The 112,402-nt window shown below is 40.9% G+C and overlaps 5 protein-coding genes across 7 annotated transcripts; 3 read left to right on the top strand and 2 right to left on the bottom strand.

The window, feature by feature from the left end:
• The first annotated feature begins 573 nt into the window (after nucleotides 1-573).
• LOC139462466 (uncharacterized) lies at nucleotides 574-31,277 on the top strand. The gene is made up of 3 exons (XM_071244215.1): nucleotides 574-732; nucleotides 26,419-26,562; nucleotides 28,712-31,277. Exons 1-3 carry the CDS (start codon nucleotides 654-656, stop codon nucleotides 28,915-28,917), a joined length of 429 nt encoding a protein of 142 aa, XP_071100316.1. The 5' UTR covers nucleotides 574-653; the 3' UTR covers nucleotides 28,918-31,277.
• Nucleotides 31,278-31,871: 594 nt separating this feature from the next.
• Nucleotides 31,872-38,181, top strand: LOC139462030 (uncharacterized). Its single transcript, XM_071243529.1, has 3 exons — nucleotides 31,872-31,949; nucleotides 34,537-34,716; nucleotides 37,160-38,181. Exons 1-3 carry the CDS (start codon nucleotides 31,901-31,903, stop codon nucleotides 37,360-37,362), a joined length of 432 nt encoding a protein of 143 aa, XP_071099630.1. The 5' UTR covers nucleotides 31,872-31,900; the 3' UTR covers nucleotides 37,363-38,181.
• A 3,743-nt stretch (nucleotides 38,182-41,924) lies between these two features.
• LOC139462029 (transient receptor potential cation channel subfamily A member 1 homolog) lies at nucleotides 41,925-75,448 on the bottom strand. Its single transcript, XM_071243528.1, has 25 exons — nucleotides 75,316-75,448; nucleotides 73,291-73,425; nucleotides 68,936-69,104; nucleotides 67,264-67,367; nucleotides 66,185-66,355; nucleotides 65,231-65,449; nucleotides 64,443-64,536; nucleotides 63,566-63,761; nucleotides 61,990-62,173; nucleotides 59,734-59,841; nucleotides 59,032-59,120; nucleotides 57,659-57,805; nucleotides 55,994-56,105; nucleotides 55,110-55,246; nucleotides 54,540-54,667; nucleotides 53,430-53,588; nucleotides 52,431-52,522; nucleotides 51,751-51,920; nucleotides 49,126-49,258; nucleotides 48,362-48,493; nucleotides 47,004-47,204; nucleotides 46,559-46,753; nucleotides 45,731-45,799; nucleotides 43,652-43,828; nucleotides 41,925-43,367 (listed from the first exon to the last, which is right to left on the bottom strand). Exons 1-25 carry the CDS (start codon nucleotides 75,436-75,438, stop codon nucleotides 43,146-43,148), a joined length of 3,666 nt encoding a protein of 1,221 aa, XP_071099629.1. The 5' UTR covers nucleotides 75,439-75,448; the 3' UTR covers nucleotides 41,925-43,145.
• Nucleotides 75,449-90,683: 15,235 nt separating this feature from the next.
• On the top strand, nucleotides 90,684-97,522 carry LOC139462027 (nurim-like). The gene is made up of 4 exons (XM_071243527.1): nucleotides 90,684-91,017; nucleotides 91,834-92,000; nucleotides 92,903-93,073; nucleotides 94,698-97,522. Exons 1-4 carry the CDS (start codon nucleotides 90,900-90,902, stop codon nucleotides 95,031-95,033), a joined length of 792 nt encoding a protein of 263 aa, XP_071099628.1. The 5' UTR covers nucleotides 90,684-90,899; the 3' UTR covers nucleotides 95,034-97,522.
• A 5,220-nt stretch (nucleotides 97,523-102,742) lies between these two features.
• On the bottom strand, nucleotides 102,743-112,184 carry LOC139462464 (serine/arginine-rich splicing factor 3-like). 3 transcript variants are annotated; one of them, XM_071244212.1, is made up of 7 exons: nucleotides 112,085-112,184; nucleotides 110,264-110,491; nucleotides 109,671-109,799; nucleotides 106,790-106,876; nucleotides 106,132-106,287; nucleotides 104,978-105,022; nucleotides 102,743-104,239 (listed from the first exon to the last, which is right to left on the bottom strand). In XM_071244212.1, exons 2-5 carry the CDS (start codon nucleotides 110,476-110,478, stop codon nucleotides 106,134-106,136), a joined length of 585 nt encoding a protein of 194 aa, XP_071100313.1. In that variant the 5' UTR covers nucleotides 110,479-110,491; nucleotides 112,085-112,184; the 3' UTR covers nucleotides 102,743-104,239; nucleotides 104,978-105,022; nucleotides 106,132-106,133. The 3 variants fall into 3 exon arrangements, 2 of the variants coding, with proteins under 2 accessions (XP_071100313.1, XP_071100314.1); XM_071244213.1 differs by lacking the exon at nucleotides 106,132-106,287; XR_011653031.1 differs by lacking the exons at nucleotides 102,743-104,239; nucleotides 104,978-105,022; nucleotides 106,132-106,287 and adding an exon at nucleotides 107,275-107,803 and having other exon boundaries at nucleotides 106,792-106,876.
• Nucleotides 112,185-112,402: the final 218 nt, after the last annotated feature.

Raw genomic sequence — 112,402 nt, 5'->3', positions numbered from 1 at the left:
CAGCAAGCCTCGCTGTAAACATCTGCAAGGATATTTCTGTAAGTAGTGTTTGCAGGTTTCGAGGTGTATCGCTATGACAGCATTGCATTGTACTTTAGTTATTTTGAGAAACTCCGTACATGTTAGACGTATTTACTACATGTGATAACATTCTAAGAACAGAGAGAGAGAAATGGGCGGGGCGGAGAGGGGGAGGGAGAGTGACAGAAGGACGAAGGGAAGGAGAGAGGGCGAAAAAGAGGGAGGGAGAAATGGCGAGATAGAGACAGCCTATCACCAACACGTCACAGATGTGTATACTCTACGTATACAAACACGTCAACTTATGACGATGCCTTATCCAAAGATTGATCTGCGCCTCCTTAACTAGTAACGATTGGTATGGCGGCCTAAATTAAATCATGTCGTTCAAACAAATTAGCAGGCCTAGCCGTTTGTGACATACCACACAATTTGAACTTAAAGCAAACGTACCGAGCGTCAACATCGCCGGTAAACAAAGCAAGCTGTCGACACAACATTTTTCGCGTTTGCTGCAATCTGGATCAAACTGTCGCCCGATCTGGCGGCGTCACGTGACCAGGTGTGCTGCGCAGTGAACATTGGTTCAACTGATGGACACGATTGATCATTGAATTTTCAGCGCATTTGAAATGGATAGCAAAACATTCCGTGTGTCGAGATGGACTTTGCTGTTATTGTGTTTATGTGTGTGTGGAGTTAGATACTCAGGTAAGATTTATTTCATAATCCGAAACGTTAACTGTTAATCGATAAGCCATTACAGGTAAAACTGTATTGTCTCGTCCTAACCTTATTTGTGATTTGCCTGATTTTTAGGGTAATTACTAGTTTGACAGTTGTTTTTGCCTTGAATGACTCTTATGATAGTGAATGTTGACGGACAACCTTTAGTTTAAGTATGTACTGTTTATTAGCCACTGAAGTCGAGGTATTGATAAAAATGATATCAGAAATTGTATGAACATGTGAGACTGGTGTGCGATAATGACTCAGAGGTAAATCCCGGAAAACGGAACGGGATTGAGGGCGTGGTGTGTAGTGGTGGAAGGTGTGTCCACCCCCTAACACCCAACCCACCCCAAAAACATATTTATTTGAATTCGCCAGTCAATGTACAAGACTTGAGGGGCAAAAAACATCTTTGACATTTTAAACAACATCCGTAATATAATCCGATTTTATCAATCACGTCGTTTGGGTGAAAGCATTAGATAAGCGACAACATTCATGTTTCTGGATATGTAAATAATGTCACAATAACATAGTTGTAAAAACTGTTTTGAGTTTCCTTTTTTAATGCTACGTTTGTGCGTACTTGTTCCGTCACGAGTTTTTGGAAAATCTGAAAATCCTTTTAAACGTCACGCGCTGTCACCGTTAAGACGAACGGAAAGGTTACAAGCATATTGCAAATAACAAACACGTCTAAATACTTCACTGTGGGCTTTGAAATGTAAATTCACCGGCACACCACTGCAAGCCCTGCTGTAAGATAAATCTTCTGTTTTTGGCATTGCATTGTGTTCGTTCCTGTTTGAAATACGTTGTACATTCACGACGTACCTACACGTGGTAGCATTTCTGTGCAGCCAACATACAGAGAGTGAGAGAGAGAGAGGGAGGGAGATAGGGAGAGACAGGGCGAAAAAGAGGGAGGGAGAAATGGCGAGAGAGAGATATATTGCCTACCGTCAATACTTCAAAGGCGATGGTGTCTGCACGGATTGACGGAGGGATGTAGAGAGGGAGAGGGCAGGTGAAAGAAGAAAGGAGGGAGAAACAGACAGTCTGAGGGGTAGTTATTAATTACACTATTCTGCCTATAAAATATTTTTCTTTTTACAAATTATTGGGAAATGTAATCTTGCCCACGAAAACGGCATCGCTTTGTTGTATACACATGTAAGAAGACAATCTGTGACAGCCATTGTCATAATTATGATTACGTTTCAATTTTTAATACATTTCTATATATACACAACATTTTCCTTTGAGCACTAAATACAACTCGTGCAAGACATCATAGAAAGCATGTCTCATCAGCGACACGCACAGGTCATTGTATATTTCAAACCTTCTCAGCACGAGCAGAGCATTCTCGTTGGATGATCAAAAGTCAGGGTTTCGAGACTTTAAATTTAAATGCAACACCTTTAAAATAAATCAAAAGAAGAAAAACTGGAAAAACACACAATCGCTTCTTCACAACTCGCATCAACTATGCCGAGTCACAGAATCCCCCAGAGCATGTGATAACTAGCGCAACAGGATCGTGCGTGGCATCATACAACTGAATTAGCTTCATCAGTAAATTAACCGATACGGCTGTTGTTAGGCGCATGAACTGAATACCTTCCACGATGTCATACTGACAGTTAATATACTTTAGAATTTTCGACCAGGTTGTCATGGTTACATGGATTTCAGCGGTCTTTGGTGTGGTTCAATTTGAATGAAAACTTCGATGTACGCATATATGCATGCGCGTTTGCGGTGTGTATGCGTATAACAGCGGCCATGTTGACGGACGTTTGATTTCTTCGCTAAGTGGCCCTGAAAATGGATAAAAACATTATAAGAAAGTAAGACGACACCGAATTCGGTTCACGTCCCCTAAAATGAGGATGCGAGCGATGAATCGATTCAGTCCTTTAAAAAATGGCTTACAGGTAATGTACCCAGAAAGGTCTCGTAATTCTCTGTATACAAACGGAAAGGAAAACTAAGTTTTATTTTGAAAAGAATCATTCGTGTCGAACGTTACGAGGAAGGAAAACGGATGCTTATAATAAACACAGATTATATTAAACACGATCAAGTTATATAAGGATTGACTATGTATTTTATTCCAGCTCATTGAGGTATGAATCGGAAAACCGATGAGCAAACTGTATAAATCCGCATAGCGGATTCCTACAAAAGTATGAACATCGGATTTTCGATTCATACCTCCATGAATCGAAAATAATACACAGTCAATCCTTAAGATTAAATTCGTCATCGAAAACATTTTTTATCTACCATAGTTTAACCAGAAACAGTTGTATATATCAAAGCAGACACAAATGACGAGATTGATAAACATTCCTGGTGTAGGAATACATACTGTGACGTGACATGCATCAGGTGATTGTTTAATTTAACCACATTACTTGATACGACTACAAAGTCAGTCGCCAATCAACGGAGAGTATGTTAAAAATAAATTTAATTACATATACTTAGTCTGAACTATTTAGATACATATACATAATTAATGTATACAACACGATGCTTCGATGAATGTGTTCGTATCACCAGTCCTGATAATATCACATAGACTGTTACAACGACCTGTCACGGTGAAGTCATAACATACATATATTAAAAGCTAAAACCATCCAGCAGTAATTTCATAAACTGCGTATGGGTGTTGGCTTGACGTAGAAAAACAAAGGCCACTCTTCAATGCTTACTCAAATAATGTTTTTGTCTTTCTTTCTTTTGCGAGATACGTTTTATCCACTGTGTACTGCTGACGTGTGCCGAAGGAAATTTCTAATTTGTCGTATTTAGGCAACGTGTTATTTTAGATCCTGCTGTCTTTATGGATGAGTCGATGACTACCAATAAGCCCATGTCATTGTTAGTTTGATATTGTTCTATCCTGCCCGTGTGCATGCCGTAAGCCACGAAAGTGAATTAACCGGTACTCTAGGTAAAGGTGATTGATTGAAAAGGACAGCGTATATGACATGTGTAATTATTCATTTAGTCGACCAAGCCATGAGAATGCAGAGCGTCCCTGAACGCCTGGGGCTAAACATGTGACCCAATTTTTCTCCTAATATTTCTCACGGAGAGGCCCCGGAGTGACGGATATATAATTAAGACAAATATAGATGATGTATGATTGGATACAATAGGAAATTACGTTATATCATTTATAGTTTGATATTCTATTTATATTTTGAAGAAAGGTAAATTAGGTAAACACTACCTTTTTACCCTTTCGACCATCTGTGCAATATATCAATGTATATGTGTGTGTGTGTGTGTGTGTGTGTTGTAATATTTTTGTATTTTGGTGGGGTTTTTTAAACTTTACAAAGGAAATATGTTCCTACTTCCGCTTAATAAAAAGCTAATACGATTTTTATATTCGACGCGAAAGTGTCACGTATTGTCGGTGTGAACTTGTAGGGTAATTGCCATATGATTACAAACATCATGATTATAGTTGCTTTGCCTTTGGGTTAAACACACACACACACACACACACACACACTAATATTCTGGCAGGCTTATCGTTCATGGCATGCAAAGTATATAGCGCGAGAGGCATTTAAAATTGGACAGATATTTAACATGATGGATAAAGGGTCTTTTTCTATGACACATACAGCATGGGCAAATACGCAAAGCCTTGAAATATTTAGTATTATATAATAATATAATATATATTATATAGTAATATGCTGAAATATATTATCATACACACAGGCGGATCGGTGATTGGGGGGGTGGGGGGTGGGGTGGGATGGGGATCTAATGTGTTAACTGCCCCATCGGCAAGTTGACGTCGTGACTTGCATCCCTTTTTTCAAAATCCTGGATCCTCCTCTGCATATTCTTCGAAATTACCACTCTGGGCATTTTATTTCATATTATCGCCTTTGTGATTTATTCTTAGAAACTGATTTGTCGATTACGTTAAATGTATAGCTGGTGTTTCGTTGTAAATGTAAGTTGTACCGTATTTTCTCTAATAAGTGCAGGATCCACCAATTGACGATTGATCTAGCAAAGCAATACAAAGAATCAAATCCCCAATTAGAAACCACATTAAGAGCGAGTGATTTTGATTTAACGCCGTTTTAAGCAGTATGTCGGTTATATCACGGCGTGTCAAGTTGATGTGTGAGAAGAACCCGATGTGATGCAGGTCTTATAGATCTTAGATGTTTACCATATTAGGGAAACCCACGAGCACGGGTATGGTGCTGACAAACCTAGAAACCGGACATACCGGGATTATAAAATGAATAGTTCCTAAATTACTGTAGAGTATACGGGTCTCCAATAAACAGGTCATTAAAAAGTGAAAAAATAACCGTATGCGTTTAGAGGAAATACGGTATGTTTATATACATGGAATTGTCAGTAGTGCTTTCAAAGAATAGACGTATGATTTAGTTAACTCGCACCTAACTACGTAGTATAGATAGCCTGTACTTTAGAAAAAATCATAAACAGTCATTGTGTGTCTTTTTAATAGAATACAAACATAAAATACACAACTTCAGTCTCCCATGGCATATGCATTTATTGTTTAGAAATGACGGACCAAAATAATTTGTATTCCATTTTGGATTCGGTTTGTTCAATAAATTGGTCATTTGGCACTTCAGATTAATACTGAATTTGACGTATATCAATTCATCAACACGTCAATGCAAGATACATCACCATTCGTTATTATGTCGTTAATCAAGTATGTCAAATTCCACGTCATTCAAGACATTGATTAAAATACCTGTCACTGTTGAATCATCAACTGTGCCCAATTCAAGCGGCGACGTCTCACCCACGATGATGGGTCATGTATCACAAGCAATGACCGCTAAGTAGACTAACATCGTGTCTATGAAATCTTATATTACACAATATCCTTCGTGACTCTAAATAAAAAAAAATCCCTATGCCGATTTCATGTGGAATAGAGTGAATACGCGGCGCCTTAAACGACTGGGCCACCCCTGCACCCCATGTGGAATAGAGCTAGCTTGAGCTTGCTAAACTTGCTTTTGTATGCGTTTCTAGATCTTTTTTTTCATAAAATAAATATATTCTACAGTCATGGTGCAGGACTAACCGCTAAGGTACAGCATGGTTTTAGGGCATATACTTAACTGATTGTCGACTCCAGATGTAGATCTAATCAGTCTTCCTTATCACGAAAACACGTTCATTGATTAGATTCGCTGGTTTCAGAAAGTACCACCTTATAGTACCTTATACCGTGTTATTAAAGAAGACAATAAATATTTATTTTTAATTCACCTCCGATTTTCCATGTTGCATAATTTACACATACCCTGTCCTATATTGGTTTTTACTCAATCAACCCATTTGCAATAGGCATGCAGGTTGAGGCAAGATATTTGAAAACATGGTAATTTATTGCCAAACTAAATGGAAAATTTTCAGATGATTTTCTAAAATAGTTTTAGATTTGAAGTGAGAGTAGGTTGAACCTTTATTTGAATTTGAAATTCCGCCATTATCAGTGATGCTTCGACGAACAGAGATTTGAAGCCATGAAGATAATGTAAGAGACTCGTTTAATCGTACATAATTTAACCTAATACAGAAGGATTATACTGCACAGTTTTTCAGTCCGTTTTTAATCTAGTGTCTTGTTTGAAACTGAGGCTATATTTCAAAGGCATCCATTCATTCATTCATTCATTTTTGGACGGGTGGGGTGGATATCTGATTTATGACAGGAAACGATTAGGCGGCACAGGTGGTCACGTCGTGTAAGACGCCGCAAATAGCTCACAGAGTTGCGTCCCTTTGAAGTGCCAGACACCTATGATCGTGACTTCGTCCGATCACGTTTCTGTGTTTATCAGCATCATCTCTGTTGTCATGGAATCGCCAAAGTTGAAAACGCGACTTAAGATCTGCATGACTTCAAGATTTCTTCACAGATTAAGCTGACACGCTCAAAATAAATGATTTGTATTGACGAAACTACGATAATATTAACTCTGGTAATATTTGAAATGCAATATGTCAAACACATGACTCACTTTACGTATGGTTTTCTCTTTTTCCCCTGTAAAATATATGTGTTTTGACGTAACAAACACGTTCAAACAAGCGTCTTTCTGAAGAAGCCTTGTAATAACCCGTGTAAGTGTCTAATAGTTGACATGACGCCTCAACAACGACCAGAACAATGTTCGCAACGCCAGGGGCTTTGAACAGGGGTATGGTTACCACACAAGGCCATTGTGTCATTTTCGATTTTAAAATAGTCTACGTTTTAAGCATTCCATATTCCACCCATACGGTTTCTGTGTTTGTGGTATTCTATGGATTTGTTTTTGAAAGGTGAATGATCTTTAAACATGTTGCTAACTGTTCCTTGCTAATTGTAACAGTGTTTATTATTTTTTTAAATTTTGTTTTCCAGGCCTGCAATCTGTCGTTCGGAACTAATACTAACCTTTCAGTCTCATTTAAAGACGTCAATTGCCGAGTCTGGAACTGGCGGACACACACACACACACACACACACACACACCACCACCACCACCACCACCACCACCAGCAACAACACCAACATCATCAACAACAACAACAACACCATTCCAACACCAACACCATCTCACTTTTTCGAAACTTTGATCCGCCTCAGTCGCTTTAAAGGGGGGTACAACGCTTCAAATTCCTTAAACATACGCAACGATAAGAACTGTTCACTTTGTTATGCAAGTAAATCTCCATGTAGCATAAAAATTACTTGAGATAGAATTACATCCTGGAATAATTGTTATCGAGGACCACTGAATCGTGACCACTGGGTCACCCCGTCCTGGCCAGAAATGTTCTTAGGTAATGGCGGTGTCCTATATCTCATCCACGTCGCTATATATGTGCAAAATCATGAACGCGACGTTAAACCCCATTTCAGCTCACCTCACCTCCAATATGTCATCCATAAGATCATTCCTTCAATAGTGAATCATGAAAGCGTATCTGACTATTTCAATCCCTTGTACTTAATTTCAAACCAGGCATTTTAAAGAGTTTCCTGTCAAAAGATGGTATATTATGTTTGCACATTCATCTGTTATTAACAGTTGGTGATAACAGCGCACCTTGCACATGGTGGGAAAACGAGAGTTTCCAAAGGGTAACACGGGAACCATGCGACGTTTATGGGTGCGCAGGTGTTGGCATGTTGTGACTCATTCTGGAGATCGATATGTATGCTGTTATCGTGATCGTTGAAAACATAGCGGGACATTACAACATAAGTCACCGAGTTTATTTTATGGTTTAAACTAAAGTCATATGGGGCGGTCGGGTAGCCTAGTGGTTAAAGCTTTCGCTCGTCACGCCGAAGACCCGGGTTCGATTCCCGACATGGGTACAATGTGTGAAGCCCATTCCTGGTGTCCCCCGACGTGATATTGCTGGAATATTGCTAGAAGCGGCGTAAAACCATACTCACTAAAGTCATATGACACGAATTGGAAATTAAACCATATTTTCTGGACCGTTATCAGTCGTGAATCTTCAATGTCCGGGCAATGACATTTGGGGATACAAATACCAGCAACTTACTGTTTTCATTTTTCGGAATAAAGTACGCCCATCTCTTTCACACGGACATGTTTACATGTCAACATTTGCCAAACTATGACATTGGGATAATCTATAAGTCACAGATTCTCAATTAAGAATACAGTTTGACATGTAAGGATTGGTTACCTGCTTGAAAACGACCCCGATTGGATGCACGATAAATACAATCAATGGCTTCCTTGATATCCAAGCTACCTTCTTCGTACTGACCATGTCCTAAACATTGCTACCTTGTGTTGGTCGTAAATAACGACGATTAAAAATGTTACTTGTGTTTGTAATTGATGTGTCTTAATCGAATTTAATAAGTATATACCGGTTTTGTGATTTAGTAGAATTAACCCCCATTGTGAGGTGCGGTGAAATGGGGTAGGTGGGGTCGCGTTCAAGATAATTGTTCGTATATATAGCGTCATGCATGCGTCATGCTTGCTTGTACAATTTTGGACTGATGCCGGTCTTATAATGCTAGCACACTGATACACCATACCGCAGTGTAACATGGATACCACACTCAGACACATTATACTGACTTCGAACCGACCAGCCACTGTTTTAGCCCCTTCATGCCGAGCGCCAGGAAGGGTAACAACAAGTAACATGTGTTAACGCCTGTTGGTATGACGCGGCCAGGTATCGAACCACCGACCCTCGCTCTACGTTAAGACGCTCTTTCCAATAGAAACCCTTGTCAGCACCATACCCGTGCTCGTGGGTTTCACCGAAGTGGTAAACGTCTGAGACCTGCATCACTTCGGGCTTTACTCACCGTGATATACCTTTAATACTTTTAAAAGCGGCGTTAAACCCAACTCACTCACACACTAAAAACCCGAGACGGTCCTATCCGGGTTAAAATAGGTCCACCGGGTCAACATCCGTCCTCAGTACCTCAAGCTTGCCGTAAGAGCTGCCTCAATTGGACCGGGTGGTTACAATGGCCGATGGCGCAGATTCGGTGTCCATGCTACTACCCACTATTTGTCCTGCTCAGACTCGATCAGTTACAGGCCTCTCGATATCGCTTGAATAATTAGGACAGAAGAGTTAAACAATACCCCCTCTTTCACCCTAACAAGGGTCATGATGGGTAGCAGGGCATTTGTAGTTCATATTTCGGATGAGCGGACGTTAGGCCAGAAATATACATTAGTAAGCACTTAATCACTGTTATTCTTAAATGCTAACACTTCAGATGTACAGTGACATGTTTACATACATGTATTTAATTAATGTTTTTAAAACGCTCTCCATACATCTTTTGTACTCATGGTCTATTAATCTCCCATTCACATACTGTAGGGGTGATGTGTAGCCAGGTGATCAAAGCGAGGCTTCGTCACGCCGAACACCCGCGGGTTAGATTCTCAAACGACGAACTATTTGATGATTGATCAGTTTCTTAACATTGCAAATTCGCTTCACTCCATTGTTTAATGAGGGTAGGAAATGCCTATGCGCAATAACTGGTCATTCAGACCACCTTTTTCACAGATCACAGGTAGTGTTTCCATCCGTTTCACCATAACTATCGTCTAAAATAATTCATATTTCATAGAGATAAGAAATGATCCATTCTTACTTATCAATGTGATTGTGACGTAAAGCATATCATTTTTAAGATTATGTTTTTGCATGTATAAACTAGGGCTGCACCTCATATTCCTGTAATACTTGGTGACAACTTGTCAGATCGGGCGTTTCTTGATGGTTTCCCAAATTTACCACATTTTCCAGTTTTGATATGAAACTGATAACGAATAATAACAGTTCACGAAAAATAAAAGACATTTCACGGAAGACGTTTAATTTATTGGCAAACTTCACAACAATAGAACTGTTGAGAAATAACACATCACAGCTGCTTCTATTGTGAAATATCGATCACGGCAAATTAAAAGAGCCAATAACCCGATCCCGTCAGTCGCTGCTTACGACAAGCAAAGTCGCCTTCAAAAACAAGCATGGGTTGCTGAAGACCAATTCTACCCCAGATCATCTAAGTTTGTCGACACCATACCCATTTGATACCCGTGCTCTTGAGTTTCACCAAAGCCGTAAACGTTCAAAGGCGGCATCACTTTGGGTTGTCCTCTCACATCAAGCTGACACGCCCTGATACAACTGAAGTATTGTTCACAACTCACTCAATTTGTATACACTCTTCAAAAAAAAAGAAACGCACAGGTAGATTTTCAGTAAACATATTGTACCTAATAAAGTCGATATATTTACTTTAATATCATTGATACAAATATGAAATGTTGGAGCTCAATAATCACATGTTTTAGTTGTACTAAAGGCATTGAAAACTGCTCATTGTCATGTCACATAAGGCCGCAAGATAGCGCTGAACTCAGTATCTCGTGTGACCGCCCCAGTCAGCGATCACGGCTCTGCATCTCCTTGAACAAGTATGAAAATGATGCCGTTTAAGAAATTGCAAATCGACAATGGCTGCATTTTGACGCACCGTTTGTCGAATATCAGGCCACCAACATTGTCTCGGATTTTTGTGTAGTCAGGTACAATGAACTACATACTACCTGTGCGGTTCTTTTTTAAAGAGTGTATACGTGTAATTTGACCTATTTACCCGAGGGAGCGTACCTTTGTACTGATTCACTGCAACAATAAACGTATTCATTTTCATAGTTTTCAATAGTTTCTAAAAGTGAACAGGAAAAGAGATTTCTTAAGGCCGATTCGACATTTTGTCAATTTCACTCACAGCGGTACTTACGTTAAAATTCAAAGCCAGTAATACGATACTTTTTCCAGCGCTGTAAACACCATCGTCGCCGTCACGTTACCCCGGCGATCTATTATTTATGTGAAGATACTGACTGACTGATATAGGAGATTTAACGTGCGCTTTCCGACTGTAGCGTATTTCGTACACGGGCCTGGTCGGACCATTTATTGTATTCCGAAAAGGGTGAAAGTGGTGTGTGCAATCCAAGAGGGGGCTTTTAGGGGTTGCTTATATTGAATTTTTGGATTTTTTAAATTTGGAATAAATGTGGAGGTGGGTGGAGGAGGGAACTAAGGGTGCCGTGAAGATACGGAATATATATGTATATATAGAGGCACATGCTTGAATAGTCACAGCATGTCGTTTGTCTGAGATTTATTAGGTCCCTACATATGCAGCTGTTGCGCAGACTTCAACAAGTCAAGGTCATCCTGCAGGTGGCGTCTGTCACGTGACAAGAAACATGGCGGTTACGTGGCTGGTGTATTCATTTATTGTAGTGGGGTGGCACATTGACATGCTTGTTGATGACCCTTGTCATGTATGATGGCTCTCCTGTCAAAAAAGCTGTAACCCTTAGCCTCTGACAGCTTGTCTGCTCATTTCCATGTAGAATGACACCCAATAATGCTAATTACAACCATGCCCCCCACATGCATCTGGTGTCATGGTGTGGTCATCTAACCCTTAGCCACTGACAGCTTGTCTGCTCATTTGCATGTAGAATGACACCCAACAATGCTAATTACAACCACGCCCCCACATGCATCCGGTGTCATGGTGTGGTCATCTAACCCTTAGCCACTGAAAGCTTGTCTGCACATTTGCATGTAGAATGACACCCAACAATGCTAATTACAACCACGCCCCCACATGCATCCGGTGTCATGGTGTGGTCATCTAACCCTTAGCCACTGACAGCTTGTCTGCACATTTGCATGTAGAAAGACACCCAACAATGCTAATTACAACCACGCCCCCACATGCATCCGGTGTCATGGTGTGGTCATCTAACCCTTAGCCACTGACAGCTTGTCTGCACATTTGCATGTAGAAAGACACCCAACAATGCTAATTACAACCACGCCCCCACATGCATCCGGTGTCATTGTGTGGTCATCTAAATCCTTAGCCACTGACAGCTTGTCTGCACATTTGCATGTAGAAAGACACCCAACAATGCTAATTACAACCACGCCCCCACATGCATCCGGTGTCATGGTGTGGTCATCTAACCCTTAGCCACTGACAGCTTGTCTGCACATTTGCATGTAGAAAGACACCCAACAATGCTAATTACAACCACGCCCCCACATGCATCCGGTGTCATTGTGTGGTCATCTAAATCCTTAGCCACTGACAGCTTGTCTGCACATTTGCATGTAGAAAGACACCCAACAATGCTAATTACAACCACGCCCCCACATGCATCCGGTGTCATGGTGTGGTCATCTAAATCCTTGGGAGGTACGGTTGGCCCAGTCATGCAAGTAGCTGCGCAGAGTTGCGACCCCTGAGCATACCAGAAACCTATGAGCGTGGGTTCACATCCCGGTTAGCCCTCATCCCATTATGTTTCTGTGTTTGTCAGCACCATACCGTTTCCTGTCAGATTAAGCTGACACGCCGTGATATAACTGGAATACTGTTCAAATAGCAACACACTCACCTAAATCACTGACCGATAATAAGATCTTTTACCACAACGCCCTGTCTTAAGTTTAATCTTTCAGCATTTCGTTTGCATTTGCTATTCATATGATTTATATTTACTTTTACTCTTGAAGATCCGGGTTATAATAGGTCTTCAATAACCCATGCTTGTCGTAAAAAGCGACTGTGCATGTCGTAACTGGATCGGGTGGTCAGACTCGCTGACTTGGTTGATGCCTGTCATCGTATACAAATTGCGTGGATCGATGTGGTGATACCGCCGTCATACAGCTGGAATAAACAACAAACCAACCAAAAACATTTACTGTTGACTGTATTGTACAACCAAAAGGGAATTCCGGCTTAAAGGCGGTTTCCAGCTCGGTCCACGGGTGGCCCAGTCGTTTAAGGCGCTGCGATACGCTGTGCAGAGTTGCGTCCCTTGTGCGCGCCAGAAACCTATAATTTTGGGTTCGAATCCCGGTTCGCTCCGAATATGTTTCTAGGTTTGTCAGCACCATACTCGTGCTCGTGGGTTTCACCGAAGTGGTAAACGTCTGAGACCTCACAAATTGTCCTCCGGTTTGATCACCAATGCATATTGTTCACAGGTCAAGCTGGACGGCCTCAAACATGGCTGCCGCACATAACGTCATGGCCCTCGTTTTTGAAAAAAAAAAAAAAGACCTAGACGTGGAAATTCTATTCTGTTCTTTTCAAGTTATTCATAATGACTTTGTTTATCTGCTATCAATTGTTACCATGTTTACATCGAAGCTCAGTCTCGGTCTCAAACATGGCGCTCAAACGACATATCCATCTGGACAAAGGTTTGAAATTGGCACAAGACCATTGGGCAAAGTCTAACTACCACACCTTGTATCTGCTGCAGTTATAAATCAGACATTGTTGACAAAGCCGATATCAAACAGCAGCTCTCTGTATGTGCAACGCAATAACTCTAATTTTCATAAGGCCGTAAACACATGTTATTATGTTTATCGTTCCCACCAGCGGATTGTACTAAAAATCAAGGGAGGTGACTCTTACACATTCACGTTGCACAGATACATTTTTTTAACAATAAGGGTTCTCTCTTCAATCAGGCTCAAACGATGCAACGAGAAATTTAACGCTTTCTTCTTATGAAACATTAATGTCCAACTCATCTGACATATTGTCAATCAAACAATTAATTTTCCTGATGTGCGATCCTACATCAATTGTCATTATTGTTATAGGTTCGCCGACCGAATATTTGACACACAAAATATCAACAGAACAAATTGTAACGGGAGGGAAGTTTTTGCCATTCCATTTTTAACTATTTTTCGATCATGTGCTTTAGAACGCTTGGATGGGGCCAAGGTGACTGACTCGCTATCTGGCTCTTAACCTGTTTATGGAAACACTTTCTGACTTGAACAGTCGTGTATGATTTACTACTGAAGAAATCAACCACTTGAAGATAGTCGTTTAATTTACACTGGAGCAATAACTGTTCAAACCAGCAGTTCATGGCGCCTGCAATAAAACGTACAAGGTCTGAAACAATGAAGGGAGCTGTTATCAGTTTACACTCCTTAATGTAGACTAACATTTAGTCAAAGAAATAAAGTTATCTTATTTTAAAACATATATCTGCATAATAAAAAAATAACCAAATGGAGCCCTGAACAATGCTTAATTTCAAACGTAATCTGGTCTTGCCCAATCAATTTTAAAATTGAGATAGACTCCTTTTTCAATTAAATTTTCTAGGATCTGGGAGACAGAATATCATTAGAGTCACAATGTAAAAATATAATGAAAATGATACATAATAATAATAATAATAAATTACGAGTCCGGTGCAAGACGAATGAGAGAATCAGCTTGTCTGCGCCATATAAAATAATGGCTTTGTCCTTCATATTGACTATCTAATACAAACATTAAAAGTTTTCATGTCATATCCTATAAATTTTAAGAGAATCCCATAAACTCTCATTGCCTGTGATGTGCACAGCATTATTTATATGTGAGCCACGTATATTGCTGTCAAAAGTTCACAAGGTACTTCCATGAGTTGTCGGTCTCTAAGAGTAAAATAATTTGTGTTATGAACTTTGCTCGTATTATATCCCTTGAAAAATTCCAACCCATGTGACCTGACCTTGGTGGCATGACCTCTAGATCCTGCACGCATGACTTTCAAGCTAGGCCGAGTTGATGCAGCTGGAACTTCGGTCATTATTAGAGCCTTATTCATGACCACGGTCCAACCTTAACCTGGGCATGCAAACATTTAACATCCTTGTTGAAAATCTTGAACACTCACAATCAAGGGTCGGTCCGACAGAGTGTCTCTATAGATCTATGCACAGTTTGTTTGCTCTTTAACGCCGCACGCAGCAATATTCCACGCGGTTATATCACGACAGCCTGTAAATATTGGTATCTGGACAAGAAAAAACAGTGATTGATATCATGAGTAATGTCCCACGCAACTAAGTCAGTGAACCTGATCGTCGATCCATTCCTTCACCTCTTACGACAAGAATGGGTTTTGGGAACCCATTGAAACCCGAACCCTCTGGAGAGTAGTCATGTACGCACACTGTGGTAAATAACTGGGGGGGGGAAGCAATCACGGATTCAACCTTTTTTGAAAAAGTACGGGTGTTTTTTGTCATTTGGCAATTCAGTTCTGTATTTGTGTAAATATGTGGAAATCATATCACATGAGTCATAGCGTTGTTTTACATGTATTTATGGAGATATGCACAAACTGAAAACAAATCAGATTAGCGAATACCTCGACGGTTACTTTAAACATGTACCTGCGGCTGCCTGCAATAATGACATGTGAAGAAGGTCACGCGGATTCGAAACAAGGTCGCCAGTAGAAAAAAAAATCGGTCACCTATAAATAAAGAAATGTATGTCATGGCTGACGTACTATTCAATTGTTATGATTTATTTCGATATGGGGGAATTTACAACCTTTCCTGTCGGCACGACATCCTGTAAAGTTTGACCATGACACACAACTATATGAACAATCACAAGAGGATATCCTCACAACATATCCAGGTGAAAACCTGAGTGAATCGATCAAACATGACCTCATAAATGAGGTCGAGCATTCGTCAACCAATGGCAAAAATACTCTACAAAAAACACCTAGTGGATTCAGAGCAGAATGGGTCACAATATAAAAAAAATCTATGTTTGCCGTAAACCCAAATGAATATTGCCTTTCTCATCACTATTTCCAGTCACCCATTGATATAATTTACATCGCCATTTTTACCATTACGGGCAATGGAATATATTTCGGCGGATACTCGAGACTGGTAATTCTCTGGCTTTGTCGTTTTATACTGATAGAGTGTAGCATGCCCAATTTATTCTATTCCTGATCAAAGGAAATACGTCAGTATATAAGTGAACTGTTATCATTTCTATTTTTGTTTTATTTTTTAGAACACATAGTAAAAGTGAGTGAGTACGCCTCTTTCAGGAATAATCTGGCCTTATAGAAGCGCGGAACACAAAGAATTTGCTTCACACATTGTAACCATGTTTGAATCGTAACTATGTTAATCGAACCTGGAGAAAACACTATAATCACTTGGCAATTACAAGGTAAAGAGTATCTATATACGATTATTCAGTGCATTGCATCTCCACTGTTGAGGTATGTCTTGAGATACAATGGACATAAAACACACTGGAACATCGAGGATGGGTAAAGAGTGATTGAGTGAGTAAATATTGTTTAACCTCAACAACAATCTTGCAGCCATTCGCGATACAGGAAGCCAAACCCATTCCCCGCTAATAATAACTGAAAAATGAAATCTTGTATCAAGCTATATTCTAACAATTGAAAAAATTAAATGTGTACTGAGTATTTAGATGAGTATTATTGCTTTAAGCAACTCAAACCCAAATATAAAAATATAAACCCTGATATGCCAGTCCACGTGGCAATGTACAGGGCCATGTAAAATCGTGGACAATCAACATGAATATATAAACTGGCGTCTTATATAAGCCTAATAACTCAGATGACCTCACACACTCTAGAGGGATGACAATTGGGGTAAAGCTTATGCGAAAAGGCCTTGGATGTGTGTCACGTGTCTATGCTAGGTAATGGGTCGTGTTTCCACCCATCTTCATCGACGGCCATAAAAGTGCTTTGATGCTATACGTTGTCACGGCTTCTGTTAGTCTGGGCTACACATGTGATAAACACGTTTTACCTGACTGAGCGACTGCAGCAGTCGTTTTACCCGACGAAGCCTCATCAAAGGTGGTTTCAGACAAAATAGATGTCACTGACACAACTAAGTCGTCCCTCTTTCATTTCTATCATTGCGGCTTTCTCTTAAGTACGCATCTCAAAACGAGAATTGTCAGCTTTGAATGAGTTCAGGTAAAGTTCTGATACAGGGTTTAAATAAAGATAAATGTAATATAAACAGGCTTATATTGAACTGTTTTTGGTCCCGTCCATTTGCTGTATATATGCTGTAATTGTGCATATAACGAACTACGGTTATAACGAAATAAATTTAGTGGTCCCTTTCGTTATAACCATAGTTTAGTGTATTTACCTTTCCCCATTAAATGGCACGTTATTGGATGGCCCATCCTCGATATTCCAGTGTATTTTATCTTCAGTCTGACAGGATAAACACCTTGGACCCCCATAGCTTCGTTTTGAGCCCGATTCAAAGACTAAACATTCGTCGCTTAATATAGTCATCCGATCAGATTACTCTCATGAGCGAGTGAAATCCTGATTTAAGTAAGTTATAAGAAAATGCAGAAACGTCCGAAACGAAGCCTTGGTGCGAATGTGCCCAGGATGTTTATAATAATAGAATGAATAAGTAATACTGGTAATACTACACAAGGTAGTCCAGGATGTGAGTTACCTGACAAAAAGTTGATAATTGAAGGAGGGGGCATACCCAGTGGTGTTAGGTCAGGGATAAGTGAGTGAGTTGGGTTAACGCCGCTTTTAACAGTATTCCGTTATATCACGGCATGTCAACTTAATGTGGGAGGAAAGCCCGAAGGGATGCAGGTCTCAGACGTTTGGTGCTTTGGTTAGCAGGTAAACAAAGTGATTATGAAGAACTGAATAGAATTTTCTAGGTCTTTTGGTTTTGTTTTTTTCAAAAACGAGGGTCATGACGTTGTGCGCGACAGCCTTGTTTGAGGCCGTCCAGCTTGGCCTGTAAACAATATACATTGGTGATCAAACCGGGGGTCAATTTGTTTTTCAGCATCCGACAAACCCCGTCCCTACTTTTCTAGTGAGCGAGTGAGTTGGGTTTAACGCCGCTTTTAAAAGTATTACAGTAATATCACGGGGTGTCTGCTTAATGTGGGAGGAAAGCCCGAAGTGATGCAGGTTTCAGACATTTACCACTTCGGTGAAACCCACCAGCACGAGTATGGTGCTGACAAAGCTAGAAACATAATCGGGGCGAACCGGGATTCGAACCCACAACCATAGGTTTCTGGCGTGCCCATTGGACGCAACTCTGCACAACGAATCGCGGCGCCTTTGACGACTGGGCCACCCGTGCCCCCGAGAAGGTATAAGACAAATGTTTTATGTATTATGTATTTCTTACTGATCGTCATAATATTACTTCGCAAAACATAGTGTCATTGTGTCATTCTGTAAGTTGTTATTTCACTTCATATTTTCAAATAGTACTGTTTTTCATCACTGAAAACATGCCAGGTATTTGTTATTTTATTATCGAGTTTGCATACTTGTTGTAGGTAACTCTGTTCATGTTCCTCTATTTGAATTCACTCATGCAAATCACACAAAAAACGGACATAAACGTGCTGTTGGCTGCCCTGCGTGCGAAATTGCAGTAAACTTTCTTGCATGATCATAGCCTATAACGCCGGCGTTATGCTGTAGAAGCTAACTACGAATTGATTATACGCTCGTATCTACTGATATCTGCACATGGTATTTCCCCGGAATTCATTACAACAGGAAAGTAATTTATAACCTGTTGACAGGCTATGCCCTAGGCTTGGTACGGTGCATTTCTGCATTTGATTGACTTCATACATGTTATATTATGCTTTCGTTGTGTATATCACGATGTCCTGAACATAATCGAGTCTAGGTCGTGCAAACAAGTGATTGACAGCATGAACAACTAACAGCACGTTTAAGTTGATGTTATCAGCAACGTTAACTACCGCAATGACAACAGTAACGTTGTTGCCGAGATGTTCATTGTGATGATGATGATGACTGTGATGATGATTGTGATGTCAACAACAATACGACAATAATATCAACAGGTTAAAGGATAATGTAATCGCAGGCAAGGTACACGCCTGTCATTCGTTATCTGAAGAGCACTGATTGGGGTCAAGGGCTACAACATGAATGATCGGACTTCTCGAGGAATGTGAAGTGGGTAAGCGCTAATGTTAAAAAGTACGCCACGAGATCGGGCACAACAAAGCAGTGTTCATATCCCTGCCGTCTTGTCGTGGGATGACACATGTTGCTGGATGACGTCAGCAGTTGATGATTCATTTCGATTCAAGGGTGCCCCGTTGTGTCAGGTGTTGATGTTAATGTGTTCAGTACTGTGTGAGCACAGAGGTGTATTCTATTGCACATCTATGTTTTTGTTATATATATATCAGACAGTAATAAAGCTAAAGCAAACAAAACATAGATTCAACTATGAAATAAGATTGAGTCCTGTTTTCAAAAGGGGCTTAGACTGTCAATATACGTTATAACTACAAAGGGAGCAAAATTATTCTTTAAAGTGTGACATCGACCAGATTATCTGTTTCCATCAAATCACAACTTTAAGTTGCAAGACTAAGTTAGTTTCAAGGATCAGTTCTGAGAACTGAGTACGTAAACACTCGTCTCAGGAGATCTCTCACACACCAGCTCACAAACACTCGTCTCAGGAGATCTCTCACACACCAGCTCACAAACACCCGTCTCGGGAGATCCCTCACACACCAGCTCACAAACACTCGTCTCGGGAGATCCCTCACACACCAGCTCACAAACACCCGTCTCAGGAGATCCCTCACACACCAGCTCACAAACACCCGTCTCGGGAGATCCCTCACACACCAGCTCACAAACACTCGTCTCAGGAGATCTCTCACACACCAGCTCACAAACACTCGTCTCGGGAGATCTCTCACACACCAGCTCACAAACACCCGTCTCAGGAGATCCCTCACACACCAGTTCACAAACACCCGTCTCGGGAGATCCCTCACACACCAGCTCACAAACACCCGTCTCGGGTGATCTCTCACACACCAGCTCACAAACACTCGTCTCGTGAGATCTCTCACACACCAGCTCACAAACACCCGTCTCGGGAGATCTCTCACACACCAGCTCACAAACACCCGTCTCGGGAGATCTCTCACACACCAGCTCACAAACACCCGTCTCAGGAGATCTCTCACACACCAGCTCACAAACACCCGTCTCGGGAGATCTCTCACACACCAGCTCACAAACACTCGTCTCAGGAGATCCCTCACACACCAGCTCACAAACACTCGTTTCAGGAGATCCCTCACACACCAGCTCACAAACACTCGTCTCGGGAGATCTCTCACACACCAGCTCACAAACACTCGTTTCAGGAGATCTCTCACACACCAGCTCACAAACACCCGTCTCGGGAGATCCCTCACACACCAGCTCACAAACACCCGTCTCGGGAGATCCCTCACACACCAGCTCACAAACACTCGTCTCGGGAGATCCCTCACACACCAGCTCACAAACACCCGTCTCAGGAGATCCCTCACACACCAGCTCACAAACACCCGTCTCGGGAGATCCCTCGCACACCAGCTCACAAACACCCGTCTCGGGAGATCCCTCACACACCAGCTCACAAACACCCGTCTCGGGAGATCCCTCGCACACCAGCTCACAAACACCCGTCTCAGGAGATCCCTCACACACCAGCTCACAAACACCCGTCTCGGGAGATCCCTCGCACACCAGCTCACAAACACCCGTCTCGGGAGATCCCTCGCACACCAGCTCACAAACACCCGTCTCGGGAGATCCCTCACACACCAGCTCACAAACACCCGTCTCGGGAGATCCCTCACACACCAGCTCACAAACACCCGTCTCGGGAGATCCCTCACACACCAGCTCACAAACACTCGTCTCGGGAGATCCCTCACACACCAGCTAACAAACACTCGTCTCAAGAGATCCCTCACACACCAGCTCACAAACACTCGTCTCGGGAGATCCCTCACACACCAGCTAACAAACACTCGTCTCAAGAGATCCCAAAATACCAGCGAACAAACACACGTCTCAGGAGATCTCTCACACACCAGCTCACAAACACTCGTTTCAGGAGATCTCTCACACACCAGCTAACAAACACCCGTCTCGGGAGATCCCTCACACACCAGCTAATAAACACTCGTCTCAGGAGATTCCAAGAACACCAGCGCACAAACACACGTCTCAGGAGATCACAAGAATACCAGCGCACAAACACCCGTCTCAGGAGATCCCAAGATTACCAGCGCACAAACACTTGTCTCAGGAGATCCCTCACACACCAGCGCACAAACACTCGTCTCAGGAGATCCCAAGAACACCAGCGCACAAACACACGTCTCAGGAGATCACAAGATTACCAGCGCACAAACACCCGGCTCTGGAGTTCACAAGAATACCAGCGCACAAACACACGTCTCAGGAGATCCCTCACACACTAGCGCACAAACACCAGTCTCGGGAGATCCCTCGCCCTCACACACTAGCGCACAAACACCCGTCTCAGGAGATCCCAAGAACACCAGCGCACAAACAATCGTCTCAGGAGATCCAAAGGATCTCAGCGCACAAACACCAGCTCGGGAGATCCCTCACACGCCAGGCCACAAACAATCGTCTCAGGAGATCCCAAAAATACCAGCGCACAAACACCAGTTCGGGAGATCCCTCACACGCCAGCCCATAAAACACCAGTCTAAGGAGATCCCAAGAACACCAGCGTACAAATATCCGTCTCAGGAGATCTGTCTCGACTAAAATACTATTCCCCTGCGACTTTACCTAATCTCCAAACCAAACCAACACACCCAAAGAAGAAATAAATATATGTGTCTGTTTGAATGTATTAGATGTCCAACCCTGTTTAGTGATTTCAACTGTTCTTGTCTACCAATGCTTAAGCACACACGCGGGCTACAAGCTTAATATCGATGTTTAATTTATAGCAACGTGGAGAGTCGGGGATCTAAAAAAAAACCTATAAATCACATTTAGTACAGTGAAGTTCTACGAAGGTTTTTTCTTCACCGACACAGTCTAAGCAAATACTTGTTTGCATGGCATTGCGGGGAAAAGTTATGTAATGACATTGACAAACGAATGTTAGTATTGACAAGGCTGACCTCATAAGTCATTGAGTGGCTTTTGGTCCTAATCTTAGAAAGCAGACCTTGGTATGCCACTTCAAAGCTCCACGAAGTAACCACAGATGTAAATTGTGGTTTAGTCCTGCACCATGACAGTGGAATATATTTATTTTGTATAAAAAAAAAAGACAATCTAGAAACGCAAGCAAACATACAAAAGCAAGTCCTGCCAGCTCTAGCTAGCTCTATTCCACAGTCTATGAAATCAGCATAGGGAATTTTTACTTTTTAAGAGTCAAGAAGGATATTGTGTAATATAAGATTTCACAGACTAAATGTTATACTTATTTTGGTTCCCTCACGATTATAGAGACTGCATGAAGGTGCCAGCTCCGTCTCTATCACCTAGTGGCCATGGGTTTTGGAGGCTTTGGTGGGTACAATGAGTACTGCTCATTTCTGATGTTCCCCGTCGTTGCCAGAATAGTTCAAGAGCTACCGCCCCCACCTACTGCCCGAACTTTCTAGTCACTTTACATGCATTAAACAGAAAAGGTCAAATGACAGCTTTGACGAGCAATGAAACACTTGTTCACATCTCATGGCTGTGTGTTATAGCAATACATGTACCCATGGACGTTACGCCTTCTCCTGGCAGCCATTTTGTATTATGTGTAAAGTTGCAGTTTATGCCTTTTATTTTGGGTACTGTCCTAAGTTATCCTAGATTAACTCCGATAAACTCAGGTTGAATGTAGTCAACCCTGGTTGACAGAAATGTAGTAACTTCGGTTGACTTGTCACTAAAGATTTAAACACTGAACGCAATAGTTTCCGCGTATAGCGACACAGGGAATGCGGATGTGGCAGATAAAGCGGGAGCTATCACGAGGACCTGTTGTCCCGAGTGCAGTATCAGAGAGCATGCCAGATTACACGTTTCAAAGTGGGTAGGGGGTAGAGCGACTCAGATGTTTAATTCGTAAATAAGGGCCCATGGGGCATATGGTGCATAATGTATATTTTATACTTAAACGATGAGCGCCAAGAGTATTAATGTCTCTAAAATGGAAGATAATATCAAGACATACCATTAGGTTGAACAGCAACTTTTGATGTTTGCTGGATATCATAATAGATGCTTTATAGAGAGATATAGCTATATGTTTCACTGATTTTTGTCTCTCAAATTGAAAATACCGAGTACGATTGATTGTTTTGGAAATTACAACATTTAATGTTGTTGAAGACTGATATGATAGAATATGTATTTTCTCTTCAGCAGATGCAGTTGATATTTCCTCAAATATTCATAAAACGGATGATAGTGATGACGATTACGACGATGATAAACATTAACAATACTTCTTCTTCTTAGTATTAGTATTATTATTATTATTGTTGTTACTTAGAGATTAAAATAAATTATCATTATTATTATTTATTTTTGAAAAAAATAGTGGTGGTAATGGTTTTCGATTAAAACCCCGCCAAACATATGTAGCACATGTTAAAAGCAATTATATTCTGACGCCCATGCATTGTTTTGCTCGGTCTAGCGCAGCTGTGATAGGGCAGGTGTGTTAACACATGGCATTATTTAACTTGAAATAAGGCGTTCGTGTTCCTAACACACCCTTGCTTGTGATTATATTGTTAATCTATCATACATATGCTTAACAAGTGAACTTAATTTTACACAATTCTTTTGTCACAGATTACTGAGAAATAACAGAATCCGTGTGTTTTTTACAAGTTTTACGCCTGGAGCGATGTAAGGTCAGCTGGCGATAAAAAAGAATAACAATGTGTAGAATCCCATGTTTTCATGTATATCGGCCACGGAGGATACTATTTGTCAAACGAGTCGTCATCTCAGCTGCTCTTTTGCATTTTTCAACATGATTACAGTGTGATACTGTGAAAAACATTACGCACTACAAATGTATTAATGGGACTGCTTGACAGTTGTGGGTGTGTGACTAATAACTGAGATAAGGTTTAGCAGAAATTAATTCTTCCTGTTGAATAAATTATACTCTTCGTCTCACATGATGAAAAAAATGCACTGAGCAATGTTAGGAAAATACCACGAGTCTGGACGAGCCAGACAAACCATTGGTTGACAGCATGAGCACTAATCCACGCCGTCACACAGACACACACTATAACGTAACAGACCCCATATCTGCCCGACCCGTGAAGATTTCGGGGAAGAATAGGTCTTCAGCAACCCATGCTTGCCGTAAAAGGTGACTATGCTTGCCGTAAAAGGTGACTATGCTTGTCGTAAAAGGCGACTAACGGGATCGGGTGGTCAGGCTCGCTGACTTGGTTGATGCATGTCATCGATCCCATTTGCGTTGATCGATGCTCATGATGTCAATCACTGAATTGTCTGGTCCAGGCTCGATTATTTACAGACCGCCGTCATATAGCTGAAATATTGCTGAGTGCGGCGTTATACAACAAATCAACCAACCAACTATATCTGCCCGGAGTCGGTGTGTGAGCCTGCGTTAACGCCGCTTGAACAGTATTCCGGTTACATCACGGCGTTTCAGCTTGATGTTCGAGGAAAGCGAAGTTAAGTTGAGCTAGACATTTACCATTTTCCTGAAACCCATGGTGCTGGCAAACCTGGAAACATAATCATGGCGAATCTTGGTTCGTGATCATGTTTCTGGCAAGACTGAGGGACACAACTCTGCACGACAAATGGTGCCTTTATACAAATGGGCCAGCCGTGTTTGGGAAGGTATATCACGTCCAACGGATAAATAATTAATGTCCTTATCTCATTCTCGTTTTTCAGAAATTAGTGATATATAGCTTGTGATTCGTAGTCAATTTCTTTTCAGTTTCACACAATGTTTCTTTACTTTAAGAATGGACAATTAGTTTCTCTGAAGCATAGGATGGTGTGCAACGGCAAGATAGACAATGTGACATTTTACACGTCATGCAGACGGAGTTTACAAAGAAACCAGGGGAAGTGTCTACCAATATTTCGACTGAGTCAGGTTAACTTACATATCTGGAATAACACACCAGTGTAACATAAACTGTACGATTCAATGGCATCTAAGGCCAAACATTTTAAAACATGGTTCACGAATCCGACGACTCAAAAATATCAAACATGAATATAAACAGAGGGGTTTTGTAATTCCGCCGACCAGAAATCATCATAATCATTTATCGACGCTCTCAATATAAATACATTATTGAAAATACTCTAATTAAAACCTGTTGAAAATATATCTCAAAATCTCCGCTCTATCTTCCTTTGTATGGACATGGATGTGTCTCCCTTTGAATAAACATATTTTGCGGCCATACAAATATCTTAAAAACGTTACTGGAAGAAACATTTGTTCTACTGAAATATGAAAAATGCCATAATGGCATATGCCATATAAAACAAATACCGTATTCGACGTAATAAGCGCCCATGGCGACATTTGTTAATATATTGGCTAGTGAATAATCCCAAATTAGCACATGGTTACGGAGTAATGTCCCTTTGTATTTTTTACTAAGCTCCTTCTTCCCACAAGGTGATTATGTGGACAGGCGTAAACGATACCACCAGTGTGCAAGCGCCATCTTCAAAATTACCCCCAAACCCCCAAATGTATATTTTTGTGTATGTCTTTGGGAATGTCATTCAAGTCAACTGGGAAAAGGTTTACGACTGATTTACTACTTCCCAGATGAATTTACGTTTGTCTGGTTAATCAAATTCGTTCGAAATTAAATTGCAGACAAACAGAAAAAAGCACCCAACATTTCCCCGTACATAATTAATGTACCAATTAACATGGTAGTTGAAAAGAGATAGAAATTTAAATTAACAAAATAACTTATTTAGGCACAGGAGGAGTATTCGGCGTCATGACAGCCATCATTTCTTGTTTGTAAACATAAAGGACTCGTGGAGATCCGAGGTAGAATAGGTCTTCAGCAACCCATGCTTGCCGTAAGAGGCGACTATGCCTGAATCACTGTATCTCGACGTCCCCGAAAGTTATCGTTGTTCTTTGGTTACACAGCTACAGCGTAGGAAAAGTTCGTTAACTTCCAATCTTCCCTAAACCCAAAAAACTAAATGCCAGACAGTTTGTAGGGTGATGTGAGTATGTGAGCGAGAAGGTTTGTGATGTCGGTCTTACCAGCGTTTCCTGTTTGTGTTTCAGATGCGATCGGCTGTTCCCAGTGCAACGTGTTCAGCCAGGGGGTAACCAACACGTGCGACAACCCGCGGCAAATGACCGACTGCTTCGCCTGCCTCAAAACATACACAAAAGTCCGGCTCCATGCCAGAATGGGGGAGTACACATGTAAGTGGACCCAGTGTGTGTGTGTGTGGGGGGGGGGGGGGGGGGGGGGGGGGGGGAACTTGTCTGTCATTTAGATGACATTGTTGCTATATGTATTTCTATAAAAAAAATTATCTGGTCTCAATACAAAGCACCCTAGCCCTGTACGGACAGCTAGTGTAAGTATGATAAGGTCAGTGTAAGTATAGTCAGGCCAGTGTGAGAATAGTAAGGTCCATGTAAGTATAGTAAGGTCAGTGTAAGTATAATAAGGCCAATGCAAGTTTAGTAAGGTCAGTGCAAGTATATTAAGTTCAGTGTAAGTATAGTAAGATCAGTGTAAGTATAATAAGGCCAGTGTAAGTATAGTTAGGCCAGTGTAAGTTTAGTTAGGCCAATGTAAGTATAGTAAGGCCAGTGAAAGTTTATAAAGGTCAGTGTAAGTATAGTAAGGCCAGTGTAAGTATAATAAGGCCAGTGTAAGTATAGTAAGGCAAGTGTGAGTATAATAAGGTCAGTGTAAGTTTAGTAAGGCCAGTATAAGTTTAGTTAGGCCAGTGTACGTTTAGTAAGGTCAGTGTAAGTATAATAAGGCCAGTGTAAGTATAGAAAGGTCAGCGTAAGTTTAGAAAGGACAGTGTAAGTATAATAAGGCCAGTGTAAGTTTAGTAAGGCCAGTGTAAGTTTAGTAAGGTCAGTGTAAGTATAAGAAGGCCAGTGTAAGTATAGAAAGGCCAGTGTAAGTATAATCAGGCCAGTGTAAGTATAGTAAGGCCAGTATAAGTATAATAAGGCTAGTGTGAGTTTAGTAAGGCCAGTGTAAGTGTAGTAAGGTCAGTTGAAGTATAAAAAGGTCAGCGTAAGTTTAGTAAGACCAGTGTAAGTATTGTAAGGCCAGTGTAAGTTTAGTAAGGCCAGCGTAAGTTTAGTATGACCAGTGTAAGTATAGTAAGGCCAGTGTAAGTATAATAAGGCCAGTGTAAGCATAGTATTCAGGCCAGTGTAAGTATAGTAGGGCTAGCGTAAGTTTAGAAAGGCCAGTGTAAGTTTAGAAAGGCTAGTGTAGGTTTAGTAAGGTCAGTGTAAGTATAGTATTCAGGCCAGTGTAAGTATAATAAGGTCAGTGTAAGTATAGTATTCGGACCAGTGTAAATATAATAAGGCCAGTGTAAGTATAGTAGGGCCAGCGTAAGTTTAGTAAGGCCAGTGTAAGTTTAGAACGGCTAGTGTAGGTTTAGTATGGTCAGTGTAAGTTTAGTAAGGCCAGTGTAAGTATAGTAAGTTCAGTGTAAGTATAGTAAGTTCAGTGTAAGTATAGTAGGGCCAGCGTAAGTTTAGTAAGACCAGTGTAAGTATAGTAAGGCCAGTGTAAATTTAGTAAGACCAGTGTTAGTATAGTAAGGCAAGTGTAAGTATGGAAAGGTCAGTGTAAGTTTAGTAATGTCAGCGTAAGTTTAATAAGGCCATTGTAAGTATAGCAAGGCCAGTATAAGTTTTGTAAGGTAAGTCTACTGGTATCATTGTTTTGTTTTTGGACCTTACGTTTGCGGTGTTTCGGCGACTGTTTTCGGAATTTGAGAAAGTGAAATCCAATTTTCAAGATTATGCTTTCTTTTGCCCGGCAGAATTCGTTCTGTTGACCTTTGCATTCGTTTTTTTTTGTTTTTGCTTTGTACTTTTCTCAAAAGATGTTATTTTTTTTAGCGTTTTTGTTTTGACAGTTTATCATCATTAATGCTGGTAACATAACGATATCGTTCGATCACCAAGTCTGACCACCTGCTTCGTTTAGTTGCCCCCATAACAAGCATAGGCATCTTCCCGGGACAAGGGAGTTAACTGACTATAAACGTCCTGTGGAAATTACACTTTTATAGTCAGTTAACTCCCTTGCCTCGGGAAGACAGAGCACGGCTTGATGGGTACCTATTCAAACCCGGAAGTCATACGTGTCCTCACAAACAGGGTTTTATAATATGTACACTGATACATCGTTTACACACTACTACAGTGTTACAAGTATGATCTGATGCAATTACATTGGAACACATGACATATTCTGATAGAGGTAAATCTTCATAACTGCATTGCATCTAAATATATACATGTAATGTTTTCTGACATTAATAGATATTAATATAAAATATATTCCTTTTTTTTCAATTCCCAGATTCAGAGGTGATATCGCGATATTGCATCAAACAATCGGCGACCGCATTGATTCGGGACGCCGGCTGCTACTACCAGAAAAACAACGGCGGTTACACTGAACGTTGTTACTGCTACGAGGACAACTGCAACAGCCCTGCAACGACATTCACACTGTCTTCTCTAACTGTATTAATGGCCATCGGAGCCAGAATAACCATGTGGTAAAGGGAGAAAATTCGCTACTGGCATCACAGAGTTGTCTTCCTTGATTGTTGTCTCCACACGTAAACAAAAATTCGACAAAATGACACGAGTAGTGATGAATGTTTTTTTCAAAGAAGAGGAACATCCGTTCATATCTTGTGATTTCAGATTCATTTGGAATGTGCAATCAAATTGGATCGTAATACATTTTCTGGAAGCATTGAATATTATAACCGTGGCGTTGAGTATGATACGAATCCATATTGCTGTCGATATACACGCCTGGTGCATTCTAAATGTGATCACCCAGTGATTCTCTAGGTAATCAGTGTGCATGTCAATACATTAAAATATGAAAACGGTGGCAGCTGAAGCAATTCTATGCGTAAACACGATGATTTAAAGACAGGTATTATTTGATTCATTTTCAACGACAGAGGTGTCTTGAAGGTCGTATTATGCAACAGGGCAACATTAAGGCTGGCGGAGTTGCCTCCCCTAGACCTGCGCTAGTTCTACAATGGATACCAAGCACAGTTAAGGTGAATCCGGGCCACTCTGTTCGTTTTATTATTTCATGTATATTTTACCATTAGCACCATAAGGGTCAATTGGCTGTGTGTTCGAATCCCGACTTCACTCTGACAATGATCCTCGGTCTGTCAGTACCATACACGTACTCATGGGTTTCACAAGTGGGACCTCCCCCTCACGCTTCCGTGGCTTTGATGAAATACTATTTAGAAACTTTTTAGTGTTAAATGAAACGTGTTCCAAATAATGGGACTGGTTTTAGGTGAATGAATTAATGTTAATGTCTTTTTAGTGTTAGACCACAACAATTTGATAACTAATTTATATGCACTTTCTACTTTCTAATGAGATGAAAATTACTCCTTCAAGATACTTGTGTGTAGAAAAATAATTCCCGCAGTTTAAAATCATTTCATAACATGTTCATATGATAGACTTCATAGCGTTACACTATTTTGTTACACTATACAATATCTGGTTGTTTGGAAGATGCCAATTTATTACCCAAAATCATATACAGTAAGTTCACAGTGAAATCGCCCAGAGTTTCCGGGTTAGAACCAGTGTTACGCCTTAATGTCATTTCCATGTATATGGTATTTCCCACGGTAACAATGCACTGTTTGCTCAATCGTTTCAGGCACTATGAAGAGTTGCGTCCCTTAGGTCTATCTAAACCTATTATCTCGGGTTCGAATACCAGTTTCTCCGTAATAATGTTTCTACGTTCGCTGGCATCATAACCGTGCTCGTGGGCTTTATCAAAGTGGTAAACGGCTAAAATCTACATATCAAGCTGACACGCCGCGATATATACAGCGTTTAACCGAACTCAGATACTCTATAACTGTAATCGCTGGGCTGACAAAATGCCAACTTTGGGTTTCACTATCATTAAAATTTATTATTTTTTCCGTTTAGAAAGATGGTTTATTGTTATATTGATTTCTCATTGTCAAAATATATTTGCTGATGATGAGAACATACATAGACCCAATTAATGTACATCAGTGACGTGAAACACTCATGAAATCATTCAGTTATAATTATAAGTAGGGAGCAGGGACGGCTCAGTCGTCGCGCATTTCTGTGCAGAGTTGCCTTCCTTGGGCCCGCCAGAAACCTATCATCGTGGGTTCGAATCCCAACTCAATCACTCATTATAGGTAGCACGTGAAAGAAACTAAAACCATCTATGGTGTAATCGTGTATAGGTCTAAATAGCATTACGTCGAAACCCTTATCCATATCATTTTTTTTAATTGAGGTAATATTAATTGAGTTTAAATAGTTTTCCTGCCCAGCTCTTTGCTTATAAAGTGCATAAATAATTTATACTTAAATACACGTTTTGTATCAAAGATTTCAAGGCCCATAGCAGTTTGGTTTCGTCAATAAGTCTTGGATTCGTCTTGGCGACATTTTACCGACCGAAGGTCGAGACAGTGTATTTTCTTAATATTTAATTGGCATTTCTTGTTATGTTTAAGATTTCTTTTCATTCAAAACATGTTTTTTATTCGTATGATGGACGTATGGAAAAAAGTTTGGACATTGCATTTCTGATTTATTCAAATGTTTTTGTTTGCTTTGAAAATCTCGGGGTATTCATTATATGAGTATTTGAAAACAATAGGTCATCTACCAAATATTTAAGGACCGAACATACACCTATGATGATGTTACCTATTTACATGTACTGTTTTGTCTAATTTTCAATTCGTATGACTACAAATTCATAATCATGTGTGTGTATTTCATTGGCGTGTATGCAATGTTTTATATACTTAATAGTGAACTGATGTTGCGTTTTTCTTTGTAAATATCACCAGTTCATAATGGTTGTATATATCATGCTTTCATACAGTTTATTAAAAAAATAATAAACATCTGGCTTCTTTACATTTTTCTATATATTTTAACCGCGAGACACACGACACACCAGCCTCCACTGGTGCGTCGTTGATCCATTCATGATACACACAGCGCATTCTAGAAGTGACTGGTTGAACGAGATTATTGTGCCCGGGTCCGACAGAGGTCGCTTTGTCATACTATCTTACATGCGAGGTATGACCTTTCAGGGTAACAGTGCTACAAATATATATCGCGTATCTTTGAAGAACAATCGGTAGAAGGGGACATATCATTTATATGTTGTTGGGATACAACTTGTAAATACGTTGCATACTAATGGACACAGAAGCTCATAAAAAAATACCATAATATGAAACTTTCGACTGTATTCTATTCACAAATAATATAATATAAACTGTTAAATTAAATAACAAGTTTTGAAAACAGTGCCTACACTAGCAGTCCATTTCTATTTTTTGTCTGCTTGGTAATTACTTTGAAATTGTCAATAATACAAGATTGCCCAGTCAGTCTGAGAAATTAAACACTCAAAACAATTAGTTTTCAGACTGTTAGTATTTACACCTGTCGCAGGTATTCGAAAACTGTGAAGATGGAGAGGTTACTATTGTTGTTGTTGTTCGTCAGTTTGTTTGGATCATGTAAGTATTACCACAGACCCGTATATTGTTTAGAAAATCTGATTATCATCCGAATTAAATAACAAATACGAAAATGAAATCGCAGAGGCACTATCCTAAACATGAAAAGAGTGTTAAAATAGCGGAAGTGAACTCCCAAAACTGTGTCCCATATCCAATACATGTTTCCGAGAAGGCATGTAGATCTATATAAATCTTATGATCGCCTTAGTAAGGTATATTGTGGAAATTGTTATAAGGTATATGCCTAGGTGTAAGCGTGTGCTGTAATCACGCTGATAATGAATGGGTGGGGAGGTGGATGAACAAGGTGAACCGTCACTGTATGTCGGCCGGTGACCGTGCAGTTGAGCAAGATGAATGCTTCACACCTGGGCGACCACGGGGATCGGGTCCACTTGGAGGGCAAACTTGACATCACATAGCTGTTACGTCTGTTTTCAAGCATAACAGATGGATTTGAAATAAACAATTTAAGTGCGGATAGAGATTTTGTGAAATGGATGGCACATTTTGTGCTTTGAAAATAAGCGTTTTGGAAAGTATAAAGTGTTTTGAAAATATGTCACAGAACTGACCATAGTCATAGTGTTGTTATGTATCTACCCTTAGTAATATCACCAACGCAATGTCCGCATCCCTGCAACCTAAATTCAATGGACTTTACCCAGTGATGTAACTGTTAAACGCGTTCAAGGGTTAAGGCCAGCTCACTCAGTAATTCAGGGGAAGTTGGTGGGTCTACATTCTTACGTGGCGATCATAATTGAAATTTAATTCTAAGGAATGTTACTCAAAATCTGCATTTATGTACAAACGGTGATATGTTTGGTTCTGTAAACAGCACTGGCGACAGAACATAGACATACACATGTTTTTCAAATTCATCTTCATGCATGTTCTTATTTGACATTCCACACATAACCACTAATTGTTGATCGTATTTATGATTAAATATGCTGAAATTAATTAAATGTGCTTGGTAAAGATGTCCATTTGCGTGGCATATGATGAACGCCTTGGTGGATATCAACATGGCATATGATGAACGCTTTGATGGATATCAACATGGCATATGATGAACGCCTTGATGGATATCAACATGGCATATGATGAACGCCTTGATGAATATCAACAAGTCCATTTCTTCAGCGCCATTTCCGTCTACGTAGTCGCCCATAGCGCCTCCATTCATATCATATTTTCACTGCTGTTTTGCCTTTTGTGCACTGTAGAATCAAGACTAGTTCATATTATGTTCGTGATATTCGTTCACACAGGGCAAATATATACAGCGAGTGAGGGATCACCCGGACGTTCTCCCAGTTCTGCCATATCTCCACGGGAGACACCAGTAGGGAGCAATGTTACACTTTATACCCGATTATGATCCTTGGTTTGTCAGCATCACCAGTTAAATCCAAAGAAGAGTTAATACCTGCTGGTGGGTTTCACCAAAGTGGTAAACATCTACTATATGCACTTCCTTGTGCTACCTCATACACACAAAGCTGGCTAATCCTCACTACAGATTGTATACTCACTCACTCAGACACAATATGGAGATTGGAGCTTAAATGTATTGTTATGAAAGTAATCGGACATGTCCTTAGGTTTCTTTCTACCACTTCCAATATTTGGACATGATCAAGAACAAAAGTATGACTGTGTGTGTCTTCATCTCGTATCCTTGGAAAATCAGATTTGGTCAAAAAGACTTGCTCACGTTTAGATAAAAGAGAAAAAACGCTTCACGAAAGCTCTACAATCTACAAGTTTGACACGCATGAGGTGAGGTGAAATGGGGTTTAACGTCGCGTCCAAGATTATTGCACGTATGTAGCGACGTGCATGCACGTGTGTGTGTGGCTGCTGGAAGCCTTGTACTGGTCCGGACTGATGCCAATTATAGTGCTAGCTTACTAAGATACTATGCCGTAGGTTAACATGTATACTCAGTATACTGACTCCGAGCTGATCTGTCCTTGTTTTAGACCCTTAATGCCCAGCGCCAGATGGGGTAACGTTTATGTTCAGTCTAAACCATGCAAGTGAAAATACTGCAATTTGTCATTCATATGAACACTTTTTATACCTTTCACAACGATCTCTAATAGTTTTCCTATTTCTTCAAACCGGTGGGGATTCCCGGTTACTATTGCTCTCCAGCAACCGATGCTGATCGTAACACGCAAGAGGCGGTGGATTCTTACTCATAATATCAATAAATGGATTGTATGGTCAAGACTCGATTAGTAACAGAAAGCCGCCATATAGGTGGAGTGTTGCTTGTTGTGGGACTTACGTGTGGTATTTAGTTCGACCCGTCGGGAACAGCCTATACTTTTCGTAAGAGGCGACTAAATGGAACGGGTGGTCAGGCTCGGTGACTTTGTTTACGGCTCGGTTATCTTTTCCCAATTGTTGGAATGGTGCTTATGAGATCAATCACACGATTGTCTGGTCCAGACTCGATTACTTACAGACCACCGTCATAAGTTGAAAAGTGCGGCATTAAACAACACATTAAATGAATGAATGAAATGAAATTATATTTAGTTGATCATGTGCACGTACTTCCCACCAGGCCACAGCATTCAGTGTCACCAGTGCGCCATGGTGGGAGGTGACGACTGCGGGGACTACTATGACGGAGCGGCTAACAGCGACAACATTGACGACTGCGAAGATAAAGATACCCATTGTGTCAAATACAAGACAATAGTATGGATCGGAGACTCTGGTTACATTAACGGACGCTTGAGAGGTAAGTGAAGTATGATCGATGGACGGGATGAGGGAGTTGGGAAATAAAGGAGGGTAGGGCGAATAAGGTGGGGGTAAGGGGTTTTGGGAGCTGAAGTGTAAGAAAGGATGACGGGTTCATCTCTACCGATCAGATATAACACTTTCTGTGTTGCCGCAATTACAACTGTTGATTCATCGTATGTCAAATGATGAATTTATTTTCCTTTTGTATTCTTGGTCATTGTTTCGGTTAACAAAGAAGGCTTGATTCACCAACTTCACAACAGTTAAGAAACATGCCTGGCCGTTATATCTTGCATGTTCCAGGCGATCTAGTGACAATGCCTATTGTGCTATGCAGTCTGTTGGCATTTGTACAGTTATTGACATATCCGTCGTTAAGAAATATTTACTTACTCTGTGCGGTTTGTATAGATAAATATGTGAGGCTACATACCTTATATAAGTCTAAAGGATTTAAAATATTAGATATACATCGTGTTGATATAGTACAGAAGTAAAGGGTATATATGTTCAGTCTGAGTTCATTACTGGACCGTGAATGCATATATTTCTAAAATGGATGGCGGACAAGGTTTCGAGTATGGATATAACAAACGAGTTTCAACAGTCTTTTGGAGTGCGTGAAACCACGTGTTACTGTAGTTACGTTATAACCACGTGTTACTGTAGTTACGTTGTAACCACGTGTTACTGTAGTTACGTTGTAACCACGTGTTACTGTAGTTACGTTATAACCACGTGTTAATGTAGTTACGTCATAACCACGTGTTACTGTAGTTACGTTGTAACCACGTGTTACTGTAGTTACGTTGTAACCAGGTGTTACTGTAGTTACGTTATAACCACGTGTTACTGTAGTTACGTTATAACCACGTGTTACTGTAGTTACGTTATAACCACGTGTTACTGTAGTTACGTTATAACCACGTGTTACTGTAGTTACGTTATAGCCTAGTGGTTAAAGTGTTCGCTCGTCACGCCGAAGACCAGGGTTCGATTCCCGACTTGGGTACAATGTGTGGAGCCCATTTCTGGTGTCCCCCGCCGTTATATTGCTGGAATATTGCTAAAAGCGGCGTAAAACCATACTCACTGTTACTGTAGTTACGTTTTAACCACGTGTTACTGTAGTTACGTTTTAACCACGTACGTGTTACTGTAGTTACGTTATAACCATGTGTTACTGCAGTTACACATGGTAGTTACATGGTAGTTACGTTATAACCATGTGTTACTGCAGTTACCTTATAACCACGCGTTACTGTACTTATTTAGTGTAAACATTTAATGAAGGCAGACAAACTTGGCAGTTGTCAAATGCTTGTGATCTTTAAGGGGCATTCACACGGTACAACTAGTTGTATACAACTTGATGTATGCAATTAGTTGCACGAACTGAAGTTGTATACAACTCGGCATTCACACGGCGGCGAGTTGCATACAACTCGGGTCTCGCGAGATCTCTGACAAAAAGCTTGTGATTCACTACATTATCGCTGGAATCCTGGTTGCCGAGTTATGTTCAGACGCATAGTTTTGAAAAATCAACGCTGTGCGAGAATTTGCGGTCGCGCGGTACTGGGCCAACCTCTGACAGTGCAATTTAACGGACTTGTATATTATTGAATTTTTAACTCCATGGTGGAAAATTAGCAAAAAAGCAAAATGTGTTAAATGTTGTCCACGTTTAGAACGGTGAATTGGTAAAATGCGAAATTGGCAACATTTTCGTTGTACACTATTTTCAGATGTCGTATGTGATACACATGCTTTGCCTAAAATAGTTGTTGATAACATCACATAATAGATACTTTCCCACAGAATCTAAAACTGTGACGTGTATTTGTGTGTATGATGTATTTTAAGTTTTAGAAACGTATTATGGACCTAATCTCATCTTGGTCTACACCACAGTCTACAGTCACATAGCCTGTCGTTTCAAATAACACTATGAACTGTTTATCCTGGAGAATTTGACCGATGCAAATGTCAAAATATATAATTTGTTACAGTGTTATTCTACGTACCTACTTTTCTTAGGTCATTTATTGAGTGGTGACACTTAGCATACTGAAAAGCAGAAGTTACCGACGTGAATCGGAGTCGCCATATTTTGTTTACAGATTGACGTGTAAATGTCACGTGATTGTCATACGCGTTTTGATTGGCTGCGTTCATATAACTTGTCGCATGAAAACAGAGCATGTCCTATTTCGTACAACTCACGTCTAACAGGTTGCATACGTCAAAAGTTGGACCGACTTACCTATTCACACGATGCAATGTGTTGCATGCAACAAATTGTATACAACTAGTTGTACCGTGCGAATGCACCTGGATAGACAACAGAGGACCCGGATGTCGCCAAAATCATTACTTTCATACATTTGTTCAATACATTTGTTCAATACATTTGTTCATACTTGCATCTGTTTCAGAGTCGGTGATAGTTACTCGTGGATGCACTAGAGACCCAGGGTACGGAGACGGATGTGAAGGTACCCAGGCCGCCGGTGGTGTTATTATCAAGTGTAGATGTGGCACGGACGGCTGCAACAGCGCAAACTCCATATACAGCGTTACGACGTTGACAACTACTGTAATACTGGCCATGGTTGTAGCTGCTTTCAACAAGAGATAGCTAGAGACTACAGCGTTTCATCACGCCCTTAGCTCCGTCAATTTTATGCAATGTAATGATAAACCCCAATGTGTCTCCAATAACAATCGCTTCCACTGAATAAATGATTGGAAGAACGACTCACCAAAATTACACCAACACCAAGGATTATTCCGGAAAAGATGGAAATTATAACAGCAATGACGTCGATGTGTTCATTTTACTGCGACAAACAATCGAAATAATTTACATAATGCATTTTGTAGTTTAATGTTCAGTGTTCATTTAGATCGAGAGGAGGTTGAAAGGCCGTGTAGCAATCCTAGACAAAAGTGGACAGCATTTCCTGTATCGGATAACTTGTCCGATTTTAGAGAAAAACAAATCGGCATAATTCAGAATGTTCCAATCTGTAAATATATAATATGCGTGACCGTTTATATATACGACTCCACTTGAGATAGGGGTAATCAGATATGTCAAAGTTATTAATGTACACTTGACATAATATGAGAATCAGTTTTGTGTATCATAGAAATATATAAATATCCCTATCGAAAGTGGAGTAGTATATAACGCTATGTAATGTTTACCATGTAAAGTAGTAAAGTATTTTAATCAAGACCTTTACCATTGCTTCAAGTCAGTTTTAATCCTGACATTTTGGTAACTATATTTAGTAGACACGAAATGGAGTAAACATGTCCGTCCTTGAAGACGCACCTGCTGCAACTCGCACGTGCAGATTCGAGTCTAAGGTAATTTAGGTAGGCTACCTGGTATGTTTTGGTCAAATCATTTCACATTTGTATTTGCGTTTGACCGGCCCAACGCCCAGCGCCCAGCGAAGAAGAACACCCCCCATATTTACTTCCATAGATGTTTACGTAACATCATCTAAATGCGAGTTATTTGAGAAAGATGCGAATTTAAAAAAGAAGAAAATAATCACAAGAGCTTGCGTAGATATACTTCGCATGTCGAGTTCCATTTCATCGCTGTACATATTACATACATCGTTTTGGTATTTCTAGTGATAGGAATATTATATCAACATTGTGTTACGTTTTGTGAAATGAACTACATGTATTACTCATTCTAGTAAACGCATTATAATTCCTTGATTTTATGGGATTTTTCTAAACACTGATTTTTTGTATATACATTTTAATAAAGAAATTATACCTTTTTGAAGCTGTGTTGTTGGTTACACCTGTGGTTTAGGGAGTTATTACACTACTTCTCGTTGATTTTTTGCCTGGTGAAACGATACCTTCAGGTTTTTTACTAGTTTAACACCGCACTTGGCTATATGACGGCGGCCAGGCAAACCAGTTATTGATTTTGTGAGCAACCAAGTCACCGATTTTGGCCATCCGATCCATGTAATAGCAACTATGAACAGCATGGGTTGGCGGGAACCTCTTCATCGCCAAAGGGGGCACGTTTGGCTCAGTCGTCTAAGGCGCCGCGATTCGCTGTGCAAAGTTGCCTCCCTTGGGCAAGCCAGAAACCTATGATTGTGGGTTCGAATCCCGGTTCGCCCCGATTATGTTTCTAGGTTTGTCAGCACCATACCCGTGCTCGTGGGTTTCACCGAAGTGGTAAACGTCTAAGACCTGCCCTTCGGGCTTTCCTCCCACATTAAGCTGACGCGCCGCGATACAACTGGAATACTGTTAAAAGCGGCGTTAAACCGAACTCACTCACTCATCGCCAAAGGCGCCGCAATTCGTGCAGAGTTGCGCCCCAGAAATATCTGGTCCTGGGTTCGAATCCCGATTTGCCCTGATTACGTTTCTTGGTTTGTCAGCACCAAGATGAACATCTAAGAACCGCATCAAGATGACACGCTATATGATGATGTCATCGATCCCAATTGCATTGATCGATGCTCATGATATCAATCATCGGCCCAGACTCGATTAATTACAGACCGCCGTCATATAGCTGGAATATTGCTGAGAGCGGCGTAAAACAAAAAACCAACCATCTAACTGATTTAATTCCAATACTACTATTCCAATACAAGTATATGGGTTACACCATACTTGCTCACTGGAGGAGCCGAGTGTGTCTACAATACAATGTTGTAGGTCAAAGCGCCACAGAGACCAATACTCCTGTCAAGGAGCACAAATTAATAGAAAAACGATCAATAAACTGCGGCTGACAAAAAAACTGAAGATCTTACATCAATCTCATTAAAATCGGATCTAAGTTCTCGCTGTCGCTAAACAAAGATCTGAGGACATCACATTACGGGTCACGTCAGAACGACCTTTCGCGAACTTTGACCGACCACTGAAACGAGTAACAAGAAGTCGGTATCAGCAGGTGAGAAAGCAGCTTTCTCGAGCTTTACGGCACACGTTTCAACCTGGCGACTTCCATTTCAGACTACGCTTGAAAAATATGTTGACACTGTTAATTAAAAATTTGAAAACTGAACAAAGAACATTTCGGAATATCTAATATATGGTTGCGATTGTATGGCAGTGCTTCCCACGCACTGTGCAACGCCTCCTTCGTTCAAATGTGTATCCCACGGAAGAGAGAGATACTTTGACGAAATCAGTCGTACGGACCGTAACTGTCGTTCGGAATACCCCGTTTTAACGTTTTCGAGGTTGCATGATTCGAAAACACATTCCGACTTTCACTTTCATGATCTGGAAAGCGACGCTTTGATTGGTCGGATGAAAGGTCGTTCTGACGTGACCTTTAATGGGATGTTTAGCGATAGCGAGTACTAAGAACTGATTTTAATGAGATTGATCTTACATCAATAGCACAATATTCAATTTCACATGATACTTCTTTAGTCTATCAAAGATTTGAGTGAAAACAGAAAACGTCGGCTGTATTCGCATTTACTGCCTTTACTCGCTTCTAAAGAAGATGTATTGCCATTGGCCAACGTTATAAATATATAGACCCGCGATGAAATAAATGGGCTAAATTAGCACAACGAAACACTTTGTAGGCAATAGCATGATACAAACGACCATGTTACAACCTGTAAAGGTGATAAATATTCGTCGGAAAAAACATGCATGTTCACGAATTTATTATTGAAGATTGTACTTATTTTTAAAATAATCATTACAAGTATCCGCGTATACAATAACGACAAGTGCGCTCAGTGGCTGGTGACGTTGGCACAAAAATTCCAATATTCTCGAAAAGCAACAAAAGTGTCAATATCGCCGTCTTCATATATGAATTTCCGTATCTGAGGTCGGCAACCCGATCACGGCAGGCGGGATTCGGGGATCAACGTACTGTTTAGAGGTGAGTGAGTGAGTATGGTTTTTACGCCGCTTTTAGCAATATTCCAGCAATATCACGGCGGGGGACACCAGAAATGGACTGTTTAGAGGATATTCGTGACTCAGCAGTGTGGTAGGCGGGACGCAATTAAAACGTTATTTGGTAAGCAGAGTTTAAAATAAGTAATGGTGTAAGTAATCAAAGTTCCTTTATAATTTTATTTTTTCAGTACTTTTACTTCGCTCACTTGTCTCAATGCTTTTGAGATTTGTGTCAAGTAGTACTCGGGATTCAGGGGTGAGCATTGAGTCTCGGTGAAAAAGTGGATGTTTTTTTCGTGATTCAGGGAAGGGCGAGGTTGGCATCCTCTAATCTGTCGAGGAACAGATTGTTTCTGGTGATACCACGTTGAGTAACTTCGTATATTGTCGAAGGGCGGTCGGGTAGCCCAGTGGTTTAAGCGTTCGCTCGTCACGCCGAAGACCCGGGTTCGATTCCCGACATGGGTACAATGTGTGAAGCCCATTTCTGGTGTCCCCCGCCGTGATATTGCTGGAATATTGCTAAAAGTGGCGGAAAACCATACTCACTCACTCACTCACTCACGTATATTGTCGACGGGTATTACAAAGTCGGTTAGTGCGAAATATTGGTTAATACGAATATTAATCCTCATAATAACGAACATTTTTACACACTGGAAAAGCGTTTTTTCGTTTATATCGAACTGATTAAATGAAGTAAGCTGAAGTTATTTATTGGTATTTTGACATTTTTGAAAGAAAATATACACTTTAAAACTGGAATTTAACCATAAGATTCCAAACGTTAGAACTAGGCTGAAAACAGCCGCCGAAACGTAAGTTCCAAAATACAATAATAATACCCGTATGCAATTCATCACCATCGAATAACCATTTCTTGTTTGTTTGATTTTTAGCCCCCATGAAACATCGGTGTTTACTTTCTTGTGCCGGACAGTTTAGTTCAATCATTAGTGACTGTGGTGAAAATTTTTCAATTACTTGCATCTGACGTATGGAGAAGAAAACTGATTAAGTTCTCATATATACATCTCGTTTGTTGAGGTCTGCGTTCATCATTCATTGACAATTGTATTTTACAAAGAAATACAGCTGCTTTTTTGTAAATTTGTTTTATTTCAAACAAAGTATATCAAAGTAGAAGATAAATAAATAACAAATTTTAAAAAAATACCAATAATATCTTAATTTCATTATTATATATGAAGATCTATTGAGTAAGAAACATTCATTCAACAAAATGAATTCAATCCCTCTGAAAAAGAAATGACGTCTGTGGTCACACGAAAGGTAGTTCAGGGCTGCAATTCTGTGGTCAGGTGAGGTAAGAATGTCAGGTTAATAAACATGGAGGTTAATACTGGGATTTAAGCATTCGAGTGGGTAGCAGGGACGACACCACACCGTCAGTGAAGTCTTAGGCGTAGATACCTATAAACTTCGTCGAAGTTAAAAAAATATACATTGTAACTTTGGATATGAGAGTTAAATTTCAATAAATGTAAACATAAGCTCTCGATTATCTGCCGGGGGTTTCCATTGAGCGTAAAAGGAAAAATAGCGACGCAAATTGTTCCAGGTCAGGGCGTGTCAGCCTATGTATGTCGGAGGAAGGATGGAAGTGATGCGGAATTTAGACATCACTGGTTGGTGAAACCAAATAACGCTGGTAAGGTGCCGACAAAACAGGGATCATATTATCAGGGTAAATCTAAGATTCGAACCCCATGTATAGGATCTTCGTAACTCTGCGACGCTTTGCCTCTCTTGTCCCTCGATTGAAATAAATTCGTTTATCATTAAAAAAAATCGGTAGGCGGTAACAGTGGCACATAGATAAACACCTAATAAGGCAAAATACTAGGACTTGGACACAAGTTTGCAAAATGTATAATAAACACAATATAAATGTAGGACGAGCCTTGTACATCTGTCCATTTGCGGATCAGTTGACGTCAAAACATTTTCATGATCCTGAAAGAGCCACCTCTGAATGGATTGTTTGCTGCCTCCTGAACTGTTGTACAATATACTGAACTCTATACAGTGAAACCTCGTTAACTCGAACTTCATTAACTTGATATACAAGACGATGAAAGTTTTGAGTCCTGACGAGCTGATGAAATTTATGACTACTTTGAAAATGTGGAGCAGACTGAGGATGATGGGGTGTTAGCTGCCTTTGCTCATTTCCTCGTTGATCCAGTCAAGATATTCTTGTTCCGCTGTCAAAGTCAGCCGCCATTTTGGTTTGAGAACGAAGCGACCTCAGCCAGCGATAGTTTCGCTTGGAAGCGGCTGAAAGTTAGCGCACTTTTTGTAAGGCGAATCGCTGTACATGGCTTGCAAGCGATCGGCGCTTTGCAACGCACCCCTAATCTCTAACTTTATGGTTCAGAGTCCAGACGTTTTAACTCCACGGAACTGGTGGAATAGCTGCTAAGGCACAATTCAAAGTTTTATTACAGCAACGGAAACATCCATGTATCAAATCCTCCCCATGGTTTGAGTCAAGGTCCGGTCCTCATCACTGGAATAGTCCTCTTCCACCCACGAAATAGTGTCCGAGTTCTTCACTATCGCCCTCAGCATGCTCTCAATGCGCTTGTTCTGCAGGTGCATGTCATGCACAACGTTCACGACCTTTCGGATGGCCTTGACCTCTTTCTGTATCTTAATCTGGGTGTTTCTGATCTCTGGTATATCCTTCTGTGAACAAAAGAAGTAAAAACTCATGAAACATGAAGCCAAACGTATAACGAAATATTGGGCCTTATATCCTATCACACCCAAAGTGATTTGTTCATGGCAATATACTAGTATATCGGTTAAGGTAATGCTTTACTGGCCCAAATATAATTCTTCTTACATCAGAGCATAACAAATATTATACACAACTTTACAAATAAAGAGGAGTAAACGACTACAAATACACATTTAAAACTTAGATGTAACATGGAACATAAGCATTTCTCTCTCTCTACAAATATTACCAGAACAATATCCTCATCTTCGCCCGCGTCCGTCGTCCACCAGTTGGTGAAGGCGGCGATCACGTGGCGCAGAGGATATTTCGACTCCAGGTTGGGCTTGATGATCTTTGTCGGGCGGAAGAACCTTTGTCTGAACAAGTCGGGGAGGATTTTCTCCACATCCAGTGTCAACTCCACCTTGAACAACACGGGGAGATGAGTTAGTGCATGTTACATTCCGTCTGAATCACAATTAAATCAAATTCATTATTTCGCACAGTTATGTGTGTTGTTAAAAAGAAACTCTCTTCCCAGTATTTTAGTATATTCATTAGTTGGAATATACTTTTAATAACTCCCGTTGGTTTGATTTCATGCCAACAATTTGCATTTGTCAGTAACATTGTAAGTCATTTCCACCCAATAAGTTTTTAACGTTTTGTGGATAATCCATATTTTACCATAGAATGATACAATAACGAGAGATGTGTTCTTTTTCCTTGCCATAATTTGAATTTTTACAAAATGAATTTCCCGCACATAAACGATGGTAAATCTAAAAATATCGACCAATCAGATAGCTGATTTCCGACACGCCCCCCATTCTGCGAGGGTCTGATGTCGGCCGTTTGTGCCCAGTTGGTTTCAAAGTGGCGAGTCGACCGATATTATTTCATAGCAATAACGCATAGGCACGTATTATGTATTGGGATGGATAAAATAATCACCCTAGACAAGGTAGATATGAAGTGCATGATTAGCCATTAGCCTTAAGAAACAGCGATACAAAGAGAACGGTGCTGTACGGTGCCCACTTTAGGTAAAGTGAAATGGGGTAATGCATTTTATAATAATCGTGATATTAATTTCATCGGGAAATATTAAAACAACGTCACAAATGCCGTCATTTTTATGACAAATATTCAAATGAGCACGAGAAGTCTATTTTTATGTCCGCCATTTCTTAGTTCAGATAGAAGACTACAAAAGGACAAAAAATACAAAACATAAAAGTTGTCTAGGGATCACATGTTCATTGTGGTCTACTCAAAATAAATTTAGCTATTCCCTTAAAGGCAGTCATCGGCCCGTGAAGATTCGGGGTAGAATAGGTCTTCAGCAACCCATGCTTGCCGTAAAAAGCCACTATGCTTGTTGTAAGAGGCGACTATCGGGGATCGGGTGGTCAGGCTCATGATGTCAATCAATTTCTGAATCCACGTGTGTATTTTGTGAGTCATACCATTCATTAAGCAAGGTCGTATTTCTGTAACGCATGTTGTGTTGTCCAGTTTATATTTGCAAAATCACATTTATCACTGACTTTAGAAGAAGAAATAGAAGAAGAAAAGTCATCATCCATATCCCCAGTCATCCCTGCTGTTAATTGTAAATGTTTGATTTCTGATAGGCACCAGTCCTAACTATTCTGATACATTTACCTAACGTTCATGGAGAAACACTGAACAGTTTGGCACCAGAAAAAGACCACCCTTGTTGCCTTGGAAAAAGCAACTGATGCTATATTTTTTAAATCCCAAACATCAAAGGCACCAGTTCAGCACTTGCATGTTGTGTATCATGAAGGTATATCTAACGGTTTACTAGTTGCGCTCTTGAAACGAAACCTATCTTCATTTGTGCAAACACAAATTTAAAACATGGGCCATAACTCTGCAAAAATATTTAATGTCATCTGCAATGGCTTCCCAGAGAGAACCTGAACAAGCAAGGGTCATAACTCTATATATAACACTATATATTTTCGCTCAAAAAATAATATATTATCAACATTTAATATAATATAAAAATCCGATATACAAGGAATTTCAAATCCTGCATATATACTGTTCAAAAGAAGTTAAAGAACTCCCACAACAGGGGTTGCTATACCCACCAGGCATGACAGATTAACTCATTCACATGAAAACATCGGGAGTTCTTTAACTTCTTTTGAGTAGTATATCTCCCGTGAAGCTAAAAATAACACGGTGACGTAATTAAGTCTCATTCTTGGGTTAAGCAGCCTTTGGAATGAGCCATCTACAGCAACCTTTAATTACAACTCCATCAGACTTCGTCGATGACGTGTTCACCTACCTGCATTGCCATTCGTTTAAGCGCTGCCTGGCGGAGGATGCCTTTGATGTCATCCACGGCCAAACCGACCTAGAACACAAGTTTCAGAAATAAGTAGAAAAGGGAGGGGTAATTTAAGGTTATTTACACTAGTGCCTGGGCAACTCTGTATTTGTTTTGTTAGCAGCATTAATGCAGGTTAATCCTGTGGCGATTTCTCGTTTAATGAACAGTGAATGATCGAGTATGGTTTTAGCAATATTCCAGCTATACGGCGGGGTACACCAGAAATAGGCTTCACACTTTGCACCCACGTCGGAAATCGAACCCGGTCTTCAGGGTGACGATCGAACGCTTTAACCACTAGGCTACCCGACCGCCCGTTTAATGAACAGGAAAACAACCTTTCAATTTGGTTATAACTTGAGCTCCGATCAGTGCCGCCTGAGTACGACCTGTGCCACAAAACGATGTCATATCACGGCATTGACTAAAGTAACTCCAATATACGAGTGAGTGAGTTAGTAAGTTTAAAGTAACTCCAATACTCGAGTGAGTAAGTTCTGAGCAGTATTGCAGTTATCTCACGGCATGTCAGCTTAATGTTGGAGGAAAGCCCAAAGTCATGCAGATCTCAGTGGTTTAGTCATCACATCCGCTTTTACCGATTCTATGCCAACTTTTATAGATAAACCTACTGCACGTTTAAAGATTCCAATACAAAATCGAAACAGGCAGTATTCGAAATTCGAAACCATATGCTGACCTCAGTTTTTGTACGTTTTCGAAGCTCCAAAATTGGAAATACGCAAGTGCTTTGTCTTCAAAGTCATAACTTCAACAGCTTACCAGTAGATTCATCAGCACAATGGAAGACAGCACTACGAAGCCGACGAACAGTATTGAGGTGGCTGCAGGGTAATATAGTCCATCTACTGACGCCGTAGACAGAACGCCGGCATTGAAGATGTCGTTGAAGTCGTATTCACCGATGATCATCACGAACGTCTTCATCAGCGAGCTCCCTATGTCTCGAAACGGGATCTGACAACAGAGGAATTGCAATTGCAAAACCTAAATCCTCTACTATCCAATATCCATTCAATAGAGTTGAGATATAGCATGCTGGATAATAAAAGATTACATTGCCCCCATGATTCGTGAGAAAATATATAAGATCGTCTTTGGTTTTATCTCTCGACTATGAAACAATGTTGTGGTTTTGAACTAAAAAATGCATCAAAGATATTCATTGATAACCTACGAGGCGTTGATTAAAAGGATGCAAACCTACCTGGTTCCTCAGAAGTACAACGAAGGCAATGGCGAAGGCCAGGATGAGCACGAAGAAGACTGTGATTGCCTTGAGGAACGTGACGAGGATGTCTCTGAACATGACAACGTAGATCCCGAGGGAGCTGAACCCCTGGACGAAGAACATCAGGTCCGTCCAGCTGAGAAACACGGCCAGGGCCGCCAGGGACCACTGCCAGTCCTGTAATAAAGCGTCCGTGAGTTGAGTTTAAAACCGCCTATTGCAGTATTATATCATGGCGAGTCAGCTTGATGTGGGAGGAAACCCAGAAGTGATGCAGGTCTTAAACCTAGGAACATAATGAGGGCGAACCGGGATTCTTCACGCCGATTACAGGTTTGTGGCGCACATAAGGTACGCAACTCTACACAGCGACTTGTGGCACCTTAGATGACATGGCTGATTGTGTGTCATCCTAACCCGATGGCCTGAGATTCGATTCGTTGATTAAATGGAGTATAACTGACTGTGCCATAAAACAACAACAAAATCAATAACATGGTGTCTTGGGATGGTACCTTGGACTCAAACGCTGGTTCAACATATTCTGGTACATTTCGGCAAAGCGAGTTGCTGCGCCTTTGACCAGTAAGTTACACATGTACTTCTCAACCCCCCCCCCCCCCCCCCCCCCCAACAACTGTGTGACAGGGACTCATTCCACAAAGCGATATTCAAGTCAATCTCATTAAAATCAGATCTTAGTTCTCGCTGCCGCTAAACAAAGATCTGAGGACATCCCATTAGGGGTCACGTCAGAACGACCTTTCATCCGACCAATCAAAGCGTCGCTTACCAGTTCCTGAAAGTGACAGTCGGATTGTGACTTCTAATCATGCAACCTCAAAAACGTTAAAACGGAGTATTTCGAACGATAGTTACGAGCTTAACGACTGAATCTATACAATCTAGACCATATATTAGCCATTCGAGAATGTTTGTTTGTTCAGGTTTCAAATTTTTAAGCGAGAATTTGTCAAAATATATTTCGAAGCGTAGTCGCCAATTTGAACTTAGTGCCGTAAAGCACGAGAAAGCTGCCTCCTGATTGGCTAATGTCGATTTCTTGTCAGTAATCCCATTGGTCGGTCAGAGTTCGAGAATGGTCGGTCTGACGTGACCCGTAATGGGATGTGCTCAGATCTTTGTTTAGCGGTAGCGAGAACTAAGATCTGATTTTGATGAGATTGTTTTCAAGTCTTCCACATGTATATTCTTAACCTATGGACACCCAGTGAAATGAGTTCGCCTGTACCCGATTGCGCAACATGGACAAATGGACCAAAGCAATTTGTACACAGGATTTCTGAAGGGGTTGACCAGTGACCGTGACTTACTAATCTGTACCCGGTGATGGTCTGGCAGTGGTTGAAGTCGACGAGGACGAGGATGGTGAAGATGTATGCTATCCACTCCGTTACGTTGTTGACAGAAAAGTACGACAGTTTGCTCTGATACATCTGGAACAACTGAAAGCAGGAAATGGCTCTTTGCAAACCTTGATGGGCGTTATGACGAATAAGCAAACATTGTGGGCTCTATCAAGTGAGTTATATCTCCATTCCAGTTTGATAAATACACAGGACCCATTCGCAGCCAGATCGTCGTTTCGTAAGTCACGTGACCACCTTCATCGCTCTAGTCTCTAACAGCCCCGTGATCCGGGTTAGAATGGTCTGCATCAACCCATGCTTGTCATAAATAGCGACCACTTGTCAAAAAGAGGCGATTAACGGGATCGTGCGGTCAGGCTCACTGTGGTTGATGCATGTTATCTTAATTGCGTAGATCGATGATCATGATGTCAACCACTGGATTGTCTGGTCCAGATTCCAATATTTACAGATTGCCATCTTATAGCTGGAATATTGCAGAGTTCCACGTTAAACTAGCACAGAGATTTGGGCGGCTAATTTTGAGCGTCGTACCATCAAAATGAAGCTATGATATAGGTCCATACTATATATCAAAATAGAATGGAGATAATACCCTGGCTTATCGAGTACCATTCTCCCCATTGCTTTAAATCATCTTTATTATCTGGGTTTTAAAGATATTGGTTTCAGTCGGTATTTGCAAAAACGTCTCATCCCGCACATACCTCATTGAAGATGCAAACTATGACGAGGAATATGACAACATATTTCTGGTTGTTGGTGTTCACGGGTTGATGGTAGTCGCTGCTGATTGCATCACATGAACCCCCCTTGATGGCGTCCGCAAGGGCAGTGGGGCTGAAACAAAATCATACACTGTTGAAAGCAATATATGTACTCGTAACGCATCTAGATTTGTGGTGTGCGAGCTAGTGTGTGGGTTGGGTTTAACGCCGCCTTTAACAGTATTCCAGTTATATCGCGGCGTGTCAGCTTGATGTGGGAGGAAAGTCCGAAGTAATGCAGGTCTCAGACGTTTACCACTTCGGTGAAACCAACGAGCATGGGTATGGTGCTGACAAACCTAGAAACTGTGAGTGAGTTTGGTTTAATGCCTCTTTTAACAGTATTCCAGTTATATCACAGTGTGTCAGCTTAATGTGGGATGCAGGTCTTAGACATTTACCACTTCGGTGAAACCCACGAGCACTGGGATGATGTAGAAACAGTATTTGAACCCACGATCGTAGACGACGGCTGGGTCACCTGTGTTCCCTTATGGTGTGTGACATCCTCCTGAGTCAGAGGTGTTAACTGACTGTAAAAGTCAGTTTTCACCCTTGTCGAACTAGGCTGCAGTAGCTATTACGAGTTATGTCCTTTCTATGTCCCTCCTACTGACCAAACAGATTCCACCACTCAAATCACTTGAATTTGCTTCAAACTTAATGGCGGCGCCAAATCAAGACGATCTGATCGATAATCAAGATCTTTACTATATCAAAACAGATAACTTTGATCCAGAGGATCAACACGGCGCAAAGACATTTAATATACCTACCTAATAATGCAAGTACCTATATTGTCATAAAGCGCACGTGTAAGCCAGAAGTAAAGTTATTAGTATGCAAATATTGTTAAAATTGAAACCCACAACGTTGTGAGTGCGTTGGTTATTTTTAACCATGAACCATACTTCTCTTGAGAGTTACCTCCCCAATGGCAATATGTTTACTACTCTAACCTGAGACGTCAATTATTGTCCAAAAGAGCTAATATCTCGCTACACGGAAACTGGCTCAACGTTTCCAGCATTGCGACATGCTATTCCCTACTTTCGACAGGCAGGCTCGCTAATTGGGACAGAGCCAGACTGGTGACCCTGCCCTTCGCCTCTAAGCGGCTGCAGACGAGGAGCGCAAGCGCTCTAGAGCACTGTAAACTAGTCTAGGGCAGGACGTGCGTCCCTGTGATGATTGTTGTCGAATAACATAAACATGTTAAGTGCAATAATTTACGGTTAGGAATGTTTTACAAGTACTTTTCATTAATACTATAATTGTTTATGTTTTTCGCATGTAGGCATATCATTATACACATGTGAGACAAAGAAAAACTTTCCAACGATTACTCATCCAAATGGCCCATGCCCCCATGTAATTTTCTCCAACCCAAAACAAATATGTGCAACAAAATAGGTCTTAAAAACATTAAACTGGGCATTAAAAACGTGAAAATATTAGGAAAATATCTGTCGACGTCCATTTAACGATAAACATGCTCCGCAAATCCTGCAATCGACTGAAATCTGCACGGCAGTCGCCATGTTGTTTATGAACTATGACGCGTTTTTGATTGGACTATGCATAGACTCGTTAGTCCAGCCAAAATGTAACTCAATAATTGCAGCCTAGTTCGGTTAGGGTGGAAACTAGTGCTCGAAGACACATTTACATTAACTGCACGTCTGGACACTAAAGCCCCCCTTACACAAGGCCCCGACCTTTGAGACACCTTTGAGCGATCAAAAACTAGGCCAGGACGCTCAATGGTCGCCTGAACCCAGAAAATCATGTATCTTTGTAACAGCTCCAGCAGTTGTTCAGCAGTAACTGCTGGAGTTGTTCGGCGTCTGCAACCACAGTGAAACACTGCAGGTACAAATCCTCTATTTACAGGCAGACTGTGGAGGGATTATAGGTGGCTCAAAGGAGGCAGAAAAGAGGCAGAAGCATTCCCATGGTGTCTCAAAGGTTGCAGTGGTCGCCGAATGAAGGCACAGCGGTCGCCACAGTCATCGTTCAATGCACGCTGTTGGTCGCCCAAAGGAGGCACACGGGAGGCAGAAGCATCGCCCAGATTGACGGGAAAAAATTGCAACAGAACGCATCTTTTACCTGGCGACCATTCAGCAACAACGGCAATGCGTGTGCCTCCCTTCTACCTCCTTCGAGCCACCTTTGAGCAACCAACCTCTTCGGCGACCTTTGTGCGACTGTTTTGAACATGTTCAAAACTTCACGGCGACCATGGCGTCCATGGCGATGTCTGAACCTCCCGTGTACCACCTTGGAACGACCTAGGCAGCCTTTCTGCCTCCTTTGAGCCTCCAACGACGATCTGGTAAATTTTATGGTCGCACACAGGAGACATAAAGATCGCCATCCTGTGTAAAGGCCCCATAAGTGGGTATTGACATATGCAGCAATCAACAGTGGACATGTGTCCAATGTAAAGACACTACTCGGAAAACGACACCAGATTCATTAATCAAATTAATTGTAAAATGTGTTTATAGCATTGTCTCGAAACGAATGATAAACGAATAACTAAACTTAGGACCAACTCACTATTGGTGTGGCGGCGTCGTGTTGAGGGTGAACATGGTGAGGAAGATGATGAACATGAGATGGAGGAAGAAAGAATACAGATGGAACCACGCCCCGAACGACCACCACTTGTGTGAAATTAGTGACGTCACAAGTGGATGGGCAAGCAGCTGCTCTTGGTGGGCGGATACCTGTAAGTTCAAAGGCAATAAGGTCAAAGGTCATATGCAGGTTTGACGTACACATATATCATATTTAATTTGAAATTGAAGTCAAAAATTGATTTTGTGGACCATTTGTATAAGGCTGTCACGACGAGGCTGAAAGAGTCTCAGTGTCCCATAATATGTCCTGAAGATCCAATGTATACTAAATACAAACTGGACCCTTGCAACACCTGCTCTGGTTTGTAGGTACTGGTTGCCTCCGGAATTTCAAAATTCTTGCATTGACCTACACATGCGACAAAGAATCCGCCCTAGGCCATCTGAGCGAACATGTGCCAAACTACACGCAGTCTAGATTTCTCGATTCTGAACATCAACTGCTAGTTCAAGAACCCGCCTAAAGACTTTCGGTCATGGATGCACACTGGGCTTCGTCACTATCGAACACATTACCATCAGAACTCAAACTGTCATCGCTCTCATCGACCATTGTCGTATATTTAAAAACGCATCACCTGACAATCAATACTTTACCATTATAAAAAGGGGGTGGTTTTCTTTGATGGTCTTGGACCTGTGAGAGTAAGGCCTCAATTTCCCAAAACGCCTGTAAGAAATCTTCGACTCTGAAAACAAAGTTATAACAATCACAGAACTAAAAAGTCTCCTCCTTTGGGTTTTGCATGCATTTTATTACGGGCATGAATGAATGGGACTGGCGGATGAAGGGGGAGGAGGTTGCAGGGCGGGGCACCCCTCTTACTTCAGACACATTTCGTGTCAACGTGTCCACTTATCACCACCACCACCAGCAGCCTTTACAAAATACTGAATCCGCCGATGAATGGGTGTTCGTGTTTAACGACTTATTAATAATCTTTACCACATAAACCAGCTGTTAACAGCGTGATCAACGATCCACAATTGGACCGTCATAGGCCGTTGATCAACACAAACTTAGAGGCTACAAACGGTGTACCTCTCTGTATGTTCACCTGTATCCAGCAGAGCTCCAGATAAGCTGCGTATCTGCGTAAAATACGCATAAAAAATGCAGAAATACGCAGTAAAAAAAATCCAAGCGTATCAAATACGCAACGAACATTACAGATTCGCGACAAAAATAAAACTTGTGCGTATCATCAAAAGTAACCCTGCGTATTCGATTAGCAAATCAGCAACTTATTTTGAAATTATAAACGGACATTCCGTCAACCTTGCCCAACTCCACGATGACAGTTACATCATGATCATTTGCCATCACACTTTCTTGTGGAAGTATCGTGGTATTTTTGAGTCCTATAAAGCTCTCGAACCCACACGACACCAGTTTGCAGGGACTAGATGAATAGTGTTTTTAAATATTTAACTTAAATACCCACATGTGTAAAAACTAGTGGGTAACAGAAATTTGAATACCCAGTTAGAATTATTGATACCCAATGATTTTTAAATGCATGGGTAAAATACCAACAACACCAAAAGCTTATCTGGAGCGCTGTAATCAATAACTGTAAAGCATTTACAAAGTACCAGTTTGCGATGTTCCGCCTTCATTAGACGGAGGCTGGGCCCACTCAGCGTAAAGGTCATCGATGAATTCAAAGTTGTAATGTTGCTCAAAGTTTTCATCAGTAGGGTCCTGTTCCTCCCCTGCCGTGATGCACCGGTCAAACACCTCCTTCGCCACATCTGCAAATACAGTCACATTCATCTTTAATGGTCTCAGAAACTGGGTGGAGGCACTGGCGGTCCAGTCGTCTAAGGCACTGCAATTCGCAGTTCAGAGTTGCGTCCCTTGGGTACGCCAAAAACCTATGATCATGGGTTCGAAGCCTGGTTCACTCCGATTATGTTTCTAGGTTTGTCAGTGCTCGTGTGCTCGTGGGTTTCATCAAAGTGGTGAAGTCTGATATCTGCATCACGTCCAACTGAATCCCAACATTGCTGATACCCCGTGATAAAACTCGAATACTGATAAATGCGGCGTTTCTCACTTACTCACTGGGATACAAATGAGTGAAGTTTAAAGCTGCTTTGAACAGTATTTCAGAAACACCACGGCATGTCCGTTGAATGTGAGAAAAAAGCCTGAGGTGATGCAGTTCATGCATACCGCTCAGGTGTAAACCCACGATCATGATCGGGGAAACCTAGAAATTAAAATTATATTAAAATACAAATGCATTTTAAAAACACATTTATGTCCAAATAATAATATTACAATAAATAAGGCAAAAATAAAAGTAGATTCGACTTGACAATATAATGTCCTCAACAACAAACACAATTACATATTTTAGATATTTTGAACGTCTGAGGGGTATCCGACGATACCAAAGCTAGACGAAGTCATGCGGTCTGTACTGCAGATAAAGGACGAAAAGCAGTAATTCATAGGGATTTATATACCTGGCGTCATACTATTGTGGGCCAACCTATTGTTATCTAGTGGGGTTAAATCTCATATTGGGGGATGTTACACTATTTCTAGGATGTACTGCCAAAAATACGGCACTTCCTTTCAGGAAAAAAATTAAAATATTTCGAAGGAATGACCGAAAAATTTCACCCCAGGCCCTCCTCCCCATGGATTTGAAAAGGTCGGTGACCTTGTTATACCTGAAAGTAGAGTTTTACTACCTGGCATCTTCTTGATGAGCCGACGTAAAGGTGTGTCGATTGTGACGTTACCTCTCTTCTTCCGGATATGAGCGTGACGTAACGCATCCGTCCATTTATTGGATTGGATGATCTGACGAGCAATGTCACTGAAGTGAAACATTTCTACTCAATTAATTTCCACCATTGACATTATCATTGTACTTGGTTCAACTCGGAAACAAAAACGATTTGTTTCAACATAAAATCAATATTCCAACAGAATTTCAAAAACAAAAAAATCCATAGAATCGATTTCATGAAGCTTTTTTCACGATATCATTTCATTTGGTAGCAAGGCAATAGGTTTATATCCTCAGTTAAAGGTAAACTGCAGTTATATCCAAAATTAAAACAGAATTTACATCTGTATAAAATAAACATAGACTGGAAATTGTTATCAGGTCGTGGAGCATCGTCTCTCTGTAACGATTAATACTATACTACTCAACATTTGCTAAGGTTCACACCTGTGACTAAATATGACTACTTTGGTCCATATTGTTGAGTAGTATATGTTCTAACTCCAGCGAACCGATAAAATGACGGTACCTTTTGTTGTTCTCAATAGCAAGGTCAAGGCAGTTCATGCCGTTCATGTCGCGCTTGGTGACGCTGGCGTTCCACTTCAGCAACAACTGTACGACTTCACGGTGTCCACTAGAACAGGCCAGGTGCAGGGGGGTTGTCTGGGGTTGGGGGAGAGAATTCCATTAGTGACTACATTTCTGGTAATGACATGATCACTTGGAACGTGTATCATTTGTATGCCCCGGTTTCTTACGTGTCACTGGATTTCCTGCCCACCGCTTGATTGTCTGGCTTGTTTACAGGCCGCCGTTGCATGTGCATGTGCACTGCTTGGCGGCGTCAGGCAACAAACACTTACTTTTTTACGCAAATTGTGTGGCGGTAGGACAGGGCATGCTTAAAACAGAGATTGCTTATTCTCTGGTGTGGACGTTTTATATTTACATTCACAAAGGGGACAAAGATCGCTGTAGAGAGTTGCGTCCCTTGCGTCAGAAACCTTTTATCGTTGGAACGAATATTTCATGGTTTGTCAGCACCATCTCGTTGGTTTCACCGAAGTGGTAAACGTCTAAGGCCTGCGTTGCTTTGGGCTTTCTTCACACATTAAGCTGAAAGGCCGTGATATAACTGAAATACTGTTCAAAGCGGCGTTAAATCAAACTCAATCTTCACTTTACGCGAGTGGGTGTACTCGCCTGTCTCACAGTCCCTGAACCATATTATTTTCCCTCCCCCCAGCCCATACTGTAATGCTATAGCCCTGAATGAAGCATGTCTCGATTTGAATCTCCCATCTCACTGGGGCTCTCTTTCCATTTAAACTTCGTTGCTTGTTTCTATCACAATTGTATATGTTCAGAGACTAAGCGTTAGTCTTTTGTAGTACTAATTGTGTTACTTACATTTCTCTTGTCGGTGGGATCTACAGGGGCGTCCGCCTCTAGGAGGACCTTGCAGGTGTTGTTCCAGCCCTGTGCTGCCGCCATATCTAATGCAGTCCAAAGCACACAGTTCCTACACGGAAAATGTGCTACCATAAGACGTTTATTCAGAGTGATAAAAAATTCACCAAGACAAGAGGAAGAGGAAACCTTTCCAATCTCATTAAAATCTGATGTTAGTTCTCGCTGCCGCTAAACAAAGATCTGAGAACATCCCATTACGGGTCACGTCAGATCGACCTTTCGCAAACTCTGACCGACCAATGGAATTACTGACAAGAAGTCGACATTAGCCAATCAGAAGGCAGCTTTCTCGTGCTTTACGGCACTAGTTTCAAATTGGCGACTACGCTTCGAAACATATTTTGACAAATGCTCGCTTAACCCTTTGTAACCTGAACAAAAGAACGTTCTAGAATAGCTAATATATGGTCTAGATTGTATAGATGATTCAGCCTTTAAGCCCGTGACTATCGTTCGGAATACCCCGTTTTAACGTTTTCGAGGCTGCATGATTAGAAGTCACATTCCGACTGTCACTTTCAGGATCTGGTAAGCGACGCTCTGATTGGTCGGATGAAAGGTCGTTCTGACGTGACCCGTTGTTTAGCGGTAGCGAGAACTAAGATCTGATTTTAATGAGATTGAAACCTTTCAATAGTCAACTTTCCCTTTATGTTGAGCAATATCCCAGTAGCTCCAGCCTCTGGGGTCCTCATTTCATAACTTTTGAGGTACAACCGAGCATGTACTTTCAAACATGGTCATAGGACTCTTGCTCAAAAGTTTCTTGATCAGGGTAACAGCGTGCATGGCCTAAGTAAAGCTTCCCAAACGTTTGATGGTTGACTTGAGGAGGGCAATTCCCTTTCAGACTTTGTTCATGTATGTTCCCGTGTTTGTTTAGGTGGACAACGGACTTTGCATGCGAGTGTGCTGTGTGCCATCGGTGGGGCAGAATACGCTCACTTTTCCCAAACACCCGGTATCATCTCTATTTGGTCATGATTAATTACAGATGAAGTTACGAGACCACTTTAAATACTGAATTGTACTTTTTGTAATTATTTGTAATGTTAATGGTTGTTTTCCCAGGGCGAATAAATATCATACACTCTATCCAGGGAATCGAAAACGGGTCTTCGGCGTGAGGAGCGAACGGTCTAACCAACAAGTTACCTTGACGTCACAATTTGTAATCATGTTTCGACCACCTCCCAGATTTATTGGAAAAACAAGAAATACTTAAAAGGCATTTGTAGTTTGAGGAGGGCCTGGGTGTACAATTTATTACTCTGAGTGAGTGAGTGGAGTGAGTGAGTGAGTAAATTTTCAGCAATATCATGATGAGGGCTTCACACATAGAACTCATGTGGGGAATCGAACCCGGGCGAACATCTTGGTCCCCAATCATTCTCGAAGGACGAAGGACGATGGGTTATGGCTGTCATTGAATAATGGAATGCGGTGTGTTACCTACTGTCAAATACGTCCAACTTTAGACATTTAATTTATAGTTTTAGATTGGAAAACCCAAATCTGTGATTTAATGATTAAGTAAAATTGATTAGTTATTGGATATAGTATATAACATTGTAAGACTGTGAATGTTTGTCAAATATTTACTTTTGTGAAACATCAGCCCCGAGTTCAATGAGTGCACCCACGCTCAGCGTATGTCCGTACAGTGCGGCCAGATGTAAGGGCGTGTTACTCTTCTCGTCCTCGGCAAAGATAGAATTCTGACCGTTCCTCACAATTTCCCGTATGGTGCTGAAACATTGACCGTGCATCATACGATTAGAAGACAATAGAGAGTGAATAATTATAGTTTTACGCCGATTTGTGTAATATTCCAGCAATATCATAACAGGAACACCACAAATGGGCTTCACATATTGTATCTATGAGGGGAATCGAACCCGGGCCTTGGGCGCTAAGAGCGAACGCTTTAACTACTAGGCTACACCACGCATTCTAAGCAAACACATTAATATGATGATGAGTGAATGAATATGGTTTTACACCGCCTTTAACAATATTCCAGCAATGATACGGCGGGAGGCACCAGAAATTGGCGTCACATATTGTTCACGTGTGGGGAACGAACCCGGACCGTCGACGTGATAAGCGGAAACACTATCCATCGAGCTACCCCACCGCCCACGTGATAATGCACTGACCATGCATAAACATTCATTGAAATGTCGGAAACTCGAACCCCAAGAACCATAAAAAATATCGAGTTTTATTTTTTTAGACAACTTGATAACTATGATGCCGTTAAACGGGACAAAACAGTTATATAGAGTGAGTGAGTATGGTTTTACGCCGCTTTTAGCAATATTCCAGCAATATCAGGCTAGAGGACACCAGAAATGGGCTTAACACATTGTACCCATGTCGGGAATCGAACCCGGGTCTTCGGCGTGACGAACGAACGCTTTAACCAGCAGGCTACCCGACCGCCCCAGTTATACAGAGACTTTACGGTAATGAAACGTTGACACTAATTCTCAGTCATACCTTCGAGAGTCCCCATGGGGATTCCAAGTTAGAAAAAAGACCCCAGCAACCTATGCTGACCGTAAAGTGTACAGGCGACAACAGGGATCGGGTGCTCAGTTTTGGTGATATGGTTGAATGCATGTCATCGCACCTCGACGGCGCATAGCGGTGCTTAAAATATCAGTCACTGGTTTGTCTGGCCAAGGCTCGCTAATGAACAGTCCATCGTGGTACAGGGGGATATTTGTTTAAAGCGGCGTCAAGCTTAGCTGCTTTACTACGATTGAGTTCGTTTGATTTAACACTGCTTTGAACAGTATTTCAGTTATCAGGGCGTGTCATTTTGACGTGGGAGGAGGGAACGAAGTTGGTGAAACCCATTAGCACGAGTATGATGCTGATAAACCAAAAAACATCAGAGCGATTCTAGAATTCGAACCTGCGATCATACGTTTCTGGCGAGCCCAAGGGACGCAACTCTGCACACTTACTTGACGTTCCCGTATTTAGCAGCCATGTGTAGTGGAGATTCCTCAAGTTCGTTCTTGGTATGTATGGACGCCTTGTTCTTGAGGAGAATCTGTAAAAACAAACCGTGTACCCTTTGCACGTCATCACACGGGTTAAACTTCGTTTGTTTGTTGGATGGTTAAGGCCGCGCTCGACAACATTCCAGCTACACGACGGTTGTCTGTAAATAATCGAATCTGGACAAGACAATCCAGTGATTGACATCATGAGCGTCGATCTACGCAGTTGGGATACATGCATCAACCAAGTCAGCGAGCCTGACCACCCGATCCCACTAGTCGCCTCTTACGACAAGCACAGCCGCCTTTTACGGCAAGCATGGGTTGCTGAAGACCTATTCCACCCCGGATCTTCACAAGGTACATGCTTATTGAAAATATACATTGTAAGCAATGGAAACACTACAGGCGTTAAAAGCATTCGCTAAAATGTCTAAGATTTCCTTTGATTCAGTTGACTAGCACAAGATCGATGCAGGTATACTTGGCACTGTCTATTAATATTTCATCTTTAAAGGAAATCCAACCATTCTATGTTTCTACTAAAGACAAGAGAGAACGGCGTGACACACGCTCACATTGTCGTAAAACCGGCTGACGACCATATCTATGCGCTCCATCTTTGCATTGTTCATCTGGATCTGGATGGTTCAATGGTCTTACCTTGACAACGTGCAGGTTTTTCTTCTGGGCAGCGATATGAAGTGCAGTATTGCCGTCACGGTCGCCCCAGTTGATGAGGTTTCTCATCTCAGGAACCGACAACAAACTCTGCGGAAATAAAACGTCTTTCTTTATTCTGGTTAATCTGTATTGTCTGTTAAGTGCCTACCTGAATCCACTGATGTGGATCGTACTGAACGCACCTTACTTTCTTCAAATCGTTCTCTTGATGTACGTTGGTCTATTGCAAACACGCAGTTGTTTATATTGGAAACAAACTAGCAACATCTATCGTGAAAGTAGGTATGTTTCTATGCAAAGGCCAAAAACATTTTATGGTAAACGTTTTTGTTTTGTTTTTAAATCATAAGAGCTTATGTATATTCAAATAAATGTGTGTATCTGAATATTTTGTTATTCACTGGGAATGAAAATGTCTATTTGGGTGTGTAACGGGTCAAAAGTAAGTTTGTTTGTTTGTTTGTTTGTTGTTTAACGCTGCACTCATCAATATTCCAGCCATATGACAGCGATCTGTAAAAAATCGAGTCTGGACCAGACAATCCAGTGACTGACATCATGAGCATCGATCCACGCAATTGGGATACGATGACATGCATCAACTAAGTCAGCGAACCTGACCACACCATTCCGTTAGTCACCTCTTGTGACAAGCATGATTTGCTGACGGATCATCTCGCTACTTTAAACAATCAAACAAACCAAAAAATAACTTGATAAAATGGTGCGCAAAACAAATTGGAATGTAAGTACATTCCGAACACACCTTGACGAGGACTAGTATATACTTTTATATAAACATTATTTTGGCAGTTTAGAACAAAAATATTTTTTGCAATTTATAACCTTGTGTTTCGCCAAACTATAGCATGCCATCTTTAGGGAGCACACGGCATCATATGAAACAAATGTTCTTATTTTGAAGGGAAGATGAGGTAGTCTAGTGGCTGAAGAGTTGGCTCGTCACGCCGAATCCCCGGGTTCGATTCCCCACATTGGTACAACGTGTGAATCCCATACTTCCAATCTTTCTTAAGACACTATCTGGGATGATCTGGGATGGTTTGCCGCGATTCGTGACCGATCTGTGACGGTAAGGTTCGAATTTTCCAATTCGTCACAGATACCCTGTTTAACTCTGCGAACGGTATTGTTTTAGTTAATGTGAACGCCTTTGTTAATTGCAACGAAATAGTATCTGGAAGCAACATCCAGATAAGAACAACAGCAATTCTCTTCACACACATTTAGTGTCGAACTGCCATGACGCAAAAAACGTCATGGTCGACTTATCCGATTATTCGACATTATATAGACGACCCTCTCTTCTCTGAAATGAACATATCTTACAGAAAATAAACAGTTGTTAAATTATGTCAATAACATATAATAAAAAGGAGCCGAGAGACTCTTCCTGATGCTGCAGTATTCGAGAGTCGCCCACTATTATAGATTTGCATTGGCAGTTTTGGATCTATTTATTTCAGGGTATTTATGACGGACTAGTCTATGGTGCAAGGATTATGCCGCATCATCCTCTATATCTCCAGGGCTCGCATATTGGTAAACCTACACTAACCCCTGGGCCAATTCTCGTGGTTCTCGCGATCTCAAATTACCCGCCCTTGATTTTCATTAACATTGTACTGACCAATCGAACGTTGTTAAAAGGAAAAAGCAAATGTGTAAGGGGCAACTTGCCACCGACAGTTTCATTGGACATGAAGACATGCTTTCCATCAAAACATTTTTGGAGGGCACTATCATGTACTGGCGCCCATGTTGTTGATATCGCCAACCTAAAATTGAGGTTGGTTTTTGCTCTGATTGTTCCGTAAGACAACGTAGCGAAGCACATGAAATTGGCCAATGAAAATCAAGGGCGGGTAATTTGAGATCGCACGAACCACGAGAATTGGCCAATGAAAATCAAGGGCGGGTAATTTGAGATCGCTCGAACCACGGGAATTGGCAAATGAAAATCAAGGTCGGGTAATTTGAGATCGCTCGAACCACGGGAATGGATGCAGGGGTTAGTGTAGGTTTACCGAAATGTAAGCCCTGAAGATACAGAGGATGGATCAGTCGTGTAAAGGGTCTAATCTTGATGAGAGAAATAGAGGAAATATCGACATTAGTCGGCGACCGATCTGGATAGTCTCAACCTGTAATGATCTCGCAGACTACAGACTGTAACGATTTAATGGGCCCCACGCTCGGTGAGTGAGAATGTACCTGGAGCACAGACAGGTTGCCTTCTTCGGCAGCAACATAGACAGCCGTCTTCTCCTTCAGATTGGTGGCATCGATGTCAGCTCCCTTCTTTACCAACATCTCCACCGTCTCGACATGGCCGTACATGGCAGCGATCAGGAGCGGCGTGTCGTTGTCTTTGTCAAGGCACTCAATGTTGGCCCCCCTGTGATAAACACAATGTACAAAGACAATGTACAGAGAAACATGTTGACGTTACACTGTGAAGCCGTTGCTGGTGTGTTGTGAAATCCGTTACTCGTGGTGAAAACCGTTACCGTTGTCGGCGTATAGTGAAAACCGTTACCGTTGCCGGTGTACAGCAAAACCCCGTACCGTCATGTTGTATAGTGTAACCCGTTACCGTCATGGTGTTTAGTGAAATCCTTTACCGTTGCCGGTGTATAGTGAAATCCGTTACTGTCAGGGTGTATAGTAAATCCGTTACCGACACGGTGTATAGTGAAATCCGTTTGCGTCGCCGGTGTACAGCAAAATCCCATACCGTCACTGTGTATAGTGAAATCCGTTACCGCTGCAGGTGTACAGCAAAACCATTTACCGTCGCGGTGTATAGTGAAACCCGTTACCGGAATATAGTGAATCTCGTTACAGTTGCAGGTTTATAGTGAAACCCGTTACTGGTGTGTAGTGAAACTCGTTATCGGTGTATAGTGAAACCCGTTACCGGAATATAGTGAAACTCGTTACCGTTGCAGGTTTATAGTGAAACCCGTTACCGGTGTATAGTGAAACCCGTTAGCTTTTCAGTGTACAATGAATGCATGCTGTAAAAACGTGTACCCCAGGTTTTATAAATCTGCGAAAAAGCTCCGCTAGAAAACTAAATATACAATGGAGCAACATTTAAAAAAAATAGAAATATTTCCAAGTGTCGCTTGGAGGCATCTACATACGATTTGAGGTGAGGTGAGGTGAGGTGAGGTGAGGTGAAATTGGGTTTAACGTCGCGTTCAAGATTATTGCACTTATACAGCGACGTGCATGCACACGTGTGGGGGCTGCTTGTACTAGTCCGGACTGTTGCCGATTTGATAGTCCGACCCACTGAGACACCACGCGCATTTTAAAATGAACACCCCACTGAAACACAGTATACGGGGTCCGAGCCGACCAGTCCTTGTTTTAGCCCCTTAATGTCGAGCGCCAAGGAGGGTAACAACAAGTACCATCTTTTTACGTTTTCTTGGTATGACGCGACCGGGGATCGAACCCAAGACGCTCTATCACTAGACCACAGAGGCGGGCGATCAAAATTTGAAAAACGACTGATACTTGCGGAAAAGATGGTCAAGGTCAGTGTATGTTTATCCAGATACACAACAGTAGCCCTGTACGTCTAGAAGTTGCTATCCTTTGTATCCCTTGTCACTATTGAAAGAGTAGTCCTAACATTACTGCTAGTTTCAAAACATGTCATTAAATGTTCGATTTCGTTACTGTATTTCAATATCAATGTAAGCAAATGTTTCATCAGATATTGATACAGGGTGGCTCCGTTATATAATATATATATAGTAAGCGATGTGTACATTACCTCCTCAGGAGAAGCTTCGCAGCCCTTACGCGGTTGAACTGAGCCGCTTTGTGTAGAGGTGTCGTTTGCATGTCATTCGAAGCGTCGATTATTGCCCCTTTATCCACCAGATGGCGTATGATGTCAATCTTACCGGACACTACCGCCAGGTGGAGTGGAAACAAACCGTCACCGCGGCTCTGGTTGACATTTGCCCCTAGAAAAAGTGCATAGATTAAGTTGGGATGATTTAATCCACATACAAGTTCATGAATGAGAGCATGTTTTTAACCAAGTAACCAATGTTTCACCTACATCAAAGCGGCCTGATCGTGCCTGAACTAGGCAAACCATGGGTTGATAGCATGAGCAGCACTTAATGACATGAGTCGGGCACCTCACATACTGAAACCATCCGATCCTCATTAGTGGGCCCTTATAACAAGTATTGGGTACTGGGGACATTATCTGCCCCAACATCTCCATGGAAAACATACAAGTCAAGTTCATAAGCTGCCGGGCAAGTATACACTTGAACTGGATTTGACCAAAAATTACAAACGTTACTAGGCTGAACAGTGGCCGAAACACAGCAAACCTAAGGTCCAAACCACAACTGTATTGCCTGCATCAAACACATCACCATCGAAAAATATTTGTTTGATTCATTTTCAGCCACCATTAAAAATGGGTTTATATTATGATGACATATTTCCAGATTTAATGCATTAAGTTTGTCTTGACGAAAAAAGAATTAATTTTGGCATATACCTTAAAAGGCTATCCCCGATGTCCAAACTGTGTGGTTCGAGTATGTTGTTTGAACATATTGTTTCTAGCTTTGTGAACACAATTATTAATGTTCAGTGTTTCAAGAAGTGCAAAGGGCACAACTTACCCTTTTGTACACAAAGATGGGTGATCTCACTGTGGCCATTTTCTACCGCTAGGTGGAGACAAGTGCATCCTTCAACATCCTGGTCCTTAACTAGCTGTCGACGTCATGTTGAAAAAAGAGTAAAATTTATGAGTGAGTTGTTTTTACGCCGTTTTGAAAAGTATCAGGATTTCAGTTGTGTCACGGTGTCAGGACAATGTTGGAAAGGCAATTTACACGTATGGGTACGATGTTAACAGATACCATAGACCATAAAGGGGAAGTATTTGGTCTGAAGCCTTCTTAGCCAGACAATTCAGTGGTCGACAGTATAAGCATCAATCGATGCCGTTTGGAAACGACGACACATAAACAGACAGCTCACTTAATATTGCAGCCAGACGAATCCCATCTAAACTTACAAGCTTGGTGTTACTGACGGCAACTAGCGGATCCTGGCTTGGCTGAGGGATGCAATTCTGCACATAGACCACTGGGCCAACCACATCTTACTGAGGTGTTGTTGGGACATTCGTCTTAGTGTGAGCGTGTAACATCACATGACGGAGGATGCGTGTCTCAGACGTTTTCTATTTTGGTAACTCCCACGAGCATCGGCGCACTGCAGATACCAAAGATCATCTGGGCTAATCGGGGATTCAAACCCACGTTCATAGGATCCTGGCACATCTAAGGGTCGCAACTCTGCATAGCGAATTGGGGCACCTTCGACGACTGAGCTACGCTCTTTCTTCGAGAATTCTAAACCTGAGTATAGAAGCAAAGAATCTTCTCTCTACTTCCCTTACCAATTCTGTGACATTTTTTTCCGGATTTTTCTCTGCGATTTCAAAGAGCATTTTCACGAGAGGCAGATTCCCAGACGAGCATGCGTGATGTAACGGTGTTGACGTCTCGTGATCCATACACCGGATTTCGGCACCGGCGTTGAGGAGGAGTTTAGCAACGCCGAGCTCATCATATAGAGCTGCTACGTGCAGGGCTCGCATGTTCTGATTATCTTCAGACTGGAACAGTGGCAGCAAAAAATACGGTTTCTTTTACTAAATCAGGGCAGTTTCATGACAAGATAAAAAAAAAACATCACAATTATTCAGTACTTTACGATATGTTGTCAGATGTCAGATGGTTACAATTATATTATTAGAATGCGACATGACGACAACGTCCCTTATAGAATTCCATAGATTCGGTATTCCGATAGAACTTTGTATGAGACAGATTTGAAAGAATTCGATTGAGGACGCTGCGATATTGCTGGAATGTTGCTAAAAGCGGCGTCATCAATACTCACTCCCTAGCAAGGATTTCGTTAAAAATTCCGTTATTCATATACTAGTCATCTTACATACACAGGGAGTCTACATAAGACTTGGGGCAATAGGGGAAGCCTAGCGGTTAGTGTACAATGTAAACTGCCGAGCGAAAGAATGTATACACCCATGTTTGATGGTGGCTAAAAATGAAACCAAGAAGAAATGATAATTCGATTGTGACGTATGTGATACGGGTATCATCGTTGTGTTTGTTACCTTAAGTTTGCAGCGTTTCAGCCTTGTAATGTTTTTATAATGTTTTTATTTTTTTAGTCAAATCCATTTGTTTCAGTGTATAGTTTCTTTTGCCTGGCAGCGTATGTAGCTCATAGCTGGAACCTTGATAAAACACGACTTACTGACTATTTAAAACTGAAATATACAGTCACCCTGATTCGGGGGAAAGTAACACAACTTGATACAGACCTCAATTATGTTGATGTCTTGGAAGGCGAGGATGTCCCTGGCGGCGACGACATTGCCGTGAATGGCGGCGTAGTGAAGCGGAGTCTGGCCATAGGTGTCTTTCATTGTGAAGTCGGCGCCATTCTCCTTCAGCTTGGGGACACAGGACGATCCCGACCAAACTTGATCCATCTGATAAAGACCATCATAGACATCATCGTCGTTATTGTTGTAGTAGCAGTAATAACGAACCCGGTTTCGTTACAGTATTTTTTAAAATCTGTTTTATACAGGAACCCGTTACAGCAAGAGTGAGTTTGGATGTTATAGGCTTTGACTCCAGATCCAGTGTGATGCATGCGTTGGCAGTTTTCCATTTATTACTTGTAGGTGACATGATAAACGTCAACCATACAATAACATCTCCCTGGGGCAAGAGAGTTCACTGACTTTAAAAGTCCAGTTTCCACCCTTGCCGAACTAGGCTGGAATTCCGTGGCTCGATCGTAGCGCCATCAGTGGCTACTTACGAGTTATGTCCCTTCTATGCCTCTCCTATAGACCAATCAGATTCCACCCTTCGTATCACTTGCATTTGATTTAAACAAAATGGCGGCACCCAGTCAAGACGATCTGATCGATAATCAAGACCTATATTGTCTGGAATTGTTTGAAAAATATATGTTGACAACAAGTTGGCGGTGCACATGCTTTGAGAATCCTGCAATCGACCTAAACCTGCAAGACAGTTTACCAACCGGATTTCGAATTCATTGCGCGATTTTGATTGGACTATGCATAGACTCGTTTAGTCCAGCCACAATTTAACTCCATAATACCAGTCTACCAGCGCTACGATCGAGTCCAGGAATTCCAACCTAGTTCGGCAAGGATGGAAACTGGACTTAAATAGTCAGTTAACTCTCTTGCCCCGGAAAGATGTACAATAAAGTCTACAACTACGAATACGAGACATTGACAACTCCACAAACCACACAACTACAATCGCCCCACCCCATACCCACAAACTGATATCAGGTGTGTGTAGATTCCGAAAAAATGGATACCCACTAATGAAGAATCCTGGATCCTTTACTCACACTCTTAGGGGCGCTCCGGTCGGTTTTGAGTTTCTTGCCCCTCACAGGCATAGCGGCATAGTGGGCGGGGCAGGCCCCCTCCTCATCCCCTCTGATGTTGACGTCTGAGAAATATATGAGATGAAATCAGAACGGATTACGTATTATCTGTCATGTGTGTAAGAATTTAAGTACTGACGAGTCTTCACAATGTTTCATGAAAAAGCGTAAATCCACAATTCCAGGGGGTAGTAATTTTTAAAGTCTGTCTTATAGACCCTGATACAAATATAGGGGCGGTCGGGTAGCCTAGTGGTTAAAGCGTTCGCTCGTCACGTCGAAAACCTGGGTTCGAATCCCGACATGGGTACAATGTGTGAAGCCCATTTCTGGTGTCCCCCGCCGTGATATTGCTGGGATATAGTTAAAAGCGGCGTAAAACCAAACTCACTCACCGAAACAAATATATATCAAATACAGCCCATGCAAGTCTAAAATGTTTTGCAAGTCTAGATTACTGCAGTATCTGAAAATGAAGAGAGTCACTGGTGACTTCTGTACGATATGTTCATTTCCGAGACTAGATGTTAGTCTATAATTTTTACTTTGTATTGTCTTTTGTTTAAGAAAATGTTTAAAAAACATTTTTCACGATCACTAGTGGAAGCATCGGGTCTGTCACATGACAATCTCATTAAAGTCAGATCTTAGTTCTCGCAACCGACTTAACAAAGATCTGAGGACATCCCAATAAGGGTCATGTCAGTCCGACGTTTCGCGAACTTTGACCGACCAATGGAATGACTGACAAGAAGTCGTCATTAGCCAATCAGAAGGCAGCTTTCTCGTGCTTTACGGCACTATCTTCAAGCTGGCGGCTGCGCTTCGAAATATATTTTGATAAATTATCGATTAAAAATTGGAAAACAGAACAAAAGAACATTCTCCAATGGCTAGTAGATGGCATAGCTTGTATTGATTTACTCGTAAAGCCCGTAACTGTCGTTCGGAAAACACCGTGTTAAACCTTTCGAGGTTGCATGATCAGAAAACATTCTGACTGTCACTTTCCTCATCTCGTAAGCAACGCTCTAATTGGTCGGATGAAAGATCGTACTGGTAATGGGATGTCCTCGGATCTTTGATTAGCGGGAGCGATGTTTCACAAGAAACCAATATAATATAAATTGATACATTTATCTGTAACATCGATATTCCGATAGAATTAGTTTCAGTCTACCTCAATGCGACTATGGATTTCGGGCAAGAGGCCCTATTCACAAAGCAAAAGGTGAACGGGATCGGGTGGTCAGACTCGCTGATTTGGTTGATGCATGCCATGATATCAATCACTGGATTGTCTGGTCCAGACTCGATTATTTACAGACCGCCGTCATACAGCTGGAATATTGCTGAGTGCGGCGTTAAACAACAAACTAAAAAACAAATCCTAAAATATAAAAATTACTTAAGGTAGCGCTAAGATCGCTTTTAGAATCGGTAAGAAAATACATAACAAATAGAAATGTTGACTTTTCTTGTCAAATAACAACATTCTCTCATCTTAAAAAATAAAAAGATTGTCAGGTCACTCGATGATATGAATCTATTTGACAAGAAAAGTCACATATCCCAGATACTAGTACATGTATGTGAAAGCCTAGTAATATATGCTGTTTTCTGGGGTCATCACCTGCTTTGTTCTTCAGCAGAATGTCCACTACATCCAGGTGGTTGTACTGGGCAGCGTAGTGGAGGGGGGTCAGGCTGTTCTCATCCTGCGAGTTCACGTGCTTCTCGACGTTCTTCCCCAGGGCGTTGATAATCGCCTCCAGTGTCGAGGCATCACCCTCTCGTGCACACTAACATATACATGAGTTTCCGTTATTTGCTATACAAAGAGACGTAAATGGGGACAATATTCTGGCATATCGAGATTATAGAATTAAATATTACTTTTAAAATAATAATATTTCTAATTACATCTTGCAATAACTTTCAAATGTTCAGTGGACCCGTGAAGATCCGAGTTAGATCATGCTTGCCGTAAGAAGCGACTTTATGCTTGCCGTAAGAGGCGACTAACGGGATCGCTGACTTGGTTGATGCATGTCATCTTACCTCAATTGCGTAGATCGATGCTCATGATATCAATCACTGAACTGTGTGGCCTAGACTCATTTATTTACAGAACGCCGTCATATAACTGGAATATTGCTGAGTGCGGCGTTAAACAACAAACAAACAAACAAAACAGTTGATCAATAGTATTTCCATTTGAATAAGTTATCGTCGGAAATTAGCGTGACGTCATGGAACGAAATGTCGTTACCATTGGGTCGTTGTGTTTTGAGAATTAGCAAAACAGTTAAACGATTTCATGAATACAAAAGCATAAAACGGTTGGTTTATTTGGTTAATGTTCTCGTTGAAATTCGTTTCACAAAGTATTAGTTACAAAAGTAAGTATTGTAGTGATTCTCAAAGCTGATTGGTCAGTTGAAGCAATATGACGTCATACTCCTATATTATTTTAGACCAATACCATGTGACGTCATCCAAAATCCACTTGCAAAACAGGTCTAAAATACCATTCAACATCAATTATAAGAATTCGTATAACAATTGCCTTGTGCCTTATAGTCAGTTGGCTATTAACAAGTGTCTAGATTAACCTTCGCTCGTCACGCTGAAAACCCGGGTTCGATTCCCGACATGGGTACAATGTGTGAAGCCAATTTCTGGTGTCCCCAGCCGTGATATTGCTGGAATATTGCTAAAAGCGGCGTAAAATCAAACTCACTCACTCACTCACTCTAGATTAACCAAAGGTTGAATAGATTTTCAAAAATCGAACTGACGACTACTGACTTTAAAACAGGACGTTAACATTTTCTGGCTACATGAGAATTCCGTCAACGTTTACGTCAGTTATCTCAAAATTGTTTGGTTGGTTCGTCGTTAAACTTGCTTGGCTGGGCTCTTGTCTACCTACACAAGTAGACAAGCGATTTCTCGTAGGCTGCGATTTGATAAGACTAAAGACAGTATTCATTGGTCCTAGGTATCGACCAATTGCTTGGATCGATGCTCATGATATTAATCACTGGATTGTCTGGTGCGGCGTTAAACAACAAAGAAACCAACCTCGGTATCGAATAACAACTACCGTTTCTTTGTAAAGTTGCTCTCGACACAATTAACATCAACAGAGCAGTGTCTTATAACTCCTGAAACAAAATGTCGAGGTGTAAACTTGTCTCAATGTTTGTTTACATTCGAAATAGAGGACGCTGCGCGTGCGAATCTATAACCGGATATAGCGCAAACAAACAGTGAAACCGGTTATCAGTGAACATCTCCGTGAAAGATGTCGTCACAAACCTCATGAATACGTGACTTAGTTGGGGGGTCACTATCCTCCTCCCGTTTTAAACGCCAAGCTGACATCTATCTCAATCTTCGCAAGGACGGTTTAAACACGTCATCAAATAACAGGGTGCACATTAAACACTGGGGCGTGGCATGCGCTGTACATGTTCACGTAAAGCTCGTGCATTTCTCGAGCATATCTAGTTGATTGTCAACGGACCCTCTCCGTTGACGTTTAGTCAGGTGAGTGCCGCTTGTGCCAGCCCTTTGGGGTTGGGCTGAATTCAAAGTCCATAGTTCATTATGTTTTCCAGCTCCCAGCTTAGTTCCATAACTTGGTGTAATTGTACCTGTAGTTCAAGGCCACCTTGGCGGAACGTCCTGAACAGAATCGAGCGCCGCATAAGATCTGCGCCCTCTTCACCTCTGGGCAACAGGTATCGCCAACACCCCGTTATAGCACGCACGCGCAACGTTTTTAAAACTTTTTCTCGATTTCTTAAAAAGGCAATCACTCATTTCCAAATGTTATGAGCAAAATGTAGCCTTGTTCGGAAACATTAAGAATATACACTACAGTGTCCAAGTACAAACACTGTGCTGGGTTATCACGTGACTAGGCGGTGCCCATTCAGTTCAGTCATTGCTAACAACCTGTCCTTCATTTCTTCCTGAAATAAGACATTTGAATTTAGCACTTTTAAAACTTTAAGAGAACCCAGAAAACATTTCCGAAATCCAGTAGTAAACAGTGGTTTGACTAAACATGTACTAGACCGCTTAAGTGTGTCGCCACTGGCAGACGAAAATTTCTATAATCAATTAAGTATATGAATGTTATACCAGAGATTATATAAAATGTAATTTGTATTACAAAAGAGGTGCGCGTGATGACGGTGGTTTAAGGGATTTCGACGATGGAAACAACTGGTTATGTTTTTTGTTTTGATCACCTGTTCTCGCGATATCTCAGATTTGCTAACAGTTTCATGAATATCAAACTTATTTTGTAATATTAAAAACATTTTTACGAAACGGATGGTGATCATTTGTTACTTCACTTGATATCCGGAATATCACACCCTAAAATGTCCTTCGTTGGACTAAGGGATCCCCTATATGCATGTCGCACGAGGCGACTTGATGGATCGGGTGGTCAGGTTCGTTGACTTGACTGAGTGTCAACGTACCCCGTCGGCGGGAATTGAGTCTATTACTAACAGGCATGCGGTTAGGCAATTGCAAAATGTAGCGTATGTGCACTCAATCAGTACTAACAAAATGTATTCAATCTTTGGTTCGATGAAGTTTATCACATAACAAATGAATCAAGGGCTGCTGACGTTAGAGTGATTGACTCATTGCTGTATTCGACCCGTGAAGATCCAGTGTAGAAAACGTCTTCAGCAACCCATGTTTGCCGTCAAAGGCGACTATGCTTGTCGTAAGAGGCAACCAAAACGTGATCGGGTGGTCAGGCTCGCTGACTTGGTTGATGCATGTCATCCATCCCAATTGCGTGGATTGATGCTCATGATATCAGTCACTGGATTGTCTGGTCCAGTCCCGATTATTTACAGTCCGCTGTCATATAGCTGGAATATTGCTGAGTGCGGCGTTAAACAACAAATGAACAACATTGCTGCATTCACTGTTGAACAACAGTCACTATTCCCTTCTTGACCTTGCCAATATCATTCGAGAATAAATACCCGACTGAAGCGTTGTATATCTCGTAGTAATATAAGCTTGTTTAAAAGTGTTTGGAATAAATAGGAAATGAAGTAGTGTTAGCTACACACACCAATAAACACTATTATTGAATTAAAATGTAAATGTTACAAATAAACCAATATGTTAGTTAAAATTTCACTCACAACAAACAGATGTGTTAAAATTGATTTAATGCCATAGGTCTCAATGGCATCCCATTCGGCAATGGTGTCAGGAATATTACGTAGCCAAATAGTCAGCCTTTCACAATATGTGAATATTGTTCCAACGTGGTTGCGTCATGTGGAGAACTATTTTTTGGTTTTTCTGTCTGCTTAATATATGTCTCTTTTAGTAACTGGCTGCTTCATGCGTGTCTCCACGTAACTCGTAGTTCATCCATGCCCCAACGTAATTGAGTGATCTAAGCGGTTCATACGGAAGCCTTTTAGGGCCATTTTATTTTTTATTTTTTTCGATACTATCTTGAAATTTCAAGATATTAAGTTGAAATTTCAAGAAACTAAGTTGAAATTTCAAGATACTAAGTTGAAATTTCAAGATGCTGAGTTGAAATTTCCAGATAATAAGTTTTTAACATCCTAAGATGTAAAAATACGTTTCAAGTGAATAATCTTGAAATATCAACTTAGTATCTTGAAATTTCAAGATAGTATCTTGAAATTTCAACTTAGTATCTTGAAATTTCAACTTAGTATCTTGAAATTTCAAGATAGTATCGAAAAAATAAAAAAACAAATGGCCCTAAAAGGCTTCCATAGGTTCATGAATGCCACTGCGAAAGTTGGCCATGCGCAGCTATTCTGCTATTCCTTCCAATAGCGACACCTGTCGGATGAGCTCAGTAGATCTGACATTAGTGCAACACGCGTACATTACGTATGATGCACTACTACTACTACTACTACTACTACTACTACTACTACTATTGGTGGAACTTGCCTGCACCAGTTCCTGTGTGATGCGTTCTGATGATACGAGACTCGTCAGGGTGCAGTCCAGACGAGTTCGACGGCCTGGGAGTTTGTACTCAAAGGCAGCAAGAGCCCCAGTGACTGTGGAAAACCGCTTCAAATGCTACAAAGAACCAATTAGTTTTTTTGTCATTATTCTGTATCTTCGTGATGGGTACCTGTATCTTTTTTAAAATGATTCAATAAAAAACATAGCTTTTTTTCAATTACGGTATTTATCACCAGGAACGATATTCTGATGGTCTAGTGAACCCCTTTGTTCTCCATGTGGAATCGTACGGATTAACATTTTTCGGAATTAATATTATTGTTGTAGATATATGTTATGAGAAATGTTGGTACAACTTTGAAGACAATAGGATCACGAATTATTTGTATTTTTCTATTCTTTGTTATTTTTTACAGTCATCAACATATGCAATACCACCCGTGAAGATCCGGGGTAGAATACGCCTTCAGCGACCCATGCTTGCCATAAGGCGACTCTGCTTGTCGTAAGAGACGACTAATGGGATCGGGTGGTCAGACTCGCTGACTTGGTTGATGCGTGTCATTGTATCCCATTTGCGACGATCAATGCTCATGACATCAATCACTGGATCATCTGGTCCAGACTAGATTATTTACAGACTGCCGTCATATAGCTGGAGTATTGCTGAGTGCAGCGTTAAACAAATAAAACATTCCACAGTTGATAATAGTTACAAGTGTGTGCAAAGTGTCAAGGGAGAAATTAACACTAAATGCATAGTACGTTCAAATATTTACAGTTCATACGTTGGAGATGGCTGTCGCATGGCCTATGAAAATTCATCTTCCCGAGGCAAAGGAGTTAACTGACTATGAAAGTCCAGTTTCTACCCTTGCCGAACTAGGATGGTATTATGGAGTTACGTTTTGTCTGGACTAACGAGTCTATGCATAGTCCAATCAAAATCGCGCACCGAAATCAATATCCGGTTCGTAAACTGTCGTGCAGATTTCGATCGATTGCAGGATTTGCAAAACATGTGCATCGCCAATTCGTTGTCAGCAGATATTTTCCAAATCCTTTCATGTTTTTAATCAAGGTGCTCACGTGATTTGATGCACTTCGCGATGGAAGACCCGTTTTATCACAATATAGATCTTGATTATCGATCAGATCGTCCTGACTGGGCGCCACCATTTTGTGTGAAGCAAACACAAGTGATACGAGAGGTGGAATCTGATTGGTCCATAGGAGAGGCTTAGAAGGGACATAATTGGTAATAGCCACTGGTGGCGCAGCGATCGAGCCCAGTAATTCCAGCCTAGTTCGACAAGGGTGGAAACTGGACTTTTAAAGTCAGTTAACTTCCTTGCCTCGGGAAGATGAATAAAATTGGGAGTCGTCATGACTCATTGATTGTATAAAGTAATGGGGACAATTTAGAGACTCATGCATGAGTTTTAGATCTACGAGATATTCATAAGGAAAAATGATATAACGTCCTTTCGAAGTTTTTGTAGGAACTAATACTGATTGATAAATATGGGTTGTTTCAAATATTAATAATTGAAACGAACATGAGGAGTACTTTGAAAATCGTGCCAAATACGCGGAAATCGTGAAACTTTGTACTTGTATGGATATTGACCTAATGACCTAACCAATAAAAAAATAAATCACAAATAAATACTTTACACAGATACACATATCCATCGATTTTGATCAAATATGTTTCCATTCGAAAAGATTTAAATCATTTTTAATTTTAACAGATATTGATGTATATTTGATACATTTTTGCATCTTTTTCATTTCATTCTACAACTGAGCTTTACGGTGTATTTAACGTTTAATATATTCTCCACTCCGATTCCACGGGCGTCTGCTCCCATAATAATCAGTCGTATGGCCTGGGGAGAAGTCGAACATATTCTTGAATAGGTGCATAGTTAGTAAATAGTGCATTAGAAGCAACCACATAGACCACATACAGTGTTGAAATACCAAGAATAACTATCATACCTTGTGTAGTTTGGGGGAACCCATCGAACTGTCGCTATCCATGTCAGGCTCCTCTGTGGCTAGACCACCCCCCGGTATAGGGCGTTTTGGTGACTGGCTTGTTGTTACTCTCTCAAGCTCCATTCTGGATTAGCAACGGATGATCGTCCACGCTGGATTAGTGGCCACAGACTGGTTCAGACCTCTGCATTGACAACATACAACTGCAGTTCTTTCATTGTGGTTTGAATAGCATATAACACATAATCGTATAATGAGATCCATAGTGTACAGATTATAGCAGGACGTCAACTTGGCTGCACGCATTAATAGATTAACCTTATATGAAATACAGTGTGTCAAGGTTATACCTTGACCTACAAAACCAGGAGACCAAGTACCCCCAATAATTTCAAGTGTCGTTTCATAAGAGTTATGAAAAGTGAAGACATGATGTGCTGTACTGTAAGATGTGATAATTAGTTTAATAACAATACCTTTTATATTCCTTGTCAGTAATTTGGTACAATGAATATTATTGTGCATCCCTCGTTACACAATATTTGTTTTATCTGCGTTCGTTCTATACATGTGTATGTCCGGGACGCACATACCTGCGTCGTGTAACCCCTGCAGTGTGGGGCGTGCCCTACTTTCGCTCCCCCGATTTTTAGTTTATGGATTTGTCAGCTTCATACCCGTGGGTTTCACCTGAGATCGTGCTAAACGTCTGAGACCTGCATCACTTCCGGCTTTCATGCCAAATTAAGCTGACATGCCGTGATATAACTGGAAAACTATTCAAAGCGGCGTTAAAACCAACTAACTACCTCACTCATAACCAATATCCCACATCCCACATGCACTCGACCCATAGGATTAGGGTTAGAATAGGCCTTCAGCAACCCATGTTTGTCGTAAGAGGCGACTAAGGGGATCGGGCGGTCAGGCTCGCTGACTTGGTTGATGCATGTCTTCGTATCCCAATTGCGTGGATCGATGCTCATGATGTACACCGCACACCGTACACCGCAAACCGTACATCCCACACCGTACACCGCACACCCCACACCGTACATCCCACACCGTATACCCCACACCCCACACCGTACACCCCACACCCCACACCGTACACCCAACACCGTACATCCCACACTGTACACCCCTCACTGTACACCGCACATAGTACACCACACACCGTACACCACACACAGTACACCCCACACCGTACACCGCACATAGTACACCCCACACCCTACACCCTACACCCCACAACGCACACCGTACACCCTACACCGCACATTGTACACCCCACACCGTACACCTCACACCGTACACCGTGAACCGCACACCCTACACCGCACACCCCACAACGCACACCGTACACCTTACACCGCACACTGTACACCCCACATCGTACACCACACACCGTACACCACACACCGTACACCACACACCCTATACCCTACACCGCACACCCTACACCGTACACCTTACAACGCACACCGCACACCGTACACCTTACACCGCACACTGTACACCCCACACCGTACACCACACACCGTACACCACACACCCTACAACCTACACCCTATACCCTACACCGCACACTCCACAACGTACACCCCACACCCCACACCCCACACCCCACAGGTCCACCGCACACTCTACGCCGCAAACCGCACACCCCACACCCTGAACTAATTAACACGGATCAGCGAGGTCGATTAGCCACTTCACTGGTGAGTGGAAGACTTCTCTTCTTAGACTCTCGACAGACAAGGTTCGCAGCCCCACCTACTTAGCCCCATTGCCATGGCTTATCTCCACACGGGTAACTCCACACAGGGATGTATATGTGTGTATACTTATCAAACAAACACGAGGACACGCATGTGAATATGTCAATACACGCACAAGAGGTAGAGTAAGTACGTTTTACTTATATGCCAAATTTAACAAGCGATGACAGGTTGGAGTGTGGTCAGTGTTGGTTAGTGGGACATTTGTTTGGCTGTTGTTTAATGTCCCATCAACAATATTCCAGTTATGTTACGGGTACCTGTAAATAATCGAATCTGGAAATTATTGATAACTGGAACCTCTCTCTCTCTTTGTCCGTCACTCACCCCCATCTCCATCTCTTCCTATAACCCCAGGGTATTCTGTGTCGTTAGTTTCCTCTATTCCGGACAATCCCTATTATTCCCTTCTCCCTCACATTTCTGTACTTCCCTCTGCTTATCACGCCTCTTTATTCCCTCCTCTCAAGTCTCCCTCCCAGTCATCCCTCCTCTTAATCCTTCCATTCCCATTTTCTCAATCCCTCCTCTCTACCCCTTCTGTCAATCCCTCCTCGCAACCCCTTCTGTCAATCCCTCATCTCAACCCCCTCCTTATCTCAACCCCTCCTCTCAACCCCTTCTGTCAATCCCTCCTCTCAACCCCTTCTGCCAATCCCTCCTCTCAACCCTTTCTGTCAATCCCTCCTCTCAACCCCTTCTCTCAATCCTCTCCGTATCTCAATCCCTCCTCTAAACCCCTTCTCTTAACCCCTTCTCTCAATCCCTCCTCTCAACCCCCTCCGTATCTCAATCCCTCCTCTCAACCCCTTCTGCCAATCTCTCCTCTCAACCCCTTCTCTCAATCCCTCCTCTCAACCCCCTCCGTATCTCAATCTCTCCTCTCAACCCCTTCTCTCAATCCCTCCTCTCAACCCCCTCCGTATCTCAATCCCTTCTCTCAACCCCTTCTCTCAATCCCTCCTCTCCACTCCTTCTCTCAACCCCTTCTCTCAACCCCTTCTCTCAATCCCTCCTCTCAACCCCTTCTCTCAATCCCTACTCTCAACCCCTTCTCTCAATCCCTCCTCTCAACCCCTTCCTTATCTCAATCCCCCTCTCTGTTTCTTTTTCGCACAATATTTACTTCACTAACATATTTTTCAAACATAAACAAAAAATAAGCTTTTTTCATTCAATTGTCAGAACGTAAATAGTTTACAGTATATTTTGTCACTTCACTTATATTCCCAAACACACACAAAGATTACCTGTTATCATTCAATTGTCGGAGCATAAATATTTTAGAGTTCACTTCGTCAACCTGGGACCTGGCCATGTGCTCACTGTTCATCACCAAGGATACGAGTCAATTCACACGCAACTGATTACGAACACGCCACAGTCACCCAGGGTATCACATCACTATATCTACAACACATTGATTCTACAGCATGGCTTCACCACACACAAATCAAGTCAACATCGATTAACAACAATGTGCATGACATTTGATCTCCGACGAATACTTTGAAAATGAATTACAAACCTCCAAAGACCTGCTGTGCGTTTTCAATGACAGTGACAAATAAAGCTTGAATGGCTTTAAAATTCACTCCATGGCAACAACTGACTTCGTGTTATGAGTATGAAACGGTTTATTCTCAGTGTTTTCCTTCCGAGTGTGACCACCGTGTTTTTATTGGTTAAGATACAAATTCCCACTGTGAACGCTCATCGTTGATTGGGATCTTTAACTATATAAAACAAAACAAAGCATTCATAGGATACATTTATTTACCGTTTGTTGTATCTAAATCCATCAAGCAGGATGTCTAACTCATGTGTTTACCGGCTACAAAGTTACCTCCGGCATCCATTGTGAAATGTGACCAGTGGCCAGGAGTGGAGAATTCCTTCTAAAAAATCTTAATTTTAAAAATTTTCATCTTAATTTCCTCCCCACATAAGCAGAGTAGTTCTACAAACCGTAATACTTAAAAATGCTTTAAAACATCTCTGAACAGGACAGAGTTAGATGTTAATCAGTCCTTACTCAATTACTTAAATAATTGCAATCAGTTGTCACAGTGTGGACACAATTCCCGCTAGGCAGGTCGGTGGTCACACTGGAAGGTTACCGTATGAAACACCACAAGAACATATCACAATAGACGTGCATATAAGCAAAGCAGCTTACCTTGATTGTGGCGTATGACGATGATATACAAACCTACATTACTAGGTGTGTTTTAAGCCATCCTTTCATAAATCCATTCAGAGTGAGAATAACCAACGAATAACGGAGATGAACTTACATAGCGCTCAAAGTGTAAGGTTCCGCTCTCGATGTCATGTCCTGTTGGCTGGGACGAGTACGGTCGATCAATGGGTAAGCGACCTTCACCTTAACGGAAACCAACTTGTACATGATAATCGTTCAACCATGTATTTCAGTATAACAGTGCCGCGACTGAATGTCATTGTGTGACAGAATGCATGCTTTCAGAAGGGACTGTCTGTTGGTTCGTATGGCACATGTATAAACGCATATATACTGCCTTTGTTCTGAAAGTTCTGACCAAATTTGTTTTTGTAAAATAACACAAAGGTAAACACAGACATAGGTTATATTTCCCAAGGGGTCATTCGCATGTGTTTCTTCTAATGTCGCCTAGTTACGAAACAAACAGACTTTACCTTTGTCATCCGAAGTGCGTCGTACTTTGATCATCTCTTTGAACCGTATGAAACAACCCCATACCTCTTGAAACAAAAATCATAAGTTTAACCGATGAAAGTTAAGACGAATATACTATAATATACCAGGGACTATGTCGGTATGTGGTCTCCAAATATACCAATCAATCAAAGTATATATTAACAAAAACGGATATCACACCGTGACAAAAGTGTGCATTTTTGAAAGTTCTAATCTCGCAGTACTTCGATTGATTCGTTAGAATGCTGCGTTATTCCCATTCGTGGAAATGACGTTTCCTTCTATTCATGAACATTTTGTATTCCCTTAGGAGAATCTTGTATTCCCTCATTCATGAGAAACGTGTTTTATTTCCATTCACAATAATAATGTTATTCTTTCATGATGAGGGGACACGGGTGCCCCAGCCGTCTATGGCGCCGCGATTCGCTGTGCGGAGTTGCGTCCCTTGGACACGCCAGAAACCTGTGATTGTGGGTTCGAATCCCGGTTCGCCCCGATTATGTTTCTAGATTTGTCAGCACCATACCTGTGCTCGTGGGTTTCACCGAAGTGGTAAACGTCTGAGACCTGCATCACTTCAGGCTTTCCTCACACATTAAGCCGTCATGACTGGAATATTGTTAAAAGCGGCGTCAAACACAACTCACTCACTCACTCATAATTATAAGACATCTCTATAAATAGCAGTCCATTGTACGATTCGACTATATCATTAGCTTGTGTTTAAGAATCACGATCAAATCCCTACATATATTTGATCAGGTTAAATTGAATCTTCACAGTTACCTAACACCTATTGTTTAGACGCTGCAGACCAATGAATAACGGTACTACCCACAAACAATACAAGTAACAGTTTTTAATTCCCTGTGACAAACTTTCCGAGCAAGCAGCTATCAGTTTGGTATATCTATATACTAGTATAGAAGTGAGATTCGCGAATGTACAGCAACTCATATATATTGATATTCACACAATAGTGACACAACGTGTTTCATTCAAACCTAGACCGCCTCCGTGGTCTAGTGGTAGAGCGTCCGGAAGGTCCGGGGTTCGATCCCCGACCGCGTCATACCAAAAGACGTTAAAAAGATGGTACTTGTTGTTACCCTGTCTAGCGCTCGGCATTAAGGGGCTAAAACAAGGACTGGTCGGCTCGGAGTCAGTATACTGTGTCTGAGTGGGATATTCATGTTAAACTGCGGCATGGTATCTCAGTGAGCTATAGCACTATAAATCGGCATCAGTCCGGACTAGAACAAGCAGCCACACATACACACACACACGTACATGCACGTCGCTATATAAGTGCAATAATCATGGACGCGACGTAAAACCCCATTTCACCTCATTCATATCTGAGCCGTGAAGATTCCGGGGTACAATAGGTCTTCAGCAACCCATGCTTGCCGTGAAAGGTGACTAAGCTTGTTGTAAGAGACGACTCGCGGGATCGGATGGCCAGGCTCGCTTTGGTTGACGCAATTCCACTTAATGACAGAATCTGTCCTCTCTGCCCCCTAGAAATCGAAGATGAAGCCCATTTCACCATCACCTGCCCACTGTACTCAAATATAATGTACGATGTCTTCAAGTATGCCCTGAATGTAGACGATCCTAATTGCCAACTCTTACTTGCTTCTAAGATTCATCTCATGGTTAGAAGAAGGAATACTCTTTTATGATTTATGTAGTTAACGTTATTTCTGTAATGTTTGTAAGTATGTGTGTGTGTGTGTGTTTGTGTGTGTGTGTGTGCGTGCGTGCGCGCGCGCGTGTGTGTGTATGTATGTGTGTGTATGCGTGTGTGTGTGCGTGTATGTATGTGTGTGTGTATGCGTTCGACTGAATGCATGTTTGTGCGAGAATCTATGTTGTTGATAGACCTGTATGATTGTTCTGATACAGGTTTTGGTATAATTCATGTTTTAATTACATATTGAATGTATGTACTGTTTGTTATTTGTACTTTCTTAACTTATTGTAGTTCTGTGATATTTTAGATTATAGTGTCTCATAGGCCATATGACCGGGTGCTTTTTTATAATTCGATGAATGTACATTTTGTATTTTATTATATAATATGCACGTGACACTTAAATATACATTTTCTTTCTCTCTTTTTCTCTCTGTCATGTTATCCGGATTGCGTGAATCGATGTTCATGATGTCAATCACTGGCTTGCCTGGTCCAGATTCGATTATTTACAGATCGCCGTCTTATAGCTGGAATATTGCTGAGTGCGGCGTTAAACAAAAAACAGTCGTAAAGGATACGGCTACAAAGTGACGACGACTAGTCAGGCATACCGGTAACAGTGTTCCTATACTTCGATAGCAGCATTTAATTTTGACTAACATTGTCTTTGGTCGATGAGGTTGAGTATAAGGCAGTACGTTAGTGGTCCAATGGTTAAAGCGTTCGATCGTCACGCAGGAAACCATGGTTCGAGTGCGGTCTTAAACAACAAACAAACAACAATAAATACAATATTTTGAGACCAAAACTCAGACCCCTTGTTACGGCACATATTGCGGCTGGCGACAATCTATGCCAACGTTCTCGGCACATATTGACCCCAATCAGCCATAATCCTGTTGTTATATTACTGGCTTCATTCTTTGTTTATGTCACTGACTTCACCGATGATTGTCGTTACTGCCCTTGTGTGTACATAACAGGCTTCTCCGCTCCAATACAACTACATCTGATATCTACTCTACTGTATAAACATTGCCTCCTACCTGTGTATATATATGTCAACCATACCCTGTATATCACGCGAAATACGCATATGTCGGAAAGCGCACGTTAAATTCCTAATTTAAGTAAGTAAGTGCAATATCACTTGCTTGTTAACGGTGTTAGAACCTACACCGAAACGTCGCTCTTAATTAGGTAGACACAATTTTATGGATAACAACTTTTTAATACTGTAAAAAGCGACGTTTCGGTATAGATCCTTATACCGTTGTCAAGCAAGACTGACGAAGTATCATTTCCGAAACGTCGCTTTTTACAGTATTAAAGAAGTTGTTATCCATAAAATTGTGTCTACCTTGTCATCCGTCAACTTCTAAATAATGCCTATCAAACAATTTAAGTCCCTCTTAATTGTGAAAAAAAAAGTTGTTCATCCATAAATTCTTATCCTTACTAAGTTACTTTATACTCCAACTTCTAAATGCCTATAATAGAAGTTCGGCATATTGTCGCCTGAGACAAAATATGCCCGCTGACGTAATGCTCAGGGCTCCGTTCCACAAAGCGATCGCAGCTCTACAATTGCTGTAAGTCAGTGTTAAAGTATGGGACTTACGATCGTCTTAGCACTAAGATTGCTTTGTGGAATGGGGCCCAGGCGACAATGTATGCCGTAACACCCCTAACCTGTGATAATGCATTGGCCGGTGTGAGGTCATCAGTTCAGGACAGGTGTCGGGTAATTATCTCAGGCTATAGGCCGTTTCATACATGCCTGACAACACCTGGAATATTTTCTACGTTTATCATCATTTTACCTGTAAAAGTACCTTTTTAGGCTAATCCCAGTATCACTTAGGGTAGGCTAGATTAGTTAGATTTGCGTTATTTTTATATATGCTATTTTCACATCCCTGTACATCGTAGTAAATAATGAAGCCAGAAAAGCATTTCCTAGCACTTCCGACCGTACTTTTAATTCGTTCAATCTTTCTGTCTGTGGTTAGCAGACGACGGAACAGGTACAAACAAATCCAAAATGTTGACGATCGACCCCGTTCAGGGCGTCCCAGGTCAACGACAAGAGTACAGGATTGATTGATCCGAAACTAGGCTCTTCGAAATCGAGCACAAATGGGGATCCAATTGCTGCTAACTTTCATCAAGTTACTCGAGTACGAGTTACGGTCAGACAATAAGAAATCCGAGACAATGAAAGTCCAGTGACATAGCAAGTTAACTTCAACTTAATCGAACAGCTGTTTTCTATCAATTTTAAATTTGTTGTATCTTTTTTACTTTGGGAGATTAGAATATGTCGGTATATAGTATGAATTCGTTGTAGCAGTGTCACTCGGGGTACATGTGGTTTTATGCGTCCCTCGTTAGGTTTTGACACACCACTTAGACGGCGGCCTGAATACGAGTAATCGAGTTTGGACAAGACAAACGAGTGACTGATATCATGAGCATTGACACACCCCTTCGGGTTATGATTACACGAAATCAACCAAGTCACCGAACCTGACCACCCGATCCTTTTGGTCGTTTCTTAAGACACGTGCGCCGTTCCTCACAGAGATCTTAGCGCTAAGATTATTTTCACTTCCATAATTTGATATAGACTTACGATAGCCGTAGTGCTAAGATCACTTTGTGGAACAGGGCATAGCATAGGTTGTTGGGGAACAATTCTAACCTGTACTTACACCTGCGTCTATATGGATTATGATATGCCTCACGCACAGAGAGCACCGGCGCTACATGACGTGTCCAATGGTGCCCATTGTTGACTGTTATTAAAATATAAAATTATGTAATCTATATATAATAACTGATGTAATCATAGTCAATCATCAGAAGGTATTGTATGATATACAGTGTGAATCAGACACCTGTCAAACACAGTCTGTAGGGACACCTCACGTTGCTCTTGCAGTCATTCAATAAGGACACAATGAATTACTCATTGGAGTATTTCTCTGCGGGTAGACATTGGCAGATGGTAGAACTCACAGGTAGACAACGCCTGTTTACAAATTGTAATACAAAAGTAATGTCGCATTTTAAGAAGTGTTGCGAAAACGTGCAGGGAAAATCATAACTAGCTCTTGTTCCGTTTCACAAAGCGGTCGTAACGTACAATTTTCGAAACGGAAACATGGGACAGACATGTTTGGAGATAACATTTTCAAAGTGCAAATAAAGTAAGTCACTAGTCTGAAAACGCCAAACACCCAGGCTCGTTTCTGAAAGATTGGTTGGTTGTTTTTTTGTTTAACGCCGCACTCATCAATATTCCAGCTATATGACGGCGGTCTGTAAATAATCGAGTCTGGACTAGACAATCCAGTGATTAATATCATGAACATCGATCCACGCGATTGGGATCGATGACATGTTTCAACCAAGTCAGCGAGCCTGACCACCCGATCCCGTTAGTCGCCTCTTACGAGCACATCGGTAAAATTTGCAAATGAGTTAACTGACTTTAAAAGTCCAGTTTCCGCACCTGCCGAACTAGGCTGGCATCAAGGAGTTACATTTTGGCCGAACTAACGTGTCTATGCATAGTCCAATTAAAATCGCGCTCCGAAATCGAAATCCGGGTCGTAATCTGTCATGCAGATTTCGGTCGATTGCGGGATTTGCAAAACATGTGCACCGCTAACTCGTTGTGAACAAATATTTTCTACATCTTTTCATGTTTTTAATCAAGGTGCTCACGTGAGTTGATGCACTTCGCGATGTAAGACTCATTTTATCACAATATATGGATCTTGATTAACGATCAGATCCTCTTGACTGGGCACCACAGTTTTGTTTGAAGCAAATGCAAGTGATACGAGAGGTGGAATCTGATTGGTCCATAGGAGAGGCGTAGAAGGGACATAACTCGTAATAGCTACTGGTGGCGCTACGATCGAGCCCAGTAATTCCAGCCTAGTTCGGCAAGGGTGGAAACTGGACTTTTAAAGTCAGTTAACTCTCATGCCTCGGGAAGATGGGCGGCCTGTTAATAAACGAATCTTCCAGAAAATACCAGTGGTTTATAGCATGAGCAACACGGTCGCCGACGCGGACCACCTGAATCTACTTTTATAACATGCCATTGTGTCTACAAAATCCGTTCTAATCCCATCATCACCGGGTGTTTATAGTTAATGAGTGTCCTAATAATATGATTTAACGTCGCATTTACAATACTTCTGCCACACAGACATCCCGACGTTTGTATTAATGTGACTGGTGGTTCATTATAAGTTAATTATTAATCTGTAGTTATTCATCAATGAAAAATGTTTAAGGCATGATGTGGTGTGGTTGGGTAGCATGGTGGTAAAGCGTTGGCTCGTCAAGCCGAAGTCCCGGTTCGATTCCCAACATGCATGAGCACAATGCCTCGTGTCCCAGCAACATGTCAGAACAGAAACAATCTTGGATAAGTACACACGCGCATAGATGAATGAGCCTTGTCCAATTAACTGAATATGAAGAATATAGGTCCCTAGAAAAAATATGCTGGTCGTAAAAGGCGACTAAGTGGATCGTGTGGTCAGGCTCGATGACTTGGCTGATCGCATGTCAGCTATCCCAAGGATGCTCATGATATCTGGATTGTCTGTTTCAGACTCGATTATTTACAGATAGTGGGAATATTGCTAAGTACGGGCTTTAAGCAAAAAACAAACGTATTTGATCTATAGCAGAGACTCTATAACAGTCTGTTCTTTGTCAGAACAGGGATCGGTTGGTCAGGCTCGGTGACCTGATTAGTTGCGGTATGGGGCGTTGCTCATGATATCGGTCACAGAATTGTCGGTCTAGACTTGATTATTTACAGGCCGCCGACACATAGCTGAGGGGTTATTTCTGAATGTGGTGTAAAACAACAAACAAATTATGAATCTGTTGGTTCGCGGTATAAATGATTATTCAAAAGGCAGGCAGGTGGTGCCTTTAAGATACCATTGTAATAACATACCTGATTCATTAATTGAACCAAGATATGAACATAAATAGATTTTTCACAAAAAATGTCAACATTGTTGATATGACGGCAAAATAAATGGACCTTCGAGTCCAGTAGGCTTATACCGTTACCTGCGTGGGATTGAAGTGAGAATTGGCTCACGTGCTGCACGTGCCGTTAAATTCAGAATTCAAATTCTTCAATTTTCGCAGTGTTTGATATTCCCACATACATGTACATGTTTTATGGAAGATTAGATATTTCCAAATGACCAAATAAACGCTTCAGAGTAGAAAATGCTTAGAGTTAGCTCATAACGCTTGTGGATGTTTTTACTTGTGTGTATACTGGTCGCGTATCAATTGCTAGTGATATTTGACGAATATAATGGTATCTTAAACGAACAAGGTATAAAAAGCATTACGGATAGCGAACATTTATATTATACGTTAAATTGATAACTAGGGATTCCAGCCGAGCTGTCACAATTTGATCTATGGACATGGCAAATATATCGATCGTAAAATGGACAGTTCTCTACACAACGGTTTCTGATCAATATTCCGCAAATTAGGACCGTGACACACACGTGTTCGAGATTCTCCGAGTTTGGTTAACATTTAAACAGATCGATGAGGTATTTTTAACGATGTTTTTCTGCCACGACAACACCAACACAAAGTTGTTGTGGGATAGCTTTGTGGTTAAAGCGCTGGCTCGTGACGTCGAGGGCCGGGTTCGATTCTCCACATGGGTACAATGTGTGAAGCCCATTTTTAGTGTATGCTGCCGTGATGTAGCTTGGGTAACACAAAATCGACCTCTTCTTGACTTAGTGAGTGCCTGATTTGGATATACTCCGCTTTGAACAGTTAATCTGGAGGGCAAAAAAGTTAACTGACAATGAAAGTCCAGTTTCCGCCCTTGCCGAATTAAAAAAATAAAATAAATTATATTGTTCTATTCATAGACTTGTTAGTCCAGCCAAACCATAACTCCGAAATTCCAGCCTAATTCGGCAAGGGGTCGAAATTGGACTTTTATAATTCCCTTGCCTCGGGAAGATGGGGGAGGAGTGAGTGAGAGAGAGTTGGATGTGAGGCTACTTTCAGCAGTAGTTCAGTCATATCACAGCGGGTCAGTTTAATGTGGCATTAAGTAAGCATTCTACAGTATTCATTCTTAGGAAGTTTGGTAATAAAAATAACAAACAGCAGATATTGTTGGGTACAGGGTATTTCTTGCCGTGTATCGTATTGACATTGGCAGTGTTTCTTGCGTACTGAACACTGATAACTACTTAGGGATCACCATCTTATTTAATGTGTTTATTAAATGGGGCTAGGACTTTTGTCAGGCAGGACATCTTTTCAAGCACTGCTTCGAAACACTCATCTTTATTTCTGTGAAAGGAGAAGCCAAAAATTCTGAAAAAAATATTTTCAGGACGTCCAGCAAATGATATTTTCCAGGTTTGTTTTTTTTCAAATCAATATTAAACCTTTTCTTCACTAGTTCGTAAGAAAAATAGTAAGCAGAACATATCTGTTATGTATAAGTATCTAAAACGGATACCACTGACATGTGTGAGGGTCTATTCCAGAAATGCATACCACTGAAGTGTTAGGGTCTATACCAGAAATACATGTCATACATTAGTGTCTAAAACGGATACCACTGACATGTGTTAGGGTTTATACCAGAAATACATGTCATACATTAGTGTCTAAAACGGATACCACTGACATGTGTTAGGGTCTATACCAGAAATACATGTCATATATTAGTGTCTAAAACGGATACCACTGACATGTGTTCGAGTCTATACCAGAAATACATGTCATACATTAGTGTCTGAAAGGTATACCACTGACATGTGTTAGGGTCTATACCAGAAATACATGTCATACATTAGTGTCTAAAACGGATACCACTGACATGTGTTAGGTTCTATACCAGAAATGCATGTCATACATTAGTGTCTAAAACGGATACCACTGACATGTGTTAGGGTCTATACCAGAAATACATGTCATACATTAGTGTCTGAAAGGTATACCACTGACATGTGTTAGGGTCTATACCAGAAATACATGTCATACATTAGTGTCTGAAAGGTATACCACTGACATGTGTTAGGGTCTATACCAGAAATACATGTCATACATTAGTGTCTGAAAGGTATACCACTGACATGTGTTAGGGTCTATGCCAGAAATACATGTCATACATTAGTGTCTAAAACGGATACAATAGACATGTTTTAACATCTAAAAAGCAACATTTCATTTGAAATACCGGAAATTCCAAAATAGGCGCGAGTATCAATTTTTGCATTAGCTGCAGATTTTAAATGTCGAGTTGCAATAGTTTTTAATTGTCACGCCAACCATGCATTGGAAGCGCACGTAACATCTCAACTTCCACCACACATTTCAAGTACACGTCAGCGGCTCCGGCTTCATTGTGAGACAAACGTAGCGGACTCAAACAATAAAACAGTAATGATCATTTTTTTTCGAAAATAGAATTGCTAGTACTTGAATTGCTTGGATAGGTTTATGTGCTAGCATTTTGACGGTAGTGTGTGAGTTTCTAATGCCGAGTAGCAATATTCAAGCGATATCACAGTGGCAAGTCAAAACAATACCCATTTAGTTACGACTAAGCAATAACGCTTTCTAATACTTATTCGATGTCGGCCCTATATGTAAACAAACTGATTTAGGTAGTGCCGAGCCGCTGACAAACACGGGAACACATGGAGTATATCTGAGCGTAGTGGGTGAGTTGGGTTTAATGCCGCTGTTAACAGTATTCCATTTATATCACAACGAGTCTGCTTAATGTGGGAGGAAAGCCCGAAGTGATGCAGGTCCTTGACGTTTACCACTTCGGTGAAACCAACGAGCACGGGTATGGTACTGACAAACATAAGAAACATAATCGGGGCGAACCGGGATTCGAACGACTTGGCCACCCGTGCCCCTATACCCGCCTGTAGACAGATTAGAATGACTCAAGCTATAAATTTTCAATGAGGGCGCGCTTGGCTTTGAATAGGCCCTAAGCACTATTGCTTGTCGCTAGAAGCGATATTCGTATGACCATCATAACCATCAAAACAGTCTTAAAAATAAATAAAATTTCTGTCCGTTTGTAAAAAAAATGGTCTTTCTTTCACAAATTATATTTACTGTAAATTCCATGACGAATATCAAAACAGTGTTAATTCGTTTGTATAACCAACCGTCTTGGTTGCTGTAAAAATAAACAATGGTAGTTGGGGGATGTTAAATACGACAGCCATATTTAAAAAGCTATTTATGGCCATTATTTTGACCAAAAAAATTATCCAAAACGGAATGAAAGTTGGTTCATGTGTAGTTAGTAGTAGGACACAGCATACATGTTCCGTATTTGCGATATCTTATATTTTGTAGTTTGTTATGGGACGCTTCATCTCCCGGTTTCTATTTTTGCCTTATAATGACTTCATATTTTGTTCATATCATTAGAGTCAAGTGTTACAAATTAGTCCCCAGTATTTATGCTCAAAGCATATCAGGGGCGGTCGGGTAGCCTAGTGATTAAAGCGTTCGCTCGTCACGCCGAATACCCGGGTTCGATTCCCGACATGGGTACAATGTGTGAAGCCCATTTCTGGTGTACCCCGCCGTGATATTGCTGGAATATTGATAAAAGCGGCGTAAAACCATACTCACTCACTCAAAGCATATCAATGCTGAGAGCCAGTGGCTGTCCTTGATGCCACTTCAAACATAAAGCATATCCAGGTGAATTACAGTGCTCATCTGTTACAATTTCTTTTTTATTGTTCACTAATTGTATTTGATTATTTAGTGGCCGTTTTCTCTAACTATTCTAGTCATTTGCCATGTCGTCTACACACATGGGCTATCTTCCTTAACTCTGATTTGACGTTTTTTTTCAAGGGCAGTTTTCACAACAGACCATTTAGAACGATGAATAAATAGAAGTAAATGGTCAGTAGGTAACCAGACAGTTACAAAAATGAAATAATTATTAGATGATAACAAATTCTGTCTTGGTTTCGAACTTGCAAATATATCAACAGTCACTGTACTATAAAACTATAAATCCCTGAATTCGGTAGAGTTATTTCCCTTGCCCAAACCCCCTTACAGCACACACATACCCACGTAATATTTGCGGTTAATATTCGTAACTAATATTCAATACTTTGACTATATATGGGCCAATATATCCAATGTTCAAAGCTGAACATACACATGCAAAGAATCCAAAGCAAACAACGCTTCTGAGCTTTGTGTTAGGGGACCCACGAAACTTGGAGCGAACTCCAAATACAAGCATTCATCGGTTTTGTCTTTAACATCTGTTGTTTCTTGCAAACTAATCAGACCAACAGCGTTTGCAATGGAGACTCTAGTGGCCCATATCATCCTTCCTCTGATCACGTGTTCTATGTTGTTCAGTTGTCTAACTACCTTCGTCCAGTTTGTCTCCAGCCAAAACACCCCCCAGTCACATCCAGGTACGATGTATTATAGTAGACATTTTTAATATGTCTTCAATCTCATTAAAATCAGATCTTAGTTCTCGCTACCGATCTGATTTTAATGAGATTGAATATGTCTTTCGACATGTTCTAGTGTAGAATTTAAGTTTTCGAGGGCGAGATGTTTTCTTATACTATAGTTCTTCTAGTGGTGTCCTAAGTATTTGCTAGTCCGAATAGTGGACACATATAAGAACAGAGTTGTATTGCAACGTCCGTGCGTGCGTGCGTGCGTGCGTGCGTGCTAATGTCGGTTTTATAGGGCTTGCCCACTGAGATACCATGCCACAGTTTGACATGAATACCCCATTCAGACAAGGTATAATATAACACCAAACTGACCAGACCATGATTCATCCTCTTAGTGCCAAGCGCCAAGCAGGGTAGATCTAACGTCCATCCAACAAGTACCATCTTTTGACATCTTTTGGTATGATATGGCTGGGGGTTGAACCACCAATCTTCTGCTCTCCAGGCAGACGCTTTATCCACTAGACCACAGAGACAGATAAACTAATAAGTTGCTGCAGTAGACATGCTAGACAACGCTATTGTTGATCACCCCACTGAGTTCTATTATTATAAATATTATTTCCAACCAGCAGGTTTTCCCATGTCTATTGCAGATAACCGCATTCACAGGTGATCGAGGAAAGGAGTGTATACAAGCTTGTGAGGTATAATGATGACATCCCTTTTAGAATATTTCTTAATGATGCCTTTTTTGCTGTAACATCCCTTTTAGAATATTTATTTCATAGGCCAAATACAGATATCGTTCTTTTTTTGCAGATGCACCGGTTATCAGCCTTGGTCTCCTTGACCTATGCCTTGTTGTTCTTTTCATTTTTCAACACAAGGTCATGTCAACAGACAAGTACAAGAGATTCCTGGAGTACTGTGGCATCACTGTGGTAGAGAGACTCATCCATGTGGCTGTCACTTCTTTCACTCTCATGGTAAGTCTTATTGGACATGCACACATGTGTGTGACGTGTAATTTTCTATTTAATGACAGACCCACTCACTTGTATTACTACAAGGACTGGGACATGTGCCCTGAGTACTCAGATTGGTTTGTTTCAGCTACACGGACCCATGGTTATAACTACAAAATATTCCATCCGCAGTCAATACAATATGAATAAAACTTTCAAAAAACAATTTTGTTGTTTAACGCCGCACTCAGAAATATTCCAGCTATATGACGGCGATCTGTAAATAATCGAGTCTGGACCAAACAATCCAGTGATTGACATCATGAGCATCGATCCACACAATTGGAACACGTTTTCACTTATGATTTATGAAGACATGTCACACTGCTGCATTCTGTACATCACAGGCAGGGATATATATTCAAACCTTGCTAGAGTAAACGTCAGCTTCAGAATTAGGCTGCAGTGCCAAAACAAACATCAGGATACAGTATTTGACTATTTTTGTACCTTGTGTGTATTTATGTCTGCCAACATATACTGTGTAATTTCACTGTACTTATAAGTGAATATACTTTATATACTACAAATACTTTGTGTACACAGTCTATGCTAAAAATACTAGTCTACTTGCATGAATTTGGCTCTTAGCACCATTTTTAGAAGAACTGAGTGTTATGATATGGACTATAGTTAGCTGAGTTTACTTGACCAAACTGAATTTTACTTAACTCAAGCTTTGGACCAGAAGCTGAAGTCAGACTGTGTATGTATCAAAACTAATGTCACCTGTCGCAACTTTCTATGGAGGTGTCATTAGACCTTCACAGAGACAGGTAGCTTAGTAAAACATCTGCTATTAATGAGATTGTGCATGTGCATGAAGACATGGTTGAACCTGACAAGTGTGTGCTTGTGTTCAGACAGTGATGTACCTGTGGGAGCCCATCACCAGCCCATACCTGTGGTACTTTGACACAAGTGAGAGGTTCTTCCTCTGGCTCTTCTTCCTCCTCCTCCATGTGTTTGCCTGGACTCTAATGCTTCTGGATGCCATCACCATGGAGCCGCTAGAGATGATAGGACTCAAGCAGGTATGTACAGGTATTTGAAACAAGATCGTTTACAGATCGGTCTACCCTAAAAATGAAAAAGTAAAAAAAACAGCGGTAGTAACAAACAGTTTTAGCCCACTAGACCTTATAATGATAATATATAGCAAAAAACCTAAAAAGGGTAAATTTCTACTAGTCTTTAGGATACCTTAACTACTGGGTAGTTTGGAAAGGACTTATAGGACTAGTGCCAATTTCTAACGCTGAAAAACATTTTATTTATACTGCTGTCTGTCAACTTACATATTAACAACAAATTGAGAATACTAAACTGCCAAGCAAATGAAAGTATGTATATGCTTTTATGTTTGATTTGACCAAAAAAATTACAAATGTCATCAAAATGTTACTAGGGTGAAAACAGTCGCCCAAACACTGCAAACTTAGGTCCAAACACAGCTATGATACAACTATCAGACACATCACCATCAAATAACCTTTCATGTTTGTTTCATTTTTGACACCCTCAAACACTGGTGTATACTTTCATTTACCAGGCAGTTTGCATGTTGAACTGTAAGACAATCAAGACCAGCTTCATCAGAGCAACTGATATGAAAGTCGTTTCACTATCCAACACACTGAAATACTATTTAGACTGCATTCAGATCCATGGACTTGTATTCAAAAATATTACCAACACTGCCAACAATGTACTGAAGGGAGACGACACAAGTCAATCACTATCTGAAAGAAAGAATCAAGGCTCCAAATAGTATTTGAGAGTTTGAGTATTTGCTCATTTGTTGTCATTCACTTTGGGTATTGATACTTTAGGTTTTCAATATATTTGTACTCCCTTCAGTCCAGTCTCCTGGGTACTTTAATCCAGTGCGTGAACTGTTTTAAGCCATAATTCTGCTTAAAATGCTGTTTCAGGTGGATTTAATTTGCATCTGTTCATCCTTTGCCCCAAAACAATGATTGGTGTTCAAGCGAGACATAGCACTTTTTTGCATTGTGTATACGTGTTGCCTGCATTCAATCAGTAAATAATGATCTGTGAAGAAATGCAGGTTTGCAATCTGAAAAGGCTAAAGTGGGTCATTATACAGTGTAGTTATACTCCCGTAATTGTTTTTAAATTTTTTCATGCATATTTGAATGGCGACTTATTGTGAGGATACGCAGCTTATCTGGATCATGGAGGTGAAATAGTCAGGGATTACTTGTTATCCTGAAGATAAAAATGAATGATGTATTGAAAGCTAGATTCAAATATGGTGGCAAGAAACCTGAATGACCCTAGGATCCCCCTGGATTTCTAAAACCAGGGGACACAGGTCATTTACCGGTAAGGCTTGATGTTGATCCCGGAGGCGTGTCAGAAACTTATACTCTTTGGTTCAAATTAAAGATTTGCCATAATCATGATTCTTAGGTTTGTCAGCATGAAAACTAATGGATCAGATCAGTGGTCAAATTCAGTGACTTGGTTGATTATTGCTCATAATACCAATCACTGGATTGTCTGGTCCAGACTCAATTATTTTCAGACTGCTGCCATATAGCTTGAATATTGCTGAGTGCAATATAAACAAGAAGCACACAAACACACGTTAACACTAACACTGCCATTATTTCATTGGCTCTTGTTTCCCAGATCTACAACTACCACATGGAGCTTGGCCCACCTCTGCAGTATCTCCCCAAGATGCTGCAGCGATGTTACCGAAGTGTGCGGCATCCCGGCCCGTTCCTGCTGGTGCTTGCACTGTGGGTCCACCCCCAGATGACACTGGACCGACTGTTCCTCAGCTACCTGTTCACGTGGTTCCTGTGGTGCGGGTACCGCATGTCCAGCAGTCAGTACCGGCATGTCAGTCACTGGTTACTGGAGGCCAGGGAGGAGGTGGTGTTCCACACCAGACACCAGGTGTCCGGTGGACGCAGGCTGGACGGTGCAGACTCGGGCTGTGAAGTGGAGTATTCAGAATAACGTCTGGATCAAAATGAGGTGTAATTGAAGTTGATTCTTGTGTTTGCCAGGATGCTGGCCTAGATCTGGCCTGTCTGATCTAGAGAGATGGTAGAATTTCAGGCTTTTTGAGGGGTGTAGCTAAATGTTATCACAAGTGGGGCAAGTAAATGATTCAGGTTATTAAGTTGCATCCCTGGTTTGGTACTTACTGTATTCGACGCAATAAGCGCCCACGGCGATATTTGCTAATATATTGGCTAGTGAACAATCCCAGTTAGCACCCCTTCCGATTGATCAATGTAGACAAGACTCATTTATTCGCGTATAACACGCACTCGTGTTATATGCACCCTTAATTATGGGCAATTAAATTCTGGAAAAATATATCTCTCGTATATAAACATTTCAGGCTGTCAGCATAAACCACAAAATTTATCATTCAACTCAATGACGTCGAATACGCTATCTTTCTGAAGATAAATGTTGGCTAGGGATGGACAGATGTAATCATTTCAGTAGCCGACCGTGCCAATAGGGCCATCACTGTTCATGGATCATTTACTTGGCATTGAAAAACTTCTTTTCACACCTTCATATTGCAATTACACTGCCAATTTCTGGCCATGACTCGTCACGATATGGCTGAAATATTGCCGATGTGACGTTAAGCATTAACTCACTTGCTCACTCTGGCCATGACACCAGTTAAAGGCAAAATTAACAACATAGTACTCTGGCATTTCATATGTTCCACCAGCCTGTCAGACCATGCTAAGATCATCACAACTTGTAACATATTGTAACATTTAGTCTTGTGACTGTTGTAGCGCTAAGATCGCTTCATGGGACCTGGGTCTTGATTGATGTCCATTTGCATTAGTGTCTAGTGGATCAACGTAGTCAGACCCTGAAAGCAGCACTTCTCAGCACACCCAGTTCATTGTTGTTGTGATGCTATGAAACTATGTACTATATGCCGTAACTTTTCAGTAGTTCTCCATCATAGTTTAAAACAGCCTACCTACCCTATTTTGAAAAAAATGTAAATAGAATGACTAAATTATTTTTTCGACCCTATACGTCTAAAATCAAAAGCTGGGTTAGAAAATCACTAAGAAGAGAATTTTAGAGTGGAAGTTGCAGAGAAATTAACCCGAATCATTTAGAAAGCGGACTCCTGATTGTCTCAAGAATCCATGAATTCTTCATTCAGATTGTATGAGATCTAAAGATCTGATTGTAATGAGGTTGGGAACATGCCCTGCATCAACTGGATATGTAGTGGCTTGTTTCACCATTATGTGTGGGTCAATGTATCATATAATATTCTCAACAAAAATGTTAGGGCCACTGGTATTTTCCAGGGTTAATAATAACATAGTCAATTTTTTACCAGTGTATGTTTTCTTGAGATGGAAGAAGTTTACTTTATTGGTCTTTGAAGCAAAGAGGTATGAGTTGAAAGCTTGCCACCAAATACCAGAGCTTGGCTCAAGAAAACAATGTACCTTGTATGTATGTTCGTTCTCAAGGACATCGGCAACATCCTACAACCTGGCTGGAACATCTGCTCTATCAGCAAACATCCCAAACCACCCTCGATGATCCAGTGTACTTCCACTCTAAGGATAAATACCCTGGCCCCATTTGCCACTATAGCTTTGTTTGGAATGTGGTGAACACAGTTTAAAATGAGCCATAAAAATAGCCGCCCAGTCAAGTAAACCTGTTATTTCATGTTTGAATTAACCAGTGATAACCAATGCCGTTGCATGATGTCTGTAACACAAATGCAAACATAACGACAGCCTTTGAAATTCATGCTGGTCTGCTACCCCTCGACTACTAAATTGTGCTGAGGACAAGTAAGAATGCAATGATGGTAGACCTCATTGACTAGTAGCATCAGAGGGATCTAACTCAGAACCTGTTCTTAATGCTACAAATTGGAACTGAATATAACTGAAGTAAATGTAAACAGTAGACAATTTTGTCTTGTTCCAGATTGAGATGGTGACATCACTACCTAAATTAAGCTATAATGGAGAATAGGTCAAGGTAGAATGGAGATATGATAAACTTGATACTCTCCCGATTGATTGATTGATTCCCACAGAATACTCCATTGCCCTTGATTTCTTGTTTCTAGTGTTCTGTGTATCTGCATTTACAGTTTGTGCAATACTTATTATCGTAATATATTAAAACTTTGGAGTACACACCATACATTGAAGATAAGGAATGCAAAGCTTTTTATATAGCAATAAAAAGGGTCTTGTCTTTCATATGATGTACAGGATATTTTTCATCATTTTTGAATGAACTGTTGATATTGTTAACTGATCTACACGTGAGGAACAAGAAAGTTTCTGATGTCACATTAGTGTTAGTTATAGTCACTGCCGCTACCACAGATCTGCATGCTACTTTTATCTGATATTTTTCTATTGACTTTTTATATTTTGTATACACCATATATGTGTTGCTGTGTACAGTTCTCTCTAAGATGTAATAAAGCAAATTTCTTATGAAATATCTGTTTTTGCCAAAGTTTGATAATATTGTTAAGCTTCACATCACATGCCTGTATCAGGAATTGACCGTGGTCTTTTTATTTGTAAGTCTTGGGGACTGTTGATAATTAATTTGGGGGTGGAACAGTATTCCAGTTATATCACTGCAGGTCAGCTAACTGTTCGGAGGAAAGCCCGAATCAATGCAGGTCTTTGATGTTTACCACTGTGGTGAAACCAACAAAGACTGGTATGGTGCTGACAAACCTAGAAACATAATTGGGATGAACCGGGATTCAAACCGATGATCAAAGGTTTCTGGCATGCCCAAGGAACGCAACTCTGCACAGAAAATTACGGCGCCTTAGACGCCTGGGTCATCTCTGCCTCCATACAATTACAGCTGTTATCAGAGAGAGGTAACAAGGTAATATGTTAATACAATACATTAACCGTCTAACCGGATCGGTTGGTCTGGTCACTTGATTGTCTGGTCCAGACTCGATTATTTACAGACTGTCGTCATATAGCTGGAATATTGCTGAGAGCGGCGTTAAACAACAAAGGAAAAATCTCTGCTGATGGTTGAGAAAGTCCAATACGAAGAAACCCCATCCAATCCATGGACATGTCCAAAAGAGTTTGGGAATCTGACCAGATGAGGTCCCACACCAATGTTTATCCATTGAAATACCTGTGGGGTGCAGAGATCACTGACAGACATCATAGGCAGGAATGTTTGGACTAGGCTGAGGACTGGGCTCCAGTACTTTTCACTTTTGAATGGGATGCTGTCTAGATTTCACAGTTTGTCATGCACAAGTATGGCGTAGGGAAAGATTTTAGGATTCCAACTTATCCGAACATGACTGCTGGAGGGGGGCCTCAATCATGACTTGGAGTGGGATTATTTGAGCAAGAACTGATTTCCGTGTCCTAAAGCAGGGCATGATGACAGGTTGGGGCTACAGAGATCACATTACAATAGACCATACAATCTGACAGGTGCAATCAGAATTGACTTCATTCCCTTGGACGATAACGCACAACCTCATCGTGTCAGGATTGTTCATGACTTCTTGGAGCTGGAGACCATTTTTCGAATAGAGTGCCCAACCTGGTCACCTGACCTCAACCCTATCACCCTCTCATGACGCCCTGTCCTTCCTGCAGCTCTACAGGAACTCGGCAATGTTCTTACTGAAGAGTAGACCAATCTTCTCTTGGCAACCATCGACACTTATTGGGAGCATGAGACGACGGTGCCAGACAGTGATTGTATCGTTTGGATCACATACGAGCTACTGATAGTTGTTTTTTACAATGAATTTGTTTTTGTGATTTTTTTATGTTTCAGTTTTGGTCTACTTGTGTTCGACGGGTGATGGATGATTATTGGTCACCTGTTGGTTGGCATGGAGTATCACATAACAGACTTTTGTTCATTAAACATGTCTTTAAGCAATATTGTCTTTCGCTACTTCAACAGATGCACATAATTAGAAATGTTACCCTTTAAAGTGGTGATCCTTAGCAAACTTTGAGTAGCATAGTTCCAACAGCGGATCTCATGAAAGCTATGTTGAGTTGTCTAATTTTAGCTCTCTGTGTTTATCCAGGGTTGTAAGGGACGTAAATGCAGCCGAAATCTGTAGGTTAGGTCTTGGAAAGAGGTAAGCATACCTAGACATGACATCCACTAACAGTGCGACCTGATGGGTTGTTCGTGTGCGCTTAGAATAATTACTCTAAGTACTTTTCTTTTTGAGGTGCTAGGATAGCTTTTAGTGTCATAATCTTGCCCCAATATACCCGGTAGACAATGTGTTGAGTTGGTACTAAATCTGACTAGTGACTTGTCCAGATCGGTCAATAGGACGTCAATATAGCTGTGTGGTCTTAAAAGTTTGAGATGAGCAAAGCCGATGATGGGGGTGTTAATCCAGGTAAACAGCCACCCAGTGATTAATATGCTGAACAGTAGAATGTTGAATTCAGTCTGTTGAATGCAAAATGAAGATGGGGATCAACATCTGAATGGGAACGTGAAGCTAGGCATCCAATCTTCTGGTCTGAGGGAGTTCCCTAGCTTTGATAAGACTCGATTTGGAACTTGGTATGCCTGTGATTAGCTTCCAATTTTTCGGGGGTGGTGGGGTTGGCATTGTGTTGAATATCGAAAGTCTGCATGTGATGTCCATGAGACAAGCAAGGTCAACAACATTGGAGAAATAATTATGTTAAACTTAAAATGAGTCATGTAAAACAGGAGCCGCTCCTCTACCTCAACCTCTGCCGTGCTACAAAAAGGTCTGGTAACTCTTGCTGTAGTTAGCTGTATCTGTGATCTGTCTTTCCAAGCTGGGACACAAAACTTGTGCCCTTGCATGGGAGGCTCACGCTGAAATTGAAAGCCATCTAGATGTTTTAGTATACAAGAAGTCAGGCAGGTAGTGGAATTTCTCATACCTATGGTTAGTAGACAGGTTAGTCTGTTATGGTGCATAGTCTGATGTTAAGAAACAGTAAAGCTGGGATGGGCTGTGACCACATACTTCTCCTCAGCAAGTTTAGAAGGCTCCGACGTAACAGTTAATGAGATGGTAGCACTGCGTGAGAAGAAACTGGGGAGACATCCATACTCTTGCTGATCTTCCCGTTTCTTGAGAATATGGTCTCAGGAGCCTTGGACAAAGTTCAGATGTTCCAGGCTCACATTGGCTTTTGATTCCAAGGGTTCACCTGCAACTTGTTAGGTCGGGGAGATCATGTGTCTGATGCCAGAATCAAACCAATTGCTGTGACCACATACTTCTCCTCAGCAAGTTTAGAAGGCTCCGACGTAACAGTTAATGAGATGGTAGCACTGCGTGAGAAGAAACTGGGGAGACATCCATACTCTTGCTGATCTTCCTGTTTCTTGAGAATATGGTCTCAGGAGCCTTGGACAAAGTTCAGATGTTCCAGGCTCACATTGGCTTTTGATTCCAAGGGTTCACCTGCAACTTGTTAGGTCGGGGAGATCATGTGTCTGATGCCAGAATCAAACCAATTGATGTTGATGTTCATAACCTGTTAGAGTGTTGAGTTCCTTGAATGTAGCCATCCAAGTGCATCATTGTCAATGGATTATTTACTATCTCGTGAATTTTATGGATGGTAGGATGCATCGGCAAAGGACAATTGTAGGTCTTGTGGATAGTCTTGCTGATTAGAGACAGGCCAAGTCTGACGTTAACCATGGAAGTATTCAGTGATGTATCTATCCTCTGTAATACACTGTTGTGTACAACAGGAAGGATAGAGTGGTGAATATCCTGCCTTCGTCACCGGCTCTTTGTAACCTGCAAGCTCAATCAACAGCTTGTAAGCTGCTCTTCCTATAAGGTGGTATAAGTCGTGGAGTATATCCCTGACTGTATAATTGTTTGACTTGAATGCTTCCTCCAGAAAAGATTCAGCATCATAGGAAAAGATGTAGGTAACAAAGTTGCTCCCCTTGGAACTGCTGCACTGGGGAGAGCCCTGGTGACTAGAACATACTGCCTCTTTATTCTGACTTGTGATTTGAGCTCCTTAGCCAAGGTGACAGGAGGCTGACCTTGAAAGGACGTCTGGTAAGCTTTGCAAAGTCAGCATGCAATTTTTCTTCTTGTATGGAGTCATGTTTGTAGCAATGCTTTCTAATGACATTTCCTTGGTCATGTGTATGTGCTGCCCGGATGAATGTTCACCCCTGGTTGATGATACCCGGTCATAATTTATCCTTTGATTTTGACCTACCAGTATCCTCATTCTGAGACATTTCTCAATTACAAGATCTCCTGAGATATGGTTCCTTGACATTTGTCGGTCAGTGCAGACATGGATGGAGTTATCCTTTGTGAAAACTTCATCAGGGACATGTGGGATATGAAGGGGCTCTTGAGGCCGAAAGGAGCCACTCCTCATGATGGGCCCCAGCACGTCTGCGTTCACAGAATGTACACAAAATTATGTTTTTCCCCTTGCACATACATGTGCAGTTGCATGAGCGCGGAGGATAGGGTTTTCCTCAACTGTAGATTCGTACAAAAGGGAAGAAGACGTCTGTTGAAAAAGTCTAAAGATTTCATAGTAATTGCAGCCCAAACAGGAATCTATGGCTATGACGTAACGAGGTCAAGCACTCACGGAAATGGAAAATAACTGTTTTTTCGACCTCAGATCTTAATTAAATGCAGTTAGTATACAAAATATGTAAATATTCAAACAACTGAATTCTTACTAATTGGACCGTGGCACAAATACAGCGTATCAAATGTTTTTATGCCTTTCCAAATGAAAAAGTGTAAAAATGAGAATATAACAGACTATTGTGAAACAGGGCATAAACAGGTGTAAGTAGATCAAGGTGACCTATGACACCTTGACGACAGGTGAGAACAGGTGCATAATACCTATAGTCTGTTTCTGCAATGTCAATTTGACTTAGTTTTATTTTTGAATGTTGAAAGTGCCGACAAATTACCTCCTGTAAAGTACATTTTGTATTGTTCACTGAGATCAAACTAGCAAATCCAGACTAGTTCTTTTCGAGTTGTTTTGTTATTTCGTATTTACAGCTACGTAACACTTTGTCGATTTTTAAATTGAGAAAAACAGTTTTATTTTATTTCCGTGAGTGAGTGAGTGAGTTGGGTTTAAGGCCGCTTTTAACAGTATTCCAGTTATATCACGGCGTGTCAGCTTAATGTGGGAGGAAAGCCCGAAGTGATGCAGGTATCCGACGTTTACCACTTCGGTGAAACCCACGAGCACGGGTATGGTGCTGACAAACCTAGAAACATAATCAGGGCGAACCGGGATTCGAACCCACAATCATAGGTTTCTGGCGTGCCCAAGGGACGCAACTCTGCACAGCGAATCGCGGCGCCTTAGACTTTAGTCCTCTAGACTAGTCTTTAAAGCAACAAATTTCTAAGGCTACATTGTAGAATAATGTTTTAATACCAAATCCTTCCAAAAACACTTGCACAATTAAGCTGGATAGACTCAGACTTAATTGATGCTTGTCATAGTATCCCAACTGCGTAGATCTATGCTCATAATATCAATCACTGGATTGTCTGGTCATGGCTTAATTTTTTACATACTGCTATCATATAGCTGGAATACTGCTAAGCAAGGCGAAAAACAAATAAACAAACACCTAAATTTCAACAAAACACAATCTACATTCAATAAAATTTTATTCCTTTAATACATGAGCAGCAATAACTTTGTGAAATACAAAAATGTACCAAAATTAATTTATTTGGCAATGTAACCTTGAAAACACTATCCAACGCAATTCTATCAATTGCAGAAAAGGCATTCTAATAATTAAGTTAAATATTGTTTTTTCGGGCAAGACTTATACACTTAATTGAGCAATGACAATTCATTGAACAAAATGAAAGCATATAAATCTAGCATCAGAAAAACAAATACCATCTTTTTGATTAATAAGCAGAATCAAGTTTATAATTTTGATCTTGGATAATATTTTAAGATCAGAGTTTTACAGTCAAGCATATTTACAAACTGCCTACAGAACTTAAATTTCCTTGCTCATATTGTCAGAAAAATACAACAAAAAATTTCCATTTCCTACATTAACATCTATATGATAGATTGAAATGTTGAAATATCTTGTCAATGCGAAACTCAAAATTATTCACCAGTTAAAATAAATGTATACAGATCTGAAGTCAATGATTATTCCAAGAAAAAGACATCCAAATATGCCTCAAATTGACATGATTAAACAGCCAATATTTTTCAGAACGATTACTATACAAGACAAGAAAACAAGGCACATATTGACAATTAAAAAAAAAAAGCCTAACAAAAACAAAAGGGTATCCAATAAAAATTTAACTTCACACTAAAACAGCAACCTGTAAAACCCAGTTTAGCTTCAAGTGTAGCATGTGAATTTGGGTTGAACATTGTGACGTTTCACTTAAAACATCAAACAAACGATTCCCATAAGAAAAACATTCAGGAAGAATAAGGACATTATATTTCAATTGTTTGTCACAAGGTGTCACCTTTCGGGTTCATGTGTCCTAACAAAAATCTCAAATGCCCATCACTGATAATTACGATTGAAGAGACAACTTGCAAAACCTGATAAGCATAACTGGGCTGCTATAGACATACCTCTAGGGCCCCATTACACAAAGCGAATGTAGAGCTACAACTGTCCTTACTCCTATACTTTAGCATCAGACTTACAATGGTTGTAGTTTGTGAAAAGGAGCCCTGAACATGCAAGTAATGTGTAATGAATAAACACAAAACATGAATGAGTGAGTTGGGATTCATGCCGCTTTTAGCAATATTCCAGCAATATAACGGCAGGGGACACCAGAAATGGGCTTCACACATTGTGCACCCATGTGGGGAATTGAACGCAGGCCTTCGGTGACAAGTGAACGCTTCAACCACTAGGCTACCCCACTGCCCCCACAAGACATTAAAAAGTATGACAAGTAATAATGTAAAAAAGGCCTTGGCCTCCGGTTTAGCATAATAAAAGTACTGGGATGACCGTCACTGTTGGTGAATGCAGTGTGAACACAAAGAAGTGATAAGTACACATCACTGCTTACAACAACCTACGGAGATAACTGTTGTGACAAGGAGCCATCTCCACTCTGGTATCAACATTTAGATCCTGATTTCCTGCAAAGAAACAAATTTTATCCATGAAAACATATAAATCAGAGGGCAATTTTCAGCTGTCACATTGTAGGAGCTCACTCATTTACAGATGTATCAGGATAAATGAATGTTTGACACAAGTAAAATATCAAAGACGGACTTGTCAGTATATTTTCAGTGCATCATAGCACTTTTCACTTTTTGTTAACCCCCCGCCCCCTAAAGTAATAGACAAAAATATTTTTGGTAAGTATAAACCATCACCTTTCATCATCAGCTTGAGTCATTCATTTGTATCATGAAACGGAACATTTTGAATATCATACAGAGACTGTATCATCCCATCCCTATTACTATGGCATCTAAATTATCATATCTGGACAAGGCAAATATGATACCAAAACACCAATTCACACCACAGAGGTATGATAACACAGAGGCCTCTGTATTGCCTGCATATTGCACACATTGCCAATAACATACCATGTTTTCTAACACTTCCCATATGCCCTTTTATGAAGACCATGTCAGAATAAAGTGATGAACAGAATAACAAACATCAAGGAACTGCCTCCTCTGTAAGAATTAAACATGCTAATCTAGGACACATTGAAGTATTTTTTCAAGTGCCAACTTGACAAAACAACCAGTGGTCAATTACAATCAACACAAAGACTAGAAATTAGAATAATTTATGAGAGCAAAAACATATTTTTTACTTAATCTGAATAAAGAATTAATCTTCAAATATGAACTCACTTTGTAAATCAGGTCACTCTACAGCATCAACAATCAACAGCTTATCTGTAAGAGATCAAGGATCAATTAATGACAAAAACTAAATATATTCAATCACTTAAAATTCGTTAATAGGACAATAATGTGTGTAAATGCACACAATGTTCAATAAATTATACAGTCTTTAATCAAGGACCTATTCAAGTGTAAAAAACACACATTTACTCTACTGTGAGAGTGATAAAAAATGTTTATGCAATTTAGTAGTATTTCATTACATTCTTAGGTTCACAAACTGAGAATTAACTTCTCTTAATGAAAGTTGATGACTGAAAAAGAAAATATGTATGCTATCCAATTTGTACTTCAGAACATAGGGTCAATAATTACCAATAATAATACCAGTGAATTCCAATCCCAAACAAAAAACTGATCTAAGCAACAAAGACAAAGGGAGGATGGCACATTCAACATTGTCCACCAAAGCAAGCTACCATTTGACAAGGTACCCATTATACACTCACATGGTATAAATCCAAGATACAATTAAAGTACTTTTTACTTATCAACTATGCCAATGTCTAGCTACACTATAAGGTGTCACAAGCAAATTCAACATTAAACAACTCGCTGTTGGAGACTCAAAATATCCAAATTTTACAGGTGTCATTCAGTGTTTTTCTAAGATATATTCCACTTGTATGTTGAAATAGTTAAATTGTATCTCAATATTAGTACATGTCAGCTGAAGCATTTTGTGAGACAATGTTGAAGCTTTCACAAGCAGGGGTAACATCATGCTGATCACAAACACAGGACTGTTACATAAATGATCATGGTTATCAACCCAGCTATATATATCTATGAAATCACACAGCTGCCGTTAGTCTGTGATACTTTAATCGTGTGATCCATCTATTACAGAGACTGCTACAAATGACATCCTATCTTGTTCTATGTCCCAAGTTGCCTTACCATTTATGTAAATATGAGAACATAACTGAAAGTTTATTACTCCAAAAGAAAGATTAAAGATAGAGACAGACATTAAGGATGGTAGCTTTACAAAGGCAGCCTAGGAACAGTCTAGTTTAGGTGCAACATATTAAGACAGAATGACGGTAATGACGCTGGCTGCTGTGCTATTTCTATGATGGAGGCGAGGTGTACGCTACCTCTAGTCTTTTTCCTCTCTCTCCTTGCTCAATTTTGACTGAGGGCTTCTGCTACGATCCCTACTCCTACCCCTAGATCGGGACAGACTCCTACCCCTAGACCTGGATCGGCTTCTACCCCTAGACCGACTGCGGCCCCGCGAGTGGGACCGTGAACTGAAAGATTATCCATAAAGAAATAAGCCAAAAGAGAACCAGGGTAAAAAGAATGGCAAGAAATTTTAAAGATGTAGAAATGCTGACTCAGCTGATATTTAAAAAACCTTTTTGTTTACTTAAGCAAAAACAGGGCTTGAAGGAAAATATTTTCTATTACATACTACTCAAAAGAAATAAAAGAACACTTGACTTCTATTCATATGACTATTGTTAATCTGGTGTGTATTGCAACACAGCCTTCCAAATGATGGTGTTCTTTAACTTCTTTTAGGAAGTATATTTGCTCTTAGTGGCACACAATGGATTAAATAGAGCATCTGGTTAATACACAAACAGCAATACACTCTTCCAATCTGCTGAAAGATCTTAACATGAGGCTTTGAAGGCATGTGTTCTATGGCATTCTCATTTCATGCAGAAGGTTTTCAACTCAACTACAACTCAAAATAAGCATACAATTGCATTAACTACGAAACATGCTGCTGGGACACCATCTTACCTGCTGCGGCTACGACGACGAGGTGAATTAGAATCGCTGCGACTTCGTCTACGTGGAGAGTGGGATCTGCGACGTGGGGAGAAGGATCTGCAAGTTGATGATGAAGTCCGTAATAATGATGGCAGGTGTTGATGCAGTAGAGCTGACTGCACAGCTGGCAGCAGCAATGACTCTTTCAACATGCAACAGCTGACATAGAAATCTAGAACCAAGTTGTCAAGACCTGATCGGCTGGCAAGCAAGCACTCTCCAACCAGGCGGCTTTCACAAATTTTATGTGTATTTTGATACTTTTGAAAAGTTTGTACTGGACATTATTTTATATATGAAATGAGGGTAGACATGGTACTACATCTAATAATGAGATCCTATTACACTTTCAATTCTATCACGCCAAAGTGAATGAAATGTCAAATAATTGATGGCAAGACAGTACAGTTTTGACATCCAAATGAGTCCTCTTGATAGTGCTACTATACCCATACCCTGCATGAAGAGGTTGGGACGAATCTGCGAAGGTTAGAAGTAGAAGTAGTCCCTAACGTTGCTTTGTATGCATGTTGCAGAGGAAAAGTTGTAAGGCGTTGACAACTTCATTCTGTACATAAGGCTGATGGTTGCTTTGTTGGTTATAGACGATGTGTCGCTTTAGGGGGTTCATTGTAGATGGGAGAGGCTGAAAGCCCTAGTCTGGGACTCGGTACGGACGATGGGGGACTGGAGTGTTGACGCTGACTGAAGAGGAGATTGGATGGCCTTGGACGATGTGACTGCCCATTCGCACTTGCCGCTAGCCCGCTGACTAAGAAAGGGTGAAGGGATGGATGGTGAACGTAGAGCGGGCGGGCAGGCCAGCGGGCGTGAGTGCAGGCAGGTGTCGGGGCGGGCTGGCTGGCGAGCAGCTGGTGGTAGGAGTAGTTAAGGGGCTGATAATGCTATATGAGAACAGCACGATGAGTTTGGAGCAAGCAGCTCATGTGGCTGATGGCTGGTAGTAGTAGTGGACACCGGAGCCTGGAATTGGGTCAGTCAAAAAATCATCATGTGAATCGGCAGATAATGGCCAACACCTGGTTACCAACACTACTACTGCTATAAACATTACTACCACTCCTCTCAGGTCAAACTACATATCTAGAAATAACTACTTCAACAATTAGTCACATAAAAGATAAGCCTAATATATTTAGAAGTTTCAAATTTGCCATTAATAATTTCATCAAGTGGGGTTTATCACAAATGAACAGTAATCTGTTTGACGATGATTTTCTAGTCTGCCTACAAAACACAAATGGTTCTCATGCACTAGTCTATTCCTTTCAGTAGGTAACATCAACAAAAGCATACATGCATATCCAGTGAGTGAATTTGGTTTATCGCTGCTTTGAACAGTATTCCAGTTATATATCAGCCTGTCAGTGTAATGTGGGTGGAAAACACAAAATGATGCATGTCTCAAGACTTTTACCATTTAGGTGCAACACCAGAGCAAGGGCATGGTGCTGACAAACCCAGAAACGTGATTCAAACCCATGATCATAAGTTTCTGACATGCCCAAGGAATGCTATTCTGCAAAGAGAATTGCAGTGCCTTAGATGACTGGTTAAGAAAATAAACTTGTAAGCTAGGAAGATAAAACAGTTGACAAAACGCAACCTAAAAAATAAAATAGCCAATGGAGAAATATGGAAAAGGGAAAATGTTAATTCATTACCATATGACCAAAATGAGAAATAATTTAAGGAATGAATTTGGCACAGAGGACAAAATTAATACAAAACAGCTCACCAATCTAAAAACATTCTATCAAGTTTCAATTTACAAGAAAGTGCAAGGCTAAAAAGTGTAAGACTTGTGCAGAGTAATGACTGCCTAACATTCAAGCCTTTGGTACAAAAGCTGTATGTTAATAACCATGACAATGTTATTACCACAGCCTTAAATTTCATCAGAAAAGTAATGCCCTAATCTTAAAGGCCTTCAATACACAGTATTAAGTACAAGTACATAAGTTCCGTAATTGAAAACTTGCACTTTCATGTAACAAAGTTTGGTAAAGGATGAAAATTTGAGAAAAATGGCATTCTAAATTTTTATATATACTCACAAATATTGATCAATTACACACAAGTTACATGTACACAAGACTTCTAGACATGGTGATCTGTGATATGCCAAAATATCAAAACATCATCACTACATTTTACGTAAGTATTCAAACAATTCGAAAGATTTGCATTCAATTCTTAAATTCATATATATCTTAAACAGACTCTGAATTACTGAAACAATTGATACATTGGGATGTATAAGAACTGGAACTCCCCCCCCCCCACACACACACAATAGTGCTCCCACGACAATTAGCATATCAGGGTATACCAACAATATCAAATATGTGTCTTTAAACTATAAGTGAAATAAAGTTATTGTAAAATATGGCTAAAAAGTGCTGATAAACATGACATGAAAGGCTTATCTGGCATGAATTTTGTGGTTCCAATTACAATTGATTTAAAATTAAGGCATATCGGTTCCTAAAAAACAATAACCACCTGTATCATGTGTATATTTAACTCCAAGCTAAGATAAACAAAAACAGTACTTGCCATGAATTTCATAAAAATTCAAAAGAAATGGTTCGGAACAGCATTAATAAAAAGAGTAATTGGAACCACACTATTTTATATGATACAATATTTCAACTAAACATCAGGATCAAACATCATGAACATTGTTCACATACAAAGCATGCTTAAAGCCTTTCATGAACATCTTAATCTAAATGAAAATACTCAGCAATACCAAAGTCATGTTATTTTTAGAATGTCTGCAGTAAGAATTTGTGTACCTTCCTATATTGACGAAAAATAAACTTACCGTGATCTGCCTCTCCTTGGTCGGTAGTCATCATATGAAGACCCTTGACGTCCAACTGGCGGTCCTCGACTTCCCCATCGAGACTTTCCTGATGACATTTCAACATGCACACGACGACCATTCATTCTCCTGCAGAAATCAACTTATGATCTTAGCAGCTGATAAATGTAGAATATGTGACAAAAAGTGCTTTCGTTGAGAGGTATATTTCCACGGAAGTTCTACTTGTCCATCAAATACTTCAATCCTGTATGATATGCATACTGACTTCTATTACCGGTGGATCTATCAAAGTCTAAAACAAAGCAAACGTTTTCCTATTTCTGCATTAACATATCACTCTTTTTCAAATTTCAAAGATGATGTTTGAATATAAACATCCTAGATCATAAAAGCAAAGCAGCACATTAGTAGATCCTATTAGGGATACAACCTTGAACAGTGTCTCAGACAACTGAACCTCCTGATCCTATGAATGATGCTTGAGCTTTATAAGATTGCCTACAGAAGAGGCTTGAAAATTTGGAAAAAATCATCAGCACTTGACATTTTCATCAACACTGAGTCACCAGTGACATTTAACCATCACTTACGCTCCATCAAGGGCTCTAGTGGCATCTTCAGCATCACGGGGATCTTCAAATTCAACAAATGCAAATCCTGGAGGCTTCCTGGCTACCCACACATTACGCAAAGGTCCGTATTTACTAAATTTCTCTTCAAGTTCCTGCTTGGCTGCACCATAACCAAGATCTCCAACATACACTTTGCAATCTAGTCTCCAATCTTTCGTTGAATTCCGTGCCATTGTGCAGTTATTTCTAAAAAGAAATAGTTTGATCTATAAATGCTATAACATGGTAATATAGATTATCATCTTGGGCAAGTGGTATATTTTACAAATTGCAAACTATTTATCATCCTTGAACTGAAATATAATACACTGATAATTGAGCATGGTTTTACCTTGACTTATCCCCCATGAATCCATTTCGGGGGGACTTACAGAAAATATGAGGGAGTAGTGCATTATACCAGGTGCATTATTTTCAGATTTCATTTAGCGCTGCATGGAGGATTGAACTCTCGTTACCAGCTTGAAGCTAAACTAGGCTAATGAGTTAATCAAATTAGCCAGCACCCTAAAACAAATAATTCTTGCTTCTTGACCAAGTCATCAGCACCAGATTGTTTACCTTAATGTGCATGCACAGTAGCCACTTTCCCTGCGAAACTCGAAACTTAATACAAAAAAATGTAGAGTTTCTTCAAATGACATCAGATTAATTCATTAAAAGCAGTAGCTAACCCACACCCAACCTCATAAATAACCCTAAATTAAGTATAGGGGCTCCTAACTCATAGGATCGGGAAGGTGTTGGATCAGAAAGGGGTACCTAACCCTAATGATTGTAAAGGAGTGCTTGATCGGAAAGGGGATCCATGGGGTTAGGATAAAGTTAGGGGTACCTGCCCCAGTGTCAGAAATAGCTGTCTGCCTGTGCCTGGTAACTTTTCTGTCGGGCTGAATGACATTTTACTCCACCTGCCTGACAGTTAATTTTAAGCCAACTCCTCGTACATTCTCAAGTAATTGTTTGCATTATTTCAACTGAATCATATGTTGCGATTTATCTCTTATTTTTCACGGCTTTGAATATGGGTAGGTAACTTAGACGATTGGCAGGCAACATTTATGGGTCACCTGTCCGACTGTCTTGATGGGGCTTAAAATTTCAAGCACTCACCTCCCCTAACCCCAAAACTACTAACCCTAAGGATCGAAAGCCAATAAGCGCAATAGTAATCCGTGCCCGGTAAACTCCATTGTTACCAATAAGAGGGTTAGGTTAGGGGTGACATTTTAATTTTACCTTTTTTCCCCCCCTTGGGGTTTCCTTTAGACACGTGCCCTAAGGTTATGTAGTCGAGAGTACATTGCTTTTCGGCGATAATAGAAATGGAAAAAAACGACAAGCGACTTGCAATCGTCCAAAAATCAAATCCTGTTAAGTTGAAATGAAATAGTACCACATTTTGCACGAGCGGATACTTATTGACGAGTCCCTTGTCTAGTTGACCTCATTAGGCATACCCAAGCCTAGCTGACAAGGCCTATGGCAGAGAAGGCTATCCATTCCTATTTGTTTTCTTAAAATGCACAAAAAGTCGGACGAATAAGTCGCAAATGCTTTTCTTTCCACCAGCGGTGTTATTTGCTGTTAGTACCCCTTAATCGAACCTAAAAGGTTGAAGATCTTCTGAAAACAGAGGGATCAAACATGGCCGACGAGCACGACGAAACTATGCTTCCGTCTCGTCACATCTGTCAGCGTTCTTGCACTTTAGCATTACACGGAAATGCAGCAGTTTTAAAGCCACTGCAAAGAAGAGCGCCTGATGCTTCTACTTACCTTAATTTTCAATAAAAAGTAAACTAATTAACGAAGTACTGCTGCACTAAATGTTCAAACACACACCAAGCTCGTCTACGTCGTTCGGCCTAATGAATGCTATTCCGCAGGATCGCGTTCATTCGATTTTGATTGGTCGATTTTCGTGTGGGCTCTTTACAGCTGCAACGATAACAAACCCTGATCTGAGTATGAACTGAAACAGTTTATTGTTGTGATTTATGGTCTATATTCAAACAATCATTAATATTTGCAGTGTGGAAACTTCCGACGAAAAACCAAAACTTTTTATGGAGTTGGATATGAAATGAAATGAAA

This window comes from Haliotis cracherodii, unplaced genomic scaffold (genome assembly GCF_022045235.1).
Source record: "Haliotis cracherodii isolate W230 unplaced genomic scaffold, xgHalCrac1.p SCAF_15, whole genome shotgun sequence".
NCBI lineage: Eukaryota > Metazoa > Mollusca > Gastropoda > Lepetellida > Haliotidae > Haliotis > Haliotis cracherodii.
Note: the sequence above shows the minus strand (reverse complement) of the source record. Positions and strands in the feature narration are given on the sequence as shown.

Excerpts from the sequence above, each read along its gene's own strand:
- LOC139462466 (XM_071244215.1), top strand. The coding sequence starts at position 654 with ATGGATAGCAAAACATTCCGTGTGTCGAGATGGACTTTGCTGTTATTG. Across the intron at positions 733-26,418 it reads GTGTGGAGTTAGATACTCAG|ATGCGATCGGCTGTTCCCAG; the intron begins GTAAGATTTATT and ends TTTGTGTTTCAG. Across the intron at positions 26,563-28,711 it reads CAGAATGGGGGAGTACACAT|ATTCAGAGGTGATATCGCGA; the intron begins GTAAGTGGACCC and ends TTCAATTCCCAG.
- LOC139462027 (XM_071243527.1), top strand. The coding sequence starts at position 90,900 with ATGGAGACTCTAGTGGCCCATATCATCCTTCCTCTGATCACGTGTTCT. Across the intron at positions 91,018-91,833 it reads CACCCCCCAGTCACATCCAG|ATGCACCGGTTATCAGCCTT; the intron begins GTACGATGTATT and ends CTTTTTTTGCAG. Across the intron at positions 93,074-94,697 it reads AGATGATAGGACTCAAGCAG|ATCTACAACTACCACATGGA; the intron begins GTATGTACAGGT and ends CTTGTTTCCCAG.
- LOC139462030 (XM_071243529.1), top strand. The coding sequence starts at position 31,901 with ATGGAGAGGTTACTATTGTTGTTGTTGTTCGTCAGTTTGTTTGGATCA. Across the intron at positions 31,950-34,536 it reads CGTCAGTTTGTTTGGATCAT|GCCACAGCATTCAGTGTCAC; the intron begins GTAAGTATTACC and ends ACTTCCCACCAG. Across the intron at positions 34,717-37,159 it reads CATTAACGGACGCTTGAGAG|AGTCGGTGATAGTTACTCGT; the intron begins GTAAGTGAAGTA and ends CATCTGTTTCAG.
- LOC139462029 (XM_071243528.1), bottom strand. The coding sequence starts at position 75,438 with ATGGAGCTTGAGAGAGTAACAACAAGCCAGTCACCAAAACGCCCTATA. Across the intron at positions 69,105-73,290 it reads TCACACAGGAACTGGTGCAG|TGTGCACGAGAGGGTGATGC; the intron begins GCAAGTTCCACC and ends TGTATATGTTAG. Across the intron at positions 64,537-65,230 it reads AAAAAAATGTCACAGAATTG|CTAGTTAAGGACCAGGATGT; the intron begins GTAAGGGAAGTA and ends TGACGTCGACAG.
- LOC139462464 (XM_071244212.1), bottom strand. The coding sequence starts at position 110,478 with ATGGCACGGAATTCAACGAAAGATTGGAGACTAGATTGCAAAGTGTAT. Across the intron at positions 106,877-109,670 it reads CCAAGGAGAGGCAGATCACG|ATCCTTCTCCCCACGTCGCA; the intron begins GTAAGTTTATTT and ends ATCAACTTGCAG. Across the intron at positions 106,288-106,789 it reads CGTCGTCGTAGCCGCAGCAG|TTCACGGTCCCACTCGCGGG; the intron begins GTAAGATGGTGT and ends ATAATCTTTCAG.